This window comes from Lytechinus variegatus, chromosome 8 (assembly GCF_018143015.1).
Source record: "Lytechinus variegatus isolate NC3 chromosome 8, Lvar_3.0, whole genome shotgun sequence".
Taxonomy (NCBI): domain Eukaryota; kingdom Metazoa; phylum Echinodermata; class Echinoidea; order Temnopleuroida; family Toxopneustidae; genus Lytechinus; species Lytechinus variegatus.
The window spans coordinates 22,984,589-23,093,348 of record NC_054747.1 but is presented as its reverse complement, the minus strand read 5'-3'; the positions used below and the strand labels follow the sequence as shown (position 1 = coordinate 23,093,348).

At 37.4% G+C, this 108,760-nt stretch overlaps 1 protein-coding gene and 1 long non-coding RNA gene across 3 annotated transcripts; one reads left to right on the top strand and one right to left on the bottom strand.

Annotated features, from left to right (window-relative positions):
- Nucleotides 1-21,537: 21,537 nt before the first annotated feature.
- Nucleotides 21,538-57,783, bottom strand: LOC121420180 (sodium-dependent phosphate transporter 1-B-like). Its single transcript, XM_041614728.1, has 11 exons — nt 57,541-57,783; nt 39,349-39,717; nt 37,091-37,231; nt 36,000-36,085; nt 30,299-30,395; nt 29,483-29,602; nt 29,009-29,074; nt 27,559-27,666; nt 25,663-25,900; nt 24,648-24,833; nt 21,538-23,240 (listed from the first exon to the last, which is right to left on the bottom strand). Exons 2-11 carry the CDS (start codon nt 39,704-39,706, stop codon nt 23,003-23,005), a joined length of 1,638 nt encoding a protein of 545 aa, XP_041470662.1. The 5' UTR covers nt 39,707-39,717; nt 57,541-57,783; the 3' UTR covers nt 21,538-23,002.
- Nucleotides 57,784-67,274: 9,491 nt separating this feature from the next.
- LOC121420179 lies at nt 67,275-91,914 on the top strand. Of its 2 annotated transcripts, none has more exons than XR_005970713.1 (5): nt 67,275-67,592; nt 87,577-87,938; nt 88,857-89,017; nt 89,393-89,469; nt 90,793-91,914. It is a non-coding gene; the product is annotated as an uncharacterized LOC121420179 (long non-coding RNA). The 2 variants fall into 2 exon arrangements; XR_005970714.1 differs by lacking the exon at nt 67,275-67,592 and adding an exon at nt 86,331-86,448.
- Nucleotides 91,915-108,760: the final 16,846 nt, after the last annotated feature.

The window sequence follows — 108,760 nt, the reverse complement described above, 5'->3', positions numbered from 1 at the left end:
AGAACAAAATAATTTCAAGAATTCAATTATTTTGGGGCTAATGCATAAAATGAATTTGCACCCAGGACTGTACCAAATAATGAAGTGCTTTATCCAGTTTAGATCAAAAGAACATAAAAAAGAAAGTAAATACTTACAAGGTTTACTAAATGAGGATAACGTTAGATTACTTATATCATAAAATTTTACATTGGATAAATGGTCTTGTCAGTTGTCACCAGAATAAGGCTAGTGCTAGTTTCCCCTTATATTCTTATTGCTACAGAATTTTTCATAGCGTTCTTAATATTTCTACCCTTTCATTTATGCCCTGTAAAAACATACCATGGTGTTCTTTGGATTTTATACCACTTCAATGCCTTACATACATGTACCTCGCTGCTCTCGAGATCAACATGCTTTATTCTATTTTCATATATGATACAGGCCAGGGTTATCCTTGTAGTTGCCACCGTGATGTAAAACTATTCCAAAGGAAAGTGAAATACCCAAGTAGGCCTAGTGCAGTACTAGACCAAAAGCATTAGTATCTGTATTTGATTGTTTTTTGGTGAACTGTGTTGGCTTCTCTCACTTAGTAAAGTGTCAGAAATTGTTAAATAATTCCCCAGAAATAGTTGTTCCTGTCTAGCCTAGTACCAACTTGGCTATAAACTCTTTGTTGTGTACTGGGTGAGTTCAATTCTCACGAGGCATATTCGAACATCACTGACCAGTGATAACCCTAAATGCTTTCATGGTGTCAGTACATGGACAAATGAGTTTAGTAATCCAGTTGGTTTGCATGTAGCTTCCCTTTTTTTTATATTAATTTCATTTCTGCACTGCCAATACTTTGCACATCTTCTAGACGAAAAATCTTCAATCTCTTCACCATCTCAGATGTTGTAACTTCTGGAAGTTTCCATGGCGAAGAAGAATAGTGTAGCAAAAAACATCTGAGATAGTGTAGTAGATTTCACGGTCATCATATAAATTTCTTGGGCAAATGTTGATCCTGAAAAGGACCACCCAATCTTGACGTTTCGACAAGTGTGTTCTTGTCGTCCTACTCATGCCTTGTGTACTGAAAGCCCTCGCTCAGACAGCAAGTTTTGTATGTGCTAGTCTTTACGTGGAGCCACACTTAGAACAAGTTTCATTCGGTCTGTGCCTGCGGCCATGACACTTCCTCACCCATCCAATGCCATATAAAGTTCATATTGGCATTAAAATGTATTTGCTTAATAAAACAACATCTTTACAACTATATAAATTAACACATGATCCAACTATATTATTGTTACATGTATACTAAATATGAAATAAAAGAAACAAGAGGTAGAGAGTGAGAGATTGACCCTCATTTTATGCTGTTGCCACCAATGAAAGTTCTGAATTTAAATTTGGAACTTCATGAGAGTCGAACTCATCCAACATTGCACAAAATGCGGTCAGAAGACAGGCGGAATGATACATGATGCAAGATTTAAAGGAGAAGATTTCAAGGAAACAAGAAAGATTGATTGCACAATGTAGCCCTACATGTATGTAATATAATCACATCTTATTACTATCATAATGGAAATCAAACAATCATACTAACACAGCTTATCCACTAGTTCCTCTCATCCAAAACAGATCAATCAGCAGCAATTAGGGCCTATTTTATTGTCCACAATCAACTTGAAAAAAATCTACATTTAGCTCTAACTTAGATAAGTTTGGTGCATCAACTAAGCATGTATTATCATTGGCTTTTGTAATGACTTATCACACCATACATATCAACAGAGTAGAGGTCTACATGTGCATGTATGCTAAATTAGGCCTTTAAAGTTTCTTTGAAAAACTACAAAGAATTGATTTTAATTCCAAACCATTTCAAATTACTTGGCCTAGTCAAAGAAATTTTTGGTCTAGATACCCAACCTGTCCGGACATGCAACTAGTGGTATGATGGGGGGGGGCACTTGTCTAATACTACAAGGTTGTGATATAAAAACATCCATGTGGTCTAACACCACTTTTAAAAAATGCAGTGCTAAGCTAACACCACTTTTATCACAAGGTTGTGATAACCTTGTCTGCAGTTAGTAACCTGTGTCAATTTTCTCTTGATCTAGACTGGATGAATACTAAATATTTTGGAACAGTCAATTTTGACTATACAGTGAATTCATCATCATGAAAAAAAAATGCCTTGGCACAAAACTATATTGAATTCTTGAAATTTATAAATTTTTCTAATTAAAAACAGATTAAAAAGAGAGTGTGGAGATGAAGATCTGTATCAGTCACAGAGGGCCTCATAAAAATATGCACAAAATTAAAAGTTTTTTGAGCTCTCTTGTGAATAAAAAAAAAAGATTTCTAAGTCTAGAATGAAAACAAATAACTGAATTGATCTGAATTTTGAGTGTGCATTGTACATGAATGTTGCATAGACTCAAGACAGAAAGAGTGGTTGGAGGGTGCAAGTGGATGGGGTGCTTCCACTCTTCCCGAAATTCAAGAAATTTTTACTTTTTCCAGGAAAGTTTCCAGAATGAAAAAATCCAGGAAATTCAGGAAAATCCAAAAATTACAAGGGGGACCCCCCCTTGAGAAGTAAAATTAAAAATTGTAATGTAGAAATGCAGAAGTGTGCCCCTATCCCCCCCCTTTGAAAGTGAAGTCCTGCATGTCAATTTTTTCCTCACGAAAATGTGCCTCCCCTTTTGGAAAATCCTGGATCCGCCCATGATTACGATTAAATGACAATTTACAGTAACACCTTCATATTCATGTAATATTTTACAAAGATTTAGATCTAACATTAGATCTTTCTCCGGATCCAGACATAGGCTCCGTCGTCGAAGCTCAAAATTTTCTGCGCTCGTCATTTCGTAATCTTTTTTCTATTTTTCAAGAGGACATGATGAACAAAAAATGTTTAATTTCTTGATTTGGTCACTTCTTGGACTAAATTTAGGCTCACTGTATTATTATTGCCAGATTTTAATTAAAAATCAAAATGGAAAATTCCAGGAATTGTCTATGCATTTCAGAAAATTTGGGATTCATTTTCAGGAAAATTTGTTTTGGATCTGTGGAACATCAATGAGGGGTTTGGTGTCCGGGCACTGAAAAATGAAGCCTTGTATTTGTAGAAGTCTAGGCTTGCTGTGAACTTGTTGTGGAACAACTGCAGAATACCCCGCGCGACGAGAGCATGTTTTTTTTATCCCACCAACGACCTACGATGTAATAAAAGAATGTTTTTTAAAATTAGTTAGGCCTATCTTTCTTTAACGTAAAGAATGGAGCGCATATATAGGGACGCATTTGGCAGTGATATGCGCTATATAAGTATGTTGGTATTATTATTATTATTTAAATCCAACCTGTTTATGAATAAAGCCAACGATATACACGAGACCTCTTCATCGGGCATGCTGCCTGCGACCCGACAATGCACAATGTGAACGTGCGCCAGCGCCAACGAGCAACGTCTCGAAATAGCCAAGGATGCCAACGCTGTGAGTGTAGCATGCTGCCAACGAGGCCAACGTTATGGACTGTTAATGCTGCCAACAAGCCAACGATGCCAACGTTGTGAGATAGATATACTGCCAAAGAACCAACGATGCCAACGTTGTGAAATTGTCATGCTGCCAACGTGCCAACGATGCCAACGTTGTGAGTTTGGCATGCTACCAACGAGCCAACGATGCCAACGATGTGAGATTGGCATGCTACCAACGAGCCAACGATGCCAACGATGTGAGATTGGCATGCTACCAACGAGCCAACGATGCCAACGATGTGAGATTGGCATGCTACCAACGAGCCAACGATGTGAGTTTGGCATGCTACCAACGAGCCAACGATGCCAACGATGTGAGATTGGCATGCTACCAACGAGCCAACGATGTGAGTTTGACATGCTACCAACGAGCCAACGATGTGAGATTGGCATGCTACCAACGAGCCAACGATGTGAGTTTGACATGCTACCAACGAGCCAACGATGTGAGTTTGACATGCTGCCAACGAGCCAACGATGCCAACGATGTGAGATTGGCATGCTACCAACGAGCCAACGATGCCAACGATGTGAGATTGGCATGCTACCAACGAGCCAACGATGCCAACGATGTGAGATTGGCATGTTACCAACGAGCCAACGATGCCAACGATGTGAGATTGGCATGCTACCAACGAGCCAACGATGCCAACGATGTGAGATTGGCATGCTACCAACGAGCCAACGATGTGAGTTTGGCATGCTACCAACGAGCCAACGATGCCAACGATGTGAGATTGGCATACTGCCAAGGAGCCAACGATCAGAGGCCAACGTTGTGAGATTGTCATGATACCAACGAACCAACGACGCCAACGATGTGTGATTGTCATGATACCAACGAGCCAACGATGCCAACGTTGGAGATTGGCATGTTACCAACGAACCAACGATGTCAACGATGTGAGATGCATGCTACCAACGAGCCAACGTACCAACGATGTGAGATTGGCATGCTACCAACGAGCCAACGATGCCAACGATGTGAGATTGGCATGCTACCAACGAGCCAACGATGCCAACGTTGGAGATTGGCATGTTACCAACGAACCAACGATGTCAACGATGTGAGATGCATGCTACCAACGAGCCAACGTACCAACGATGTGAGATTGGCATGTTACCAACGAGCCAACGATGCCAACGATGTGAGATTGGCATGCTACCAACGAGCCAACGATGCCAACGATGTGAGATTGGCATGTTACCAACGAGCCAACGATGCCAACGATGTGAGATTGGCATGCTACCAACGAGCCAACGATGCCAACGATGTGAGATTGGAAGATTGGCATGCTACCAACGAGCCAACGATGTGAGATTGGCATGCTACCAACGAGCCAACGTACCAACGATGTGAGATTGGCATGTTACCAACGAGCCAACGATGCCAACGATGTGAGATTGGCATACTGCCAACGAGCCAACGATGCCAACGATGTGAGATTGGCATGATACCAACGAGCCAACGATGCCAACGATGTGAGATTGGCATGCTACCAACGAGCCAACGATGCCAACGATGTGAGATTGGAAGATTGGCATGCTACCAACGAGCCAACGATGTGAGATTGGCATACATGCTACCAACGAGCCAACGATGTGAGATTGGCATACTGCCAACGAGCCAACGATACCAACGATGTGAGATTGGCATACTGCTAAGGAGCCAACGAGGCCAACGTTGTGAGATTGGCATGATACCAACGAGCCAACGATGCCAACGATGTGAGATTGGCATATTGCCAACGAGCCAACGATGTGAAATTGGCATACTGCCAAGGAGCCAACGAGGCCAACGTTGTGAGATTGTCATGATACCAACGAGCCAACGATGCCAACGATGTGAGAATGGCATGATACCAACGAGCCAACGATGTGAGATTGGCATGATACCAACGAGCCAACGTTTTGAGTTTGGCATGCTACTAACGAGCCAACGATGCCAACGATGTGAGATTGGCATGATACCAATCTTCCAATGAGCCAACGATGCCAACGACGTGAGATTGGCTAGTACCAACGAGCCAACGATGGAAACGATGTGAGATTGGCAAGGTCCAACGATGCCAACGATGTGAGTTTGGCATGCTACCAACGAGCCAACGATGCCAACGATGTGAGATTGGCATGTTACCAACGAGCCAACGATGTGAGATGCATGCTACCAATGAGCCAACGATGCCAACGATGTGAGATTGGCATGCTACCAACGAGCCAACGATGCCAACGATGTGAGATTGGAAGATTGGCATGCTACCAACGAGCCAACGATGTGAGATGCATGCTACCAACGAGCCAACGTACCAACGATGTGAGTTTGGCATGCTACCAACGAGCCAACGATGCCAACGATGTGAGATTGGCATGTTACCAATGAGCCAACGATGCCAACGATGTGAGATTGGCATGCTACCAACGAGCCAACGATGCCAACGATGTGAGATTGGCATACTGCCAAGGAACCAACGAGGCCAACGTTGTGAAATTGGCATGCTACTAACGAGCCAACGATGCCAACGTTGTGAGATTGGCATACTGCCTAGGAGCCAACGACGCCAACGCTGTGAGATTGGCATGTTATCAACGAGCCAACGATGCCAACGTTGTGAGTTTGTCATGTTGCCAGCAAGCCAACGATGCCAACGTTTTGAGTTTGACATACTTTCAACGAGCCAACGATGCCAACGTTGTGAGTTTGGTTGCTGGTAACGATGTCATCGTGAAAAGAAATCAAAAAGAAATCAAAAAGAAGAAAAAGCGATAAGAAAAATAAGGGAAAATACCATAAGGAAAAATAATTGAGGAGAAGAGTTTTAATAATATATATTTTTTAATCTTTCATATGGCTTTATATCTAATTATCGCTTGTGCTCGTAATGCCAGAGGTGATTTATTATGTTTATCTACTTGTTCAATATGGAGCCCAGTGGCGTAAGGGGGGGGGGGTGGGGGAGACACGTGCCCCCCCCCCCTTCCCCATGGGCTGACCTAAAAGAATGAAAAAAAAGGGAAAGGGAGAAAAGAGAGAGGAAGGAAGAGAAACGTAGTGGGAAAGGAAAAAATATTAATCATTGTAAAAAATGTATTAATATCATAATTAGGTTCGGTTATTACATAAGAAACGTTTTAATCATAACTTTAAAATTTGCTCAGGGCCTATGTCTTCATTGTTCGTGGTACTGGCATTGTCTGTTTAACGAGACATATAATCATGTTGTAAATAACCTTCCGCTTTGAAGTCAATATACACCAAGTATATTTCTTCACACTTTCAGTTAGTATTATTTCATTTAGTGACCTATGTTTTTTTTTTCATGATTACTAAAAGTAATTGCCCACTGTTAAGGCTTTGATATAAAAAAAAGTACCTGTTCGAGATTACTTTCGCATTAGTGGATTGGTGAAATATGTCTGCTTTCCATAAATTCCAAAAAGTCTCCTTTTCTGAATATCAAAATTTTCGCCTCGCGCCCCTCGCTCCTATTATTTCGTTATTCAATTACATAGTGTCTTAGTGAATTCCTACACTACGCTTGCTCACTAAAAGTGACTCAATTTTTTCCTGGTGTTCTCCCAATACCATGACCCATGATACGCCATTGATGGAGCCTAAAATTTGACATCTTTTAATCAGTATAAAGAAATATTTTTTGTGGGGAAATCGAACTTTAATTATTTTGTTTTGATTAGATGAGTTTGTTTGTAGGAAAAATAGGTCCACCCCAACCCTAACCACTAACATGTTTTATTTTTTTGCTATATTTCAATACCTTATGCAAAATTAAATGTTCATGATACGTTACCATTAGAATATGAAACTGTTCATACAAGAAATGTACTTTTTTAATGTTTTCCCCTAAAAAAGGTGAGTGGACCTAATCCTTTTTGCAATTAAACTTGTATGATTTAACTCCTTTAAAAAAAATCTTCACTCTTTAAAGGTCATTTAATGTTGTGTTTGGATGGAGAGAAGTAAATTAAACAGAATGTTGAAATATTAGAAGAAATCGACAAGCAATAAAAAAAATTATAGTTGCTTTAATATTGAGATCACTAATACCATGCATATCTCAAATTGGCAACTGACCAAGTAAATTATGACAAGGGGCAAGGAAAAATTTCCTATAGGCCATTTACATTATTAGTAAATTGTGTTTTTCTCCTAAGTACCCATTCCCTTTCTTCTTTATATTTACCAGGTAGTATATTGTTTTATGTCGTCATGAAAGGAAAATGTAATTTTAAATAAAACTTTTGGGTAAAAGTATATTCTAGTCATAATATGTATTGCAGTACATGGAAGGGAAGTCCTTGCTTTACAAATCTAAGACTTCTCATATGCGGCCAACTTGAAGTCTCATGGATTCAGTGATAACCAATATTCAAAACATTCAAAAATTCGTAATTCTTTTTTATTTGTCCCATATCGTTCAAACTTTTCCTATCAACTTTTCTGATTTTTATTTTCCTTATTTGGGTTAGAACAGTCATCCTCCCCCAATCTGCGGCAGAAAGGTTATTTTTTCCTCTTTGAAGGGATAGTCTTAAGAGTCACTTCTTAGCTTTATGTTATAAATAAATCTATATGTAAATATCTGAAATCATATTCCTTATATAACTTGCCAATCAAACTTAGAGAGTGCAGCATTAGCTGATACGTTGAGACAATCATACGTGAAATGAGATATTCTGAAGAAATTGTTAGAACACGAAAATAATAAGTACCTGATTAATCAAAATTTGCGAGTGCGCAGCGCGAGCAGAAAATGGTATGTCGAGACCATAAAACTGACATTTTTACAGAGCACTTTCTTAATTCGTAAATAACATTAAAAATGAATGTTCGATTTTGGAAGTGAAATATGTTTTTTTGTGTAAATTTTATTGATTTCAGCTTCATATTGAACAAGTTCTGTAAATGACCTAACATGCAACTCGAGCGCGAAGTGCGAGCGGAAATATTATAAAGCGACATGAAGCTTCTTTTCATTTCCCAAGTCTTTCACTAAATTTCATTTAAAGAAACCATTCCTCTTCCTCCTCTTCTTTTTTCTTCTCTCTTTTCCCTTTATTTCTTTCCTTTTTATGTGTGCTCCGCCAATGGGGTTAGGGGCTTGTCCTTCGGCCCCATGGATCCGCCTATAGGGTGGAAATTAAAAAGAAGGGGGGAAAGGGAGGAAATGGATATATAACAGGAGGAAGACGAGTGAATGATATAAATGAGAAGACTTGGAAAATATCTTTTTTTTTAATGTTTAATGTAACTTTACAAAGAATTCACTCGTGCTCGTGTTGGAGATTATTTACTTATGTGGTTCAATATGGATTCTAGATAATGAAATATCTTAGTCAATATACAAAACATATTTTGCTCGGAAATCAAACTAATTATTTTGGTTGATGTAGAAGAGTTTACTTGCAAAAGAGGAAGGTGCAGTGACGAATTGTATTTTTTTTTCGCCATATTGCAAAATTCTTATTTTTAACCAAATTTTCATGCACCCTATCACCATGACCATGGGAAAATGAATTTGGGTGTAAATAAATGTACTTGTCTGTTATTCTTGAAAAAAATATCATCTCCACAAAAAATGATTGATATACCTAACCCTTTTTTTAAACCAATCTAAAATGGACCTAATTGTTTTTTAAGTGATTTTTCTTAACCATTTCAGTTAACTTTTTAATGGTATTATATCTTTTATTTTATATCATGTTATAGAGCTACTTAAAATCTATACATAAAAAAAAATCAAATGTGCATGAAAATTGACCGTTTGGAAGTGAGCTGTTAATTTGAATTTTTCATTTTTTACTATTATTTTTTATGTGTTTATCTCTATGTACTTACTTTGTTTGTCAAGTCCCTTTAATTTTTTAACTTCTTCTGTATTTTACAGTGTCTGTTCTTTCGTTGATTTCTTTTCATTTTGTATTATTTTGTTTATGTCAATTTCTTTGTTCGTCTCTTTATTATTCATATATTTTTCTTTCACTTTTACCTTGGTTCTTTTTGGAATTTCTTGTTCTGCTTGGTGTAGTTATTTTCCTTCATTTTTCCTTTCTTTTTTTCCTCTATTTGAATATAACATCTCTTATATCCTCAATTTTCATTCTCCTTTCATGAACTAAGTGATTTTCTTTTTCCTTTTTTAACCTTATTCTTTGTAACTTCTCTTTCACTTATTCATACTTTCTATCATTTTTATATAGCCACCTTTTCCTTTTTAATTTTTTCGCTTTTACTGTTGTGTATTTTACCTCTCAACCTATTTATTATTTTGTGTTTGGCAGTTGCCAATAATCTTCTAAGCCGCCCTCTCTCTACTCAATATGCATCTGCATAATTCATACACTCACACGTAAGATCAAATGCATGTTTCTTTCATGAATTTCCTTCAATTTATTTTAATGCAAGCGTATTTAGTTAAAAGAAATACATTTTCACTGTCAAATGATGTACTTTGATTGTTATTCACTTCTATAGGGTCAGTTAAGAAGTGGTACACATGATTGACCTTTGTAAAACTTAAACACGATATATAATGAAGTATAGTTGCACTCTTTTAGTGTATGGTATATAGTAAAAATGAAATAAACACTGGATAGTTAAATACCAATAAATGTCTATACTTGTTCATAATAAAAAAGAAATCATCTATTTTGGTAAAGATTTTTTTATCGCTGCTTAATTACCTTGATGTCGTATTTGAATAGAATATATAGCAACGGCTTTCATTATTATGATATAAGGACCTATCGCTTATTGTGAACAAATTATAGGATATCCATTTCATTAATGAAACTTAATATTAGATACCATATGTCTTGTATTTTCCCCATTAAATAAATAAATTGAAGGGACTCTATAGTTTTAAAACCCATTTTAACTATAAATGGCATTTTTAATAATTTTTAGATTTAAAAATGTTTAAAACCATATGAGCATCTCTATAGGTTAATCAAGTAATTCATAAACGTTAGGGTGTGTGAATCACGTAAGTACATGAATTTACAATGGATTTCTATGGATACTCTATTACACTATCATATTTAAATTCCTGAAAGAATTTAAAGTCGATTAAGATTATCATTTTATCGATGAAGAATAAAGGACTTGTAATTTTCATCGTTTCTCACCAAAAGTTGTTGATTACACAAGGTAACTTAATATTATATAACTATATATATGTACATAAAATTGAAGTTATGTTTGAAAGTTAATCAAAGGGTTCCATCAGTAATTGTTATACATACTACTTTTTAAATTTCAAATATTTTTTTTCGTGCAGCAAGAACAATAACATATTTATGAAAAGTTTACATGCTATCTCTCATTAAATCATTTGAATTATTTGGGTAATATTATTGTCATGTCAACTACAAATTGTTTTATCGTGACAAAAACCATACATCCTTTTCATTTTATCTTTTGCTCATCTCTTAAAGTTCTTGTAAGTTCATTGTTCCAAAGTGAACCAAATGTTATTCTGTTGTCACGTCGTAAACACGGGCTACATCAGAAATAAATGACGAGAACATGTTTCCATCTGGGTGTTGGTACCTGTAGAGGAATTCCGCCAGATAGGATTCGTAGTGAGCCTTTTTTCTGCTATACTGTTTTTTTAAGGGAAACTTTAAAATGTCATATCTTTCTTATTTTACATCCGTTTTTGATAATTTTCAGTGTTAGGCTTGTAAGATTTTTCTCTTATCATTTAAATGAACTTTTGTTGGGGTGGACTCGTTCTTAAAGAATTAAAATCAGGATATATACGCAAAAAATATTTTTACAATAACTTTATAATATGTGAAAGATATATATATAAAAAATAAGGACATAAGTAATAAAAAGAAAACATACATTCATTATTTTAATGTTTATGATTGATACGATCTTCTTTTTTTATTGCTCAGAACGGGGCATTACATGGGCAGCGAAACGATTTTCAAAGTGGGGGAGGGGCTGACCCTGTAAAAGAAATCACAATCGTACGGTCATTTTTACAATTTTTGTACATGATCTCTTTTTTATTGCTCAGAACGGGGCATTACATGCGCAGCGAAACGATTTTCAAAGTGGGGGGGGGGGCTGACCCTGAAAAAAAAACACAATCGTACGGTCATTTTTTACATTTTTTGTACATGGTTTCGGAAGAAAGTGGGGTTGGGGCTGAAGATATGAGCCCCCTCCCCACTTTCTTTTAAAACCATGTCCGAAAATACCCCCCGCGGCCCCTGAGTATATGGTTTCATATAAGACAGGATATGTGCATATTACCGGGGTTTTGTTAACTTAAGGGAAACTTTAACATATTTTCTAATTTTACATCTTATTTTCATAATTTTCAGGGTTAGGCTTGTTAGATTAGTTTGTTATTATTCAAATGTAGTTTTGTTGGGGTGGAATTGTTCATAAAAAATGAAATCAGGATTTATTTATATTATAGAAAATAAGCTAGGGAGAAAGTAATAAAAATAAAACATACATTCATAATTATAATGTTTATGATTGATACGATCTCTTTTTTTATTGCTCAGAACGGGGGATTACATGGGCAGCGAAACGATTTTCAAAGGGGGGGGGGGGCGTTGACCATGCCAAAAATGACAATCGTATAGTCATTTTTACATTTTTAGTACATGGTTTCGGAAGAAAGTGGGGTGGGGGCTGGGGCTGAAGCTATAGCTTCAGCCCCCCTTCCACTTTCTTTTAAAACCATGTCCAAAAAATACCCAGCCCCCCCCCCGCTTCCGCGGTCCCTGAGTATATGGTTAGAGAAAAGGGGCTATAGTCATGAAAGAAATAAATTTTTAAAATATGTAATCATTAACAAAATCGCATAAAATTTACTAAAATGAGAACAAAGATAGATGATAAGAAAGAAGAAATGAAATGGCAATGGTTTCATACTTGATTTCTTAATCTTTATTGCATTTACCTGAAACCTTGAAGAATGTAAGTTATTATGCCTAATGCTTTTTATATTATTTTAACATATTATTTGTCAAAGCAATATTGATATTTATATATCATCTCAATGTAAATATTGGATGGAAACATATTACATTTCCATGGTTGCACTTGTATGATAGCAATCACACTTTTTTTGTTGGTCATAGCGAAGAAAAAGAATTACCATTTAGTAAATCATAAATATGTCATAAAAATAAATCAATGTACTGAAAAAAATGATAAAATAAGTTCAAAGTTTAACGGACAAAAGGACGAGTCTGATTACTCATTTTATCTTTGCTCTCTTATTTCTACTTTCGGTGCCTTTTTTATTTGTTGTTTTCTCTTTCTTTGCTCGATATGTTTGTTATTATCGTTTCTTCATTTCCTTGTTAGTCCGCCTTTTATCATCCTTCCCCAAGGATACAAGACAAGCACGCCGGCGTCTACTGGAGTCAGGGTCGCCAAGTATCACACACGTCCTACAGGTGTTTGAAAATCTTCACAAAGAGGGAGTAAAATATTCATATATAAATGAGATTATTCCAAGAGATTGGATCTTTGAAGAAAAAAATAGATTGTTGAATACATTGATTCTCGGCAATGGTTAATGAAAATGAGAGGAAACTGGTAACTAAATGGATGGATGTTTAAGTAAACAATTGAAACGAGCGCGAGTGGATAATTAAAAATTGAGACCAAAAATGATACACTCTATTCATGTTATGATGACACATTTTGGATATTGTTTCCATTAATAATTCGTGCAAAAAGCGCTAGCTATTTGATATAGCTTTGGACTCATCGAAAAACTACTTGTACAAATAGTAGGGGGGACATTTGATATTGTGTCCCCCCTACTATTTTGAGTATTGGGGACACCTTCCCCCTGGGATTTCCGCCCATGCATAGGCATTACATTTATGATATACGAGGCCATCATTATTTCGAAGCAATCCCAGCAATTAACATACGCTTACGTCTTAGTTATGATGCTGAAGCTCCTGCATTTTTTTGTTTGTTCGTGAAGTAATTAATCTTTATTTTAAATATTTTGGATAGGCATAGCGAAACCAGAAGAGTGTGTGTAGGCCAATATAGATCTGTACTATACGTAGCGGTAAATAGTATATATATATATATATATATATTTGTGTTACTTTTATTATTATTATTATTTATTTGGCCATCAATGCAATTACATAATACAATTTGAAATAGACATGAAAAAGAAAAGAGTAAGAAAACGGTTTTTCCGTGGGCCAGGGCTCGCAAAAGCAAAATTCAGTACTATTGCCCAGAGGCATGCGAGCCCTCATGGAAAAACCGTTGAGAGAATATTGCACATTCGATATATAAAATTGCACATTATTAAAATTCAAATAAAACACATTGACAAACATTCTAAAAAGTATGTAACGCCAGGCAAGATACAGTAAAAGAAATAAAGACGGGTATTAGAAAGAATTTGAATACCCATGCCGGACTGATTAAGGAATGTTTGTAATGCTTGACATAATATAGCACAAAAATAACTTAGATTTGTGTGAGGTACTAGAGCCCGAAAAGCAACAATGAAATGAAATAAGGAGGAATGCCCTAGACAACAGCAAGAGCATGCCTCCACATTCCTATTAATAGCATGTGTACTCGCCAGGCTCCAGCACCTAATATTTATACATAACACTCATAAAGACAACAAATAGTAAAATTACAGGAAACTCGCCTCCTTTGATAAAGAAAAAGAAGAGAAATTAAGAACTGCATAGTAATAATAATTTAAAAAATATAGTAATGATATTGATATTCTTAGATTTTTATGTGCCCCCAACAGTTTTGCTAAAGAGGAATAAAAAAAAATCTAATGTACCAAATGGATATAACAGATCATACAGCCTGTACTACTTGAGCATTATTCTGAAAAAAAAAAAAAGATTTAATTATACATTAAATTGTACATTATATTGTTCTTGTTCTCTACTTCTTCCAATCCACCTTCCCATTCCTCTTCTTTACCTTTATTCTTCTCCCAACGCCGACTGGGAAAAAAACATTGAGATATCTCTATGGAAAAAAACGATACGAAAAGTCTGAAATATGTACGGTACAACGCGGCGGAGGGACTGTATATTGTGCACATAGTACTAGTAGGCACATCGTAGGTCGTTGGCTCGCCAACGGTATATGCGCGCGAGATCGAGAGTACGAGTACAATTTATACGTACAAGCATGCATAAATTCATTCGTGTGGCTCGGCGCGGCCGGAAGTACATATCGTAGAAACTGACGTGACATGACCGAGATATATATCGAGATTGATTCTGATTCTTACATCGTAGGTCGTTGGCTCGCCAACGTTGAGGTAATGAAATGTGCGGGGTATTCTGCAGTTAAGCCCTTGTTGTTTATCTCACTTTTTTTTTATCTCACTTCTCAGGAAAATAAAGCAAAAAATATAGATTGAATAATGCTCATCATCATCATTATTTGTTCTTTATAACATTTTCTTACATTCTATGCTAAAAAAATCAAAGACATTGCTTGTAAACTTTTCAAAATTGAAAGGAGATGTCAGGAGTCCGGACACCCAACCCGTCAGGAAACACAACCACAGCGTATATCGGGCTACTGAGCCAGCCGCACTGCCGGCTACGGTTGCCAGTCCCATACCGTATCTTTACTGTCATGTTTACGCCTTGGAACTATTAAAAATTAGTAAAAAAGCATGTTAAAAGTCAAAATTATTGCAAACCGATCATATCAAAATGAAGCGCATAAAATTCTCTTTAAAAACTATCATTTTCTTTTTATTAAGAACAATTTCAATTACCTGAAATTTGCTGTCGAAAAATCTCCCTCATAGACTTTGTACACAAACTTCGGTGAGTTTGGAACTATTGAAAAGCTCCATGAGCAAATGACGGCAACTTCCGGTGTCGCAACCTTGTTTATATAGGGCCTTGAGTCTCCTATGGCTACGCCCTCTACGTTCATTTGCATGAGCGGCCGGGATTCCCCCTAAAAAAGTACAGGGGGTGCAGAAAAGTTTAGTATTATGGTAACTTTGCCAGTCAATAGTAACAGCCCTTAAATCTTTGATTTTTGTCATGGTACCTTGCCCCGGGGACCTCGATAAGTCTAGTCATTTTTTATAAGCTCTAGATCAGCCGACTTGCTCCTTCTCAACCTGTGTCTTTATTCTTTAGACCCCCCGGCTTCACTTCCTCAATTCACCCGCCCCCCCTTCCTGTGTCTCTCACTATTACACAGACCCTCACTCTCTCTCTCCAGCCCACTCTTTGCATGTGGAATTGTGGATACACAATCATACACACACACACCCACACAGGTATATTTTTACAGATACACTCACAAGGCTGTAAAAATACATAGTACTTGACCAAACCTTGTTTTATTATATATACAATATTTTTTTGTATTTTGATGGTTGATTTTGGCGGCCATATTTCATTTTGCCAATTTGCGGAAAATGCTCAAGGTTACACAAGTGGCATCATTCAGATTCGTAATCAGCACTCTCAAATTGACAAGAAACCATAAAGAAATATATTGTATATATAAACAAGTGGAATGCCTCTGGCCGTCTCACCTGCATCACGCGGTTCAATATAGCAGCAGTGCTGACTTTGCATACTACTCTGACATGCACAAGATGTTCAGTGATACATGGTTACTCTTATGTCCTCTTTTTATGAACTAGACCAATAAACTTACAGAGATATGATGGTTATTCAACAAAAAACCCCAACATGGCCAAAGTTCATTGACCTTACATGACCTTTGACCTTGATCATGTGACCTGAAACTGGAACAGGATGTTCAGTGATACTTGATTACTCTTATGTACAAGTTTCATGAATCAGATCCATAAACTTTCAAAGTTATGATGGTAATTCAACAGATACACCCAATTCGGCTAAAGTTCATTGACCTTTGACCTTGGACATGTGACCTGAAACACGCACAGGATGTTCAGTGATACTTGATTACTCTAATGTCCAAGTTTAACGAACTAGACCAATAAACTTTCAAAGTTATGATGGTAATTCAACAGATATCCCCGATTCGGCCAAAGTTCATTGACCCTAAATGACCTTTGACCTTAATCATGAGACCTGAAACTTGCACAAAATGTTCAGTGATGCTTGATTACTATTATGTCCAAGTTTCATGAATCAGATCCATAAACTTTCAAAGTTATGATGGGAATTCAACAGATATCCCCAATTCGGCCAAAGTTCATTGACCCTAAATGACCTTTGACCTTGATCATGTGACCTGAAACTTGCACAAAATGTTCAGTGATGCTTGATTACTATTATGTCCAAGTTTCATGAATCAGATCCATAAACTTTCAAAGTTATGATGGGAATTCAACAGATATCCCCAATTCGTCCAAAGTTCATTGACCCTAAATGACCTTTGACCTTGGTCATGTGATGTGAAACTCATGCAGGATGTTCATTGATACTTGATTAACCTTATGTCCAAGTTTCATGAACTAGGTCCATATATTTTCTAAGTTATGATGACATTTCAAAAACTTAACCTCAGGTAAAGATTGCGATGTTGATTCCTCCAACATGGTCTAAGTTCATTGACCCTAAATGACCTTTGACCTTGGTCATGTGACATGAAACTCTAATAGGATGTTCAGTAATACTTGATTAACCTTATGGCCAAGTTTTATTAACTAGGTCCATATACTTTCTAAGTTATGATGTCATTTCAAAAACTTAACCTCAGGTTAAGATTTGATGTTGACGCCGCCGCCGCCGCCGCCGCCGTCGCCGCCGCCGCCGCCGTCGCCGTCGGAAAAGCGGCGCCTATAGTCTCACTTTGCTTCGCAGGTGAGACAAAAAAACAAGGTTATGCCTCTTCTTACCTGGACTATAGGTCATGTACACACCCGCACACACTCCTCTCCTCATTTTATTTCCCTTTCTCACGAAGCAACGAGATAAGAATCACATTCACATCATAAATTTATCAGCTGTATGAAACAGGTTTATTACAGAAGCATGCATCATACTTAATATATAAAACTCTCTTTACAACAGTTTCATACACACTAAAATATTCCCAAGAAAATATGCAAATTAATTTGGCAATGAGCCAGTTTCATAATGAATAAAACAAAGAAATGGGGATATATAAAAAAAACATTACCAGTACTTTACATGAACCCCATGTACTTTGATTGCCTTTTAGCAACTATGACAGGTGAAAGCTGAAAAATGACTTTTACCCCCCCCCCCCCCCACATAAAATGGCAAATGTTTCAAAATATAACACACAATCAAACCAGTTACTCCAATCCAATTTACTTATTTCATTAGTTTATTTTTGAGGGGAGGAGTAATAAAAACAAACCGTACGATTTAGTTCCTGTGATGTAAATTATACCTATAAATAGTAATACTGTACCAAGATAATACTAAGAATAATAATTAAGGACTTGCGACTATTCACTCAACAGTACTGCAGTCATGATTGCTCTGATCATATTGGCATTCTGCCAGTTGTGGTAATGAATGACAGCACTGCTAAACAATTTTTTGTATAGCAATACTTAATTAGACATGGAAGGGGTTTACAGTAAAGTTTCATTAAAGTTTAAATTTGGCAATAAGATTACTGCTCATAACATACGACTCTCAAACAAGAAATTGTTTAAATAAAAAGTAAAACCCTGAATTCAGGCATAGTACTTGCTTTGCTACTTTCATTTCTACATCAGCATATCAGCATGTCAATGAGCAATGTGTGTGCATCATTTACATAGGCATCAATGCAATTTAACAGCATATTTTCTTCAATATCTTCCCAAAGAACCATCATTTCTTCCCCAAATTTTGCCTGAACGTGCAACATATAAAGGGTGTTTCAGAAACAATAACTCAAATTAAACTGTGTCACTTGCTTCCTTTTGCCAAAGTTGGGCAGTATGTACTATGCACTTCATGTCCTCGTGTCTTATTATGGTGTAAGGAATGTAAAAAAATTGCCTGGCATCGACATGAATCATCTTAAATACTTAACTACTAGTATACAACTTCATTGATAACTGCATCATGCCTGGTTCAGAGTAGTACATGTACGAATAGATATGTGACACGTAAAGCATGGTGCCCAATGTAGACTGGGATAATACAGGGGTCAATGAACACGATACTGGCATAGGGGTTAAATGTCACAGTACTGGCACGTTATACATGTACTTCAGTCTGCAGCATCATATCAGTCAGTGAAAAAATAAATGAAAAGGCAAATATGAAAATAATCATTCTATTTAATGTGAAAAAATACAAGAGTAGCTGGTGCAGCATAACAAAATCTAGGCCTCATTATAAGTCATTTTGACTTAACCCTATTACTTGCAAGACTTTTAAAAGCAAATTGTGCAAGGCAGTAGTTAAACATATCAGCAATATACTCCACAAGATCTTAATAAAATTAAACTGAACATCCTTAATCACTGCAAAAGTATTTCCATACTTATTTCTATCGACACATTCGAGAAAAATATACTCGGAGCCCCCCCCCCCCCCCCGCATGCTTCCAGGTATGTACAACAACTGTACCAAAAATAAATTCACATACAACCAGTTTACATTGCAAAGTTTGTTATTCAATAATTTTGAATAAACTCGTGATATTTTATTCTGACTGGCTCATCTGAGCGAGGTATATCTCGGTTTATATTCAGAATTCATTACCACACACACTACCACAGATGGAAGAGTGATTTACATGCGAGTAGAGATGGCTACCGACCGTTTGAAGATTAAAGGTGATGCGATCTACAAAAGAACACAATTTTGGCGTAGTCGGCTCAATAACACAGGACACAATGTTGATGCCCATAATTGGGAAAACACTGTACAAATATCATTTCAGAACAAGATTACATAAGTAGCAATTCAGGGAACTGCAGACACTTGATTTTAAAAATCTAAAAATCATCCTTTTCCTACAAAAAAATGCTGTTTTCTAGGGCCGAAAATATGTTGAAATAGTGTGCAGTCATATTGAGTCTGAAAAATGGCATCCTTGTGTACAAAAGAGTTGTAGAAATTCTACTAAATAGTTGGCAGTTCTGGAGAATAGACAAATGTTCGATTTTGTACTTCTCCTTCCATTTAAGATATTGAAGTTGCATGTAGATATCTTTCAAAAGATATTTAAATCATTTGATACAAATGCAACTTTTCTACACTAAATAGAAGTCTTTCAAAGACAGTCAAAGAAAATATAGGAGACAGAACAAACATACATATAACAGTAATTGGTGAATTTGGTCGAGGTCAGGTAAAGGTACATATTCAAGCAAGGGTGCATTTCACAATAATTTTGATAGCAAACACGCACATATTTACCACATAATCCCTTTGGTTGCAGGGCGTGTCATCTGACCAATGCGGTGATGCGTTGTATACCACATGCAACTAAACATACTGTGATTTTTAGTCAGACTCGGCTTTTTGTGAAATGCTCCCTTAGACACTGCTAAATTGTCAGCTCGTCAAATTCACCATAATGCTTAAATATGATTGGCAGAGAAGTACTGGGTACTGGTGGGTGTTTCATAAAGGCTGTTGGTTAAGTTCAGAGCAACCGGTGACCCTTTCTTAAGAACTACTACGCCAACACCAATGAAAATTTGTTGTATGTCATTTGCTACAAGAAAGGATCACCAGTCCTTTGTAAAGTCGCTCTGAACCCACGAACAGCTTCATGAAATATCCCCCTGGTTTCTGAATGTTACTATGGCAACGGCCAGAGGATGACCAACATGTCTGCGCTAATAACCTACTAGAATGGTGCCCAAGAGCCGCTCGCACAAAGCCTAACAATTGATGCTTGGACTGACCACATGTACAATCAACGTTAGATCAATTGCTAAGCTCCATGTGATGGTGCACTGGGGGTGTTTTACAAAAAGTTGAGTGTGACTAAATGCCGATACACACATGGGGCCCATTTCATAAAGGACTTGTAACTGTTGTAACTTTGCCAATATGATTATGATTGGCTGCTGAGCCCTGTTACCATGGTAATTGCCATTATGGCTAAGTTACAACAGTTGCAAGTCCTTTATAAAATGGGTCCAAGATGTCATGTGTAACCTGCGATCTTATTGATTTAATATGCGGTAGTGCTAATCCTCTTGAGCATAATATGACCATTTCGGTGATGCCTTTCACTACATCAAAGTTGGGATTTAAGTGCGACTCTTTAACCCTATCTAGGCCGGGGTATTTTGGGAGTTCCTATGGCCGGGGGGGGGGCCTCCCAGGCCCCCCCCTAAGATCTCGGCCGTCGACCGCGCGATCGCGCCGAAAATTGGCACGCGGGTTGCCTGGGACATAATCTACAAGACTGTATAGTAATTTATTTCATGCGAATCGCTATTAAGTGATTATGCTAATTTATGCGTAATTAGTATGCGAAATCATACTTTTTCCTCTAACTCCCTAAATAAAGCTCCAAATGTACTAATTTTTGGTATAGAAACTCTTTGTGGTGTCCTTAGCAAGTGTACATGAAAAACATTGTGATATCAAATCATTTTCTTATGTATTATATTGTTTTTTGCAATTTCTTATGTATTTCTTTGTTTTTTTGACCTTTTGTTTTTCATTGTTTTTTCAATGAAATTTGTTGGGGACTCTTCTGTGATCATAAAAAGCATAAAATGAATACATTTAGACTAGCAAAACTAAAAATAATCATACATTTATGAATTTTGGTTGAAAGCACAATTTGCATTGACTTTGTACACGAAATCACGTTTTTGAGCCATTTTCGGTCTGACATGCACTTACTCAATGTTACGTAATTTTCGAACCACGTACCCGGGTGACGCAAAATTGGTCTCAAAAGTTGCGCAAGACTTGAAAGTAAAAAGTCAGCGAGCGGCGCGGTCAAAAAATTTCGCACGGCGAAAATATCGCGCGATTCGTTGAGGGGGGGCCTCCGAGGCCCCCCCCGGCCTAGATAGGGTTAAGTCACACTCAAACCCTTGTGAAAAAAATCCTAGATGACACTATGCTGACCCATTTCCCCAAACTGCATGGCCAGGACCTTGTAACACAAAATCTTGTGATTGATGGCAGAACACATAAAATAAACCATCAAAATCAATTGTATAAAACTCACAAAGCTTTGAGGGCCAAGGTCCTTGATGCACCCAACATACAGACAAGAACCACTGTAGTCAAAGCCAATGTTCAAAAGCCACTAATGATGTAATGTCTGACATTCAAAAGGGATACTTTGTAATAACTTTAACATTCAAATAAAGCTAAATTTGTACAAATTTACACCACACTTCCAAGTCACTTTCAGTCACCCATAATATACATGAAACTTGAGGTTTGCTTGGTTATCAAGTAATTTCAGCACAGCTCAAAATAAATATTGTTGTAAATTATTTTCTTAATATGCATCTATTGTACTCTTTGACAAAAGAGATTTTTAGTATATTGATGCAGACCATCGATATAAAAAACCTGGATAGAGCTCGTGTACCGTCGCACACAGCCTTAAAGCTACATAAGTACTCCATGACATAATTAACAGTATATGGGGCTACACCAACTTGTGCATGCACGACCTTGAAGTCTGCCTGATCCAGCCTTCTACTTATTCCACAATTAGCACAGTAGAAGCATGGTTTGTTTCTTTGTTTGTCAGACTACAACATAAATAGTATGAATTATTGATGTCTTCCAGGGGGTGTTTCACAAATATTTGAGCATGAATTTTTTTTTCAAGTCCCACTTAAATTTAGGTGCATACGGTATATAACACAACACCGCATATCCATCAATTAGATTGTTTGAAATAAAATGTGAACATTGAAATTTATGCTTGACTCTAGGTCACACCTCTGTGAAATGCCCCCAGGTACAATTCTGCCTGGTATTCAACACATTACTGTGGTCTATGGAGATTTGACTTGTGTATATTCAGTGTATACAATATGCCATCCATACAAGTATACTTAGCACCGAAGCAGATTTGGTATCAGCTCTATCATCAGAGTTACGCGAGCCCGTTGTTGGATTCATCAAGTCCAGAGATGCGATGTGACACGAGGAAACCAGAAGGGCAGGACCAAGTCTGAATCAAGAGAGGCAATTTCAAACCACGTCGTGGAACTACATAACCAGGCTTGGATCCGTTGTCTACCCAGAGAAATCCAATGTCTGCTCATGAGTAAATTGGCACAGGAATATCAAGTCCAGCATTGGTAAGATTTAGACCATAATAGGGTCTAGAACTCGGGGGACACTCAAGTTAGTGGACCTATCAATATTGTGTCATTAGAAGTCTCTATTAAAATAGGCCAGAGTCTTGATAAAGAGCTCTAGATATAAACCAGTTCCCGGTTCCATCAATAAAGACCCACCAATAGGTCCAAGTTGTTATATAGAGGTCCATATACAGACCAGTTCAGGGACCCATCATTATAAGACTCTTAGTAGGCCAGCCATAAGAGCAGCGCTTAGTCCAGCAGTGGCTGGAACAGTCACAATCCATGCTACGATGATGTTAGCAAACAGACGCCATTCTACCGTTGCTGCGGCTCTCACTTTACCTATAGCCACTACTGATCCAACCTTACAATGCGTTGTACTGACTGGTATACCAATGTTAGACGCTAGAAGAACGGTCGCGGCGGCTCCTAGTTCTATACTGAAACCACTGCAATGAAAAACAAAATGAAATATTGAATCAGAATACATGTAGGAGAATGCTTTTAGGTAAGTATGATGTTAATAAAGTCTCAAAGCGCTTTGCAGAAACACAAAGTCATGATTTAACAGTTAAAGGACAAGTCCACCCCAACAGAAACTTGATTTGAATAAAAAGAAAAATATTCTACAAGAATAACACTGAAAATTTAATCAAAATCGGATGTAAAATAAGAAAGTTATGGCATTTTAAAGTTTTGCTTATTTTCAACAAAATAGTTATATGAACGAGCCAGTTACATCCAAATGAGAGAGTTGATGACATCACTCACTATTTCTTTTGTATTTGATTATATGAAATACGAAATATTTTTATTTTCTTGTCATTGTCATGTGAAATGAAGTTTCATTCCTCCCTGAACACGTGGAATTCCATTATTTTAACATTTTGTGCTTCAGGCAAGGAGGTCCTAATCGTCAAATTCGTAAAAATTGAAATATTGTATAATTCAAACAATAAAAAACAAAAGAAATAGTGAGTGAGTGACATCATCGACTCTGTCATTTGAAATATTGTATAATTCAAACAATAAAAAACAAAAGAAATAGTGAGTGAGTGACATCATCGACTCTGTCATTTGGATGTAACTGGCTCATTCATATAACTATTTTGTTGAAAATAAGCGAAACTTTGAAATGTTATAAATTTCTGATTTTACATCCGATTTTGATGAAATTTTCAGCATTGTGCTTGTCTGATTTTTTTCTATTGATTCAAATCAACATTTTTCTGAGGTGGACTTGACCTTTAAGTTCCCATGTTCCAGTAGCCCTATAAGAAAACCATGTCCACATCCAGGGGAGCATTCCATCATCATTTTTGTCTGACAAGTTGTCAGATTTAACAACTTTCCTTGATTTTGATTGGCTAAGAAGCACTGTTACTATGGTAACTATCGGATGAAAATGAGACATGCTGGATAAAACTTTCCAACAAATCCTTTCATGAAACGCTCTCCAGACGTCAAACAGTTTTGTAATGTCTGAAACCACTTTAGAGGATGATTGAATACTGACGAATTAACAAATTCGACTTCTTATTGTCGACTGTCAATACCTGAATAACAAATACATTTGATAATGAATAATTTGGGAGTTTACAGTGGTGCTCATAAGTTAGTGAATCCCATCAGAAATGGAACATTTCTAAAGTGTTCAAGTTCTGCCATGTTTTAGATAAATATTCAAATAGTGGAGTCAGGTGATAAAATGTTACATTCAATAAAGTTTGTTTCTCTTGGCTAACTGAACATGGTAGTGTTGTTGTCTACATTCAATACTTCGGATGAAGGAGTGCATTTCGTGGTGGGGTTCACAAACTTTTCAGCACTACTGTATAACTTGTTGCTATGGTTACCTCGATGGTGTCATTGGCGTTAGGTTTGATCCTACAGTCTCGATGACCCTGCGTCCCAGCAACCATAGACCAATGGTAATCCCTGCACCTCCGTAGACCAGGATCCAGACTGGAGTTCCAGACTTCTGCTCCACGTTACCATTTGAATAGATGGCCCACAGTGCTACCAGTGGACCGATGGCATTACTGGTCATAAGAGGAACAAATAAAAATGAACATAATCATAAACACCAGGGGCCCGTTGCAGATAGAGTTGCAATCAATCGCAACTCTAAAAATCATGCGCAACTTGATTTTCAACCAATCAACAGCGCGCATTTGGGACTTGCGTTTAAACGCAATTCTTTCTGCAACGGGCCCCAGTTGTGGTAACAATCTCAAAATGAGTTTGAACAGAATCCAATAAAATGACTACCCAAGTGTGTGTATGAATAAATAAATAAAATGTGCCAAATGGCTCTGGAAAAAAATGTGTAACTGCAGAAGAAATTAGCAAAATAAGCACAGAATTCCATAAATGTCAGGTTTTTTCAAAACATATGACTACACTGTCCCCCATATGCCCTTTTTGCATTGATAGGGATCATCAGAAGTATTAATTTTCAGCTAAGAATTCATGATTTTACAAAGTTCGATGGTGGCTTTTAAATGTGATTTTGAAGACTTTGTATCATAACTGGTGAAAAGAGAACAGAAAGGGCAAGTAACTTTGATCAAGAAAGAATGAAAGATTCTGATATGTCTTTAATTCAATGTACAATTTGAGGCAACTTAAGCCCACATGGACATTCCATATGTTATCTCATTCAATTTTTGTTTTATAGGGAAAGTGATTTGGCGTTTCAAAATATGGCCTCTTCTGTTTTCTCACAACTTCGTACATGAAAGGTAAAGAACAAAACTGGTAAACAGAAAACCACTGTCCCTTAGCTTGACTTGGCAATTAATGTGATCAATATTTTATTACTTGGTGCAGGGATCTAGCATTGAAAACAAGTTTTATCAAGATTGTTACCTCACATCATTACCACCATGGGCAAATGAAGCGAAGACGGCCGATAAAATCTGAAGTGGAGTACATAACTTAGCGACCACCGGGTGGTCTTTGATGCTCTTCCAGGCTTCAGATTCTTTCTTGCTCTCTCCTCCTTTCGTGGTATCCCTGCTTATAAGCCGTTTCCATTTACCAGTATTCAGCTTACCGAAGCGGGTGCAGTGCTTGGGGTCGGGAGAGCTGTTCATCGACGACACACCTGAAATAAAAATAAAAGAATTTTCATTTTCGTCAACCGTTCAAAAGAAAGAAAACGTTACAATATTTAAAGATACAAAAAATATGCAATAACACATAATACAACACAACTGGGAATTGTGGTGTGCGCCTGTAATCCAAGCTGTGGGGAAATTACAAATTGATGCAGAGGTTCGAGCCTCGGGTTCGAGCCCTGGTCACGTCTTTCGGATGGTGACGTTACAGGTCGGTCCCAAACTTAAATAATCATATCTGATTGAAACACATCTGACAAAACTCAAACACACACATAATATAAAGCACTACAAAGTAATAGGGAGTCCTCTAAAATGCAAAGAGCTTCATTACAATCCGCCTGCACAGGCAGCCACACACCTGCACTGCAAGATGACGCGAGGGGGAAAATAAGATGGGAAAGGAAAAGAGTATACATATTATGGAGAGTGCACAGAGAGTGACACAGGATGAGAGAATGTATATTTACCAGGGGTGTGAGTGATTACAAATAAAAAATCTAAAAAAGCTGAAGAGTGTTGAAAAAGTCTGAAAAAGAAAGAGCTCCCATACTTTTTGCAGAGGAAAGCAAAAAATAAGCTGAAATTAAGCTGAAAAAAAAATAAATCTGAAATCAGATAAAAATCTGAACTCTCACACACCTGATTAACAGATGTAGTCACTCTTAAGGATTATAAACAAGTGGAATGCCTCTGGCCGTCTCACCTGCATCACGCGGTGCAATATAGCAGCAGTGCTGACTTTGAATACTACTCTAACTCGCACAAGATTTTCAGTGATACATGGTTACTCTTATGTCCACTTTTTATGAACGAGACCAATAAACTTACAGAGATATGATGGTTATTCAACAAAAAACCCCAACATGGCCAAAGTTCATTGACCATACATGACCTTTGACCTTGATCATGTGACCTGAAACTCGCACAGGATGTTCAGTGATACTTGATTACTCTTATGTACAAGTTTCATGAATAAAATCCATTAACTTTCATAGTTTTGATGGTAATTCAACAGATAAACCCAATTCGGCCAAAGTTCATTGACCTTTGACCTTGGTCATGTGACCTGAAACGCGCACAGGATGTTCAGTGATATTTGATTACTCATATGTCCAAGTTTAATGAACTAGACTAATAAACTTTCAAAGTTATGATGGTAATTCAACAGATACCCCCGATTCGGCCAAAGTTCATTGACCCTAAATGACCTTTGACCTTAATCATGAGACCTGAAACTTGCACAAAATATTCAGTGATGCTTGATTACTATTATGTCCAAGTTTCATGAATCATATCCATAAACTTTCAAAGTTATGATGGGAATTCAACAGATATCCCCAATTCGGCCAAAGTTCATTGACCCTAAATGACCTTTGACCTTGGTCATGTGACATGAAACTTTAATAGGATGTTCAGTAATACTTGATTAACCTTATGGCCAAGTTTCATGAACTAGGTCCATATACTTTCTAAGTTATGATGTCATTTCAAAAACTTAACCTCAGGTTAAGATTTGATGTTGACGCCGCCGCCGCCGTCGCCGCCGCCGTCGGAAAAGCGGCGCCTATAGTCTCACTCTGCTTCGCAGGTGAGACAAAAATGAGTATTGTCAATTTGATGCGATGCAAGATCCCTAACTTACCTGAACTTAACATGCTATCTTGTTCAACAGGAGAGGGCTCCGTACCATTCTCTTCCTTCATCTTCCCGTCCACTATATCGACATCGATGCCTTCATCAGACAGGGGGACTATAGAAAAATATCAAAAAATACATAGATTGATAAATAAACATCAAAATATTCTTTGTTTGCTAACACAGCAAAAGTACCCTAGCTCCATTAGCTCCTGTCTTGATGTCTCAGAGGGCATAAAGTAACATTTAGAGACGTAAATGTATTCTGCTTCAGAATAAAGTAAAAATTAGGATTAGAGTTCAGGTTTTATGTTTGGCTTTACCGTGCAGATTTTCAATGGGAGCAATTGTCCCCAGAGCACATATCATGGAACCCCTCGTTTTGTCCTTTCATTAAAAGCCTGGGTTATATTTAGAATTTAAAACAAACCGACACATTTAACACTACATATGAAACCAATTGCATCAAAATCAAGCATTAAAAAAAAAAATTTAAGTCAGATGCGGAACTTCATCATCATATCAATAATGGTAATTACTTCAGATTGTTTTTCATTTTTTCCCCTGTTCATTCATCTTCAATGCCGAGTTAAAAACAAAACACAAACGAACTACAGTATATATATCACAAGCATACAAATATGTAGCAGCCGCATGCTATGAAATAATCATTGCATGATATAACAACACACGGTCCATATAAATGTAAACAAATACTTGCTCTTTGGAGCTGTCTCAATGGTCTACGAATAAATGAAACGGCAGTTTCTTTTATGGTTTGCCAATATATCTATCAAGTAGATTCTTTGAAGAGCCTACATTTTATACGATAAGCTTTATGGGTTTTTGCCGACACATATGTTATCTTCATAAACAAACATATATTCTTGGGCTTTAAAGATAAATGTAAAAGATTGTTCAAACAGGAATGACTTTGAGTGCCACAGTGGGTGGTCACGTTATGATCATAATTTAATGATGTTACTCTAATAAATACTGTAATCTTATCAAATGTCAACAGTGTTTAAGTGGGCTAGGTGTACCTAACCCAAATGCTGGATTCAGTTATCAGTACGTATCTAAAACAAACTTAAATATAAACATTGCAGTCAAACAAAAATATATAATAACCTAGTTTGTGTTACATAAGTGTTACCTTTAGGGGTCAAACTACATGAATGTTCCAAAGAACACTTGTATTTGTTTACAATGAATGTTTATATGAATTGTACATTATAATAAATATCATTAGAATTTTATTTCCAATAAAGTTTCTGGATAATTTATGACAAACTCATCCTTTTCATATATTGGACTCTTTTCACATTTTTTTTTAACATGAAACCCAGTGTTTGAAAAAAAAACCAAAAAACTGAAAACTGTATTATACATGTACATGTAGGTCTGTTGTATTAAAACAGATCAGGGTTTTTTTCTTCCTTGGAACTTCCACTTACTTTTGACATCGGTGTCCAATTTGACTTCCTGTAGATCTTCATCATACTTTGATGTCTCGGATACAACTACAAACAAAATGAGAGAAAAAAATACCTCATTAATACTGTACTACAGGCTACTTATGAGAGAATACATCAATAACAATTGAAAATAAACCAACTATTACCAGAGAAACACAGAAACAAAAAATTATGAATTCTTTATTTTGAAATGATCCAATTCATCTTCTTATTGCAATTAAAGTGAAAATTTATGGGTATTTTGTGGTGTCTTTATCTTATCCAGAGAGAACAGACACCCTCATTCAAATTTCAAATTGCGTCTTATATGGCTTAGGGCCCGTTGCAAAAAGAGTTGCGTTTAAACGCAAGTAAAAAAATCAATCGCAAGTCCCAAATGCACGCTGTTGATTGGTTGAAAATAAATAATCACTATCAAACCTTTGCTACATTGTCCTTGAGGCTGATACTAACCTTGCAGTTCTTTCCTCCACCTTGGTACGAAGACGAAGAAGACGATGAGACCGGCGACGATACCAACCCCAAAACTGAGGATCATTACACCCCATACTGGGATTACATGAAGATAAAGCACTGTATAAATAAAAACAAAGAAAACGTGCTTTAATATCAAATGGATTGTTTACCAAGATTGGCTTACCGGTAATCAATGGAATTGATTACCAAGATGGTTTAATCAGTGGGATTGTTTAATTAAGACACGGATTCCTTGGAAGTAAAAAGAGGAACTATTATGGTGGCTCAGATAGAAAAACAGCTGAGGTATGAGACGAGTTAAAGAGACTTACATTTTACTCCATTTCATCATGGGAAATACATGACGTGTATGAATACTCAGACTGTCCTGATTCATATGCATACACATGAAAAAAATATATGTATATATATTATAAAAAGTGGGGATAATTGTACACTAAATTTGCAGTTTTCTATTGCCAAAAGTGCAGGGTTTATTCCAAGACATTGGCCTTTGAGGACTCCAATTACTGACTGGCCTCAAAGCACCCTTTTACTGGCCATGGATTTTTGTCCGCTCATTTTTTTCCTTTCTTTTTATGTGGTAAAATGAAAATGCACCCTTTTGAAAAATGGCCTAAACTACTGGGTATATCAAAATTAAAAGCCTAAAACTGTATGACAAAAAAGTAAAAATTCAACTCTTGGCAGATCGGTGATATTCTTGGATTATGTAAATCGATGCTAATTTCAGGAGTATAAGACCTCACAGAAATGTAAACTGGAGTATCTAGTGGTTTGAAAACAACTTACTTTCTGGACCATCGATGAAGATGGAGATACAGTTAATAACAAGAACCAAAGCATAGAAGAATGGAAGGACGCGTAGACCTGGCTCTAGTGGATTATCCTGAAATAAATGAAAATAATTTAAAATGTTTAAAGTCTGGGTTTCACTACCCTATTCAAGTAATATAATAATGATATTTGATTATTGTGCCATCATCATTGTCTGTCAAGAATGATACCCCTTGCTCTCTTCAGAGAAAGTAAAAGAGAAAGAGAGATGGCGAAAGAGGGGGAAATGGGGTCAGAGAGAAAAAAAAATCATCACACAGCTATGTTTTTAAGAAAAGATGATGTAAGATTATAAATAGTAAAAATAATGATCAATAAAAAGTAGTAATAGGAATAATGATGATGATAATAGAGCATTCCTGTAATAATAGAAATATTGTATGGTGCAGTCTATCTAATAAATATTCTGTTCTGAGGAGCAAAAAAATAAAAAAATGCATTTCCCATAACCAGAATGAATATTGTTAAGTGCATTCTATCTCATAAATATTCTGTTCTGAGGCGCAAAAAATAAAAGAAATGCATTTCCCATAACCAGAATGATACGTTGACACAATGTACTAGAATGTAGATTGCTTGTTATCAATCAGAAAATATCACTAATAAAAAACTTAAACCATATCACATTAAAAAAATGTATATGCAGGTGTAATGGGAAAAAAGTTTGGGAGTTAAAGGAATTCCAACTAAAGACGGATCAAATCAATGGTTTTGAAAGAACCTAGATAACGTTATGCATACCAAAATAACAACTTTCTGCTTTAAATAGCAAATCACTTCCAAATGACAAGGTTACATATGGAGGCTAGCCTACAAGTCATCTGAAGTCTGGTGTACCAACACATGCATTACGTGCATGCATCAGGTCGATGATACTATATAGTATTACAAGTATGTAAACAAATCTTGGTCTATATGACGTAGTGTGACGCAGTTGTTGACCAATGATACCACTGTAACAGTTAACAAGCCATGAACTTTTATGAGCTTCATGTACATGTTACTTCACAGGGCTCTCAAAGTGCACATTACCAGCGACAGCCCTCCCCCTTCATCCCCAGTTTGCCCCACTCTTGAATTTAAAGAGCTGAAGTAAAAAAAATCATTTCTGAAAGAAATTTGTAGAAACATGATCCCTTGCAGAAATAGAAGATATACCAGAACTGTGAATATTTTAGTATAGGGGAGACCGGGGTTAGCTGGAACATGGGGTAAGTTGAAACATTGTAATTTTCTTTAAAGCCTGTAAAATAAATTTATGCAATACTGCCCTCAATTAATATTGCTATTAATAATACAAGTGTTGAATCATTATTGCAATAAATTGAGGGCAGTATTGCATAAATTTATTTTACGAGCGTTAAAGAAAATTACAATGTTTCAACTTACCCCATGTTCCAACTAACCCTGGTCTCCCCTACATGTAGGCATACCCTATAGACCAGCTTGTGAGCACTAGAAATAAATGATAATTTATGTCAATACATGACTGAGTGATTTCTGAGTACATTGTTTGGGTTTGATGAACTCAAATAGAGAGATGGGATTCAAGATTTCAAAATTCCTAAATATTCCAATTTGCAATTAAAGACTTGAACAGTAGCATTCCATGAAAAAAAACCCTGAAAGCATCATTTTCTGTACGCAGGCTGGAGGACGCATCAGGCGCACGTCTAGCAATGTTACATGTAACCTGCACTGGCCATGATAATCCTGGACTTTATCTACCTGGTTCCCCTTGTCATTTCAGCATGTAAAGGTACGTTCATTCCTAAGAGATATTCAATGTAAAAATAGCAGAAAAACCTCCAAAAACATTGGTTAGCATTTGAGTTAATTCCATTGAAGATTTAAGTTATTAGAATTTTAATGTTTTGATTTTCTGACATCATGTGTGAGCCGACTTCCTATATCAGGTAGTAAAAAAAAAAATCAATGAAAGATTTTAGATATGTTTTTGTTTTGAATATGTTCAATGTATCAATCTGTACAAATCATTTCACAGCCGCTCCATTAGGAAACAAACTTTTAGTCAAAATTAACCATTTAAACATTTCTATGATAAACAAACATGGCAGCTGTTCAGTTAGTATACAATGCCAAAATTCACAAACTTAAATGTTCATTCTCAATCCAGGGCTTATTTTCTGCAAACCTTCAACAATTTGTCTTTTTTTTCTCCTATTTTACAAAATTTTTGTTAGGATGAACTTCCCTTCACAAATGACAGTTCAGAGTTTTACAAAGAATGATGCACTTTGTTTTCTTGCACCAATAGAGCGGTATATCAGCACAACTTCCTGAAGGGCGACATGACATGTTTATGCACAAATTCTTGTACGAGCAGTTTGCCGTGTAATGGCGATTCCGTGAAAGCTTACCAGGAGAATGGGCCGTCAGCTGCAGCGTAAGAATGCTGGTTAATGTAGCCTGCTGGCATGTATAGCGGCGGGCTTGCGCAAATTGTAATTCCCTGAAGTATGCAAGTATGAAACATAGCTTGGTTAAAAAAAAGTGTATTCTATACTGAATATATATAAATGATTTATTTATTGATTTTATGCTAGCCAGTGCATCACGCCGCAGAATAATGACAGACAAGCATGCAAAAAAAAGACAATAAAAACAGAACCCCCCTCAGAAAAAATATGAAACAGAAAAATAAGCACTGTAAGACTTTTTGCTTGAGCATTAACACAATGTACATCAGTCACATTTTCCCCTCAAACTGCCGTACAACGAGTTAACAGTTTTATTCAAATCACCTATAAATGTAAATGTAGCTTTCGACTCGCCGCACAGCCGCCGTAGAAGAAATGTGACTGAGGTATAAAACATGGATTGTGCCTTGGATGAAATGGAGTAATTTAAGAAAGAGAATGAAGCAAAACAAAGTGAAAAAAATTTGAGTTGATTAACAGGTGCACACAATGTTACACAGGAAATTTACAAGGGCATTTTAACAATGCTTCATTTCAAACGAATAGAATCTGGTTTTCATCAATATTTGACCTACTATTTAAGCACACAAAGAGCGCATGTACCTTCATGAACATGTACTACAGGTTCAAGGAGAAGCAAAAAGAAAGAGATGGCACTAACAAAGGCAATCCATCTAGTTTCAAAGGTCATAGCATTGCTAAGATAGGGAACCAGTACACGAACTACTGTAGTACTGATTGTTGAACAAAGGATACTCTGATCAAATGATACATTTGCATGAAATAAAATATTGACCCAAAAAAAGGATCGATAAAAAAATCAAGGGGGTCATCAAAAACAAAAATAGCAAAGGATGAAAAAAATAATGTCTGAAAAAACATTGTTTTTGCCAAGTGTCAAATATTGGACTCATATCCATTTTCATACTCTCAATTTAAATTAAATACACGTGTATGGAGAGGGAAGGTATTTTTTTTTTTATTGTCTGTACTTTTTGCCAATCGATAGAAGAGAACTTTCTTGACTAATCATTCACCTATTTGCCAACCTAAATGACAGAGAACACTCAAGACAATACAAGAAAAAAAGGTGGGAGTCCTTAATAATAATAATGCTCAATTCTTGTAGCGCACCAAACATGTAGCATGTCCCTATGCGCTTAGAGAGAAGAAATAGTGAAAGTTAAGTAATCAAGATATTTAGATTGGATCATTAGTTCAAAGTTGGTATTTTATGCATTGAGAAGATATGTTTTGAGTGATCTCCTGAATGTACATAAATCACTTTGATATCTCATTGAATTAGGTAAAGCATTCCAGAGGACAGCAGAGGCATGAGTAAAAGAACGCTCACCATACGACTTTGTAAAGACAGAGTCCTTCAGAAGTTCACAAACATGTTCACTGGAATGCGCACTTTTGCCTTTATAAAACTGAAGCATACATTAAAAAAATATGCTACAATGACATTATTTTCTTTTACTGTATTGCAATGAGAACAATAAATGATAATAATGAGACATGAGCTTCAAACTCTGTCTGCACTACAGGCATCGAAGCTACGCTTGTTTTCTTTTACTATATTAATGAGACATGAATGCTAAATTTCGTCTGCTCTACTCTATTTGATCACCAAAGCAGGCATCAAAGACAAGCTACAAATACAATGACATTTTTTTTCCTTCACTTTATTGTAATGAGATTTAATAGAAGGTGAATTCATGAGACATGAATGTGCTCTAACATGTAATGTAGGCATGCAGTATTTTTTTAAACTATGTACTTTTATTGTGTAATTACCAAAGAGTGCATCGAAACTATGCAACAACAATATTTTGCCACTGTATTCTAATCTAAATGGAGGGCGGTAAAGCCTACAAGGTTGACATCAGATTGCCTCTCTTCCTTCATGTGACAGCCATGTGCCAGACTACCAACCAACCAACCAACCACCAGCAAACGAACAGCATGATATAATCAATCCCAATCTCTTCCTGCGACAACAATGTTCAACAGATTGCAAATAACATCAACACAACCCCCCCCCCCACACACACATATGGGTCATTGCAAGAAAATGGTGATCATTTTGCAAATCTAATTTGCAACTGACTCGTGTTCCGCATATATTGCAACAAGAAAAAACTGATTTGCGGCAGCAGCTGAAGTTGAACTTGATCTACATGACCCATTTTAGAATCACAACAGAAATTTGCAAATTGATTTGCACAGATAATTGCATATAAAAGAGGTGAAATTTATACAAAATCAGCAACTAATAAAAGACATGTACACACACAAGGGGGGCAGAACACCCACCAACCCCCACACACACTTTTAGACATGGATGTAAAATAAAAGACAGAGGTATATGTAGAGTAAACCAAGTTAGAAATTAATAAAAAGCAACATTTGCAACCCCCATCATTGAATAATAAAATAATTTCCTAGGGGCTAGTTTAAGTGTTGCCATCAAGCACTACTCAAAGAAAAAACCAAGCACAATTCCTACACATGTTCATTTGTATCCATTGGTTGAAAATCAAATTGCATTTGAGCTTCGCGCTTGATTGCAACATTTGATGCAAAGGGCCCCAGATCTTTTACCAATTGACCAGACAAAAGATGCAGTACCAAGGGCGGATCCATGATTTTCCAAAAGGGGTGAGAGCACATTTTGCCAGAGGAAAAATCTGACTAGCAGAAAAATAATCACTTTCAAGGGGGGGGGGGGTAGACTTGTTTTAACAGCACTTTTACGTAAATATTAATTGTGCCTCTCAAAAGGGAGGGCACGGGCCGGCCTTGCCGTTTGCCCCCCCCCCCAGATCCGTCAGTGTCCAATCCAGCAATGAAGTTTTAAACAGGATGTTTACCTTTATTAACAACGTGGAGTTGGTATTTGAAATAAAAGCAGCGAGAAGCAAAAATCCTTCAAAAAATATGCTGCGTCTTTCCTCCTTGGAATGTGAATACCACATGATGCTATGTTGGGAAAGCTTACACAAGAGATTTATATGAAAGTATCACTGCTCATAGTCCTAATGAAAAATGGGAAAGGCCATTGGAGAAAAGTTGATCATGAGCAACTGCGAATACCGGTAGGCTTTTATAATATTGGTATGAATGTTTAATTGTGAAGCAGGAAATGAAAGCAGAAATTCTATAAGACAATTTAAAAAAATGACAATGGGGAGGGGGGGGGGATGACGAACCTTATTGATGACGATCTTCCTGTAAATGACAAATACTACGCTTGAAACCAGGCCCGACATCACAGGTGAAAGGAACCAAGATCCAACTAAGGAAAGAAAAAAAATCAAATTATCAACTTTATGTCAGGATTGTCATCTCAATGTTTCTATTTAAAGAGAGAGGAAAATTCAACATTCAAGGTGAATTCCTGGGGGGTGTTTCACAAAGATTTAAGTATGACGTAGGTCGCACTTAAATGTTGACGCGTACATGATATGCAACGCGCAATCTTATTGATCAATACGCAGAAGTGCGCGTCCTCTTGGCATGATCTGACCAATGCTGTCATGCCTTTTATACTGCGCGCAACTAGACATTTAATTGCGGTGTTTGTGAAACACCCCCCAAATCTATGATAAATCCCAAGGTCTTCGCAACTGCGTGAAATATGTATTCAATGCTCTATGAAAATATTTGTTCAATATTCTTTCACTATTTCATGTTGGGCAGATGCACAGAGATTTCTGTGTGCTGTTTCAAAATGAAGTTTCCCCATTTCTAAATGTACTTGCATTTAATCTTTAAAAAAAATGATTGCACAGTATTTAGCAAGAGTTTCTGAGTAATTGATTCAAAAGAAAGAGTGCAGAAAGAAATCAAAGTTGTCACATACTGCAAATTTTAACAATTCATGAAATAAATTGAATCGACGACCCCCACCCCCAAACATATCAATCCATACATTTGAAATCCTCACTGTACTGCATTTCTTTTAATTCCATCCCCCCTCCCCCCGACAAACATATTTAAGCATCCCTCTTCATTTCCACCTCTCCCTCTCTCCTACAGTGTATAAAGTAACATGGCCTATTCAAAGCAATGCCTTCGAACTATTGGCCTGCTTCTACTCTGCCCCTTTCTGCTCTATCTCTCTCTCCCACTATCTTATGTTTATTGCCAATGATGCAATACCTCAAACTAGGATTATTCCCCAACTCCTGTATTGTGTAATGCACAAATAAAACCAAATTTTTCCAACAAATCGCTTCACACTATTGCCCCCCTCCCCTTCCTTCCCCCCCAAAAAAAACAGTCCCTGTCTCGTCCTCACCAATGAAACCAAATTGTTTCCAAGCAATGCCTTCCAACTGGAAGACGACGAGATGAAATCCCAGCATAGCTCCTACTATACTGTGCGTTCCAGAGACCGGCATCTTCAGCCAAGTGGCTAGTAGCAACCAGATACATGCTCCTAAAAAGAGATTACCGGTACAAATTCATGAACATGTGGGGTGAAACTTGTACGTATACTGTAGGCCCGGATTCTTGAAAGAGGTTTCAATTGAACCATGGTACAAATCCAGACCATGGTATGTGCATACAAATGCCATACATGCAGAGGACCATAAAACCTAGTTCGACTGTTCTGCTCTTTCCACAGCTGTGAACATTGCCGATTCAGCATCTACTTGATAGGGACAAACAGCATAGAGACCCATTTAGTGCAGATTTTTGTACATAATTATGCTCATTTCATCACATCTTGAGGCCGTCGTCAACATCAAGCAGGTCGCTCATGACGACGGTCTCCTGCGTTCTGAAATTTAGTTAAATAATATTTTTTATATACTTTTTTGATATTCAGAAAGAGATTGTAAATGATACGTGTGTCTAAAATGTATATATATGTAAAATCTATGTAATAATTGATTATTTTGTATTATGTTGAACATGTGGAACGCAGAAATAAATTTCAAGTAATCAATCAATCACATACACTTTTTAGAAAAATCCAATAAAATTCCCACCTTCGGCAAAAGGGAAGTGGAATAACAAGAAATCCACATAAAGCCATGGTTTTGTACAACTGAAACCTCGTTTGAGAACACAGGGGAAAATAAACCCTCTCTCTATTTTCATTCTTTCAATGGGGAACTGTATTTTCATAAAGTCTAGCTTGTGATATTGCAGGAAAACAAACAGACTTTTCTACAGTACGACACTCCGTGTGCATTGAGGATGATATGTCGCAATATTAATTGAAATTGTTGATATAAAATCTTTATGCTGTTGATGAATATTCAACAAAACTGGGTTTTTATTTAATTTTGAAAATAAAGTCAAATGGAAGTTTGCTCACAATAAAATAGATAATCGAACATATTAAGAAGTCAGACATAATACAACCAAAGAGTCTGGGCCATACTGTAACATTACAGACAGATAACGGCGATCCGACTTCTCATTTTTTTTTTTACCAACTTGTAATCATTTATATCAAAATCATATTGGCCAGTGGTTTGAAGGTGATCTTCATATTTTGGGAACAAATGATAACAAAGAAGGTCTCTGCCAAACTTCATTCAGGCGAGACAAGAAGGGCATCAGTCGCTGTGAAATAAAGGTATTTGTTCAATATGATGGCATAATGCCAGATCCTGTTTTTTTTTGAGATTTGCAAACACTTCAAGAGGTAAAGATCTACAACATACATTTGTATTTGCTTTAATTAATCTTTACCTTTTTCTTATTCGCTGTATGGAACAATGGATACTCGATGCAATCTTTTTTTTATGTACTGGTACCCTCATTTTAAATACATCTAGCAATTTTTTCAATAAATTGATAGCTTTTTAATATCAATAGCTTTTTACAATAAATGAAATAAACCCTAGATGTTATAGGACCTGTCAAATTATCAACTTTTAATTTTTAATTCATTATACCTACATGTAGAAGCTGTATGTGCTTCCAAAATGCCAATTTTGCAGGATTTTCTTTTGTGTACACCATAATATGTTGAAAATAAAAATTTAATTACTTCAATTTGAATTTATTCCAGTCCTCTCCATTTTTGGCTGAAATTTTAAATTAAATTGAAAATTCATATTTGAATTCATCCCCACCGTATCCATAAAAATCAAGAAAATTTTCTACATGTATGTACATGTACTCTCTAGAAATTGAAAGAGGGTTGTGGGTTCAAATCCCAGCCATGGCATGATTTCCATCAGCAAGAAATTTATCTATTGTGCTACACTCCACCCTGGCAAGATGAATAATAATAACAGTAGTATTAATACAAACATGCAAATATATAGGAATGCACAGCACTCAAGAACAGCTGAATAAATTAGTTGCTACCTGTATACAAATACCTACTACCAACATCTTATTGATTTTAATTATTTTCAATTTTTTATGTGATGTTATGATCTATTGCCATAATGTATAATATGTATGTCAGTGAATTCCTCAAAGCAAATTTAGTGTATTATTTTTATAATACATGAAAATAAATTGTCCTGAACTTTGAAGTATACACAAGAAAAAAAAACATCACTCACACTCATAATAAGGTTTACTAACCTCCGAGAGCACAAACTTGCCCAAGCATCAAGACTTCTTCCTGGCCGTCATAAAGGCTGACATCAAAGATGCCTTTCCTTATGGTATCCGAGACCTTTGCGCCGAGCAAAACCGCTCCGGCTGTCTCAAAGATAGAGGCTAGAATACAAGCCCACGGTAGGGTGAGAACCTTTGCACCAACTGATGTAGCGAAAGAGTTTGCAACATCGTTGGCTCCTAAACCACAGGCGAGCATGAATGACATGATGAAGCCACTGATCAGCATCCATAGAACATCACTATTGTTCTCAGAGGGTGCCCCAGTCGTCATGCCCGTGACTCCTGCCATGTCCGTAAATAAGCTTGTACTGGTCTCCATTTTGTTTTGATCTGCAGAGAGAAATAAAAAGAATAAAACTTTGGTAAAAAAACATTGAAAAATTGATGAACTCAAAATTATTATCACTTTTTTTTCTGTTACATGTATACAAAACGGGGTTGTCAATCATTCCAGAAAAAAAAAGAACTCTTGTGCAATAAAAAAAAATGGACTAGATTTGACTGTTTTATACTACGGTATACCCCCCACCCCAAAACTCTGAAAAGTACCAACCAAACTATTATGAGTACTGTAGTCTACCTTAAAGAGTATGGTAGGCCTAATTAATAAGTCAGTTATTGAAATTTCAAGAAATTAGCCGACTGAAGCTGACAAGTTCACATTGTAAATTTGGCACCCAGGTTTACTTTATATTTTTGAATCCAAAGATATTCTCGTAAGGGAAAACTTCAAAAGAAAATCTCAAAAGTAGTTTGTGAAAATATTTATCAATACTATTCCGCTTTTGGTATTACGTGACACACAGAGAAATTCAAGTAGTAGTACTGAAGTAGGCCTAGTCTGGAATCGATTTGTACACTAGTAAGAAGTCTACTAAAATGTGACCAGAAAATGTTATTTAAAAAGTGAAATAAAAAAAAAGTGCAGTGATGAATACCGTCATCAAAGTTGAATAATAACTGCTCACTCCCTCTTCCTCAGAATGAGATAAAATGATCAAGCCAAAATCAGAGCCCGATGAGCCACCTTTATACTGAACAGGAAAGATCAAAGTCACATGACTTCGATTCCACCAATCACAATCGTAATACTTTTCATCAAACTTTCCCTCAAAAGGACTACCCACCAAGCCAAGGTAGGCTAGACCTAATGAAAGTTGAAAACCAGGCCAAGGGGAAGGCAAATAGGCCTTCATCTATAAAAAAAAATTTCTGCACTGCAGAGAGACAGAGGATGGTTTTCATGAGGGAAGTTCTGCACAGAAACTATGATTTAAACAGATGAAAAATAAACAAAACACTGAAAATTTTATCCAAATTGAACAACAAATAACAAAGTTATGGCATTTTAAACATTTGCATTATTCCAGTGCAACAGTTCTAGGCACATACGTCTTCATGAATATTCAATGAGCAAATTGATGTCTTATTCCCGCTTGTTCTTTACTTTGTATTTTAATATGAAATAGTTTAAATCTATTCAAATATTTTCTACCAATTAGTGAAAAAATCAGATTGACAATTGTGCATTCATATTTCATTGCTGCAGCTTATTTCATTACAGAAGCCAGAGCCACATAATCAAACATGTTTGAAACAAAATGAAACAATTACTGTATGATTTCATGTAGGGCCTAGGCCCAGATCTAGTAAAAACATAAGAAAAAGGAAAGTAGGGATGTGACATCAGCCCACCTACATGTACTTCATGATGTGCAATTGTGCAAAGAGACCTAGGTAATATAGCTACAATACAGTGCGTCCTAGACCCCCGACTCCCTAGGCTAACTATTGTCAAAAAATTATCCTAACGTTCAACTTTGATTGATATTAAATAACTTTTTCATAAATTTGTTATCCGATTTTGATGAAATTTTCAGCATTCTGGTGTGAATTTATTTAGACATAGATCTAGAATTCTAGATGTAATTTATTTTTAGACCGGAGTACCCCTCTATTTAAGGCCTGTAATATTTTGAAGTCATACTTTAACTTTGCAATATCACTATTAGCGCCTACATGTAAGTTAGACTCTATGAAGACCATCCATGCCATGCCTGCTGAGTGCTAAAATAAAAGGGGCTACACACCACTCATCGCAATGCAGTTTTTAATGTGTGGAACTCTTTACTGCAGAGTGCAGTGAAGAACGATTCCTATTCATCTTTTATACAGACAGACAGAGGCTGCAGTAGATCTCATAATCAGAGCTGCCAACCTCTGTTGACCAAAAACATACTGGTTACTGTCATCACTGATCCATAATTAAAATCACATTTTGATGGAAAAAAACATATTTTGGTACAAAAATTGATAAATTACACATATGAAGCATGCCAATCAAATTTAACAAAAAAACATATTTTGCAATAAAAAAATCATATTTTGTTACTTTTGATTAGGCCTAGATCTAGGCCCCGGGCCCTAAGCCTATCTGTGAAAAAACATAGGTCCTCCCACCCATGGGTTCAAAGCATCTCGCGTGCGAAGGAATATCAGTCGAATGCAACGCGACACACACGACACAGTTAAACTTTTCTGGGCTTTTGCCCACATAAAATATTACTTAAAATTTTATATATCACATTCTGCTATGACACTTACCGAATCATTTAGATCCTTCCGTGACTTCTCCTAGAAGTTTCTTTTAAAAAACATGTATATTTTCTTGATCTTTAGTGAAGATTTTACGGAGATGAAAACTGCTCAGCGCGGATATCAATTTTCGCCTAAAGAGGGCGCGCGATTTATATTCATATCAAAGACACGACAAGGAAAAGACTAGGCACCTACACTACTTCTACACGCAAATCGACGCAAGGCATTACGCGAAGTCCGTGAAGTGTCCAATCTTTTCATTGTATAGACTTTGGGATACCGTACACGTATTATTGACGTTCGTTAAATCCTCTACTGCTGGTTTCTTTCCAGGCATGTTCATTTTTTTTATTAGTCATCTTTTTAAATTCATTGCAAATAAGTGTTATCATCACCAATAATAATCTTTAATTATGTTTTTGAAGGTATTTCATTCATTGGTGCCCATAATTAGTAAATTAATCATAAGGATTGCGCATTCAAAGAATTTAGATATAGTTATAAAATTACCGAGGAGCTGAATCAAGTTTGTGAAATTATTAGCGCCACCAACGGGCTTCCTTGTATTTCCGTGGAAGAGACAAGCGAAGTCACTTTCGAGGCCGAGGTAAGCGAAATTTGTTTTTTTTTAATGATTATTATTTTATTATTATTTTCATATTTCTTTAATCTATTGCTACTTACCGGCAAGAGCCCCGGTGCGTAGCGAGAAGGAGTTTCGGCAAATATTACTTCAGCAATGAAGCGATGTTTGCCGACTACTTTGAAATCCAGGGTCAAACACGGTCTATTGTACGAGGTTAGTACATACTAACCTCGTACAATGTGTGAGTGAGGTCCTCCTAGATCTACTAGTACTAATACTATTATCGTCATGATCGTTGACATTTTTGCTATCAACATTACGAAAATGTCCCGTTTGATTCTCGACCTCACTTCGGACTGCAAACTGCGGTTTTATACCCCGATTTGCGTTTGGAATATCTCAAACAACTTTTCCAACCCCGATAAACCCATCTTGGCCAGGTAATCCCCTTGTCTCGATTTCACCACCACGGGCCAGCTAAATGAGCGTTGAGCCAAGGACGAAATGATAAACAACGCTGTGCTATTACGTAAGACTTGTCTGCCTGTTGAAGGATCTTCGGAATGAAATTATTGTATTCGATATTAAACACGTTTTCAAAGGCATATTACATTCAGACATCCAATGCTAGTCCATTTTCAATTTCGAACGAAGAAAATCGACCTTGAAATAAGGAAAGTAAGCGAATAAAAATTACGGTATGCTTAGCATGCAAGGACCGCGATGCATGCATAGTTTCTGTCCGTCCAGCAACAAAATGGGTTCACTCGCGCAATGATACAGTCTTAACGTTCGAAAAATAGTAGTAATGGCATACCAACATACAAAGTATAATAATCATGCTGCTGATATGCACAAAAATATGAAATCATTATTTTTTTTACCCCAAAGTCTTATTCATAATTTAAATACAAACAATGCCTGTAACTATTTTTTTAATCGCAAACGTATTATTGCACCATACGTGGTTCTCCGGTAAACTGCCCATGTGCGCTGCATCCATTCCACCGTTTGTTTTGGGTCGTTTTAGTTTCCACCATTAAATGTCTAACTTAGGTATGTTGTGCTAATTTTTTTGTAAGTCAAAATGTTCATCGTTGGAGAGCGAGTTCAGGCGATTGATGAGTTGGGAAGATGGAGTGTTGGAAAGATCGTTTCAGTAATCGCAGACGAAGTTCAACTTCAAGAGTTTCTTAATCAGAGTCAGACTGGAGAGGCAGGTCTCCGAGCCGGCCCCAGCACTTCCACGCAAACACCACCCAGCGCAGACCGGCGATACCTCGTATCGAAGAGAGGAAACAGGATCAAAAAGAACCCCAAGACTGTTTAATTCTCAAGAAATTTATTTTTGAATGCTCTCAGAAACGCAACTTTTACACTCAATTTTTACACCCTCAACCACACCCTCTCCCGCTCGATCGCGTCCGTATCTCACGCTTTCAAAAATATTGTGCCCCCTTCGGGATTTTGCCCCCCCCCCAAAAAAAAAAAAAAGAAAAAAAACTGAAAGTGTTCCGGCGCGCCTTGGTGGAAACAAATCTGAAAGAAAACATGAAACCAAGAAAGGTATTTCAGAGGGAGGTTTACCGTATACACAGGCTATAGGCCTACAAAATAAGAACAATAATGGGAGATAAAGAAGATCACCTGCTAATAACGCATGTGAATTAGAAAACGTTCTGAATAGATATGAATAGAACATTGAAATGCTATCCAAACATTGTGATTCATAATGCTGGTCTTTGTATTTCAATGTTCTATGTATAGGCCTACACCTCAGCTTTGAGAAAAGGACATTTATAGGCCTTACTACAGATATGATTGGCAAATGCACGTTCTTTAGAGGTGTAGAAAGGGGGTGGATGAAGAAAATAAGTCTAGAAAGAAAAGAATTAGACAGCCAGACAGAGAGAAAGAAGGAAAGAAAGGAAGGAAGAAAATAAGTCTAGAAAGAAAAGAATTAGACAGCCAGACAGAGAGAAAGAAGGAAGGAAGAAAGAAAGAAAGAAAGAAAGAAAGGAAGGAAGAGAGAGAGAAAGAAAGAAAGAAAAAAAGAAAGGAAGGAAGGAAGAGAGAGAGAGAAAGAAAGAAAGAAGGAAGGAAAGAAAGAAAGAAAAAACTTTCTATCAACGCGTGTATACATCCATGGCCATGCGCTCGCCGGAACTACACATATTGCAATCCATCGTGTGTGGCCCCCTGCTGTGACCGTAGATGCTGGGGTGAATTATCTTCGCGGACCGAGGTCAAGAAACAGGTGTTTCTATACTTAAATTTAATCTCTTGAGGGCAATAGGATTTGTATTACTGGGAGAAGATATTTGTTGATAAGGAAAAATGGGGTATACATGTACAGCCCTCAAACGAGAGATTTTCGTCATCAATGCAGAGAAAACCAACAACCGTTTGGAATTTTGGAGGTAACTTATCTTCGCTTAATTTCATTTTATCCTGTAATAATGTGAACATATTTAAGAAATTGAGGCACAGGAAATACAAATTTTTTTTGGCATGATAAATCAAGTGCGTAGCTTATATATAGGACCCTGTCTTCTAGCTACATCGGACGGCGAAATCAAGACAAGAGGTGTTTGGAAAACACAGTGGGATTTTCGTATGGATTTTTGCGATATTTTCTACTTGGTTGACATGGTTGATGATCTAGAATAATTGCCACAAATTGGTGAAAGTTAATTTGTTTAAATATTAAAATTGGCATAGTTTTAATCGGTTGAAAACAAAGTCCGTATCTATCTTTAATTAAGTCGGCTTAACTGCAGAATACCCCGCACATTTCATTACCTCAACGTTGGCGAGCCAACGACCTACGATGTGAGAATCAGAATCAATCTCGATATATATCTCGGTCATGTCACGTCAGTTTCTACGATATGTACGGTACTTCCGGCCGCGCCGAGCCACACGAATGAATTTATAAATGCATGCTTGTATTGTACTCGTACTCTCGATCTCGCGCGCATATACCGTTGGCGAGCCAACGACCTACGATGTGCCTACTAGTACTATGTGCACAATATACAGTCCCTCCGCCGCGTTGTACCGTACATATTTCAGACTTTTCGTATCGTTTTTTTCCATAGAGATATCTCAATGTTTTTTTCCCAGTCGGCGTTGGGAGAAGAATAAAGGTAAAGAAGAGGAATGGGAAGGTGGATTGGAAGAAGTAGAGAACAAGAACAATATAATGTACAATTTAATGTATAATTAAATCTTTTTTTTTATTTCAGAATAATGCTCAAGTAGTACAGGCTGTATGATCTGTTATATCCATTTGGTACATTAGATTTTTTTTTATTCCTCTTTAGCAAAACTGTTGGGGGCACATAAAAATCTAAGAATATCAATATCATTACTATATTTTTTAAATTATTATTACTATGCAGTTCTTAATTTCTCTTCTTTTTCTTTATCAAAGGAGGCGAGTTTCCTGTAATTTTACAATTTCTTGTCTTTATGAGTGTTATGTATAAATATTAGGTGCTGGAGCCTGGCGAGTACACATGCTATTAATAGGAATGTGGAGGCATGCTCTTGCTGTTGTCTAGGGCATTCCTCCTTATTTCATTTCATTGTTGCTTTTCGGGCTCTAGTACCTCACACAAATCTAAGTTATTTTTGTGCTATATTATGTTAAGCATTACAAACATTCCTTAATCAGTCCGGCATGGGTATTCAAATTCTTTCTAATACCCGTCTTTATTTCTTTTACTGTATCTTGCCTGGCGTTACATACTTTTTAGAATGTTTGTCAATGTGTTTTATTTGAATTTTAATAATGTGCAATTTTATATATCGAATGTGCAATATTCTCTCAACGGTTTTTCCATGAGGGCTCGCATGCCTCTGGGCAATAGTACTGAATTTTGCTTTTGCGAGCCCTGGCCCACGGAAAAACCGTTTTCTTACTCTTTTCTTTTTCATGTCTATTTCAAATTGTATTATGTAATTGCATTGATGGCCAAATAAATAATAATAATAATAAAAGTAACACAAATATATATATATATATATATATACTATTTACCGCTACGTATATTGATCTATATTGGCCTACACACACTCTTCTGGTTTCGCTATGCCTATCCAAAATATTTAAAATAAAGATTAATTACTTCACGAACAAACAAAAAAATGCAGGAGCTTCAGCATCATAACTAAGACGTAAGCGTATGTTAATTGCTGGGATTGCTTCGAAATAATGATGGCCTCGTATATCATAAATGTAATGCCTATGCATGGGCGGAAATCCCAGGGGGGAAGGTGTCCCCAATACTCAAAATAGTAGGGGGGGCACAATATCAAGTGTCCCCCCTACTATTTGTACAAGTAGTTTTTCGATGAGTCCAAAGCTATATCAAATAGCTAGCGCTTTTTGCTCGAATTATTAATGGAAACAATATCCAAAATGTGTCATCATAACATGAATAGAGTGTATCATTTTTGGTCTCAATTTTTAATTATCCACTCGCGCTCGTATCAATTGTTTACTTAAACATCCATCCATTTAGTTACCAGTTTCCTCTCATTTTCATTAACCATTGCCGAGAATCAATGTATTCAACAATCTATTTTTTTCTTCAAAGATCCAATCTCTTGGAATAATCTCATTTATATATGAATATTTTACTCCCTCTTTGTGAAGATTTTCAAACACCTGTAGGACGTGTGTGATACTTGGCGACCCTGACTCCAGTAGACGCCGGCGTGCTTGTCTTGTATCCTTGGGGAAGGATGATAAAAGGCGGACTAACAAGGAAATGAAGAAACGATAATAACATAAACATATCGAGCAAAGAAAGAGAAAACAACAAATAAAAAAGGCACCGAAAGTAGAAATAAGAGAGCAAAGATAAAATGAGTAATCAGACTCGTCCTTTTGTCCGTTAAACTTTGAACTTATTTTATCATTTTTTTCAGTACATTGATTTATTTTTATGACATATTTATGATTTACTAAATGGTAATTCTTTTTCTTCGCTATGACCAACAAAAAAAGTGTGATTGCTATCATACAAGTGCAACCATGGAAATGTAATATGTTTCCATCCAATATTTACATTGAGATGATATATAAATATCAATATTGCTTTGACAAATAATATGTTAAAATAATATAAAAAGCATTAGGCATAATAACTTACATTCTTCAAGGTTTCAGGTAAATGCAATAAAGATTAAGAAATCAAGTATGAAACCATTGCCATTTCATTTCTTCTTTCTTATCATCTATCTTTGTTCTCATTTTAGTAAATTTTATGCGATTTTGTTAATGATTACATATTTTAAAAATTTATTTCTTTCATGACTATAGCCCCTTTTCTCTAACCATATACTCAGGGACCGCGGAAGCGGGGGGGGGGCTGGGTATTTTTTGGACATGGTTTTAAAAGAAAGTGGAAGGGGGGCTGAAGCTATAGCTTCAGCCCCAGCCCCCACCCCACTTTCTTCCGAAACCATGTACTAAAAATGTAAAAATGACTATACGATTGTCATTTTTGGCATGGTCAACGCCCCCCCCCCCCTTTGAAAATCGTTTCGCTGCCCATGTAATCCCCCGTTCTGAGCAATAAAAAAAGAGATCGTATCAATCATAAACATTATAATTATGAATGTATGTTTTATTTTTATTACTTTCTCCCTAGCTTATTTTCTATAATATAAATAAATCCTGATTTCATTTTTTATGAACAATTCCACCCCAACAAAACTACATTTGAATAATAACAAACTAATCTAACAAGCCTAACCCTGAAAATTATGAAAATAAGATGTAAAATTAGAAAATATGTTAAAGTTTCCCTTAAGTTAACAAAACCCCGGTAATATGCACATATCCTGTCTTATATGAAACCATATACTCAGGGGCCGCGGGGGGTATTTTCGGACATGGTTTTAAAAGAAAGTGGGGAGGGGGCTCATATCTTCAGCCCCAACCCCACTTTCTTCCGAAACCATGTACAAAAAATGTAAAAAATGACCGTACGATTGTGTTTTTTTTTCAGGGTCAGCCCCCCCCTTTGAAAATCGTTTCGCTGCGCATGTAATGCCCCGTTCTGAGCAATAAAAAAGAGATCATGTACAAAAATTGTAAAAATGACCGTACGATTGTGATTTCTTTTACAGGGTCAGCCCCTCCCCCACTTTGAAAATCGTTTCGCTGCCCATGTAATGCCCCGTTCTGAGCAATAAAAAAAGAAGATCGTATCAATCATAAACATTAAAATAATGAATGTATGTTTTCTTTTTATTACTTATGTCCTTATTTTTTATATATATATCTTTCACATATTATAAAGTTATTGTAAAAATATTTTTTGCGTATATATCCTGATTTTAATTCTTTAAGAACGAGTCCACCCCAACAAAAGTTCATTTAAATGATAAGAGAAAAATCTTACAAGCCTAACACTGAAAATTATCAAAAACGGATGTAAAATAAGAAAGATATGACATTTTAAAGTTTCCCTTAAAAAAACAGTATAGCAGAAAAAAGGCTCACTACGAATCCTATCTGGCGGAATTCCTGTACAGGTACCAACACCCAGATGGAAACATGTTCTCGTCATTTATTTCTGATGTAGCCCGTGTTTACGACGTGACAACAGAATAACATTTGGTTCACTTTGGAACAATGAACTTACAAGAACTTTAAGAGATGAGCAAAAGATAAAATGAAAAGGATGTATGGTTTTTGTCACGATAAAACAATTTGTAGTTGACATGACAATAATATTACCCAAATAATTCAAATGATTTAATGAGAGATAGCATGTAAACTTTTCATAAATATGTTATTGTTCTTGCTGCACGAAAAAAAATATTTGAAATTTAAAAAGTAGTATGTATAACAATTACTGATGGAACCCTTTGATTAACTTTCAAACATAACTTCAATTTTATGTACATATATATAGTTATATAATATTAAGTTACCTTGTGTAATCAACAACTTTTGGTGAGAAACGATGAAAATTACAAGTCCTTTATTCTTCATCGATAAAATGATAATCTTAATCGACTTTAAATTCTTTCAGGAATTTAAATATGATAGTGTAATAGAGTATCCATAGAAATCCATTGTAAATTCATGTACTTACGTGATTCACACACCCTAACGTTTATGAATTACTTGATTAACCTATAGAGATGCTCATATGGTTTTAAACATTTTTAAATCTAAAAATTATTAAAAATGCCATTTATAGTTAAAATGGGTTTTAAAACTATAGAGTCCCTTCAATTTATTTATTTAATGGGGAAAATACAAGACATATGGTATCTAATATTAAGTTTCATTAATGAAATGGATATCCTATAATTTGTTCACAATAAGCGATAGGTCCTTATATCATAATAATGAAAGCCGTTGCTATATATTCTATTCAAATACGACATCAAGGTAATTAAGCAGCGATAAAAAAATCTTTACCAAAATAGATGATTTCTTTTTTATTATGAACAAGTATAGACATTTATTGGTATTTAACTATCCAGTGTTTATTTCATTTTTACTATATACCATACACTAAAAGAGTGCAACTATACTTCATTATATATCGTGTTTAAGTTTTACAAAGGTCAATCATGTGTACCACTTCTTAACTGACCCTATAGAAGTGAATAACAATCAAAGTACATCATTTGACAGTGAAAATGTATTTCTTTTAACTAAATACGCTTGCATTAAAATAAATTGAAGGAAATTCATGAAAGAAACATGCATTTGATCTTACGTGTGAGTGTATGAATTATGCAGATGCATATTGAGTAGAGAGAGGGCGGCTTAGAAGATTATTGGCAACTGCCAAACACAAAATAATAAATAGGTTGAGAGGTAAAATACACAACAGTAAAAGCGAAAAAATTAAAAAGGAAAAGGTGGCTATATAAAAATGATAGAAAGTATGAATAAGTGAAAGAGAAGTTACAAAGAATAAGGTAAAAAAGGAAAAAGAAAATCACTTAGTTCATGAAAGGAGAATGAAAATTGAGGATATAAGAGATGTTATATTCAAATAGAGGAAAAAAAGAAAGGAAAAATGAAGGAAAATAACTACACCAAGCAGAACAAGAAATTCCAAAAAGAACCAAGGTAAAAGTGAAAGAAAAATATATGAATAATAAAGAGACGAACAAAGAAATTGACATAAACAAAATAATACAAAATGAAAAGAAATCAACGAAAGAACAGACACTGTAAAATACAGAAGAAGTTAAAAAATTAAAGGGACTTGACAAACAAAGTAAGTACATAGAGATAAACACATAAAAAATAATAGTAAAAATGAAAAATTCAAATTAACAGCTCACTTCCAAACGGTCAATTTTCATGCACATTTGATTTTTTTTTATGTATAGATTTTAAGTAGCTCTATAACATGATATAAAATAAAAGATATAATACCATTAAAAAGTTAACTGAAATGGTTAAGAAAAATCACTTAAAAAACAATTAGGTCCATTTTAGATTGGTTTAAAAAAAGGGTTAGGTATATCAATCATTTTTTGTGGAGATGATATTTTTTTCAAGAATAACAGACAAGTACATTTAGGGTGCATGAAAATTTGGTTAAAAATAAGAATTTTGCAATATGGCGAAAAAAAAATACAATTCGTCACTGCACCTTCCTCTTTTGCAAGTAAACTCTTCTACATCAACCAAAATAATTAGTTTGATTTCCGAGCAAAATATGTTTTGTATATTGACTAAGATATTTCATTATCTAGAATCCATATTGAACCACATAAGTAAATAATCTCCAACACGAGCACGAGTGAATTCTTTGTAAAGTTACATTAAACATTAAAAAAAAAGATATTTTCCAAGTCTTCTCATTTATATCATTCACTCGTCTTCCTCCTGTTATATATCCATTTCCTCCCTTTCCCCCCCCTTCTTTTTAATTTCCACCCTATAGGCGGATCCATGGGGCCGAAGGACAAGCCCCTAACCCCATTGGCGGAGCACACATAAAAAGGAAAGAAATAAAGGGAAAAGAGAGAAGAAAAAAGAAGAGGAGGAAGAGGAATGGTTTCTTTAAATGAAATTTAGTGAAAGACTTGGGAAATGAAAAGAAGCTTCATGTCGCTTTATAATATTTCCGCTCGCACTTCGCGCTCGAGTTGCATGTTAGGTCATTTACAGAACTTGTTCAATATGAAGCTGAAATCAATAAAATTTACACAAAAAAACATATTTCACTTCCAAAATCGAACATTCATTTTTAATGTTATTTACGAATTAAGAAAGTGCTCTGTAAAAATGTCAGTTTTATGGTCTCGACATACCATTTTCTGCTCGCGCTGCGCACTCGCAAATTTTGATTAATCAGGTACTTATTATTTTCGTGTTCTAACAATTTCTTCAGAATATCTCATTTCACGTATGATTGTCTCAACGTATCAGCTAATGCTGCACTCTCTAAGTTTGATTGGCAAGTTATATAAGGAATATGATTTCAGATATTTACATATAGATTTATTTATAACATAAAGCTAAGAAGTGACTCTTAAGACTATCCCTTCAAAGAGGAAAAAATAACCTTTCTGCCGCAGATTGGGGGAGGATGACTGTTCTAACCCAAATAAGGAAAATAAAAATCAGAAAAGTTGATAGGTAAAAGTTTGAACGATATGGGACAAATAAAAAAGAATTACGAATTTTTGAATGTTTTGAATATTGGTTATCACTGAATCCATGAGACTTCAAGTTGGCCGCATATGAGAAGTCTTAGATTTGTAAAGCAAGGACTTCCCTTCCATGTACTGCAATACATATTATGACTAGAATATACTTTTACCCAAAAGTTTTATTTAAAATTACATTTTCCTTTCATGACGACATAAAACAATATACTACCTGGTAAATATAAAGAAGAAAGGGAATGGGTACTTAGGAGAAAAACACAATTTACTAATAATGTAAATGGCCTATAGGAAATTTTTCCTTGCCCCTTGTCATAATTTACTTGGTCAGTTGCCAATTTGAGATATGCATGGTATTAGTGATCTCAATATTAAAGCAACTATAATTTTTTTTATTGCTTGTCGATTTCTTCTAATATTTCAACATTCTGTTTAATTTACTTCTCTCCATCCAAACACAACATTAAATGACCTTTAAAGAGTGAAGATTTTTTTTAAAGGAGTTAAATCATACAAGTTTAATTGCAAAAAGGATTAGGTCCACTCACCTTTTTTAGGGGAAAACATTAAAAAAGTACATTTCTTGTATGAACAGTTTCATATTCTAATGGTAACGTATCATGAACATTTAATTTTGCATAAGGTATTGAAATATAGCAAAAAAATAAAACATGTTAGTGGTTAGGGTTGGGGTGGACCTATTTTTCCTACAAACAAACTCATCTAATCAAAACAAAATAATTAAAGTTCGATTTCCCCACAAAAAATATTTCTTTATACTGATTAAAAGATGTCAAATTTTAGGCTCCATCAATGGCGTATCATGGGTCATGGTATTGGGAGAACACCAGGAAAAAATTGAGTCACTTTTAGTGAGCAAGCGTAGCGCGCTCAGTTGTAGGAATTCACTAAGACACTATGTAATTGAATAACGAAATAATAGGAGCGAGGGGCGCGAGGCGAAAATTTTGATATTCAGAAAAGGAGACTTTTTGGAATTTATGGAAAGCAGACATATTTCACCAATCCACTAATGCGAAAGTAATCTCGAACAGGTACTTTTTTTTATATCAAAGCCTTAACAGTGGGCAATTACTTTTAGTAATCATGAAAAAAAAAACATAGGTCACTAAATGAAATAATAATAACTGAAAGTGTGAAGAAATATACTTGGTGTATATTGACTTCAAAGCGGAAGGTTATTTACAACATGATTATATGTCTCGTTAAACAGACAATGCCAGTACCACGAACAATGAAGACATAGGCCCTGAGCAAATTTTAAAGTTATGATTAAAACGTTTCTTATGTAATAACCGAACCTAATTATGATATTAATACATTTTTTACAATGATTAATATTTTTTCCTTTCCCACTACGTTTCTCTTCCTTCCTCTCTCTTTTCTCCCTTTCCCTTTTTTTTCATTCTTTTAGGTCAGCCCATGGGGAAGGGGGGGGGGCACGTGTCTCCCCCACCCCCCCCCCCCCTTACGCCACTGGGCTCCATATTGAACAAGTAGATAAACATAATAAATCACCTCTGGCATTACGAGCACAAGCGATAATTAGATATAAAGCCATATGAAAGATTAAAAAATATATATTATTAAAACTCTTCTCCTCAATTATTTCAATAACTCGTTTTCCTTATGGTATTTTCCCTTATTTTTCTTATCGCTTTTTCTTCTTTTTGATTTCTTTTTGATTTCTTTTCACGATGACATCGTTACCAGCAACCAAACTCACAACGTTGGCATCGTTGGCTCGTTGAAAGTATGTCAAACTCAAAACGTTGGCATCGTTGGCTTGCTGGCAACATGACAAACTCACAACGTTGGCATCGTTGGCTCGTTGATAACATGCCAATCTCACAGCGTTGGCGTCGTTGGCTCCTAGGCAGTATGCCAATCTCACAACGTTGGCATCGTTGGCTCGTTAGTAGCATGCCAATTTCACAACGTTGGCCTCGTTGGTTCCTTGGCAGTATGCCAATCTCACATCGTTGGCTCGTTGGTAGCATGCCAATCTCACATCGTTGGCATCGTTGGCTCGTTGGTAACATGCCAATCTCACATCGTTGGCATCGTTGGCTCGTTGGTAGCATGCCAAACTCACATCGTTGGCACGTTGGCTCGTTGGTAGCATGCATCTCACATCGTTGGCTCGTTGGTAGCATGCCAATCTTCCAATCTCACATCGTTGGCATCGTTGGCTCGTTGGTAGCATGCCAATCTCACATCGTTGGCATCGTTGGCTCATTGGTAGCATGCATCTCACATCGTTGGCTCGTTGGTAACATGCCAATCTCACATCGTTGGCATCGTTGGCTCGTTGGTAGCATGCCAAACTCACATCGTTGGCATCGTTGGACCTTGCCAAACTCACATCGTTGGCATCGTTGGCTCGTTAGTACTAGCCAATCTCACATCGTTGGCATCGTTGGCTCATTGGAAGATTGGTATCATGCCAATCTCACATCGTTGGCATCGTTGGCTCGTTAGTAGCATGCCAAACTCAAAACGTTGGCTCGTTGGTATCATGCCAATCTCACATCGTTGGCTCGTTGGTATCATGCCATTCTCACATCGTTGGCATCGTTGGCTCGTTGGTATCATGACAATCTCACAACGTTGGCCTCGTTGGCTCCTTGGCAGTATGCCAATTTCACATCGTTGGCTCGTTGGCAATATGCCAATCTCACATCGTTGGCATCGTTGGCTCGTTGGTATCATGCCAATCTCACAACGTTGGCCTCGTTGGCTCCTTAGCAGTATGCCAATCTCACATCGTTGGTATCGTTGGCTCGTTGGCAGTATGCCAATCTCACATCGTTGGCTCGTTGGTAGCATGTATGCCAATCTCACATCGTTGGCTCGTTGGTAGCATGCCAATCTTCCAATCTCACATCGTTGGCATCGTTGGCTCGTTGGTAGCATGCCAATCTCACATCGTTGGCATCGTTGGCTCGTTGGTAACATGCCAATCTCACATCGTTGGCATCGTTGGCTCGTTGGCAGTATGCCAATCTCACATCGTTGGCATCGTTGGCTCGTTGGTAACATGCCAATCTCACATCGTTGGTACGTTGGCTCGTTGGTAGCATGCCAATCTCACATCGTTGGCTCGTTGGTAGCATGCCAATCTTCCAATCTCACATCGTTGGCATCGTTGGCTCGTTGGTAGCATGCCAATCTCACATCGTTGGCATCGTTGGCTCGTTGGTAACATGCCAATCTCACATCGTTGGCATCGTTGGCTCGTTGGTAGCATGCCAATCTCACATCGTTGGCATCGTTGGCTCGTTGGTAACATGCCAATCTCACATCGTTGGTACGTTGGCTCGTTGGTAGCATGCATCTCACATCGTTGACATCGTTGGTTCGTTGGTAACATGCCAATCTCCAACGTTGGCATCGTTGGCTCGTTGGTAGCATGCCAATCTCACATCGTTGGCATCGTTGGCTCGTTGGTAGCATGCCAATCTCACATCGTTGGTACGTTGGCTCGTTGGTAGCATGCATCTCACATCGTTGACATCGTTGGTTCGTTGGTAACATGCCAATCTCCAACGTTGGCATCGTTGGCTCGTTGGTATCATGCCAATCACACATCGTTGGCGTCGTTGGTTCGTTGGTATCATGACAATCTCACAACGTTGGCCTCTGATCGTTGGCTCCTTGGCAGTATGCCAATCTCACATCGTTGGCATCGTTGGCTCGTTGGTAGCATGTCAAACTCACATCGTTGGCTCGTTGGTAGCATGCCAATCTCACATCGTTGGCATCGTTGGCTCGTTGGTAGCATGCCAATCTCACATCGTTGGCATCGTTGGCTCGTTGGTAACATGCCAATCTCACATCGTTGGCATCGTTGGCTCGTTGGTAGCATGCCAATCTCACATCGTTGGCATCGTTGGCTCGTTGGTAGCATGCCAATCTCACATCGTTGGCATCGTTGTCTCGTTGGTAGCATGCCAAACTCACATCGTTGGCTCATTGGTAGCATGTCAAACTCACATCGTTGGCTCGTTGGTAGCATGCCAATCTCACATCGTTGGCTCGTTGGTAGCATGTCAAACTCACATCGTTGGCTCGTTGGTAGCATGCCAATCTCACATCGTTGGCATCGTTGGCTCGTTGGTAGCATGCCAAACTCACATCGTTGGCTCGTTGGTAGCATGCCAATCTCACATCGTTGGCATCGTTGGCTCGTTGGTAGCATGCCAATCTCACATCGTTGGCATCGTTGGCTCGTTGGTAGCATGCCAATCTCACATCGTTGGCATCGTTGGCTCGTTGGAAGCATGCCAATCTCACAACGTTGGCATCGTTGGCACGTTGGCAGCATGACAATTTCACAACGTTGGCATCGTTGGTTCTTTGGCAGTATATCTATCTCACAACGTTGGCATCGTTGGCTTGTTGGCAGCATTAACAGTCCATAACGTTGGCCTCGTTGGCAGCATGCTACACTCACAGCGTTGGCATCCTTGGCTATTTCGAGACGTTGCTCGTTGGCGCTGGCGCACGTTCACATTGTGCATTGTCGGGTCGCAGGCAGCATGCCCGATGAAGAGGTCTCGTGTATATCGTTGGCTTTATTCATAAACAGGTTGGATTTAAATAATAATAATAATACCAACATACTTATATAGCGCATATCACTGCCAAATGCGTCCCTATATATGCGCTCCATTCTTTACGTTAAAGAAAGATAGGCCTAACTAATTTTAAAAAACATTCTTTTATTACATCGTAGGTCGTTGGTGGGATAAAAAAAACATGCTCTCGTCGCGCGGGGTATTCTGCAGTTGTTCCCTATCTTTAATTAAGTCCCCTCAAAAAGACAAAACTGAGTTGCCAAAAAAACGAAACGGGCCTCTTCATCAAATCATGCTCTTTGGCTTTGCCTTTGGCTTTAGCCTAGTCTTTTTAAAAAATTATCACTTGGCAACTTGGCATGAATTGCATCATCAACATGATCAAAATGAAACAGTTGGCTTTTTTCATATATAAAATGAGAATATTCATAACGAACACAAGTCAAATTTGTCCAGCAAAACTTATCATTCGGCTACACACGAAATGTGACACGAAACATCATCAAGACAAGTGAACATGATTTTAACACGTCGTCTAAACGCGATTGTAGGCAAACCTGCTCGGTTTACGCAACGTCCGCAATTGGGAAAACTTTCTTCCCGCGCCATTATCAATTCACAAAATCTCACATTTCTCATTATTCTTTTGCACTGATTAAAACGTACTTTCATAGCATGCAAAATTAAAATATCGTTATTTACCTTCTGCCAACGATGAGCGATAGAATCGTCTGGATATTGTTACAAAAAGGTTATCCAAGGGCCCAGATGTGGGATTTGTTTATCCAAAATTCTCGTAACTCGCCGGCTAAATTTCACGCGGGAGATGCCTCGCGTAGATTTCTATTGGTCGATGACCGCCCACCGCAGGCATGAGGAGTAAGAGAGACTGTTAACTCTCACAGTTTATGTTTTAATCGTGCGAACAATCTCATAGATGCACGGAGGATCTTGACGCACAAACGAGTTTGGTAACCAGTCTTTCATTCATTCATGCTGCATCCTAACTCCATGTGATGCACATGTGATCGTTGGAGTAATAACAACAAAGAATGCGAGGGGGAAAATAGTACTAGTCTACTCCACCAGACGCCGACATTTCCATATTCTCCAAACACGTGTGATACTGTAAGAGATTTATTTCAGCCAGGGTAAAAATCAGATGAAGCCTATAACCTGGCCTAGCTAGTATGCATATTCAAGTCGAGGACTGGCAGACGTGCAGTGCTAGTGCAGAACAAAAAGGGCGAGGGGCTAGGGGTGTCACGACGGGTTGCCAGGGTAACACGGGGGGTGTACGCGTCCGGGTATATTCCTTTTGAGGGCATATAATAATTCAAAGATAAATTTAAAAAGGAAGGAAATATCTATTGTACTTAATTACATTTCCTTGATTGTGACAACCCCCATCGTAAATTTAGTCCTAAAAAATAGTAGGCCTATTTAAAAACTAACTAAAGGGCCTCAAAATATAACCGGTCCAATCTTTGCCAGTCTCGCATGTTCCCGCTAAGATATAACCTTGCGCCTCTCAGCCTTTTAGCACGTACATTCATTTTTTCAGTACTGAAAAAAATTCCCCGGGCGGGGGGGAGTCAAATATATTGCTGTACACACGCGTGACCAAGAAATTACACCCCTAAACGAGTTATTCTCTGTGTGCAAAAATAATCTCTTAACAAGTTTTTGCGCGCGCTTCATTTACACATTCAGTTGGCCCCTAAAAAGTTATTGCCAAAATATATGACCACGGGGGAAAAAGCTTGAGGAAAAAACATATCCTAAACACGTTTGGCTAGTCTTAAAAAAAAATTTGCTTGGGGGGGGGGACACATAGGCCTACCTTTGACCCAGCGACTGACCAGTCTTTCAATGCACCCTTTTTCTTGAATATCTAGTGTTTTTGATACCCTTAACCTTTGCCCTTAACCATGTTAACGATTCCCGCGCGGACCGCGTCCAAAACCGAAAAACACCCCTTTAAACGCGTTTTTTTTTACACGAGTGTGTAATATATTTTGACTGCCCTCCCCCCCCCCCCCCGGGAAATTGTCACAAAATTCATCAGAAGTAGGCCTATGCGCGCCGAATCCTTCACTTTCACTTTACGTAGATCCCCCACCCGCTTTCGAGATTCTTAGGAAAAATCGTAACATGTTTCTCGCCCCCCCCCCCGAAAAGTGTGTGTATATATGGCCATATGATTTTATTTGCAAACATGATACAGGTCTCGTTGGCGGAACCGGGGACAGATAAGAGCGTGGGGGGGGGGTGTTGAGAAAAAATGACAAGCAATAAAATGAAAACGGTCTTTATTTGGCTATGCAAAGCATTAAAAAAATATGGCTCGGGGGAGGCATGGGCCGGATACTTGGGGGCGCTGAAGCAAAATAATTGGGGTGAGCATGGTCATACCGCCCGAGCGTTGTTGGAGCGGTCGTGGAGCGGTATAGGGAAAGAGGGTCGAATTTCGCTCTCAAAATCGGGGGGGGGGAAACAATCGAAATTGAAAATGGTAAACGGTAGCGAGCGGTGATGATTTTTTTCTCTCCGCTCCACGACCGCTCCAACAACGCTCGGGCGGTGTGACCATGCCAACATGGTAGATGATGATAACGATGATGATCATGATCATGATCTCATGATGATGATGATGATGTTTCACACACATGGACAGCACCCCCTGGAAATCAGGTTGATATGATGAAATATAACTGTCCTTCTTTTGCTCGCCAACCCCCCCCCCCCCCACACACACACACACAAGCCACCACCCGTTCCCAAGGCACCTGATGTATACCTGGATAACACTGTACTGATTGGCGGTAAGAAATCCGTAGGCCTATATACCGGAATCGGATTTCTGATCGAGGGTCATTTTGAGGAACACTCGAGAAAAGGTTGCATCCCCGGAAGAGCCTGTTAAGTAATAATCAAAAGATACTAATGGTAGATTCGTTCTAGATAATGTTTAGACAGACGCTGTTTATCTGTCGTTATCATAATATATTTTGCTAGTATTAGTAATCTCACACTTCAATGCCATGAAGAGTTCATCGATTGACTACGATGAGCATAGCAGGATCAATGCTATATGAGCAATTAAATAATTCAAGAAAAATCTTCCGAGCGGGCTTCCGAGTAATTCGTGGGTCACGGAACGGCTTTGAAAACTGTGAGTGTATGTGTGTGTAGGGGGAAGGGGGGGGGGTGTACAAAACTACAATTCAGTTGGAACTTTTACGTTTTTTCTACATTTAGGGCCAAAACATGAGGGAGAGGGCTGGCCAAATTGTTTCAACTACCCCTGCGGCATCCCACTCCCGCTCTTAAAGGAGACAAGTCGGTTGGCTTTGTATTTTTTGTCCTTTTAATTTGTTGTATTTCATTTTCAACAGAACAAAGTAAAGTGATCGAAAATATTTACAATGACATTTGCAAATGAAACTTATCCAAACAATATAAATTGAGGTATGTACAATGCGTGATACATGTATTTTTCCATAACCAAAAAAAACCCCAAGGTATATAGCAGTGATGTAAGTCCTTAAAGGGGAAGTTCACCCTGAAGTTTATTGTAAAAATTGTAGAAAAATGATAAAAAGATAATAAAAAGATATTGCAGAAGATTTGATAACAAAATCCATCAAATAATCTAAAAGTTATTTGAATAACATTATTTGATTTTTGACGTCATATGAGAGCAGCATTCCTACATAGCAAATGGTAAAAAAATCGATGAATTTTCCCCGTCATTTTCTAAGAAAATTGAATATTGTTTTTAATACCTTTTGTATATCAATAGAAATATAATTTCGCACCCGATCATGAATAGAAAATAAATAAGTCATCAGGAACCATTAAAAATGAAATTCGTGCATTTTATATTACATAACATAATATTATGCATGTTATGGGGCAGCTGCTTGTTTATGACGTTACAAATTCAAAACTTAAAATTCTAATCACTTTCTTAATCTTTTTTTTCGTCTATAACCTTCACCAATAGTTTTAAACATTTTGTATTCTGCTATTATTACAAAAAACTTTTCTTCATGGTGAACTTCCCTTTAATAAGAGGATTTGAATCCAATAAATCGAATTGTTTGCCATTAACATTTTGAACTCTATAAAACTCAGTCTAAGATCTGTTAGTCCGATTTTTATTGCAAACTGATCAACTATTGAGTTGTTATATATACACTGTAAAAACACTTTAAGCATGTTGATTAAACACGTCGATCGACAGTGCTAAATAGTTACAAGTTAAAAAAAAAATGTTTGAGAAGGTCAAACAATTTCAAAAAGCAATTAATATTGTTTAAAAGTTCAAAAGTTACATGATAGTGACGGGCTTAAACAAATTGCTATTTTTACCGTGTGAAAAGGTGAAGCATGATGCCCCCGGTACAGTGGCGAAGCTACGGGGGGGGGGGCTGGGGGCACGTGCCCCCCCCCACTGAAAAAAATTGGCAGAGCAAAACAAAAAGAAAAAGGGAGAAAGAGAAAAGGAAAAAAGGAAAAGAAGAAGAAAGACAGAAGAAAAAATAAAAGGAGGAAGACAAGTGGGATGAAATAGTGAGGGATCGAAGACTTGCAAAAAAAATCTTTCATGTTACTATATAAAATTTTTGCTTGCGCTTCGCGCCAGAATTGCCTGTTCGATGAGATTCATATCTTGCTCAATAGGCTGATATGGAACAAGTTTTGAAGTCAATATATATACAACACATATTTTAGCTCAGACATCGAGCTTTCATTATTTTCATTTACAAATTTAAGTGCTCTCAAAATGTCCGTTTTATGGTCTACAAATCAGCATTTAAACTCACGCTGAGTGGTCACATTGTTTGATTAGCCAAGTTCATATTGTCTACGTATATTCCATAATGTTCCATTAAACAAATGTATTCAGAATGCCACGATTCTAGGTCTAAATCTAAAACATGCGCGATAGCCTGCATGTTCTTTATTGAAAATGTACTTAAATTATCCAGTTTCACATCGGAATTGTCTGCTCACGCTTCACGATCGCATTATTAAAAGTCAAGTCCACCTCAGAAAAATTTTGATTTGAATCAATAGGAAAAAATCAGACAAGCACAATGCTGAAAATATATACCGTCTTCGTGGGTAACAGTAAGCAGTCCTTAACAGGTCCCTTTTCGATAATACTAGATCTGTTAATAAAAATTTCTGCTCGCGCTTGGCGTTCGCAGTAACCATCTAGTTACATACCATCTTGTTCAGGATCACACATAACATTGCCCAGAATATTAAATTTCAGGACAAAATACACGAAAGAAAAAAAAAATTCGCTCGCGCTTCGCGCTCGCATTTTTTTTTTATAAGGCTCATGAGATTATTTTATGTTTATGTTGTTTTATAATAATAAAACTAAGAAGTGACTGATCGGGGAAAATTTCGGGCCCCGTCCCTTATTGGCGAAAGTCGGAACCGCCCTTGTGACACATACACACACACCGGAAAAATTGTGCCCCCCTGAAAAAGCAAGGACCCCGCAGTGCCCCCCCAGGAAAAAAATCCTAGCTACGCCACTGCCCCGGTACTGCAAGTGATGACCCCCCCCCCCGGCCATGCAATTTATCCTAAAGTGTTTCCTTTCAGATATTATTACCTTCCCCTTTCCATTATTCCTACAGGCAAATTGCTCTTATCACCTTTTGGCTTATATGAATGACATAGGTGACGGTCTATCCTGTTGTGCTCCAAAAAGATCTTTGAATCAAAATCAGTCGGATCAATTCCGGGTTGCTGTTTTTTTTTTAATCAAAGTCATGATGAACAAACTGAATGAAGGAACGGATGCCACCAACATGGCAAACTACAGGGGGGGGGGGAAGCAAATGTCCCCTGTCCAACAAGTTGGCAGGTCTGACAACTTTCCTTGATTTTGATTGGCTGAGAAGCACTGTTACCAAGGTAACTGTCGGATAATGGGGACTTGTCGGATAAAAGTCCTTTCATGAAACGCCCAAGATCTCTGTCAAATCCTATATGCTTATTTATTTTATGATTTATTTAAACAAAAGAACAAATCGGGAAACTTGTGCTCCTGATATTATATATAATTTTTTATTTAGAAAAATCATTAGCTCGATCGCTTCGTTTCGTATTGAGCGCTTCAGAGAGGGGCTATAAATAGTCAGGGGCCGCGGAACGGTTTTCAAAGTGGGGGGGGGCTGACCATGCAAAAATCACAATCATAATGGTCATTTTTACGTTTTTGTACACTTTTTTTAAAGTGGGGAGGGGGGGGGGCTTCAGCCCCCCCGCTTCCGCAGCCCCTGATAGTTTTGGATATTCCGAAAGATAAATCGCCCCCATCCCTTTATAAAATACTTCGCCATTTATTTTGTATTTCTATTTCTTCATGCAGGAAAAAAACACACACAAAAGAATTTAGTTTCAATATAGTCGAACAATGCGATGCTACCTCATTGTATTATCAAATATTAAATTGTTTTATGCATTTTTTTCTTCAATTCTTACAGTTTTAGCCCCTGAAACTTGTCTCGATCAATCAAGGTAATAGGACTGGTCAGTATGTTCTTTTCGGTTGTTCTTTTAATGAGCCTATTATGTCTCAGGGGCGATTTAGCGTTTTCCAGGGGGGGTGACCAGAATGACAGTCACCTGTAAGTGATGTTTTCCAGGCATCTTTACTAACGCAAAGGAGTAAAAAAAAAGTTCATGATAACATCTTTTCAAATCAAGTATAATAGCTTAATACACAGTTCCAGAGCTATCATGATTGTGTTCGGTATAAAAATTCCACCAATTCAGTGAACAATCAATTCAAGCGCGAAGCGCAAGCTCAAAAAAGATTTTCCGACCTGAACATTGGACACTCTTAGCACCTTTGGTAATCATGCACATTATTTTACTTGGCAGCCAAGGGGGCGGGGGTTTAAACACCCTAACCCCCCGTAGATATGCCATTGTGTCTATACAGAGAGATACTGCAGGGGTCCTGGCCCTGTGGGGGCATTCATATGGACTTACTTTTCAAGTAATAATATTCAACAAAGTGGAGAGGAATAAAAAGAAATAATAAGGAAAGGAATACACGAACAGACCTTAAAAAAGAGGTCTGACCCTCCCCCTTCACCCCGTGCACTGCCGCTGGTGAAATAAGTACAATGACACAATTTCTTTATTCCCCCAAATTCTGTTCATTATTGCCATGATCGAGAGACCGGTTCGATCAACATGTTTTTCAATGCCTAGTTGATAAATATCATTAACATACAATAGTTTCATAACATTTACATCGGATGTAAAAACAAAAAAGTGCATGGAAAGAAAAATATAGGACAAATTTCGAAGAGTCGGCTTACACCACGGTGCAAAGTAAACCATAGAGATATACTAGACAACCCAATGGCACGCATGACATTCTCTATTTTACTCCGAGTCGAAAAAGAGAGATGGAGGGAGGGAGGGAGGTAGCAGTGGCATAATGAGAGAGACAAAAAAAACGAGGGGGCCATATACATGACATAACATGAAATATGATTAAGAATTTCTAACAACTACTAGTGACACAAGTGAGCAAAAAAAACTTGGGATAGATTTTCACATTATTAATATTCAGAAAATGATATCGTAATCATGTCTCTTTCATTTCTTCTAGTCTTTTTTTTCTTTGTCATTATTATCATCATCATTATTAACTCCCCCCAACACCGCCATCCAAAAAGCAAAGAAAACAAAAAAAATATTAGAAATATAATTTATACACTTCTGGGGGCCTCCTCTGGATCTGCTCCTTCTTCTAACATGTGTTTCAAAGATAAAAAAAAGTATATTCACCATTCTTCTGAAATTGACATAAGCAATTAGGGTATATGGTATTTCATTCTTCATGTCATTGCCATTGTTGCTCTTGTTTCTGCTCCAGTCAAACATACATTACTGTTTAAAAGAAATTACTCGCATTGCATGTACTCATAAATCAATTAGACACCATGGCCCCGACTAATGGAAAAATTTACCCGCAACAACAAAAATGTGTTCTTCACTTTATTCCTTTAAAGCCACTATGAAGCGCATCCTAATATCATTGTATTCAAATCCGCCACATTGACTATACTTGTACTTTTTTAATGATGAATTTTGACCCCTCCTCTTCTAATGTACTTGCCCTACACTTGCACTTGCACTACACCCTCATGACCTCTTGTTAAAAAATGTGTAAGTTTTACATGTCGCTTTTTTACCTTGAGGCCGTCGTCAACATCAAGCAGGTCGCTCATGACGACGGTCTCCTGCGTTCTGAAATTTAGTTAAATAATAATTTTCATATGCTTTTTTATATTCAGAAAGAGATTGTAAATTATACGTGTGTCTAAAATGTACATATATGTAAAATCTATGTAATAATTGATTATGTTGTATTATGTTGAACATGTGGAACGCAGAAATAAATTTCAAGCAAACAAAACAAACAAACATTAAAAAAAAATCAGAGCAAGATATTAAGCATGCTATTCCCCTCAATACCTCGCTCTGATTTTTTTTCAAAATGTACATACCATGTCAATTTCAGAAAAATGATAACTATATATTTTTTATCTTGAAACAAAATAAGAAAAACAATTCCTGAAAATAATTTTACAAATTTTAGAGCCAGGAGCAGATCCAGAGGACGCCCCAACAATTTTTGTTTCTTTGCTTTTTGTGTTGGTGTGTGTGTGTGGGGGGGGGGTGTTAAAACTGCTGGTGGCGATGATCAATTTGACTTATTTGACGTCATTTGTTTGGCATATGTTTTGGGAACACCCCCTCCTGGATAAATCCTGGACCCCCCCCCCGATTGGAGGTAGAGTTACTGAGGCTAAATTTAAGAGGGCCAGTCATATCGATATCGGAATTTCTTTTTTTACAAATCTGAGACCTTTTTCATACAAAAATCTGAAACAGATTTTTTTACATAATATCGGTTAAATTTTGAGAAAACATCAAAAATATGCCAAATTTAACAATTTTTTTTCTCTCTTTCTTTTTTTAAGGGGGGATGCCCCCAAGCCCTTATCTGTATACAAGCAACTGGATGGCAAAGCGAACTCGGAGTGGAATTGCAACAGTGTACCAGAACAGTGAACTGCACTGGGAGAAGACGAAAAAGTGAGAGACAATCATGCCAAGCTACCGACTCTTCAATCATTTTGCGTTGAAACAGTGATGTCGCCCTCACTCGACTAAATTTATAAACGAACTGCTGCAGCTGCGATTTTTGTGGCTGCAACCGGGTCGATCGCTTTATGCCGTATGGACCTGCAATCTCTTCAAGATCGAAACATTACAGTTGTTTAAAATAACCAATATTCCGAGAATATTTGATGACAATAAAGAAACATTAAACCAGAGATTTACATAATATCTTTTATTCATGAGTATTGTCATTAGGATTTGTATTAATTTATTTGATATGTGGCTTTAAAAATGCTGTTTCGATGATTATTTTGACCTGACATGCAGGTATTTCTTTGTCAATGACTGCATATCCATTATTGTAGCATGCTTTTTTAAGATACAATTTCTTTAATCTCTCTACGACTGATGGTAACGTAATTATTTGTGCGTTCCATACGGAAACTGCATGTTCGTCGAAATTCGTAATGCCATTACATAGTTTTTACTTTGTAAGCAATACTAGCATTGACTAGGCAAACTGAACGTTAGTTGGTCTACTATCTATAACCCAATAAAATAAATAAAAAATCTCCAATAATCAAAGAAGAATTCAGAGTTGAAGGTAAAAAAAACAACAACAACCCAATTTAAACACCTCCTCCAAAAAAATCTCATGGTTAAAACTTCAAAAATCATTATAGAGTTCAACACTCTAAAAACAAATCAGTAAAAAATGTCTAGTAAATAGGGTCAGCTGGGAGTCACATTTGACTATTTTCTCGTCATATTTTACTAGAACGGAGTTATTTCTTACGAGAATATGTCAGAAATTCGAATATCAGTGATTGCCATATCAGTTGCACCCAGCTGACTACATGTCTAGTAAATTTGACTGATTTGTTTTCAGAGTGAACGTCTTCTCGACAATCATGAAAAACAAAAGTAATATTATATTTTCGCATAATGCCCCCTCCCAAATTTTATAATCTGGACTTTTGTGATTGTGTGATTTGACAATTATTATCTTCATATTTTTCTTTTTATCCATGAAGCATGATTAGCTGCATGAATAAGATTTTATTGGCGTATATGCAAATCAAGATGAAAATGGAAAACTGGTTAGGCCTATCATGCAGCAATTTTGGTAACTGTTAATGCTGCCCTCTGTTGTTGCGAGCGCATAAGTTTGGTCTTATTTTTAACTGGTCATGACAACCATAGTAAACTGTTCTTATGAATGTTGTTGTTGCTTAATATCATCACCCACAGATAAAAGTGAGTCATGTGACTCATTTATGTATAATATTTGTGAGTCAGGCGAAACTTGACTCACTAACAAAATTAAATGAGTCTTAGTTGACTCATCTGTAATTAACAAGTGAGTCAATAACGAAATGACTCACTTGCAGAATGCTCCGACTGACTCACATAGTTGTAAAAAATGAGTCAAGATCGGCGATTGACTCATTTACAAAAAAAAAATGAGTCAAGAATAAAGCCGTGCGCGCATGCGCTACTTGCACGCTATGACGTCAACCATCGCGCGAACATTCCCGTTTGACGTCGCCATTGCTGAATTGGATCAAGAGAATACTGTGAGTAAAATCGTTTTAATCCTGCAGTTTTGAGAATAATTTTGTTCATTTCACCTGTAGGCCGCTGAGAAATTAATTTGCTGAAGAGAATGAGAGGAAATTTGGTGGACAAGAATAATTGATTCTCAATTTAGGTGATGATTTGTGGAACTTTGAGAGGATTACGTGCGGGATTTCGTGCACCAGACGGATGCGTGTATGTGTGTGTGCTATATGGCTGTACTTGTAGGGCTGTAGCAGGCCCCCGAAGCTACCGCCATTTTGTTTAATCCATTAGAAGCTAAAATAAGCCCCCATTAATATTAATTTCGTACGATGCTCCCTCGTCAACTGTGGTTTTGTACGTGTATTAGACAATACGCACACCAGCGCAATGACAAAGGTCAACTTGGCAAATTTATTAATGTATTCATTTTGTTACGCGCTCGTGACGCGAAGGATTCAGCGAATCAAGCAAGCGCAAATCTGAGACGATACGTTGCGCTTTATAAAGTATCGATATCACAAGCGATATCACTTAAAAACAAAACAATGTTTGTATTGCGTCTTATAGGCCTATGCTAATTCTAAAAGGGAAGATGAAAAGAGTAGATCAAGATCAAGTCGCGATTAGGTAAAAAGGTGGAGGTGGGGTGGGGGCAAATCATGGTTATTACAATGATGGTATTCATTTTCACTGGTTGAGTATGAATACTGAAAAAAATAACTTTCACCACTAAAAGAGTCATTTCTTGTTACAAATCTAATTTGGAGAAGTAAAAAAAAAAAATCTTCATGGATCCCCGTGCCTGCTTTCTTCTGGCGTCCGTTTCATAATGAATTACACTGAGCTATTTAAACATCGCTATTATTGTGATAACCGTGGGAACCTTGATTATGATTGGTATTCGTAGTTACCATACTTGTAACTCATGATGAAACGGGCCCCAGTTTATCATGCTCAATATGTTTCCTGTCCCCTTTATTCTCCAGCATTTCTTACTCTGTTTTTTTTCCATTTAATCATTTTCTCACTCTTGTTCTTTTGTGCCGCCCTTCTCCTACATATGAAGAGCTCACTTTTAAAAGGGGTTAGGTCCATTTTTAATCAAATTTGATTTTTATGTCTTAATTGATTTTTAGTAGCTCTATAAGATGATACCATAGAAAAGTTGAAATTCCCATAAAAAAGTGAACTAAAAAAGAAAATTCACTTTTTTCAAAAGGGGTTAGGTCCATTCATAATTTTTCTGGAAAATAATATCTTTAAAAAATATGAAGATAAGTAGATTTCTTTTATACCCAATTTTGAATTTCTAATGGTAGGGTATCATGAAAATTCATTTTCGCATAAGAATATTGCAATATGGGAGAATAAAAAAAAAATGATTTTCTTGGAGTGGCCCTAGCCCCTTTTGCAACTTAACTTTTCATATATTTCCTTCTTATTTTCCCACTTGTTATCTGTCTCCTGGTTTCCAAAAATCTCGTCTTATTTCTCTTCCACCCCTTTTGTTCCTACTTCCAACACCAGCTCTCTCACCACCCCCTCTAAATTATCTCTTCATAATTATATGCCCCTCCATTTCTTTCTCATCTCTTTTCAACCCACTTCTCATCACTCTTTCCCTCTCTCGATCTCCGTCTCACTTTGAATTTTGCCAATTCCAAATCCCTTTCATTTTAGCTCGGTACAAATACTATATGAACACAAATGAAAGACATTTTATTAATTATCCAGAAAAAAATCACATTATCAGAGGATTAAGCTTTACTTTTTTCTTAAGCGTATGTTAATAGTTTGAACCAAAATAAATATGTTTTTGTATGCTGGGGGGGGGCACAATTCCCCCTACTTTTTGAAGCACTGAAAAGTGCCTTTTTATGCAAGAAAATGCCCCCTCACGAACGTGTACTGTGTCCCTTTCACCTGATGAGAACCTGTTTTAGGTAATACCAATTAGTGCTCTTCCTTTTATGCAATTTTTCACCCCAAAATGCCCGGGTGTCTGGAAAACGAAGACCGAAGACCGGGGACACGTATCACACTCGTGTGAAAGCGTTTGTAGTTCACGCACGAAGCGTGTACAAAGCAGTGCAAAGTGTGTACAAAACACGTGCGCGGGTTAGAATGGACTGGACCTTGCCCCCTACACATGTTCTCCCATTGACATAATACGCATGTCCCCGGTCTTCGATCTTCGTTTTCCAGACCTGTTGTTGGGTGTCTGGAAAACGAAGACAGAAGACCGGGGCCATCGCATCCGTCTAGCTAAAATAAACCATTATTATATTCAGATCAAATTCAGGAATATTCTGATATTGGATATGTAATGAATTATGATTGGTTATGATTAATTGTATGGATATCGTAATGTGAATGATAATTGATTGAGCAATATATCGCGCTCAGCTCAGCTGGCATTAAAATTTGATACCATTGACATAACGCATGTCCCCGGTCTTCGATCTTCGTTTTCCAGACCTGTTGTTGGGTGTCTGGAAAACGAAGACAGAAGACCGGGGCCATCGCATCCGTCTAGCTAAAATAAACCTTTATTATATTCAGATCAAATTCAGGAATATTCTGATATTGGATATGTGATGAATTATGATTGGTTGATAAGTTAATGATTAATTGTATGGATATCGTAATGTGAGTGATAATTGATTGAGCAATATATCGCGCTCAGCTCAGCTGGCATTAAAATTTCACACCATTGACATAACGCATGTCCCGGTCTTCGATCTTCGTTTTCCAGACCTGTTGTTGGGTGTCTGGAAAACGAAGACAGAAGACCGGGGCCATCGCATCCGTCTAGCTAAAATAAACCATTATTATATTCAGATCAAATTCAGGAATATTCTGATATTGGATATGTAATGAATTATGATTGGTTAATGATTAATTGTATGGATATCGTAATGTGAATGATAATTGATTGAGCAATATATCGCGCTCAGCTCAGCTGGCATTAAAATTTCACACCATTGACATAACGCATGTCCCCGGTCTTCGATCTTCGTTTTCCAGACCTGTTGTTGGGTGTCTGGAAAACGAAGACAGAAGACCGGGGCCATCGCATCCGTCTAGCTAAAATAAACCATTATTATATTCAGATCAAATTCAGGAATATTCTGATATTGGATATGTAATGAATTATGATTGGTTAATGATTAATTGTATGGATATCGTAATGTGAATGATAATTGATTGAGCAATATATCGCGCTCAGCTCAGCTGGCATTAAAATTTTATACCATTGACATAACGCATGTCCCCGGTCTTCGATCTTCGTTTTCCAGACCTGTTGTTGGGTGTCTGGAAAACGAAGACAGAAGACCGGGGCCATCGCATCCGTCTAGCTAAAATAAACCTTTATTATATTCAGATCAAATTCAGGAATATTCTGATATTGGATATGTGATGAATTATGATTGGTTGATAAGTTAATGATTAATTGTATGGATATCGTAATGTGAGTGATAATTGATTGAGCAATATATCGCGCTCAGCTCAGCTGGCATTAAAATTTCACACCATTGACATAACGCATGTCCCCGGTCTTCGATCTTCGTTTTCCAGACCTGTTGTTGGGTGTCTGGAAAACGAAGACAGAAGACCGGGGCCATCGCATCCGTCTAGCTAAAATAAACCATTATTATATTCAGATCAAATTCAGGAATATTCTGATATTGGATATGTAATGAATTATGATTGGTTAATGATTAATTGTATGGATATCGTAATGTGAATGATAATTGATTGAGCAATATATCGCGCTCAGCTCAGCTGGCATTAAAATTTTATACCATTGACATAACGCATGTCCCCGGTCTTCGATCTTCGTTTTCCAGACCTGTTGTTGGGTGTCTGGAAAACGAAGACAGAAGACCGGGGCCATCGCATCCGTCTAGCTAAAATAAACCATTATTATATTCAGATCAAATTCAGGAATATTCTGATATTGGATATGTAATGAATTATAATTGGTTAATGATTAATTGTATGGATATCGTAATGTGAATGATAATTGAGTGAGCAATATATCGCGCTCAGCTCAGCTGGCATTAAAATTTTATACCATTGACATAACGCATGTCCCCGGTCTTCGATCTTCGTTTTCCAGACCTGTTGTTGGGTGTCTGGAAAACGAAGACAGAAGACCGGGGCCATCGCATCCGTCTAGCTAAAATAAACCATTATTATATTCAGATCAAATTCAGGAATATTCTGATATTGGATATGTAATGAATTATGATTGGTTAATGATTAATTGTATGGATATCGTAATGTGAATGATAATTGATTGAGCAATATATCGCGCTCAGCTCAGCTGGCATTAAAATTTTATACCATTGACATAACGCATGTCCCCGGTCTTCGATCTTCGTTTTCCAGACCTGTTGTTGGGTGTCTGGAAAACGAAGACAGAAGACCGGGGCCATCGCATCCGTCTAGCTAAAATAAACCATTATTATATTCAGATCAAATTCAGGAATATTCTGATATTGGATATGTAATGAATTATGATTGGTTAATGATTAATTGTATGGATATCGTAATGTACTGATAATTGATTGAGCAATATATCGCGCTCAGCTCAGCTGGCATTAAAATTTTATACCATTGACATAACGCATGTCCCCGGTCTTCGATCTTCGTTTTCCAGACCTGTTGTTGGGTGTCTGGAAAACGAAGACAGAAGACCGGGGCCATTGCATCCGTCTAGCTAAAATAAACCATTATTATATTCAGATCAAATTCAGGAATATTCTGATATTGGATATGTAATGAATTATGATTGGTTAATGATTAATTGTATGGATATCGTAATGTGAATGATAATTGATTGAGCAATATATCGCGCTCAGCTCAGCTATATAGCATTAAAATTTTATACCATTGACATAACGCATATGTCCCCGGTCTTCAATCTTCGTTTTCCAGACCTGTTGTTGGGTGTCTGGAAAACGAAGACAGAAGACCGGGGCCATCGCATCCGTCTAGCTAAAATAAACCATTATTATATTCAGATCAAATTCAGGAATATTCTGATATTGGATATGTGATGAATTATGATTGGTTGATAAGTTAATGATTAATTGTATGGATATCGTAATGTGAATGATAATTGATTGAGCAATATATCGCGCTCAGCTCAGCTGGCATTAAAATTTTATACCATTGACATAACGCATGTCCCCGGTCTTCGATCTTCGTTTTCCAGACCTGATGTTGGGTGTCTGGAAAACGAAGACAGAAGACCGGGGCCATCGCATCCGTCTAGCTAAAATAAACCATTATTATATTCAGATCAAATTCAGGAATATTCTGATATTGGATATGACTGTAATGAATTATGATTGGTTAATGATTAATTGTATGGATATCGTAATGTGAATGATAATTGATTGAGCAATATATCGCGCTCAGCTCAGCTGGCATTAAAATTTTATACCATTGACATAACGCATGTCCCCGGTCTTCGATCTTCGTTTTCCAGACCTGTTGTTGGGTGTCTGGAAAACGAAGACAGAAGACCGGGGCCATCGCATCCGTCTAGCTAAAATAAACCATTATTATATTCAGATCAAATTCAGGAATATTCTGATATTGGATATGTGATGAATTATGATTGGTTGATAAGTTATGGATATCGTAATGTGAATGATAATTGATTGAGCAATATGTCGCGCTCAGCTCAGCTGGCATTAAAATTTTATACCATTGACATAACGCATGTCCCCGGTCTTCGATCTTCGTTTTCCAGACCTGTTGTTGGGTGTCTGGAAAACGAAGACAGAAGACCGGGGCCATCGCATCCGTCTAGCTAAAATAAACCATTATTATATTCAGATCAAATTCAGAAATATTCTGATATTGGATATGTAATGAATTATGATTGGTTGATAAGTTAATGATTAATTGTATGGATATCGTAATGTGAATGATAATTGATTGAGCAATATATCGCGCTCAGCTCAGCTGGCATTAAAATTTCACACCATTGACATAACGCATGTCCCCGGTCTTCGATCTTCGTTTTCCAGACCTGTTGTTGGGTGTCTGGAAAGAGAGATAGAGGAAGAGGGGAAAAGAAGAGAATAAAGAGAGAGAGAGAGTGGAGAGTGGGGAGGGAGAGAAGAAAAAAAGATTAAAAGAGAAAAAAGGGGAAAGGAAAGAAAAAGAAAGAGGGATAAGTAATTGGGGGAAAGAGAAAAGAAACGAAAAGGGGGAAAAGAAGAAGAAAAAATAGGAAGAGAATAATATTAAAAAGAGAGAAAGATGGGAAGAAAGATAAGAAAGAGAGAGATGGAAATGAATGTCGAATGTCCCATTGGGGGATTTGAAATCTCATCTTTTTTAGGTTGGAATATCAAAAATGTTCAGTTTAATCGTTGAAATATGTATCTTCTTAATGGCTAACTTTTCGACCAGGCCATAATATGTAACATTTCTGCTCGCGCTTCGCGCTCGTGGTAATTATCTAGTTACATACGCGTCCTGTTCAGGTTCACAAACATTGCCAAGAATGTTAAACTTTCAGGACAATATACATGAAATTTGATTTTTAGCTTGCATTTGGCTTTTGAGATTTAACACATTTATGTTGCTTATAAAGTAAATCTAGGAAATTACTGTCAGGACATGGGCGTTTGCCCCTTCCCCCAACAAAAAAGAGAGAATCAACGCTTAGAAAAAATAGAGAGAAATGAAAGGGATATTAGGATGAAATATACTATTATTTTCCAAATATCATGTCAAAATCTATAATACTATCACAACCTTGTATTTTTGTAATAAAAGTGTCAACATATTTGCTTGCTCGCTTCGCTCACTGCCAACTTCTTATCGATTTTATGCGATACGCCATATCGAGCCCCCTCGAAATTGTTGGCTCATTACGGCACTTGGACAAATCAACTTTGAGCGGCCGATCGGGGAAAATATAGGTGAAAAAATGGCCCCTCCCCCATTGGCGGAAGCTGGGACCGCCCCTGACTTAGGCTTTCAAGATAAAATACAGGGAAAAAAATCAGATCGCGCTTCGGGTTCTCATTATTTATTCAGGCCTTGTGAGATACCTCAATGTGTTTTTCAAGAATAAAATCTCAGATTTTCTTTAACGTCTACCCCCCATTTCATCTATTTTTATATCTTGGTGCCCTCGATCCCCCCCCCCCCGGCACCCATGCTGAATAAATATGCCACTGATGAGGATAATTAGTCGAGATTGCATATTCCCTAGAGGTTATCATTAATGATATTGAAGGGTATACTAAAACAACAGTACAGAAACTACAGCTCCGGTTTACAATATTCTGGTAGGGCTTAATCTGGTGAGAAGTTAAACCAAATTGAAACCCCCCAAAATCACTCGTGCTTCGCGCTCCCACTGATATTACATCATGGGCGGAAATCCCAGGGGGAAAGGGGGGGGGAACGTGTCCCACCTACTCAAAATAGTCGGGGGGACACAATATAAAATGTCCCCCTACTATTTTGGTCTTTTATAATCATAGAAATACATTATTCTAAATCGAAATAAAACATGTATTTTGGGACGAGATGACCTTAATTTGGCGATGATAACCCTTTTTTTGCTTGTTATATTTTCCCGCCCCTTCTCTCCATAGGCGGATCCAGGGGCCGAGCCCCCCCCCCCCCCTTGGCGGAGCAAAAAAAGAAAAGAAGGAAAGAAAGAAGAAAAAAGGATGAAAAAGAGAGGAGAAAAGAGAAGGACGACGAAGGCATGAAATAAGATGAGGGGAAGACTTGGAAAATAAAAAGAATCTTTAATGCAACTATATAAAACTTTCGCTCGCGCTTCGCGCTCGCATTGCCTATTAGGTGATTTACATATCTTGCTCAAAATGTAGTTCCAATATCAAGTTTGGAAGTCAATATACAACACATATATATTTCACCTCGGAAATCGAACTTTCATTATTTTGTGTAATTTAAAAATTGGTTTTTGAAAAGTGCTCTGTAAAAATGTCAATTTTATGGTTTGAATGTTAACATTTGCTGCTTGCGCTACGCGCTCGCAAATTTTGATTTATCATGTACCTATATTTTCGTGTATTCCATAAAGTTTTCAAAATATCCCTTTTCTTGTCTGATTGTTAAGACGCATCAGCTAGCGTGCTGCACGCTCGCATTTTGATTGGCGAGTTATATAAATGTTTCAATATAGTTTATACAACAAACTACTTAAAATCCCCTTTTCATGACAGTTTATCAAAAATTATAGGTCGCGACTTGCGCTCGCATTAATGGTTACAAATATATTAACTGATGCATCCTATTCATAATCACAAAAGTGAAATGTCCAGTTTTTATGCCATGATATCATCAGATTTTGTGCCCTCAATAGGCATTAATAAATATGATATCAATTTAATAATTAAATTGTCCCTTTGTTTCATCTCACGCTTAGCAAGATTAATAGGAAGATAGTCATCATTTTCATATGATGGCATGTCGTAAGGATGTCCCGGTCCTATGTCAAAACTCAAAGTCATAATAATATCAGCTCTTTTTTAAGTGCGATCCATATCCACCTTACAATTTTTTTACAAAGTGCTAGAAATATAAAGCTGAAATTGACTCTCTTTTTTCAGATCGGACTATCAAAGTTTCATGATTTTCATGATTAAAGTTGTATTTAGAATGCCTAGATTCTAGGTCTAAATATGAAACACACTCGAGCATGTTTATTCAGATACCCAACTTTCTCTAATTTAAATCATTATCCATTTTCAGATCACAATATTGAACAATTTTCTGCTCGCGCTTTGTGCTCGCATTATTAATGTAGGAAGACCCCATATTACTCATCCTTTTGATGATTTACAAAACATGAACAGAGTGGCCCCCTTTTAGGTCTAAATCTCATTTTTTTTTTAGGATTTACAAATCATGAATAGAGTGTCTCGTTCAGTAAATATCATGGAACTAAATCTAGAAATTTTCCGCTCGCGCTTCGCGCTTGATTTATTTGTTTTCTCATATACCTATTCTGCTTGAGTTAATAAAAAAGTGCTTAGAATTTCCTTTCTTTGGGTGAAAATTTCGAAGAGATTCAGCTCGCGCTTCGCGCTCGCATTATTTGATTGTCAAATCAAATGTAACAGGTATTTTTTTCATCAGTTCATTTCCCTCGCGCTTTGCGTTCGTAGTAATTATTAAGTTGCATACATGTCTTTTTCAGGATAACAAACATTGCCCAGAATCAGTTCAACTTTAAAATTTCCCAAAAAATTAGCTCGCGCTTCGCGCTCGAATCATATAAATGAGGATTATGATATTATGTATTAATTTATGAGAATAAAGCCAAGAAGTGACTAATAAGGACTACCCCTTCAAAGAAACAAACAAAAATTATCTTCGAGCTGCCGATCGGGGAAAATATGGCTGAAAACAAATTTCCGCCCCACCCCCCCCCCCCTATTGGCGAAGGCTGGAACCGCCCCTGTGTCCCCCTACCTTTTGGTATTTATGTATTCATGGATTTTTTTTCAAGAACACATTAAAAAGTGGTCTTTATTTCTTTTTTAATGTGATTATAAGATAATTTAAGTTAGTCTGACCGGTAGGGAGTAGGCGCCATTTTTCGAAAAGTACACATGGGCGCCAAACATCAGATCAAATTTGCTCCCCCTCCCTCCCCTTGAAATCCTGGATCCGCGCCTGCATGGGTTCTATAACAATAACCCATTAGGGCAATCACCCCTGACAACTACTTCAAGGAAAATATTATCCCCATATTTTTTTACCGCCGGGGACTGTTACCCCCCCCCCCCAGAAATTTACTCTCCAGACAATTGTCCCAGATAATTATGAAAATAATAATTGTGAAAATGCCTTAACGTGACGACATGGCGTGGTACTTTATCTTACCATGTCTTAATTAATCATTGGCGGCCGAAGGCAAAACATTTAGGGGGATCCACCTGAAACTTTGGGATGGACACAGGTAAAAAATTGACAAGCAAATCAACCAAAATTTTAGGAGGGACCACCAAAATATTTTGACAAGGAAAAAAAAGGAAGGTTATCAACCAAAATTAGGGGGGGGGGGGCAAAAATATTTTAGGGTGGTCTACCTCAATTTAGGGAGAGGGGACGTAGAAAAGATATTGACGACCAAAAAAAAGGTTCTCAACTAAAAATTTAGGGGGGAAAGCCCCCCCCCCACTTCCGCCGCCTAAGTAATTAATAAGCTTATTATTTCGACATAGCGATATATTCTATCTTGTCAAGTCCATATGTCCACATGGCGAGATATGAAGTGTACAAGTCCCGGCAAGAATCCCGATGAATCGCCATGTTCTCGTCATGTTGACTGTTGACACATAACTTTTTATAAGTGGACTGACTTGGCAGGATAACGTATCTCGCCATGCGGACATAATAATCTTATTTAGTCGATATGGCAAGATAAAGTATCTCGCCATGTCGTCAAGTCGATGGCATTTTAGAGGCTCCGTATGGCGTCTAGAGGGTATATTTCCGGGGGGGGGGGGGTAACAGTCCCCGACGATAAAAATATGGGGATAATATTTTCCTTGAAGTAGATGTCAGGGGGCGATTGTCCAGTGGGTCATCGTTATAGAACCCCATGGACTCGTATCATTGACCTCTTTATAACATGAATTTCATTATATTGTCATGATGATAATTTTACACACACCGCGGACTATCGGACCCGCGGTCTATCGGGCCCGCGGTCTATCGGACCCGCGGACTATCGGGCCCGCGGTCTATCGGACCCGCGGTCTAACGGACCCGCGGTCTATCGGGCTGTAACCGAAAAGTCTGAGATTAGTTGATCCGGATTCAAAGCGGTGTACTCAACCCACTTCGAGAAGAGGGTTACAAACGGAGTTACTCCGCACCGGAAATGCGGTATGCACTTATCGCTGTGATCTCGCAGCACGTATGGCGCGAACTCGCTTGGAAACCATGGCAACAACTGCGGATACACCGCTGCGGTGTTTGCCAATATGAAAGGGGGTTTAAAGTCGGTCCGCAGTACAATTAAGCCACAGTATAAACTCAATCGGGAGTTATTCCGGAGTAACTCAACTTCGCCTTCAGTATGAAAACGGTATAAATGTCGTCCGCCCGTCGATTCCCAGAGAGTGTTAGCCGATTCTGCGGTGCAAGATAGACCATAAAAGCCAATTCTGCATCGGCTTATGGTTCTGAGCCAAAAGCCGATGCACGTGTAAACAGGGCTTCCAAACGCGTACTGAATGTTGCTGTCTCGAAATGTACGCGTGGGAACGTCTCGGCCGGTTTAACCGCAAAGTAGTAAGCAAGCGACGCACTATTGTTTCATGTTCGCCGACCGTATGGAAAATACATTCACAAGGGCGCGCTTGCCACCTGTCTTAGGTCGATGACATTGCTTTCTATTACAATTAGGTTTATTTTATACGGAGTTTTTAATGGGATGGTCCGGGCTGAAAGTATGTATAGCTTAATGAATAGAGTAGAATTCACGAGTATAATACCGAAAATTTCATCAAAATCGGATAACAAAGTTATTGAATTTTAAAATTTAGCAATATTTTGTTCGATCAATTATCATTCACATCACGACATCCATACAATTAATCATTAACTTATCAACCAATCATAACTGATTACATATCCAATATCAGAATATTCCTGAATTTGATCTGAATATAATAATGGTTTATTTTAGCTAGACGGATGCGATGGCCCCGGTCTTCTGTCTTCGTTTTCCAGACACCCAACAACAGGTCTGGAAAACGAAGACCGGGGACATGCGTTATGTCAATGGTGTAAAATTTTAATGCCAGCTGAGCTGAGCACGATATATTGCTCAATCAATTATCATTCACATTACGATATCCATACAATTAATCATTAACCAATCATAATTCATTACATATCCAATATCAGAATATTCCTGAATTTGATCTGAATATAATAATGGTTTATTTTAGCTAGACGGATGCGATGGCCCCGGTCTTCTGTCTTCGTTTTCCAGACACCCAACAACAGGTCTGGAAAACGAAGACCGGGGACATGCGTTATGTCAATGGTATAAAATTTTAATGCCATGCAGCTGAGCTGAGCGCGATATATTGCTCAATCAATTATCATTCACATTACGATATCCATACAATTAATCATTAACTTATCAACCAATCATAATTCATCACATATCCAATATCAGAATATTCCTGAATTTGATCTGAATATAATAATGGTTTATTTTAGCTAGACGGATGCGATGGCCCGGTCTTCTGTCTTCGTTTTCCAGACACCCAACAACAGGTCTGGAAAACGAAGATCGAAGACCGGGACATGCGTTATGTCAATGGTATAAAATTTTAATGCCAGCTGAGCTGAGCGCGATATATTGCTCAATCAATTATCATTCACATTACGATATCCATACAATTAATCATTAACTTATCAACCAATCATAATTCATCACATATCCAATATCAGAATATTCCTGAATTTGATCTGAATATAATAATGGTTTATTTTAGCTAGACGGATGCGATGGCCCCGGTCTTCTGTCTTCGTTTTCCAGACACCCAACAACAGGTCTGGAAAACGAAGATTGAAGACCGGGGACATATGCGTTATGTCAATGGTATAAAATTTTAATGCCAGCTGAGCTGAGCGCGATATATTGCTCAATCAATTATCATTCACATTACGATATCCATACAATTAATCATTAACCAATCATAATTCATTACATATCCAATATCAGAATATTCCTGAATTTGATCTGAATATAATAATGGTTTATTTTAGCTAGACGGATGCGATGCATGGCCCCGGTCTTCTGTCTTCGTTTTCCAGACACCCAACAACAGGTCTGGAAAACGAAGATTGAAGACCGGGGACATGCGTTATGTCAATGGTATAAAATTTTAATGCCATGCAGCTGAGCTGAGCGCGATATATTGCTCAATCAATTATCATTCACATTACGATATCCATACAATTAATCATTAATAATTCATTACATATCCAATATCAGAATATTCCTGAATTTGATCTGAATATAATAATGGTTTATTTTAGCTAGACGGATGCGATGGCCCCGGTCTTCTGTCTTCGTTTTCCAGACACCCAACAACAGGTCTGGAAAACGAAGATCGAAGACCGGGGACATGCGTTATGTCAATGGTATAAAATTTTAATGCCAGCTGAGCTGAGCGCGATATATTGCTCAATCAATTATCATTCACATTACGATATCCATACAATTAATCATTAACTTATCAACCAATCATAATTCATCACATATCCAATATCAGAATATTCCTGAATTTGATCTGAATATAATAATGGTTTATTTTAGCTAGACGGATGCGATGGCCCTGGTCTTCTGTCTTCGTTTTCCAGACACCCAACAACAGGTTTGGAAACCGAAGACCGAAGACCGGGGACATGCGTAATGTCAATGGTAGTAAAATAGTTGCAAACGCCAGTTTAAGTTGAGTCTGCTTGTACGTGATTGCGCAGTATGAGGTGTATTGTATGCAAGTTTTCATTTTTATGACAGTTTTGAGAATTGCAATGGCTGAATTCCGTGGGTGAAATAAATTATGTACGTTATAATTGTTAGGTATTAATTATGCCCTAGCTGATAACGATATCCTTACAATTAATCATTAACTTATCAACCAATGATAACTGATTACATATCCAATATCAGAATATTCCTGAATTTGATCTGAATATAATAATGGTTTATTTTAGCTAGACGGATGCGATGGCCCCGGTCTTCTGTCTTCGTTTTCCAGACACCCAACAACAGGTCTGGAAAACGAAGATCGAAGACCGGGGACATGCGTTATGTCAATGGTGTAAAATTTTAATGCCAGCTGAGCTGAGCACGATATATTGCTCAATCAATTATCATTCACATTACGATATCCATACAATTAATCATTAACCAATCATAATTCATTACATATCCAATATCAGAATATTCCTGAATTTGATCTGAATATAATAATGGTTTATTTTAGCTAGACGGATGCGATGGCCCCGGTCTTCTGTCTTCGTTTTCCAGACACCCAACAACAGGTCTGGAAAACGAAGATCGAAGACCGGGGACATGCGTTATGTCAATGGGAGAACATGTGTAGGGGCAAGGTCCAAAGTCCATTCTAACCCGCGCACGTGTTTTGTACACACTTTGCACTGCTTTGTACACACTTCGTGCGTGAACTACAAACGCTTTCACACGAGTGTGATATGTGTCCCCGGTCTTCGGTCTTCGGTCTTCGTTTTCCAGACACCCCAAAAATGCCCCCCACGTGTTCTGTGCCCTTCCATCTGAGAGCCCGTTTCATGTAATACAAAGTGCCCCCTCGCCTTCTTGAAAGTACCCTTTCTTGAATCACTGCCCCCTTTTACCCAAGAGCGCTTCTAAAGAATTTGTTCTGTGCCCCTTTCACTTGAGAAGGATCTGTTTTATGGTCACCATGACGAGTGCCCTTTGAAACAAGAAAACAATATTTTCATTTCTATAATATACTTCTGAAGGAAATCCTGTGAGCATTAAGTTTAATAATTCATGTGAGTGGGGTATATAAGCAGGTTCGTACAGATGGAGGGGGGGGGGGGGCTTGAAGGACTCTTGCCCATAGGCGGTGGAAGCGGTGGGATAGGGGGACCTGTCCCCCCTCCTAAATTTTTTGTTGAGAATCTTTTTTTTTTGCTCGTCAAATTTTTTTTCCTGCGCCCCCCCCTAAATTCAGGTAGAACCCCCCTTAAAATTGTTGTGCCCCCCTAAAATTGTGGTTGACAACCTTTTTTTGCTGGAAATTTTTGTGGTCCCTTCTAAGATTTAGGTGGATAAATTCAGGTGGACCCCCCCTAAATTTTTTGCCTTCCGCCGCCAATGCTCTTGCCCCCCAAAAAAAAAAAACAAAATCACGACCAAGGGGAAAAAAGAAAAAGGAAAGCAAAGGGTGAAATATATCATTTTGAATATTTTGTCGAAAATTTATCACAAAATGGGATATTTGTTTTTAAAATGTCAAAATTTTGCTTGCTCGCAACTTTTTAAAAATTTCACATAAAACAGCATTTTCCCTGTGCCCCCCCCCCCCACTTTCAAGCAACTTCAATCCGCTGCTCCTATTTGTATGTTTATAGCTTCTCTTTGTGCAACCAATTTTAATGAAAATCAATAAGAAATTTCATACGTCATGAATTTGGGTTGTGATAATAATTTTTTTTTTAATTGGACTTGGAAAAAAAAAACTTTTCCATGTTCATCACGTGGTTCCTAAGTCTTCAATGTTGAATAGTTGGATTTCTTGAATGAAAACATCTGTTACACCAGTCCTGCAGATTTTAAAAAAATAGAGAAAGAAAACCAATTAAATTGTCATGATTTATAAAACAAATGTTTTAAGAAAAGTGAGACTATGCATAGGTATATATGTTTCTTCAAAACATACCATAGGAAATCTTACTTCTAATTATAAAGTTGTACTTCTAAAAAGCATATCACTTAAAAATGTTCTCTACAGTTTACATACCACTCTCCATTCTAACTACATGTACTCTTCGAAAAAATGACAGAGATTTCTTGTAAATATGAATATATAAATTAACATATGTAAATTATATGAATAGTCAGAATTAAAGTTGATATGTTTTGTTGCACAGAATATTTTGATATGTAATTAAAAACGACACTAACTATAATCTAGAAACAAAATTGAAATGGGTTTTTCAAAGTCAGGTCTATTTGTTGCCAAAAAAATGTGAACAACCTCCATTATAAAAAATAATCACTAACTAACTCACTCACTCACTCATATAACTGCTGTAGTTTGTATTTCTCTGTGGTCCAGGCACTGTTCTATTAGGCCTACTTCACCAATTATTTATCATCATCAATCACCTCCATGGAAATTGTCAAATTGCATCATCCTATTAGACAAAATGTAAAACCAAAAAAAAATCGTAAATCTACAAATATGAAATATGAATATCACACTAAAGAATGAATAAAATGAATTTATGAAATATAACTCGTGAAAAATAAATATTGCTTTGTTTATAAACAAATAGGAAATAAAAAGGCAATTTAATTACTAGAAGATCAAGGACATGTCCTAATTTTATAAATTTGCCCAAAGTACATAACTTTTGACATTGGTTCTACTTTAGACTCGAGAGCCTGTATATTTAAGAAGTGTACCGGTATGTTCCGTACAGATCCTACCTCTTTGTGGCTCAGGTTATTTTTATTTAATGTAAACATGGTTAACATTCAATGCATGTAATGTATCTGTAATTTTGAATGGGTTAGTTTAACTTTTATACCTGGATGAGAATCTGCAAAATGATGCATGCACTTATGATCATCATCTTGAACCATATAGGTAGACCTCTATACTGTTTTTCTTGTCCTTCAAACTCAACCTGTTTTTCTTTTTCTTCAAACTCAACCTGTTTTTCTTTTTCTTCAAACTCAACCTGTTTGTGAAAGAAAAGAGAGTACAATAATAAGAAGTGATATTTCTCATGGCCGTATGTATAGGGGAGGGATTTGGGTAAGAGATGAAATGTGAAAACCTTCATCAAAAAAAGAATTGCATGACATCCTTCAATTTTATTTTAGAAAATGCACAAAACGGCCATAGGTAATATTGGTTACTTCTGGCCCTCGCTTTCTGAATTTTAGGTTTCTCTAAATTTTTTCAAATGTCTGCCCTCCCCCCAAAAAAGAAACATCTGCATCTTTTTATTTCCGAATCTTATTTCATTTGACTTTAACATAATTTCATCTCATGCACTAGGTCTAGATCTATTTGTAAGAAGTATAGATCTAGTCCAAGACTCAGAGCTGTGCAACAGCATTCGCGTATCTAAATTACTCGTAGTTCTAGATCTAGATAGTAACGATGGACTCTCGATCTATCTAGACCTAGAAAGTAAAGCTTTGGTTCTAAACTGAGATCTAGGCCTATATGGATTTGATGTCTTTTATTCCTGGCTAAAAGTTTAAACTTCATTGCCATTATTGACCAAGATTAGATCTAGTCCTTGGTCCACTGACACTGACAGGTAAATGGAGTCGTTTAGGCCCAGACCTAGATCTAGGCCTAAATTACAGACCTAGATCATAAGCCCTGGGCCTGGGGTAAGTGTCGTGGGTTGGGAAAGTATAATTTAGATGACTCGATTTGAATTAGGTTGGCCTAGAATTAGAAAGCATCGATGAATAAAAGTGAAGTACCGTAGGCCTAGATCTAAGTCTAAAATAATATTAATAAGAACCAACAGTAACACTAGGCCTAGTCTCCTCTGTTAACCAAGTTAGAAATTAGATCTAACGTTAGGCCTATCTAGATCTAGGTCCTAGATCTAGCCTATTGATAATAAGACAAACATGCAGAGCAGCATATTATTTCGTATACAGGAATAACCGTCGTTTCTGGGGATTTATTCAACAATTTCTGCCATTTTTTTTACTATTCGTGAGTGAGCCAACACAGTTCAGCGGAACAACCAAAATAGAGAGACTGAAGCTTTTGGTCTATAGGAGTCTAACTATAGACCCTATTTATAAATAACAATAAGTTAAAATGGGTGGGGGCTAAATGAAGAAGCCTGAAGTTATGCAAAATAAATTTGATATCTGAAACTGAAAGTGAGGATTGACACAATGACAGGCAATATATCTTCATCCACACTCCACTTCACAGTTTATTCCTGACTGGGTTTCGATCTACTGAAGATAGATGCAGATCTCCCTCTAGATCTAACGTTACAGTGTACAAAAAGAAGCTTCATTCTTCTTGCTTTAATCAATCGTGGGTTGGTCCTTGTTAATTGGAGGTGAACCAAACCGGCCCGAAATTCTCTCGATGCCCAATCGGCTAGGAGCCCGTACAAAATACATGTGGTTAACACAGCGGCATAACCGCAACACTGCAAGCAACATACAGGCTGCACTGGGCGACGATGACAATCTAACTTCAATTTCAAAGACCAAATCCTGCTTTCCTTTAACAGAAGAATGATAGTAAACTCTCTAATTTGGTAGAGAAATAACCTAAGATCACAAAATACAGTGTGAAATTTGTAAATAGTCCACTGAATTCATGTGGTTATATCAATTTATACGTACTCACCGGAGTGTTCGTAGGTCCATTTTTGTGTGGAAAGAAAAGTTTCAGAATGAATAAATTAGATGACGTAATGAGGTCAAATGAATAATTACTTCTGTAACACGATACCACTAGTATCGATGACAAAGAATCGGGGAAATCGCGTATTAATGACGCTCTTAGCCAATGACAAGGCCGGAATATGAATATATTTACGCTCATGAATGTCAATGGGGGCTTATTTTTGTCTTCAAATGATCGCGGTAGGCGGAGTCTAATCTCATTTGTTTTGTGCTGAACGCGCGCGCAGCTTTCGGTCTAGTAATATATTATAAGGTCTTTGGGCTGTAGTGTAGCTCCGCTGCGCGTCTGTTTAATTGAGTGTAGCCTAGATATGTATTGTTGTGTGTTCGGACAGGTTGGGTGTCAGGACTTTAGCAAGTCAAAGAAATTTACAGGCGAAGTTTCATCAATTTTTAGTACAAAATGTAGGAAATATTATAGAGAATTACAAAATAGAAGATGATTACAACTATTGAATTCATATTTTTAGGGTAAGCTAATCAAAAGACAAAAAAGAAGGCTTCAAAAATATAAAATGTCCGACACCTGACCCTACATCCTACGAAACAGATTACCACATCTAACAGTTAGGCCTATAATCTGGATCTGGATGTGTACGATGCAGGGCCCTCCTGGGCATGAACGCATCGGATGAGCCTGAGATCGGGTGAGCTTGAGGGAGGGCGAAGGGATGATTAGAAGGTCTTTTCGATGGCATTCTTGAATGAGTTTGTCGATGGCGAGTTTATTCAATGTAAATCAGGTGGTTCCATATGATTGATGATGGTACCGGTACTGAGAAGAACAAGTTCCTGTATTTTTCAATTCTTGCTCTTATTGGATGATAGGTCTGGCACTTACTATTATTTGTCACTTGCCTATCGATATAATCTGAGTTCAAAATGACTCTCACATATCGATCCCTATGTTTTTTTTGTCAGGTAGATCAAATCTAGACCACTCATTCTATGAACAAGGTTATGATATAACCTTGTTCTCTGTTAGTGTTACTGCCCCCTGTGTGGTGAAATAAGGTTGGCAATGTTTGGCCTATTTTCTCCTTTTCTTTGGGACTAATGTTTAATTTTTTGACAATGTTAGGTTCCATTACAGCTATTTATCACATACATGTAACTTGTCTCTTAATTAAATTTGATTCTTTAAATTAATTTTTCTTAATTAAAAATAGAGATTGAAAAACTACAATTGTCTTGCCTTTATTTTTCCACTAATAGAGGGCGTACACAAAAATATGCCCAAAATTTAAGTTTTCAAGTGCTCTGGTGAATACGAAAATTACCCCCAAGCTACTAATGAAAAATGAATTGCAACTGTACAGAAATTAGTATTATGGTCACAAAAGTGATATTTTAATGATTTTTTAAATTGTGTGCTGTGTACAGCATTGGCATTCCATATAGTCCTAGATTCCCCACAGGCAGGCATGTAATGAACCCTTGGGTGAGTCTGGACTACATGCATTTCCTTCTCACAGAAAAATGTAGAGGTGTACTGTAGGACCTATTCCTGGTCTACTGAGGTGTTTTTAATTTGATAAGTGCCCCTTTCCCAACAATAATTAAGATGAATATTTTTATTAGATAATGTTGAGATGTGAGCCCCCATCTTGAATGGATGTGGTGTTTGTTTTTATTAACTTGGAAATGCAGTCACTATCTGAAGCATATGTCACATTTATCCCATCAAAATAACATTAAGAATATTTCCAATTCATTTTTTTTCTTTTTTGCACATTTTATTTGTTTTTTATAATTTTATTATTATTTTTTTACAGGGCTACTGGAAGAAGTCACTACGCAACAGATTCAGGAATTGCAGGAAATGTCATGAACGTGATAATCCATTAGGACAAATGGAAGCAAAGAAAGGGGACTACACCCAAACCAGACAAAGCTGCAGGCAAACACATGTATGGCATAAAGAAAGTACCTTCCTGCATCCCCAGAAAGTGAGGATGAAGAAACGATCAATGCTCACATCAAGATGCTTCAGAATGAATCCAGAAAAACAAGACAGGACAGCTTGATGATAGACAATCTACTAACTTATGCCCATAGGCGCAAGGGTATCATCAACAGCAACTGGACTGAATCCTACTTGAAGGATATGTACCCTTACCTTTTCCATGAAGATGAGGTAAGTTCAAATCAGCGTTAATACAGATCAAGAAACTTCAAGAATCTATCATTAGATTTACGTGTAGCAAGGGTCTATTCTTGCAATAAGCAAGTCCATGCTTAACCCTAAACAGGCCGGGGGTTGAATCAACCCCCCCCCCCCCCCCCCCGGCCACAGAACAGCCAAAAAAAACCCCGGCCTAGTTAGGGTTAACTAGAATTGGAGCTATAAGTTTTATAGAAATGGGTATGTTCACATTTCTAGGATCATGCAATCACATTCTGTATTTTAACCTAGTTTATTAGTATCCATCTTTGAAATAATCAAGAAATTGTGTGAAAACATAATATTTAGAAAGTTTGAAATTTTAATCTTTATCTGATCTCAATCATATCATGTCTGTTGATCGAGAAGAATCTAAAGGTCCTACCATTTCACACTCAATGCAGTAAGTAGCGTGTACAGGCTTAAAATTATGATAGTTAAAGGAGATCAAAATTTGCAAAGTACTAAAATTTACAAGAGCAAAATATTTACTCTTCGTTCTTAATTAATAGAATTTTTGTTCTTGCTGACAAGTAAGGGACAATTTCACTGAGCATCTCATATGCAAAAACTTATCTTTGTGAATGGGTTAAGTGATAGGCCCATTTCAAGAACTGTATGTAATTGTTCACCAATAAATTTCCATATGAATTCAATACATTGATTATTGTATATATAGAATGAAAGTGATTCCAACTCGTGGAGACAAAGAAAGACTGGAGTCAGTTGGGTCATTTTATCAAGAGTGTAGAGATTTGCACATAGTCTTCAAAATTATTCTTGATTGAGCCATTTTTTACACACCTATTCTTTTTCTTTTTTTTCACGCAGAGAAACATAAGACTGCCCTGTTTAAATTCCCTCTTTATTCTTTTCATTTGATGTTGAAAGAGTTTGAGAGACTGTCAGAGGACCCAACTAAGCAGAAGTTGGAAGCAGGACATTTGAATATGCTGATCCATTACTAGAGATATGCAAGACTCCCAAGCAAGGTTTGGAGCTCAAAAACCTGATCTTGGCTGCAGCAGCAGAAAATGAAGACACCAGGAAAAGTATGTTATTGAGATGTTTGATAAGGAGTGGGTTTGCAATAATTTTATTCTTGGGAGGAAAACTTTGAAAATGGTTAAAGAGTTACTGTACTTGCCCCCCCCCCCCCGAGTTTTACCAGCCCCAAATCCATATACCCCATTTTAATTTCAAGAGAGAGAAAGACAATAATTACATGGCTCCAAAGTGTACTCTTCTATTTATACCTGATGTGCAATTCAAATGGTTAAAGAAGGATGACCCAGGCCAGTTGGTCAAAATGTATATTGTATACTGTATATTTTTAATATTTCTGAATGGACAACCACAAAAATACTGATATTCTGGAGTTCGAGTTACATTGCTTGAGTTTAGTCTTCATTTTTTTTTCTTTGCAGTGATCAAATCATGTGGAGCACTTCTGTTGATTCCTACTATTTTTGGAGAGAAGGCATTGCTTTGTCAGCATAGCCAGGTAAGTTTGATGCTTAAAATTCATTTAAGGTTTATACAAATATCAGCAGAATTTTGAGTGAGTGAGTGAAGCTGTCGCAGGCATGTCCATTTAGATAGCTCAACTGACAGGCCATATGAGACCTGGCACCACAAAACTCTTAAAAAGTCAGAAGAAATAGATATTGGATTTAATCTCTCTTTTAACACAGGAAATTCTAATAAGTTTTGAAATGATGTATTACTCACTATCACAGTGAGATCCTAACCTTCGAAAGATTAAGAAAAGAACATTGCCTACCATAGAATTCTACTTATGAGAATAAGGGATTAGATTTTGCCCATTTGATTAAGTATTTTGATTGCTAACTTTTGTTTAGCATCAATGTAAAGAAGATTACACATCAGTATAATTTTCGTGATAATTGATTTATTGAATCTCAAATTATCTCCAGAGTTGATTCATAAATTGAGAACATCCTCCTGAAGCCTATAAACCAATATCACACCAGGGTTTAATTCATAGGGGTTTAAAGTGAAGAGTAGGTCCTATATCTTAATTTTCACCCCCCCCCAAAAAAAAAAAAAAAAATATTAATTCATTGCTAATATTATTCTAATTGAAAGTTGCAATAATAGTACTTCAGATTTAAAAGGCACTTAGAAATTTTTGAAGTGGCTTAAGAAAAGTATAGGTGAATTCGACTTCACCTCACTGTAACTTGTGGCGGCCATAACTGGGGGGCTTCCAAAAAACAACAAAAGCACTTTCAATGGAGTATGTCATGAGCCAGGTGTGTTGCCATGTCAGTGTTTTTGTTGGGGTGGACTTGTCCTTTAATGAACTTTGACCATCAAAGTCAGCACTGCTGCTATATTGAACTGAGTAATGCAGGCGAGACTGCCAGAGGCGTTCCACTTGTATATAAATGATTTGATGGCTATACAAACTGTTCAACTTGATGTTTTGGTGTTTCCAAGAAAGTAGTACATTTCTCAACTCTGAGTCCAATTTATTATTCATTTCCATCCATGTAATTTGATAGAGCTTGGATGATAATTCATAGTGAACACTTACTCAACCATGGCTAAGAAATTCTTTATTACAGTTACAATTTTGTAAGTCTTGCGGTTCTTTAGGCTACAATTTGTAAAGTATCAAAGTAAATACTATGGTGTTTCATTTAATATCATACTAGTACATCTTGGACTACAGTACAGTTAGCAGTATATGTATTAGCATAACCTTGAAATTATCATTTTCACTAGGATCAACCAATTTGCCTTGTGTACATTACCAGAAATAAACTAATCAGCATTTCTCACTTATGTTTCCCTTTTTTAGGATAAAAAACGGACCAATCGCCAAAATCATCTACAAAAGTAAGCCCGACAGTGCAGGTCTGACTCTGAGCAGTGATCATGAAAAATTCACGGAAATTCTGCAATCATCCTATATTACAGCAGAGAATGAAGTCATCTGCGAGAAAACCACCTACCTCATGTCAGCAGTCTCTCTGCTTATGTCGGCCCATTATGTATTCAACTGCTCATACACCCCCAAGATGGGTAACACCCTCACATTCATTCAGAAGATTCTGATGAACATAGATTCCACATCTCAACCTTCATCCAAGGTCGTAAGAAGCCTGTATGACTTAAATGCTGTCCGAAATGCTGATGCCAGTAGTTCTTCAGTTTAATAGAAATTAATTACTTGGGTGATGCTACTGCAACTCAGCTGATCACACTTTCTCTACGTGCAATCACCTTAGGTGTTGTATCTGTCTTTTATGTGCAAAATAGATTGAAATAGATACGACAGGTTGACCGTGAATTTAGACATCAAGTATGTGCATTATTTCGCTTTGCTTCAGTACAATTTCAGTGGCCCTTGAATTGGAAATCTTTTCATATCCCAAGAATTACGTATAAATGCTTAATGAAATTTTTGTCACAGATAAAATAGGATTTTGCACACACAAAAAAGAAAAGATATTTGGACCCAAAATTTTTACAGATCAGATGGTCAACAATTTTTTTTTTTTGGGGGGGGAATTGAAGACTAAGCTATTAATATTCTACTTTTTGATTTTTGTACACATTTTGTTACTGTACATGTAAATAAGTTTAACACCACAAATTTGAAGAATTACAACATTTTAAAGGTTCTCTATGGAATTTTAGTTAGTTTGTAAGTTTCAAGCAACTTAGTATTTAATTCCAAGAATTATACAAAGGCACTTTTCAAGATTATGGCTTCCAACATCAGTACATGATGGAAACAATTCTCAATGTTTACATTTATTGAGATGGTAAGCACATGCAACTGATTTGAAACTAATTTTATAAATTTGACAAAGCACTGCCATTAATTTTAAGCCAATCTGCACACTTCCAAGCATGTCAAAGGTATTGCTTAATAGCCCAATCACCACAATTATCATTGCCTTTAAAAAAAAATTGCCTTAAAAAAAAAATTGCCTTAAAAAAAAAATTGCACAAATATATTTAAATAGATAAGGTCAGTACCTGCTTGAAGATACAGCTGCTATAGGAGGCAGATTTTGCGGAAAATACCAGGGCTTCACAGTGAGAGAAATGGTATTAAGAATGGGGGATTCTGCGAAGTGCTTTAAAAATTAATTGAGAATCCAAATTGCACATTTTGAAATTGTCTTTTGTACTATTAGTAGTAAAATATTTTTGTGGGTTTTCCTACAGCAAAAATTGACATTTGGGGAATTCCCGTGTCATGCATGGGGATTCTTAAATTTAAATTGTGTTTGTACGTATGCTTAAGTTTGAAAAATTGACGTTTTGTGACAGCTTTATCTTTGTTTAGTCGGTTAAACCATGTTGCCAATCAGTTATAAAATCTATCACTCTCTCTTGATAGTTTTATTTTTTATTTGATGAGAGGTAGCAGTGCACTTATTTACATGTTTGGTGACTGGATTCTATGCTTGAGAATAGATTTTATTATAGAAAGAAATGCACAGCAACCATAATTATTTTTCAAGTAAACTCTTAAACATTTATCCCATGAAACACATTTCTGTCTGTTGTGGTTACATCACGGATGCATAATGGTCACTTTTGTTTTGGTAATATTGATGGTGACTCCGGAGATTTATTGTTGAGAGGAAATAAATCAGATGGCATGTACAATGCATTTATACATTCTAGTTCTTTTGCTTTAACTGATTGTGATGTGTCTGTTAAGTTAGCATTAGGCTATTGATCTGTTGGTTGTAGGTCCATCATAATCGGCACATCTAAAGCATGCAATGAGACTTCCTGATCCATTCAATTTTGCTGATGATCATGTTTACTTGGAAAATGTTATTAATCATTTTTGGAAAAGCCCCTATGATGACAACAGACCATTTATTTTATTTGGCATCATTTTACACCCTTTTCTTTTGGTTTAATTATCACATATGTATTTGACTCATTTTCAGTTAAGTCGCCTTGACTCACTTCTTCATACATGAAGTGAGTCAAGAGGCTTGATCTACGAACAGAAGTAATGACTCATTTAAGTAAAACCATCTGAGTCATGTGACTCACCTAGGCAAAACGTGAGTCACCCTGACTCATCATTGATGAGTCACTGGTTTGTCCGTATAACGACACACTAGAAGGATCACATGAGTCACCGTGACTCATTCCAAACGAGTCTGAGTCTTACTGACTCACTTCAAACGAGTCAATGTGACTCATTTAAAGTGAGTCTTGCGATTATATGAGTCACCACGACTCATTAAAAATGAGTCTGCGTCTTAATGACTCACTTTAAATGAGTCAGGTGACTCATTTGAAGTGAGTCTTTAGATTATGTGAGTCACCATGACTCATTACAAATGAGTCTGCAAGGCAAAGATGAGTCACTATGATGCATTAAAAATGAGTCTTCTATGATCAGACTCATCTTTAATGAGTCATGGTGACTCACATATTCGTAAAAGTGTTTCGCTATACGGACAAACTGGTGACTCGCCAAAGTGAGTCAAGGTGACTCACTTTTTTTTGTGGGTGCAAATAATATCCACTGTTCAAGTTTTCAATGTATAATTTTATTTCTGTAAAGGGCATTGATAGTCCTTAGAGTTCTGAAATGCGCTATAATAAAAACTGCATTATTACTCTTAATTCACTGAACTCATTGACCATGTTGACATGATCATGGAGATAATGTAAATTCCTCTTCAACGAAACCCTTTTCAATGATAAATAAACTTTATAAGTAATTTTCATTTTCTCAGGCTACGCTCGAGTTTCCCATCCGTATCTTCTCCCGATCCTAAATTTATTTTTAATTTTTGCATATCAAATAGTTCATTATGTCCCTCGCCACTGTTTGGAATTCCATTCCAACCGATGTTCATTCATAAAGCGTAATTCATTTTAATGTCATTGTAGGTCCCTTATATGATCCCACTAAACATTACTTTGATGATTTAGATAATATGCTAGACAATTAGGCCTGAGTAATAACAATAATAATAATTATTATTTCAAGTTCTCGTTTCAAGGTTTCTGTTCCTTTTTGTTCGTTTTCTTTATTTTAGTGATATTGTAATCAAGGCAATGTTTTCTTCACGATGTTACTGTATTTAGTATTATTTCATGCACTCCTAAATATTTGCAATGTATATAAATGTACAAATTTTGAATAAAAACAACCCTATATTTGAATGAATAAACGAATGGAATATTATTTCTTGCCGTCAAGTTCTCTTTCAATCTCCAAAAAATCTCTTCCCTCCCCCCGATCCATCTCCTCTCCGCCTTGTCCGTCCCTGCGCGCGCGCTTTCTATCTTTATCCCCCATCTCTCCTTATCTCTCTCTCTCTATCTGTCTCTTTCTTTTCCTCTCTTGCTACACCTTGAATACATCTCTAATTAATATATTCTCAACCGCGATCACTCTTTTCACCCCGCCTTTAGTGAGCTATATAGGCCTACTACCTCAAGTGAGAGCCCTTTCTCTTGAATCAATTACACGTAACCTTCCCATAAATCGATATCAAAAACAAGGAAACCAACTTGTTGGTTTTACGATTGGGAATGTACAATATAACTCCACGTTACAAGATTCCATACATCTCGCCTTCCTTTTCTTCATCTTCTATTTACGCAGCTGAATCTCGTAACACGCCTCGGTTTGCGAGAAGTCATAAAGCGTCCTCTATTGTTCAAATTCATAATAGCTTTGTTCTCCGCTGCGCTCATAACTGCACAGCATTCATTACGGAGAATTCGACCATGTTCACACCTTTGTTCTATTGTATTTACTTGTGATCTGAGAATGGACCCAAATAAATCAATGAACTCGTATGATTACATTATGATGACTGGTAATAATGCCCATGCCTCCGTTGTCAAAAGGGCTGGCTCTGAAAGTTAGCTTTTGAAAAGTCGAGGGTAAGTGCAAGTGGGAGAATGTCGCCAGTTATGAAAGGATTATTGTTCAAAATACATCATATATCCATTCGTTATATATTCTCTATCTTCTGAGGCGACTATTAAAGACTAAGCTTTCTATCTATACAACAAAATATAAATACTCACAAACAATGAACATAAAAACAGATAATTTATGATCAGTATTTAATTTAGTATACGGTGAAAAAAAGGCGGTACAACAAAAAAAATAATCGAACCTGACTAATAAAGCAAGTTAAGTTAAATAGTTAAATCATGTTTGTCTTTCCTTTCATAATGTGAAAGATGGCTTTATTTCATGAGAAACTATAAGCTCGTCTGTTCATTTGATTTTGTAACCAGTTGGTAACAATTTCTATATTTGTTGGCATCAAATTTTTGAAAGTTTTAACTTACATAAAAAAGGCTAGCAAATTGTTGTTTTTTCCCCCAGTGGGCTTTGAAAAGTGTATTTATTTAAATCAGCTCAATTAGCATAAAATGACATAATAAATTCTTGCTGCAATGAAATAGAATAGTTTTCATTTCGTAATATAATTATGAAGAGCCATATCTGTATCGAATCAATTTTGATGGACATGCAGGATTAGAGTCGACAAGCTAGCGACAATAATAATGGAAGATATTAATAATATTAAAAATAACCGAAATTAAGAAACGGAAAAAAGACGACAGGAATAGGAAAACAATAACAATTCAAGGAGACAAAAGGGATGTAGGAGGAGACGAGAAGAAGAAGAAGAAAAAGAAGAAGAAGGAGAAGAAGAAGAAGAAGGAGGAGGGGGAGGAGAAGAAGAAGAAGTAGTAAAGGAAGAGAAAGAGGTGGTTGTGATGGTGTTGACAATATTGATGATGTTGGTGGTGCATGGTGTTTGTGGTGATGGAGTTGGTGATGATGATGTCGATAACGATGACGAAGGTGATGATGATGATGATGAAGATGATGGCGATAAGGATTATGATGAAGATGATGATGGTATATGACGATGATGGTGATGAGGATGAATATGATAAGGATGATGATGATGAAGATGATAACGATGACGACGGTAATGATGATGATGACAATAATGGTGATGAGGATGATGAAGATGATGATGATGGCGATGATGATGATGATGGCGATGATGATAACGATGAATGATGATGATAGTGATGAGGATGATAGTGATGATGTTGATGAAACAGATGATGATGGCGATGATGGTGGAAAAAAGTGGGGAGGGGGGGGGGCTGAAGTCCCCCAGCCCCCCCGGTTTCGCGGCCCCTGGATGAAGATGATGAATGATGATGATAGTGACGCTGAAGATGATGATGATGATGATAATGATAGTGTTGATAATGATGAATGATAGTGATGATGTTGAAGATGATGATGACGGCGATGATGGTGATGATGATGATGATAGTGTTGATAATGATGAATGATGATGATGATAACGACGATGCAAAATCGGATCCAGCTGTAAGATTGAGAATCCACATAATGCCTTTTTAGTATTCGTTGGAAAGTCTGAACAAATGAAGGGGGGGGGGGGGGGGTCCCATTTCATTTACCCCAGGAAAACAAATAATTTCATTTCTAATTTGATTATTTTCCGGAAAATAATCTTTTCATGAAGCAAAGTTATTTCCAATTCATTGACGTCGTCGATATTAAAGTTGAAGATTTTGTTTGCCAACTGCGGAGAGCTCAATGTCTGAAGACTTTATTTTTTATTTTTTGAATATTCACTTTTATGTTTAAATATTAATACGAATATCTGCTGGAATGTCTATTCTTATTCTCTTGGAAAGCGTCAACTGATTTTCTTTTTCACTATTGTCATAGCATGGCAAAGGCCTTGCGGTGAGCCCATTGTTTATCTGCATTGACTTTGCGTGTTACACGCTTAATGAGCTGCCATGCGTGTAATATAATGAAACACACGTCTACTGGCCCGGCACACGCCGGTCGCGTGCCGCTCGACAATGCAGGCAGATGCCTGTCTGCGGAAAACCGTTTATCATTCATTCCCCCTATAAAAAAATGCTTCCATTTCTCAACAAACACTTTACCTTTTATTACCTTTTATAACCACAAAGTATTACAATTATTAATATAGAAGCAATTAGCGCACTTCAGTTTGATTGTAAAATATCACCAAGATAATAAAAGGGTGTAATTATTGCCTATTTTTTAAAGTTAAGAGTCACGCACTGGCGTTATAAGCCGCCAAGTAAAAAAAGCAAATATCTTCTCACACAACAGGGCGTGGCTACCAGGCCAGTTTATGAGTACAGTCTGCGCATGCGTGTTAACAGTAGTGAAGAGGAGACGGATTCTGCGCCAGTTTATCGCATCTCATAATATGCTACTTTTTGTGAAGTATGCCCATCGATAATTGTACGCGTCACCAACATTTCATACATTTTTTTTCTTTGATTGATCTGTTTCGTACACAAACCGCCTACGTTATATCCTTGTAAGACCTTTTATCTCACTTTTAAACATTCCTGGCCCTAGAATATCAATAAATTCTGGTATTTGAATTTGACACGATCGCTGGACATTCTGTGAAGGATTTCAACTCATGGAATTATATTTTACTTTTATTGCACTCGATTTGATTTAATTGGAATTTATCAACTGGAAGATACACATAGATTTGTTTCAGAAGTTGTTTTTCTTTATATACTTTAATTGGGATCTGATGTCTACTACGTGACCTAACCCAGCTCCGAGATGAAAGAGATTTTCCTCGTCATTATCATCCTTCATGGTAAGATTATATTTCATGCTTGTTTATTCTATTTTGTTGATTTTGAACTCTATTTAGCCAGGGTGATCTCATGTTGTAATAAACCAAACCGCTGAAATAATTCATATCTTCTGAAAAGCTTATTCCCTTTGCATAGGTTAACCACTGATTTAAATGAATAACGTTCCGTTGATGGTACACTCTTTTAAACAATTTTTTTTTTAGCTATCCCAAAACTTGGTTCAAATGTGAACCTACTAACTAATGGTTAAAACAATTTTCAATTCATTTTACACGCAAGTTTGTTTAACCAACACTTGGTAGGTTTATACTCTAAGCACTAGCTGAAAAGAAAATCCGAGAATGCATGTAAACATGTTCACACGATTTGTTTCTCTTATGCCAGGGTAAGCTGTTGTATCTTATTCTTAATCAAACGAAGATGGTTTTAAAAAAAATCAAATCATATTTCTGTCATGCAATGGGATTAAATACAATCGGGAACAAGAATAATGTTGTAAACTCATACAAATGTTAACATGTTTGATGCAATACATACAAAAATATGCGATGCCTTTTCTGCCACCCTTTTCCTTTGCAAATCTATACAGTTTGTATCTTGTGCCTTTTCGCAATGCATTTCATCGAAATCGGTGTGATATTATTCCCCAACTAGAGCCCAAGTTTCAATACTTAGTGCTCATGTTATTTCCTTTTACCTCCACTTGCAGTGAAGCGATTAAGTTTTCTTGACATATGATATTTTCTTGAAAAAAGCGAAAGTTACACAGTATGTTCTGTTCGCCTATAAGTATTGATACATTTTGACAAAATAATCAATAGAACAAACACGATTTTAAATACATTACAGATCGTAACAAAGATCCATAAATATTTTTAACAAATTAATTGTTGTACAAAATGTATGTTTGGATATAAAGTACCACATGAAGTTAACAGAGTACATCTTATGTAAAGAGCAATGTTAACGAAAGTTGACGTAACAAATATGAAAATGGTGATGTTGATGGTTAAAGTTGTGACGATCATATTATAAAAGTGATTATAATAATAAATAATATAATAATTAACATTTGTTATTGCACGGTGATAGTGATGTTATTGATCATCATCATGATGATAATAACAACACAAATGAATGATCTTGATGGTAATAGAACAAAAAAAACCTGTGTATGATACCATTTCCAATGAAATTCTTAAAAAAACACAAACATGCATGACCAATATGGCCAGTAAGCGATGCAATAGATACGACGTGCATGAAATACACACTAATAACATGGTTTAGATGTAAGGTAGTGCACTAATATTCCTCTTACTCCTATAACGTGTTCTTTCGCGATACACTCCAGATTCTTAATGAAATAAGAAATACATGGTCAGGGGTTCCAATTATCGATCGTTTGTTTTTAATTATGATCCCGATCTCAGAACGGGCGTGCTAGCCTATCGATAGCTAATCGATATCCAACAAGATGGTGGCTATAACTTGCTTTCCGCGAATGCGCCTCAGAATGTGCCCGCTATCGTGACGTCACCGGGCTGGTATATAGTATAATTATCTCTGTCGGAAATAAGACAACAAATAAAGCAGGAAATTACAGTGGTCCCATAGAATCCAGCATGGCCTTCTCAATGCTATATAGAGAGACTGCCCTGGGAATGGCAAGACTCGAAGGTTTATTGTAACTCCAAACCATATGAACAAGAAAATTAACTAAGTAAGAATAAAATACCCTTTTCTTTGGAGAGTAGGCCTCACAGCGCTGCATTAAAACAAAGGGGTAAAATACCTTTATAATTTATTTATATACTTTTTTCACTATTTTTGAAACAAGTGCACACCTAGTTACCAATAATGCATGTAACATTTCCATTTAAAGCATGATAAAAGAGCATTGTTGATTAAATGCCTTGCTCACGGGCATTGGTGCCGCGGCCGGGGATCGAATCCCAGACTTTCCATGTATAGCCAGGCGCCTTAGACCACTCGGCCAAGGCATTTCCATACTTGTTGGACTTATGAGGTCGATAACGATAATAATGATGAGAGGAATGACAATAATGATAATAATGCTACTACTACTACTACTACTACTACTACTACTACTACTACTACTACTACTACTATACTACTACTACTACTACTACTACTACTACTACTACTACTACTACTACTACTACTACTACTACTACTACTACTACTACTACTACTACTACTACTACTACTACTACTACTACTACTACTATTACTACTTCTACTACTACTACTTCTACTACTACTTCTACACTACTAGCAGTACTCCTATTAGTAATGATACTAGTAATGATTATGTTATAGGTCGAAGCTTCAAAGGTGAAAGATCTATTTTGTTAAAAGAAATCAATTTCAGAAATATTTCTGACATTTTTGTTAGAAATCCTTGCTAGGAATTAAGCTCTTTCTTGTTAATCTTAATATCCTCAGACAATGAAAAGTCCAAGCAGTACTTGAACGGGTATCGTTGGCAGAATATGGTGTGTGTGATGGTGAGGGTGTGTGTGAGTGCGGGGGTGTGTGTGGGTGTGGGGGAGTTGCTGTATGTGTGAATTGCATGATTTGCACGCGTTATCTCATAAGCGAATGTGTGCGTGCATGAGAAGTAGGGGCTATGGTGATTTGGGTGTGTGGGAATGTGCGTGACGTGTGTGTGTTATCGCATGCCACAGGGTGGTAGGGCATGACGGGGTGTGTTTTAGAAAGAGAGAAAGTGGAACGGGTGTGTGTGCGCGCCTGGAGATCGTCTGCGAGTGCGAGAGGGTGCTTGCGGGTGTGTGTGTGGGGTATGAGAGAGAGAGTAAGAGCGAGAGAGAGAGAGAGGGGGGGGGGGTCAGAGTTACGTAAGAATGGGAGATAAAGTAGTAGGTAGAGAAAGAGAGAAAGCAAGGGTGAGGGGAAGGGGGAGTGTGCAGGTAGTGATGATGAGTGGGTGGGTGCCTGTATGAACATGCGTGCGTTATCCCATCAAAGGGATAGCTCAGCTGGTGTGGCGGTGTGTGTGTTTGAGGAAAAGAGAGAGCGGAGAAATAAAAAAGGCGAGTGTGCGTGTGCGCACGTTAAGATCGTTTGCAAGGTGAGTGTGTGTGCGCGCGTTAAGATCGTTTGCAAGGTGAGTGTGGGTGAGCGCGTTAGGTTCACGTGTAAGAGAAGGGGGTGTGCGTTTGTTTGTGCGCGTAAAGATCGTGTGCAAGGTTTATTTAAAACAAAAAAAGTCAGTGGGTGTGTGCTTGGAAAAAGTTATGGAAAGAGAAAGAGAGAGAGAGTGAGAAGGGGGAGGGGGTACAGATTTTCTCCTGATGAATAGGGTATCCGCAATGATGTGTATGATTCAATTCTGTCCCCCGATCTCTTCCGTGCATGTACTCAAATCCAATTCCTCACCTTAACACTAAACCACAATCCAATAACACTCTCAAAATCTGCACTAAATCAGATTTTAAGTATATTTTAAGTGAATAAAACGATAATCTCGTCTTAACTAGATTAGTAGCGTAAAAGCACCAACTGCTAGCATTATTGTCGGGTTCTGATCTTTGCTTGTTCTGTGTAATACGAAATATTGAATTATTTGTTTAATCATTTTAGTGTTGGTTTAATAGGCTTTGTAGTATTGTAGACCACCTGCTTTCGTTGTCATGGCCATATAGAATGAAGATAACAATCTCTTCTCTTCGATCAATGCAGTGTGTATATATTTTTATAGTCGCTTTTTATAACAATTATTTTAAGAGGAGAGTAAAAAATAAACAAGAAAGACATGACCTTTAGTGGGTTACCATGAAGACAAAATTATTGCTTTCCCATTAATCAGCAATACTTATCATATGCTGTAGGTTAGCGCCACATAATTTGACAACCACAAAAACGGAAGAAAAAACCCCCAACACATTATTATTAGCGATCAAGTGTGTATAGACTCATTGTGACCTATCACTTTCATATAGTATGTATGAATATGGATTCACGTAACACAACATTTTTTATTAGATTGCACAAAGCTACCCAAACAGAAAAGAAAACATTTCAAAGATCCAGAGTTACATTTTCTTGAAATGATAATAACCATTATTGAAAACAAGCAAGGTCTATTCTTCTTTGTTAAAAACGTAATAAATCCATTTATACGATGCTGAAACACTTATGTTAATATGGTAGCGACCTGGAATCTAGAACCCGGAGATGTATGATGAAACAATGTACATGTAGACCTCTTAACATCTTCATAAAATGACAATTGCCGCCATTGAACAATATCATTGCATTTTATTCTTTGTTAAAAACGCCACGAAACCATTCGTAAGATTCTGAAACACTTATGTTAATAATGGTTTCGACTTGAAAGCTTGTTTCTTGCGATTATGGTCATCTGGGGATTTAACAACGAAACAATGGGTTCCACATCGAACCAACAAGACACCATTAAACGGTTAATACCTGCTGAGATGGAGTGTTTGTTTACGTACACTCAGATATCATTACGGCCAGCTAATGCCGCCTAACAAACAAAGAGATAGAGAGCGATCGCCTACTAATTATCCCAACTCGGAAGAATTATGAATCCATTACTCCCAAAGATCCGGCCCAAACTCTCTGTGTGTGTATATTATTTCTGGTGTCTGATTCCACTCAGCCCGAACCCATCACTTTTCTGCTTCATAAATTCATCATCGAAAGAGCCATTTTCCATGAAGCAAGAACATTATAGTTCACCAATAATATTAAGCACACGGTTCTTGGGAAAGTTATTCCTGAGAGAAATGAAAGAAGAAGGAATATCTTCTGACACAGCAATGTTAGAAACAATCGTTTTTAAATTGACATACTTCTTTTTTATAATGTATGCACGGTGAAACATGTACATTCGCATCAGAAGATTTCTGATTCTTCTTTACCCATCCTTTACCTTCTTCGAATATTCTTCTTGTTTATCCTCCTTCTCATCCTCCTCCTCGTCTTCTTCTCGTTCCTCCTCTTCCCTCTTCTTTTTCTTCTTCATCCTCCTCCTCATCTTCTTCTTCTTCTTTCCACCTGTTCTTGTTTGTCTTGTTCTGTTTGTCCTGCTCTTTTTTATTCTTCTTCTTCCTCCTCTTCTTTCTTTTTCTTATGTAGTATATTATATTCCCCTTTCCCAGTGATATCTGCATTTTTTGAAATTTTATCAGCACTCCTGGATATCGAGTGCACCCTGGGAAAACGCCATATCAGTATAACCGAAGTCATGACGCAAACCCACACCTTCTGCATGTTCTGAAATGAAATATATTTCTTTTTATGATAGGCATTAATTGACCGTGTTAAGCACCAGCTTTCTACAAGTTTGCGTTGCTATGTTAGAAAGATGTTGATGTTTAACTAGTTGTCCTGTTGTGCGTACTGGCAACGATGTACGTGCTAATAGACCATGTAGACAGGAGTCTTGACGCACAGGTACACTACAACATCGCAAGAAGTTATTATTCACCATACTAATTTTGTATGTCAGCATGTATTGATACATCATTATTTTGTTTTATGTACATAGCAATGCGCAGCAGAAAAGGTTACATCATTTTTAAAGTCAAGGGTAGAGGGAAGAGGAGGGGAAAATAGAATGGCGGGCGGGGGGGGGGGGGAGCAGGACCAGTGACAATTCCTTAATATTTTAAGGAGGGGGGGGGGTGCAGGGCAAAGTACGTGCGTTTACTTATATATTTTTTTCTTCATTCTTCAACATTTCTGGCGGAGGGCAACGGGGAGGAGGGGGGGGGGGGGGGGGATGCTTCACTTGTCATTCCTCGGTTCAGCAAATGATGAGCAGGATTGTTAAAGAGAGGGATTAAGAATAAGGTAACATAAAAAAGCCTCTCTGTGTAACTTCGGGAACATTTTGAATGGTGTACGGATTGTGAATTCAGATGATGGGCGGTCGAAATAAAATATCAACAAAAAAAGCCTTGATGAGGGTATAACGAGAGCAAAATGAAAGCTATAGTGAAATCTCATTATAGAAATACTAGATCAGTATTTGGGTTATTATAACATATCTCCCAACTACTCAGGCTCTCCTCCCCCTCTCTCTCTCCATCCCATCTCCCCTCAATCTATCCTCCTCTCCCCTCCATCTATCCCCCTCTCCCCTCCATCTATCCCCCTCTCCCCTCCATCTATCCCCCTCTCCCCTCCATCTATCCCCTCTCCCCTCCATCTATCCCCCTCTCCCCTCCATCTATCCCCCTCTCCCCTCCATCTATCCCCTTCTCCCCTCCATCTATCCCCTCTCCCCTCCATCTATCCCCCTCTCCCCTCCATCTATCCCCCTCTCCCCTCCATCTATCCCCCTCTCCCCTTTCCCTCAATCTCCCTCAATCCACCCCTCTCCCCTCAATCCATCCCCTCTCCCCTCCATCTATCCCCCTCTCCCCTCAATCCATCCCCCTCTCCCCTCCATCTATCCCCCTCTCCCCTCCATCTATCCCCCTCTCCCCTCCATCTATCCCCCTCTCCCCTCCATCTATCCCCCTCTCCCCTCCATCTATCCCCCTGTCTCCCCTTTCCCCTCAATCCACCCCCTCTCCCCTCAATCCATCCCCTCTCCCCTCCATCTATCCCCCTCTCCCCTCCATCTATCCCCCTCTCCCCTCCATCTATCCCCCTGTCTCCCCTTTCCCCTCAATCCACCCCCTCTCCCCTCAATCCATCCCCCTCTCCCCTCCATCTATCCCCCTCTCCCCTCCATCTATCCCCCTCTCCCCTCCATCTATCCCCCTGTCTCCCCTCTCCCCTCAATCCATCCCCTCTCCCCTCCATCTATCCCCCTCTCCCCTCCATCTATCCCCCTCTCCCTCCATCTATCCCCCTGTCTCCCCTTTCCCCTCAATCCACCCCCTCTCCCCTCAATCCATCCCCCTCTCCCCTCCATCTATCCCCCTCTCCCCTCCATCTATCCCCCTCTCCCCTCCATCTATCCCCCTGTCTCCCCTTTCCCCTCAATCCACCCCCTCTCCCCTCCATCTATCCCCCTCTATCCCCCTTTCCCCTCAATCCACCCCCTATTTCCCATGTTTCTATCTCCCTCTCTATGTCTCTGTTTCCCTTTCTCCAATCTTTTAGAAATTCATACAAAAGGAAGCGTTCTAATATAAGAAAACAAAAATAATAAAATGAAATGTGGGACCGTCTATCCTCTGAACATATAATTGAAATTAGGGGGTTAACATGTTGATAAAGGTAACTTGTCCATAGCAAATTCCCTCTTAAGTATATTTTGGTGATCAATTGATAATGAATGCATTTAAAAACGTAACTCAAGAGTATCTTGGCTTCATTATCACAGGAAGATATGAAAACACTATTATACATTCAAGATTTCCAACTGATACGTGAAAAAAGTTTTATTTAGTCATTTGTTGTCACTAAAAGTAATGATTGGGGGATGTTTATGATATACTAAGGAAAATTACAGCAACGTATGTTATTACTATTTAAAGGGTCAAATTTGAGTCGGTGCTTGTAGACTATTTTCCTATATACCGCTGACAATGCCGTACTGATTCGGAAAGACGCAAAAGGGGTATGAGAGACTGAACGTCTTACCATAGCTTTACCCATGGATCCAACTAAGAACTAAATCTAGTCATTTAGATGAGGTCTAATAATTAGCTCATGGGATGGAGTGGGTAGGGGTGGGGTGCTTAGCATGTTGGATCAACAGTGCCACTGATAAGTTGCACGACAATTGATCCTGCGACAATTGCGCCACGCTTTATTTATCATAATAAGACTTATTGTCAGGGTTAGGGTTGCAATATGGTTTTATGCTATGGTAATGGTTGGGTTTAGGCTACAGAGTTATATCACGGGTTGAGGATAGTCATTCGATTAATGTGTTGAATTTGTCGGAGGAACAATTGTCGCCGGAGCAAATGTCATGGAACCGAACCGGTAGGAATTATTACACCTATCGTTCATACGGTATATTCCTCTTCTTGAATCGGTGTCTGTGTCCGCGTACCTTTTTGTCTGCCTTGTTACAACCGATAATGTCGCATCAACGCATAATGTCGCAGCAACGCATAATGTCGCAATCTGCGACATTATGCCAAGAGCGTCCGACGCATAATGTCGCAGTCAACGCATAATGTCGTAGTTTTTCTAACGCATAATGTCACATGTCGCAACGCATAATGTCGCAGCAAATCGTTAACGCATAATGTCACATGTCGCAACGCATAATGTCACAGCGGTATTTTCTTCACGACTCGAGCTACAGATAAGATATAAAACATGCTTTTACTTAGTATTTTGAAACATGAAAAAAAGAATGAAATTATTTTGAAATCAGGATTAGTCTTTGTATGGATATTTGTCGCTTTATTGCCATTTCGTCTACTGCCTTTTCCCCACTATCGCATGGTCTGATATCATTTCGTCTACCATTAGTTAGTCAACTATCAACAAAGTCCAATAACCATTTCGTCTAGTTACCATCTCGTCTAATAGCCAGTTGGTCTAATAGCCGTTGTGTTTATTATCATTTAGTCTAATTGTATTTTTTTCAGCTGGTCCAATATCCATTTTGTCCAATATCATTACGTCTATTACCTTTTGGTCTAATAGCCAATTGGTCTAATAACCACTTGGTGTACTCTCATTTTCGTCCATGTTCCATTTGGTCTAACTTCAGTTGGTTCGCTATCACTTTGTCTAAACCCATTTCGGCTAACAATCATTTAGTATCGTTGCCATGGGTCCAATCACCATTAGGTCCTATCACCGGTTCTAGGACAATTACGCCCCAGAAAATCACCTTCCGGACAACCACCTCTGTAATTGTCCGGGGTGTAATTGTCCTCAGGGGTAATTGTCCTCGGGGGGTAATTGTCCTCAGGGGGTAATTGTCCTCGGGTGGGTAAAATTGTCAGGGATTAGTTGTCCGGAAGGGTGATTGTCCGTGGGGTAATTATTATTTGGACCTATTGGTGATTGGACCCGTGGCAACGTTACCAAATGAGTATTAGCCGAAATGGATTTAGACAAAGTGATAGCGAACAAACTGAAGTTAGACCAAATGGAACATGGACGAAAATGAGAGTACACCAAGTGGTTATTAGACCGATTGGCTATTAGACAAAAAGGTAATAGACGTAATGATATTGGACAAAATGGATATTGGACCAACTGAAAAAAATACAATTAGACTAAATGATAATAAACACAACGGCTATTAGACCAACTGGCTATTAGACGAGATGGTAACTAGACGAAATGGTTATTGGACTTTGTTGATAGTTGACTAACTAATGATAGACGAAATGATATCAGACCATGCGATAGTGGGGAAAAGGCAGTAGACGAAATGGTAATAAAGCGACAAATATCCATACAAAGAGTAATCCTGATTTCAAAATAATTTCATTCTCTTTTTCGTGTCTCAAAATACTAAGTAAAAGCATGTTTTATATCTTATCTGTAGCTCGAGTCATGAAGAAAATACCGCTGTGACATTATGCGTTGCGACATGTGACATTATGCGTTAACGATTTGCTGCGACATTATGCGTTGCGACATGAGACATTATGCGTTAGAAAAACTACGACATTATGCGTTGACTGCGACATTATGCGTCGGACGCTCTTGGCATAATGTCGCAGATTGCGACATTATGCGTTGCTGCGACATTATCGGTTGTAACATGCCTCTTCTATGGACGCCTGGAGGCGAGAAGGGTGGGGCTGGGGATGGGGTGGTTGAGAGCCTACCTGGGATCTGAACCCCCTCCCCTCACTACTCCACGATAACCCTCTGTGTTGAGATGATCTTGACATTGTAATCGTAGCTGACTCAGAGGGGGAAATAGTAAATCTATTACCCGCCTGAGAGGGGGATATAGCGACTCTATTACCTTATTCAAATATGACGTAGCAGTGTTTGTCCTGTGATTGGATCAAACAAAGCGGTAAGTGGTAATGACAATACCCCATCATCCCCTCATCTGACAAGGTATTCCGAACAGTCATGCAATCCTCTCTAGTGTCGTGTAAACCTTTCTTTAAAGGCCGCTAGTAATCTTGTCCAGGGGGTATTTCACGAAGATTTAAGTATGACTTAGGTCGCACTTAAATACCGACGCGTACAAGATATGCAACGCGCAATCTTATTGATCAATACGCAGAAGTGCGCGTCCTCTTCGCATGATCTGACCAATGCGGTGACGCCTTTTATACCGCACGCAACGAGGCATTTAAGTGCGACTCTAAGTCATACCCAAATCTTTGTGAAACAACTCCAGGATTTAAACTAAAAAAAAAAAAACACCATTCCTGCTAAGATTATTAGGGGATTTTCGCTTCCACGGCCACGACGGATTTAAGAACATAGCAAATGTATTGTCAAATATGCCCTTCATGACAAAGCACAATTAAGAAGTCTTTGTCAAAAAATCGGTACATCAAAACAGCAGCTTTGTCCTGTCATCTATCATACCTAGATGTCACTTATGATTTTGATATTGATTGATTGATTGATTCATTATCCGCCAATTCCTTGTTTCTGGTATACACTGGTCCTAGGTAGAGGACGGAAAAATCACTCAGAAGTGATGGTTTTATCTCATAATCGATCCATTATAACCTTTAAATATAATTAGCTCTAATGGGTTAATGAATTGCACCAATTGCAATATTACTGGGATAATCGAACTGTACTATTGAACTTCATCGTGCTACATTACTATTGACCGGCCCCGCATAGTCGATATCCCCATTATGCATTATACACCTCTGTTGCCGTGGTATATTTTCATATATTGCATATGGAGAGCTTTGAGATGGTGCTGCCTCCAGGGAACTTGTTACATATCAATTGAGCGTGTATATAGCTGAAGGCATGCATTAAACGCTTATAACCCACGTGGGGGTGTTGAGATTATTTTAAAGTGTTTTTGAAGAAGGGTATGCATGCGAGATAGGAGATTTTTATCGGAGCTAGGAAGGAAGCCATTTGTACTATTTCATCCGTTACTACTAAGAAATTCACTCACAATGTGCTATTTGGGGAATAGTTTATTTTTATGAACCAGT

Coding starts and splice junctions, on each gene's coding strand:
- LOC121420180 (XM_041614728.1), bottom strand. CDS start 39,706: ATGGAGACCAGTACAAGCTTATTTACGGACATGGCAGGAGTCACGGGC. Junction 37,232..39,348: donor GCAAGTTTGTGCTCTCGGAG/GTTAGTAAACCT, acceptor ATCTCTTTTTAG/GAGCATGTATCTGGTTGCTA. Junction 27,667..29,008: donor ATTGGACACCGATGTCAAAA/GTAAGTGGAAGT, acceptor ATTTTTCTATAG/TCCCCCTGTCTGATGAAGGC.